This window comes from Camelus ferus, chromosome 13 (genome assembly GCF_009834535.1).
Source record: "Camelus ferus isolate YT-003-E chromosome 13, BCGSAC_Cfer_1.0, whole genome shotgun sequence".
In the NCBI taxonomy this organism is placed as follows: domain Eukaryota; kingdom Metazoa; phylum Chordata; class Mammalia; order Artiodactyla; family Camelidae; genus Camelus; species Camelus ferus.
Genome location: NC_045708.1, coordinates 15424651 through 15568133, shown reverse-complemented (window position 1 = coordinate 15568133; position 143483 = coordinate 15424651). Strand labels below are relative to the sequence as shown.

At 48.0% G+C, this 143483-nt stretch overlaps 2 protein-coding genes and 1 long non-coding RNA gene across 6 annotated transcripts; 1 reads left to right on the top strand and 2 right to left on the bottom strand.

The window, feature by feature from the left end:
* Window positions 1–1128: 1128 nt before the first annotated feature.
* Window positions 1129–35519, bottom strand: EPHA8 (EPH receptor A8). Its single transcript, XM_032495404.1, has 17 exons — window positions 35426–35519; window positions 30172–30236; window positions 23727–24390; window positions 16238–16393; window positions 13809–14144; window positions 10290–10414; window positions 10052–10214; window positions 8652–8745; window positions 7349–7416; window positions 6358–6522; window positions 5958–6143; window positions 5616–5677; window positions 4877–5086; window positions 3963–4112; window positions 3679–3869; window positions 3242–3415; window positions 1129–3093 (listed from the first exon to the last, which is right to left on the bottom strand). Exons 1-17 carry the CDS (start codon window positions 35517–35519, stop codon window positions 2979–2981), a joined length of 3018 nt encoding a protein of 1005 aa, XP_032351295.1. The 3' UTR covers window positions 1129–2978.
* Window positions 35520–63723: 28204 nt separating this feature from the next.
* Window positions 63724–133181, bottom strand: ZBTB40 (zinc finger and BTB domain containing 40). Of its 4 annotated transcripts, XR_004325403.1 has the most exons (19): window positions 133000–133178; window positions 98961–99712; window positions 98373–98506; window positions 90561–90753; window positions 89797–89939; window positions 85974–86169; window positions 84138–84274; window positions 83524–83725; window positions 83023–83156; window positions 81235–81403; window positions 80454–80921; window positions 79559–79765; window positions 75927–76091; window positions 73028–73242; window positions 71635–71797; window positions 70893–70979; window positions 69462–69688; window positions 64851–67743; window positions 63724–64683 (listed from the first exon to the last, which is right to left on the bottom strand). XR_004325403.1 is itself a non-coding variant. In XM_014557937.2 (18 exons), exons 2-18 carry the CDS (start codon window positions 99637–99639, stop codon window positions 67549–67551), a joined length of 3669 nt encoding a protein of 1222 aa, XP_014413423.1. In that variant the 5' UTR covers window positions 99640–99712; window positions 133000–133179; the 3' UTR covers window positions 63724–67548. The 4 variants fall into 4 exon arrangements, 2 of the variants coding, with proteins under 2 accessions (XP_014413423.1, XP_006183217.1); XM_014557937.2 differs by having other exon boundaries at window positions 63724–67743; window positions 69507–69688; window positions 133000–133179; XM_006183155.3 differs by having other exon boundaries at window positions 63724–67743.
* On the top strand, window positions 132199–135321 carry LOC116668286. The gene is made up of 3 exons (XR_004325405.1): window positions 132199–132306; window positions 132392–132491; window positions 135183–135321. It is a non-coding gene; the product is annotated as an uncharacterized LOC116668286 (long non-coding RNA).
* Window positions 135322–143483: the final 8162 nt, after the last annotated feature.

Below are 143483 nucleotides of genomic sequence, written 5' to 3'. Positions count from 1 at the left end.
TGGGACACCTAGCGCCCCCAATCTGATTGAAGGAGCCCTTTTTGTGCACTTGGTACCTCTACTTTGTCTTGGCTTTTAAGAGGAGGGGCTGTGTCTCCATCTTTGTATCCCCAGTGGCATCCAGTACATACTAGGTGCTCAGTAGGCTCTGATGGTTGGTCCCTTAGAGAAGAGAAGTGTGTAGTAATAGGTTCTCCCTCAAAGGAAATAGCTGGCTCTGTGGGGGAATGTGGCCTGGAGTGGAATTTGGAGTTTCAGGGGGAAACACGCCTGGCTTGAAATCAGGCAGCTCTACCTTATATGATGGTTCTGCCACTTGGGACGTTGACCTCTCTGAGCATGATTATTAGTGAGATTGTAGGAAACACACTTGATGTGTTTTCTCCTTGTTCCCCTTCCCCAGTTTGAGGGAGGGGTAGGAGTGAAGAACTTTCCAGCTAGAGGTGCTTCTGGGAATCATTTCTTGTTCAAAGAAGACCCCAGGGGTATCTTCCCCAAATGTCTGAGCCATTGACTCAAATGGACACAGTAGGTGCTGCTCCGCCTCTGATGCCACCACCCTGTCTCCTGCTGCTGTCCCCCTCTCTCCGGGAGCCGAGGTGGATCCTCAGCCCCTGAAGTAACTATGGAAGCTGCTTGCATCCTTCCTCCCTTCTCTGCCCCATTGTACCCAGGCCTCTCCGTAGACCCCTTGTTCCCATGGAATTTGTCCCCATGAGATGTCATTCCTCCTCCAGGGGTGTCCTTCTTCCCCAAGAGAGCTCTAAGCAAGGTCAATGCCCAGCTACAAGGGATTGAGTTCCAGTGCTAAGCACCACCTGCACCTCATAGAAGAGCGAATTGGGGGCCTATGGGGGTTCTTCCTAGTAGAGCATGGGCTTTGGAGTTGGACAAACCTGGGTTTTTAGTCAGATCCCCCCACCCCACAAAATTGACTTTAGGCAAATTGACTTCTATACAACTCAGCCTCCCCTTGCATAAAATGAATCCTACCTCCTAGGATAGATGAGAAGACCAAAGAGAGAAAAAAGTATGGGTTATATACAACAGGTACACAGCATAAAATTGCTCCTTCCTTAGCAGGGGAGGTCAAGGTTGTAGGGATGGAAAAAAATGGGGGACACAGGCAAAGATGAGGCAGAATTTATTCTCATTGTGGGCAAGTTCAAGATTCAGGATGGAGACCACAGAAAGGCAGATCCCTGGGACCCTGAGGGGCACCTCACAGTGGGGACAGGGGTCACACTTTCCCAACTGCCAGGCCCACTGCATCCCCCCAGCTGTGAGAATCCAGAGGCCAGGAACTGGGTGAGAGTGGGGTGGGGCTGGGAGGAGACAGGGTCCTCCCTGGATCGTGTTCTGACCATGTTTCCAACTTCCATAGGAAGGAAGAACAGCTCGGCTATATAGTAATATAATATATAGAGGTGTAGAGAGCTGGCCGCGGCACCTGGGCGGGGCTGAGGCTCCCCGAATTATTGCAGGAGGGAGAGGGGGCTCAGTGCTGGTGGCTCCGCGCAACAGCTGTGCTGGCTACAGGGAGGGCAGGGCAGGGGGTGGGGGCTGGGCTGGCCCCTCCCTTGGGGCCGGTAGGGGTCACCTGGCATCCTGCCCACTGGGGTTCCTTGGGCCCTGCCAGCTTCCCCTGGGATGGGGCTTTCTCACCCTGGGTGCTTTTTATGTGCTTTGAAGACCATTTTTGCATTGTCAGGAGTGAGGAAAAAGTTTTCTGACATGGTAGAAAAAAAGATATTTACATACCCTGGTGGGCCGTAGAGGGGAGGGGCAGTCTTGGGGTGGGGGGCTTCCCAAACCTTCTCCCACCCATAGCCGTCTGCGTGGGAGGATGTTGGGAGAGCGCCCTGGGAGGAGGCTTAGCTCTGAAACTTGGCTGCCATGTGCCCTTGGACAAGGCACACTCCCTTTGCCCAGAAGGTGCAGGAGGGATGGACTCAGGGCTGAAAAGCTAGGATCTTATGGTCCCTGATCCTAGGCAGGGGGCTGGGGGGCAGGCCAGGGCTGGGCAGTGAGGTTGGCAGAGGGACTTCCGTGGAGGGGCATCAGAGACTGGAGGAAAGTTGGTGGCCCCTGGCCCCTGGCCAGGGAGCCAAGTTCAGCTGAGGGCATCTCATGTGATGACGCCTACACAGAAGGTGGCCAGAAGGGTGGCCGGGAACCCTGTTTTCCTGTTGAAGCAGTAGTTGGAGCCAGGTGGAGGATGCAGGTGGCCCTCCTACCAGCTAGAGGGAGAGCTCAGACCTGAGATAGAGCCGGGGTGGGCTCACCCGGGAGGAGACCAAGGTGGGCCTGGTGCTGGTGCGGTTCGGAAGTAGCCCCTGGCTCCAGCCTCCAGGCGTGGGGGAGGTGGAGGTGAGCCTCACCTCGACCCTGCGGGTACTGGGAGCTGAGCCCACATTTGATGGGTAGTGTCACACCGAGTTCTTGCTCACGCACCCTCATGCTTGTGACACACATCCTCATTCATGACATGCTGTCCCTGGTCACACCCATGCGCCCCCAGCCTTAACAAATAAGCATGTGCACCATAACCTGCACACATCCATGCTGGAACCTGACAGGCGGGCACACACACACACATGATCACACCTGCTCACAAGGGCTCCCGTGACCTCGTGAGAACACACCCCTAGAGCATGTGAGTGCACACACGCACACATGCACACGTGCACACACACGCAGATGGAGGCAGGTGAGCGACATCTCTGTTGGGCCCATTGAGGCCCCAGCCTCTGGGAAAGAGAAGGCCCTCTGTCCTGGGGGCAGGGGTCCCTGCCGTGCTGGGCACCAAACGTCTCTGCCCAGGTGGCCCGACCCGGGATAACTCCAGGTCTGGCAGCGGAGTCCTCGGCCTCCCTGGTACCCAAGAGGAAGGCAGCCAAGGAGGAGGGACAAAGGCCTGAAGCGGCCAACCCTGCAAGTCCATGATGGCGGGCATGACCCGGGCTGGCTGGGTTCGCTCAGAGATGCCGGCGGGCTCCCTGGGTGCTGGTCAGCTGGGCCCTCATGGTCTGGATGCTGCCCAGGATTTTCTTCTGGTGGCCCATGAGGGTGATGCCCAGGGCACGCACGTCCCTGTGAAGGAAGGCGGTGCTGACCTGGCAGGCAGGGTGGGACCATGGAGACAGGGACACACCTATCCCTGGAGCTGCCATCCTTAGCGGCTCTGCCTCTGGCCCCTGCCCTCTCCCCCTGCGCCCACCCCCAGGGGTCCACCACTTACTGAGCGTTCATACGTAGCACCATGCCCAGCGAGGAGTACCCCCCGGCAGCGAAGTGGTCCCGGTAGCGGCCCATGCGGATGGAGTCCAGCCAGTCCCCCACGGTGAGGCCCCCGCTGCCACCCCCGCCCCCACGGAGGTCAAAGCAGCTCCGGGCAAAGGCAGGGGGTGGGCACCTAAGGCACAGGGGCCTTTGGTAAGTGGCCTGCCAGGGGAAACTGGCACTAGCCACCCTCAGCCTCCATCCAGGCTTGGCAGTGGGCAAGGGGTCTGAGGGGTTAAACTCCAGGCTTAGAAGGAGAGGGTTGAACAGAGGGCAGGGGCCCAAGTTGGGTCTGGTCCCCAGGTCAGGGCAGAGCCATCCCAAGGCCTGGACTAAGTCTGGGGCAATGCCGGAGGGCAGCTGGGCTTGAGTGGAGCTGGGGTGGGTGCCAGGCACCTGTTAACAGTGGCTGTGGCCCTGAGACTCTCAGGGCTACGGATCAGCGCATCCAGGACGCTGACAATCTGGGAGAAGCGAGGCCGCTGGGCCCGGTCCTTGTGCCAACAGTCAAGCATGAGCTGGTGCAGGGCGTGGGGGCAGCCCATGGGCGCAGGCAGGCGGTACCCCTCCTCCACAGAGCTGATGACCTGGGGGAGGAGGGGGAGACACGGCGCCAGGCTGGAGCGGTGCCTCCCTCTGAGGCCCCAGCCGCCTCTGCCCAGCCAGGGTCCGGCACTCACGTCCCGGTTGGTCATGTTCCAGTAGGGCCTCTCCCCGTAGGCCAGCACCTCCCACATGACCACTCCAAAACTCCACACGTCGCTGGCGGAGGAGAAGGTCCGGAAGGCGATGGCTTCGGGGGCGGTCCAGCGGATGGGAATCTTCCCTCCCTGCGACAGACACACGAGTGTTGAGAGGGAGCTGAAGACATGGGTTGGGGCTGGGAAATGCGTGGGCCGGCTGGGGAGACACAACCTCCACCTTCCAAGGGCACCTGTTCAGATGGGGGGACCTGCACACGGAGTTGTTGTGGAGACTGAACAAAAGACGGCAGGTGGAGGGCCTGGCACTGGGTGCTCAGTTAAGTATCGATGCCTGAACAAGGGATGAATCTCAGAGAACGTGGTCTAGAAGTCTTCCAATCCCCTCCCCGGCCCCGTACTTTTTTGGCCACAAAATCCTTTGTTTAAGTGAAATCTTACTCGGAGGCTCAGTGGGTGAGATTCTAAGGGAAGGGTCTGACTGAGGCAGGGGTTGAGGCAGGAGCCACTCAGCCCTCTGTCTTTGAGGCAGCTCCTAAGGCACCTGTAGAGAAGCCCAAATCCCCACGGAGCACATTTTGAAAATACTAGATTTTAGCCGAACTTTAGAGACAGATGTAGAATGGACATGTGATTTAAAGAGACACCAACTCTCCCCAAATCTCTCAGTGAGGGAGTGACACTGGGGACCAGCCCTGGTGTCTCCCCAAGCCAGTTTGTGACAGAGCAAAGGCAGGAAAGCTTGCTCCCACTTCCCAGAGGGGCAGACTGAGGTGCAGAAAAGAGACAGGACTCGCCCCAAGTTGAAGGCAATCCTAAAATTTCCAGCTTTCCTAATGACACTCGGGAGGGCTCTCTCCTGGGCCTGCTGGAAAGGGGTGTGGGCTACGCACCGTGGTGGTGTAGGCGGCGTCGGGGTCGTCCTCCAGCACCCGTGAGAGCCCGAAGTCAGACACCTTGCAGACCAGGTTGCCATCAACCAGGACGTTGCGGGCGGCCAGGTCGCGGTGGACATAGCCCAGATCTGAGAGGTAGCGCATGCCGGCGCCCACTCCTCTGAGCATGCCCACCAGCTGCATGATGGTGAACTGCCCGTCGTGAGTCTGCAGAGGGACGTGGCTTGGGCTTAGGAAGGCTCTCTGCAGCGCGCAAAGTGCCTCACTGCTTAGGAAGCATGTTACTGTTTAAGGTTTTTTCTCACGTTTCATTTACACTCATAGCAACCCTGAGAGGCAGGTGGGGTGCAATGACTGGTTATCCATTTTGCAGGCCCAGAGACCTTTGGCCCAGTGCCTGAGAGCACCCAGCAAATAAACGGCAGGGTTTCCACCCCCCATCCCCCTACCCATGCCTCCCAGCCGGGTGGGGCCTTGGGTCCCTGCAGAGGCATCCTCAGCCTGTGTGCTGGGCAGCAGGACCTGTGCAGCAGAGGGACTTACACGTGATGGGGGGGTGAGAGGCAGTTTGATGGGCTGACCCTTAAGACCCCACCCTATACCTGGCGCCTTCTTCCCCAGGTCTGTTGGGTCCAAGCTCTGGGGAGGAGGGGGTGCCTGGAGGCCTCACTATCTCCCAACACCCAGACTGAACTTCCCTCCCCTGGCCCATGTGGAAGGTGGGAGGGGCACGCACCCTCAGGAAGGCGTCCAGAGAGCCGTTCTCCATGTACTCGGTCACGATCATTGCCAGGCGGCCTGGGAAGGCGACAGGGAGGGGGTGGCTCTTGGTGGGGGGATCAGGGCTGGAACAGGCCCTCCCACCACGAGCTACCAGGAGTCAGATCAGCACCGAGGGCCCCAGGGAACCCAGGGTTCTCACTGGGGTCCCAGGCTCTGGGCCTCCTTCCTTGTCAAGTCATCTGGGACCTGAGCCAAGAGGACAGGAACAGGGCAGGGTGGTCTGGGGGTGGACCTAGAGCCCTGATCCGAGCAGGAGGGACCCTGTGGGGTAAGGCTGCTCTCTCCTCGCACCTACCACGGGTGACGACACCTTCAAGGCGGATGATGTTGGGGTGGTCAAACTGACCCATGATGGACGCCTCACTCAGGAAGTCTCGCCGCTGCCTCTCCGTGTAGCCGGCTTTGAGGGCCTTGATGGCCACGGGCACGTCCTGCTGCCCTGGCACCCGCAGCCGCCCGTAGCAGACTTCCCCGGACTCTCCTGTGGACCCCAAATTGGGCAGGCAGAGGGTGGGTGGTGGGACCTTCCTGTCCTCACCCTGGACTCCCGTGCTCTCCTGGCTTCACACACCCATGTGACCCCACAGCCTGGCCATGCCAGGCAGCGGGGCTCCCTTCTCCCTCTGCCCTGGGCACCCCACTGCTGCTGGAGCATCCCCCATGATGTCCCCACACTCACAACCCCCAAGGCTCACCAGAGCCGATGATTTTCTCGATGTGGATCCTGGAGGCCTCGATCTCTCGGGTGAAACCGCGGCCCGCCCGGCCTGGCTCCTCATAGGTGTGGGGTTCTGCGTAGAACTGGGGCTCTGGGATCTTCCCTGGAGGATGATGCAGGGGCAGGAAGACGGGTGGAGGTGCTGAGGGGTCAGGAGAGACGGACCATCAGTGGGGTCCACGAGGGTGTTCTCTCCCAGCATTCCCTGGGCCTGGGACGGGTCTGGGGGTGGGGCGAGGAGTGTCTCTGGGAAGCTCAGGATGTGGTGGCAAACAGTATGTGCCCAATAAGTGCTTGCCAAGTGAAAGTAGGGTCTCTGTGGAGTAGCTCTGAGCTCTCCAGGGAACTTTGGGGTTTCCAGTCAGTTCTGAGCATGTCTGTCATTTTCTGCAGTCACTTTTAGGGTCCTTAAGAACCTTCTAAACTGTTCTAGGGTAGGAATGTGACCAAAAAAGGTTTCATCACAGTGCCATTAGATTGATGGAAAGTGGTTCTCTAGAAAACTGTGTTAAGAAGGATTCTGAGGCTGCATTCAGGCTCTGTGGGAATCATTACCATGAATGATTCTAAAGTCTACCATGGGCACAGAAGTTGGGTGCTGAGGTATGCATCCCCATATTTGCCATTTTCTGGGGCCTCTGCAAAGTCCTGGAAAAGTTATCTGTAGCAAGGATTCTTGTCCAAGAGTATAGGACCCCCTGAAATTGTATGTGAAATTGTGTGAGTGCATGAATCTGTGCATTTCCCTAGGCAAAGGGTCTCCAGCATCCTCTGCAAACCCAAGAAAGGTGAACAGCACTGTGCCTCTAGGGTCTTGGGTCTCTGTGACACTCTGCTGTCTGTGTCTGGGGCTGTAGTCTTTTCTGTGGGTATCTTTCCCCTTCCCACCGGGGCACCCCCAGGCCAGCACTAGTTCCCACCTAGACCTCTTTTTTATCGTGTCTAGATCCCCGGGCCCTGGCACTCACCCTGCCCGTTCTGATAGTGCATCTTCTCCTCGTCCGAGTGCTGGAAGGCCTTGCTGTAGCCGCAGTGCCTGTGGAGGGCGGACCGTCCCTGGCCTCAGCCCAGACCCCGCGTGGGGACGCATCCAAACTCCTTGCTTCCACCCCCCTCCCCTTTCAGGTCAGCTCCTGCCACCCCAGCCCCTGCCCTGTTCCTGTAGGGGGGTGTCGCCGCCTCAGGCTCTCAACCCAGCTGAACCGTGACACCCTTGACATTTACAAACATTGTACAATTTGCAAAGTCTGATCCTCTCGGCCCTCACAGCATAGTCTATGGCATCACCTGCCCCATTATACATGAAAGCACCCCTGGTGGAGGGGTTGCGAGATGAGGCTTCTGACGCCAACCCCACCATGAGACCCTGGCAAGCCCCTTCCCTTCCCTTGGCCTCTGTTTCTCCATCTATCGCTGATCCTTCCAATCCTCTCGTTGAGTAGGATCCTAAGCCCACAATGAGCGCATTCCTCTGGAATGGAGTGGGAGGGGGAGAGGGGCTAAGAGAACGATCTTTAATTTTAACAGACCTGGGTTCCTGTCCCAGTTTTGACATGTGTTTAGCCGAAGCGGCCTAACCTCTCTAATCCCCAATTTACTCTCCTGCAAAATGAGGTCAGAGTCTCTAGGTCACTGCAGTGTCATTAGGATTGAATGAGGTAGAGGGGGTCATGCTGAAGGGAGACCCAGCGAGACTGGCTGGTGGGTGGATGTGGCAGAGGGAGGGGGAGCCAAGGATGATGACTGGGTCTGGGGCTCGAGTAACTCCATGAACGGTGCTGCCACATCCTGAGATGGGGGCCAGGGAGGGGCAGGTTAGGGGCTGCTGTTTGTCTAAACCATAGCTCCACATGGAGATGGGTGTGGGCAGCTGGACCTCAGGGAAGAGGCCTATGCTGGTGACACACTTGGGGGACATCAGCATGAGGGGGGAATTCAAAGCCGTGGGCCCTGATAAGGTCACTGAGAAAAGATGGAGCTGGGTGAGTAGGAAAGAGGAGGGTCTGGGACGAGCCTGGGGTCCTCCAGCTGTTGGAAGTTTGTGTAGAGAGGAGGGGCTGGAAAGAAGGAGAAGGACAGGCCAGACAGGTGGATGGAAAATGGGGGGTGGGCCGGAGTGTGGAAGGCAAGAAAAAAGTGTTCCAAGAAGCAGGAGAGAAGAGCAGGTATATGTGTAAGTGAGCCCAGCCCCGGGCACGGGGCTCGGTGTGGCTGGGGGCAGGTGGGCGACACCGCGCTCCAGGGGAGGGGCTGTGGGCCAGGACCACCTACCTCTTCTTGCAGATGAGCAGGAGCAGAAGCACCACCAGGCCAGTGATGAGTGTCAGGCAGATCCAGACGATGGTCCGGGTGTCGTAGCGGGGCCCTGCGGGGAAACAGGGTGGCAGCCCAGCCTCTCAGCCCTGGCCTCGGACCCGGAGGTCTGGCAGCCTTCCTGGGGCTGGTGCGCTGCCTCCTCAGCCGTGAGCCAGCCCAGAGTGAGGACACAGCCCACTCCCCCCTCTGCCACTGCCCTCCCTTCTATAAGCTTCCCCTTCAAGACCCTGCTGCCCCATGCTTCCTGGCTCCCCTGCCTGGTGCTACTACTCCCTGGCGCGGGGTGACCTGCGCAGAGTCACTAGACTTGTCAGAGTCTCAGTTTTCTCACCTGTAACATGAGCCCCAAAATGCCTGTTCTGCCTGTTATTGTAACAGTGACAAAGCTGAACATCCTAAGAGCCGTACCTTCCAGTCAGTTACTCCACATCCCTTTCCAGAGAGATCCCAGTGTTAGTGTTAGTTTTCAAATGAAAAAATGAGGCCCAGAGAACTCAAGGAACTTACTCAGTTACTCAAGGAACACACAGTAAATGGGATGGATCGGGGCAGGATTCCTATCTGGGCAGTTCCATTGTGGTATCAGATCTAAGAGCACTTGAGACACACGAGTGCCCAGGGGGTGCCAGGTGAGGAAGGGCAGCAACACAGCCTCAGACCCTCCTATCCCAGCACCACTCCCTGGGGGGTGCCGAGTACTGCAGGAGATCCCGACTGGCTGGAGATGGGGGCAGCAATTCCTAAGAGTGAATGTGTCTCAGAATCACCCTGAGGGTTTGATCAAACCAAAATTTCTGGGCCCCCAGCCCCAGGGTTTTTGGTTCAGAAGGTCTCGGGCGGGGCCTGAGAATCCGCATTTCCAACAGCTCCCAGGAGCTGTGGCTGCTGCTGGTCCTGGACTACGTTGTGAGAACCACAGTTCTGGAGGCTGGGGGCAGGATGATACTGGGGAAGGGGTGCAGAATTTGTCCCCAGACTGACCAGGTTCAAGTCTTGCTTTGCTGGGGGACCTCGGGCAATCTGCCTTACTGCACTGACCCTCGTTTTCCTCGCCTGTAAAATGGGGATGTGGATATGGCCCACTCACTGGAGGGTCTCTGGGAGCATTATAAGGTTATTATGCTAGCAGAGGGCATCATGATGCCTGCAGGTCCCAGTGATGTTCAGGGAAAAATAGTGGTTGATAGGCTGTTAGGAGCTCTGTTGCCTCAGGCTGGTAATTTTCCTTCTCTGAGCCTCAGTTTTCTCACCTGTCAAAATGCTGGGTACTAGTTCCCCACTCTGCCCACCAAGGCCCTGGCCCCAGCTCCAGCCCCTGGCCCAGCTCCCTCACCCTCCCTGCTCCTTGCACTCACGGGGTTTCCCGGTCTCCACCTCCATGGCCTGGCTGAAGCGGCCGCAGCCTGCCGAGGTGCGGGCTCGGACCTGGAACACGTAGCGGGTGCCCGGTTTGAGGCCCGAGACGGTGGCCCTGGTGGTGACAGCCTTGAGGGTGGAGTAGCTCTGCATCTCCTTGTCCTGCCCAGGGGAGAGGTGGTCAGCCAAGGGTCCTCGGCCTGGCTCCCGCCCTCTTCCTCCCCTCTCCGCGGGTACCTTCTCGTAGTACTTGACCTCGTACTCCAGGATGATGCCGTTGGGCTGCTCCGGCTCCTGCCACAGCAGCGAGACGCTAGTCTGCCCTGCCCGCTCCTGGCGGATCACCACCACCTGGGACGGGGCTAGAGGAGGGAGGTCAGATCAACAGGGTGAATGGGTGACAATGGGGACTGGCCTGTGTCCGTCCCTTCCCCAGGCCCTGCCTAGGGATCCTGGCTGGAGCCTTCCTCACCTTGCAAACTGTCCTGCCACTGGTCCAGGAGAGCCAGTACCCTCCACTCCTCCTGGCAAATCACTGGCCACCATCCTGGTCAGTCACCTGGGGTCGGCACAGCCTGGTTCCAGTCTGGGATGCTGGGGCTGGCTTGACCCAGATGAAGCCTGACCACCCCAGCCTTCACTGCCTCCTCCCCTCTGGACAAGCTCATCCACTCAAAGCACGTGGACCCCGCCAGCCCCATCAAGCAGCCGCTCTTGTCCACCCTGGGGCCCCCTCACCTGATGTCTCAGTCTCCACTTCGCCCGCCCCCCGCCCAGGGCCCGGTGTGGGGAGGCTCTCAGCAATGCTCAAGGAAGGAGGAAGCAAAGGAGAAGGGAGGGGAAGAATCAAGGGAACCAGCACCCTCACTGCCTGCATTTGGATGGTATGACTGGGCAGCTCTGGATACTCAACCCGCAGCCCATTCGAGCTCAAGCATTCTCACCATCACACCAGGTCACCCTCGCTACGTTACTCACTCCCTCATCCACCCATTCCCACCCTCCCTCCTGCATTCAGTGCAATCACCCCTGAGGTGAGTCGGCTGGGAAGTGTCAGATATAGATCAGCCGCAGCCAAAACGAAGGAAGTACCCACGAAGCTACAACCCTGTCCTCCCTGTCCTCTCCAGCCCGCAGGCCTCCTCTTCCCCCTCTGCTATACCTCCTGCGTCCCCCACCTGCCCCACTGGCTAGCTCTGGCCTCACAACTGGGTATCCTGTCTCCCTGGCACACCTGGGAGCTCCCAGAGGCAGAGACTGCACACAGTAGGTGCCCAATAAATGTTGCTGGATAAGGTTGACTTGAAAAATTAAGAAGCAACTCCAGAGTTAAGTTGAAGGGTGTGGTACAGGGGAGACCCCACCCACCTGGGAATCAGGTCTGGAGTTACAAGTCAGCTGGGACCGTTACAGGCCCCGGGCAGGTTCCCCATGCAGAAGGTGAAGCCAGTGAGCACCAGCTGCCAGGCTGAGGTGAGGTCAGAGAAGACCACTGAACGTGAGGAACACACACCAGTGCCAGGAAACATGGGTGCCTCTTAAAAACCAAAGAATTCTCAAGGCAAAAGGTGCTGCATGAGCGGGAGACACAGAGGGAGACTGGGGCTCAGAGGCAGGAGGGAAATAGGCACCAGAGAGGGCCCCGGGGAGGAGGTGGTGTAGAGAAGGGTAGATGGAGCCTTTGGGACATAATCAGGTCTAGATGGGGGCCCTCGTGATGGCATTACAGCCTTTCTAAGAAGAGACACCAGGAAGTTCTCTCTCTCTCTGCTTTGTGGACACAGCAAGAAGGTAGCTGTCTATGAGCCAGGAAGAGGTTCTCACCAGGAGCCAAATTGGCCAGTACCCTGATCTTGCACTTCGGGCCTCCAGAACTGAGAGCAATAAATGTCTGAGGGGTAAGCCCCAGTCTGTGGTATTTTGTTACAGAAGCCTGAGCTAAGACAGGCGGAGTGTGAGTGGGTGTTGGGGGTGGTCCGAGGGTGGAGAGGGTCACGCTGAAGGGAGACCCAGGGGGACTGGCTGGCGGGTGGATGTGGCAGAGGGAGGGGCAGCCAAGGATGACGACTGGGGCTGGGGCTGGGGTAACCCCACGAACAGTGCTGCCATGTCCTGAGATGGGGGCCAGGGAGGGGCGGGTTGGGGGCTGCTGTTTGTCTAAAACACACCGGAGTGGAGATGGGTGTGGGCAGCTGGACCTCAGGGCAGAGGCCTGTGCTGGTGTCACACTTGGGGGACATCAGAATGGGGGGTGGGATTCAAAGCCGTGGGCCCTGATAAGGTTACTGAGAAAAGATGGAGCTGGGTGAGTAGGAAAGAGAGGAGGGTCCTGGACCAGCCTGGGGTCCTCCAGCTGTTGGAAGTTTGTGTAGAGAGGAGGGTTGGAAAGATGGAGAAGGACAGGCCAGACAGGTGGATGGAAAATGGGGGGTGGGCCGGGGTGTGGAAGGCAAGAGAAAAGTGTCCCAAGCAGGAGAAGAACAGGGGCAGCAGTGCCCACTGTGAGCTGCATTTCTGGGGACAGGTGGGGAAAGGCACCCGCCTGGAGGTGCCTGAAGAGATCCACAGAGGAGAGGATGCAGATGTGTGAGCGAGACAGCTCTTTCAGGAAGCTTCCACGTGAAGAGAAGTGGTCCAGTGGCTGGAAGGGCTCGTGGGCTCCCGGGAGGCTGTTGTTTATAATGATGGGGCACGCTGAGCAGTGTGAACGCTGCAGGTTCTCCGCTCCCCCTCCACCCCCCACCAGCCGGCCACCTGCCTCCGCCGCCCCAGAGACACGCGGGCAGGGGCAGGGCCTGGCACCGCACACGTGGGCCTACTCCTCGCTGTGTCGCCAGCACCGAGCAGACAGCCCGGTATCTCACGGGTGCACCACAGATGCTGGTGGAATGAGGGTCACTTGCGAGGTTGAAGCCCTGGCCGTCAGGGATGGGGTGCCCTGGGTTCAGGGTTGGGAAGCCTCTCTCACTGGGGAGTGAGACAGACCTGGGTTCGAATCCTGACTCTGCCACTTCTATGCGTTGACCCTGGGTGGCTCTGTGCCTCAGTTCCCTCCTCTGTGACATGGACGGAACAGAGTCTCGGGGCCAGGCCTGTGTGGTGTTGGGAGGAGACGGGGGTGGGGGTGGGGGTGGGAAAGAGCCACAAGGCACACGCCTGGGGGCTTTAACGGGGAAGCTGCTGCCGTGCGCTCTGGGGTCAGGCTGCCACTTGACAGGCAGGACCCACTGGAATTTGGAAAGAAAGGGGCTAAATTCAGCCCAACAACTGACTAGAAACAGAGAGATAAATGGCTGTTGTCCAAACCAGTGAGACCAAATCCATCCCGGGGCAGCAGTGGCAGCTGTTCTGGAAAATGATAATCAGGGTGATTTTATTCTTTAATGACATTTATTGAGCACAGACCACGGGCCAGGTGCCGGGCTAAGCATTTCCATTTCCTTCATTTAAGCCTTGTGACAATAACCGAGCAGGTATGATTATTTTTATTGCACCAGGGAGGAAACAGAGGCAGAGAAAGTTCCAGAACGCAGGCCTAGGATGGCCACGCTAGCCTGCCTCTGTGCTCTTTGGATTCCTCCCACTTACGGGACATGTACCACTCTTCTAAGGGTGAGAAGAGCCCTGAGCTCCGAGTCCTGGTGAGGAGGCAGGGCCCTGAGAGGCAGGCACTTGCCCAAAGGCCACAGCAAATCCATGCTCTGATGCCGGGGAGGGCGAGGGGCCAGGAAGCTGAGGACGGGCGTCTCCGCCTACCTGCCTGGTTCGTGGTGATGTTGACCACGGCGGCCCGGCGGGGCTCGGGACTCAGGTCAGACACGCCGTTGACGGCTTCTATCCAGAAGGAATAGTTCATGTGGGCCAACAGGTTGGCTACCAGCAGGCTGGCCTGCACCAGGCTGGTCTGCTGGGGCACGAAGCGGGTGCTGCTCCCGCATGTCTCGCAGTGACCCAAGGCCCAGGGGCAGCGGCGGCACACAGCGTTGTAGGTGATGTCACTGCGGCCGCCGTGGTCCAGCGGAGGGGCCCACTCCAGGGTCACAGATGTTCCATTCACACTGGAGATCAGATTCACTGGTGCCGAGGGTGGCCCTGAGGGACACAGAATGACAGAAGGGATGGAGGATACTTATTTGGGCTGGTCTAGTCTCCTTCCATCAGATCAGGGAAGGGCTGTGGTTCCCCCATAATGTTTGGGGCTCCCTAAGGATAAGGTCACACCCACTGCATCCTCCGGAAGCTCCCCGAGGGCAGAGGCAGTTTCTCTGCCATCAGACCAGGACCACGGTGTCAGGGCTGGGCACAGAAACCACCCTGCTCCCCATGCAGAGACCCCTTGGTTTGTGCTTCACAAAATTTTCATCCAGAGCTGGGGAGGGACTGCCCACAGCAGCCACCCTGGGTGTGAGATGCCCAGTCATCTGCATCCCACACTCCACTCTAACACCCTGGCTGGATTTACTGTAAATGACTCCGAACACTGTGGTGGGGAAAAGCAGAGCCCTGCACGCCAAGCGGCCCCCTCCCCCACGGATGGGAGCCCCAGTCTGGGCAGCACAAGGACACTGGAGAGAGGGGCGGGGCTGTGGGCTGGGAGCTGGGGTAACATTCCGGGGGTGGGGATTTGAGCCAGGAGGGCATGGGGGATGATGGAGACCCCTGAGGCTCAGAATTTCAACTCTCAGAATCCCAAGCAGGGAATCTTAGATCTTAAGAAAACAGAATTGGAGAATCTCAGAATCACAGAGAACCGTAGACTCTGAAGGATATGGAATACTAAAAGCCCAGCCTTTTACAGTCTTAACATTCCTAGAACTGGAGGGCACTGGTTGTGAATTTGGAAAGAAACTGGAATCCAGCCAACTGAGGACAAGTGTCCACGACCCAGAGCTGGGCTCACCCAGCCTGGGGAGCCCACAGCAGTCCCTGTGCCCCTCAGCCATCCTTTCTGCCCCAGCAGGCCCCACCTGGGGCACACTCATGGGTCTGGGCGGAACTGCAGAGGGAAGGAGAGAGGGAAGGGGTGGGTGGGTGTGTGTGTGTGTATGTGTGTGTGTGTGTGTGTGTGACGTGGGCCCTCACCTGCCATGTGCAGGGAGTCTGGGGCTGGGTGGTGATGGAGGTTGGGGGAGGGGGAGATGGAGATCAGGTTGGGGTAAATTCTAGGGAAAAATCGGCCACCCCAAGAGCTCAGGGCTGGTGAACAGGGTGGGCTGAGCTGGCTGCTACTCCTCCCCAGCTGGGATGGGAGTGTGAGAGGCCCCTTCAGGCCAGGGGAGGGAAAGCAATGGAGGAGCCGCATCAGCAGAACGCCAAGACAGTCACGCAGCCCTGCAGGCCCGGCACCAGAGTCCCTCAGAGTCCCCTCAGGTATAGGGCACACGCACACGCTATTGCACCCTCTCCAGGCATACGCCTCCCTTGTAGGGCCAGGTGCGCACACGCTGAGCTCACAAGGCATGCTCGTACAAGCTCCATGGGGACTTAGGAGTCCACTACAGGTACCCAGATGTACACACACACGTGTGCACACATCCCTCTAAGAACACTTTGCATATATGGGCACAAGCACTTAAACACTCACACGCAGGCATATAAACACTATGCAGGCATCTTCTGTAGGAGCAGTGACTGATGGACACACAGTCATGATCGCTGTAGGCCTCCCAGGGCACACAGAGAACCACAAACTCAGCAGCCACACACACTCCCTATACACAATCATGCACACACCTACACACACTAAAGCAGCTCCCAGCATTCAGCAGCAACTACCAGTTTATCAAGGATGATGGTGATAGGGGGTTCCTCTGATACCACCCTGGCTCGCCCACCCCAGTCCCCAGGATGCTGGCATCACCACTGGGTCAGAAGATGACCAAAGCCACGCGGTGCTGGGAAGAGCTGAGTCCAGGTCTCGTCTGCCCTCTGGAGCAAAGAGGAGAGACCAAGGAAGGAAAGGAAAGATTTTCCTGAAGAGATGGCAGGTGACCTATGACAAGAGGTTGGGAGCCCAGAGATTGTTGAGGGGTCAGAGTGACCCCTCGCCCCAGACTGGCCCCTGGCCCAAGAGAGCCACCTGTCTCTGCCTCATCCACAGAGACCTGGCTCCCTGGGGCCTGTGGGACCGAGCATGGGGTCCTGGTCCAGTTTCCAAGGTTCCGGGGTCATGGGCTGGTACTCACGGGTGCAGGCTGCAGACGGTGGGTCCAGGGCTGCGCGGTAGTAGCTGAGGTCACAACGGCAGGTCTGGGCAGCAGGGGCTGCAGAGTGGCTGTGTGGAGGGCAGCGGGCGCAGAGCTGGTCCCCGGGGGCCGACTTGTAGAAGCCCAGCTCACAGGCTGTGGAGGAGAAGGCGGCTTCAGGTGAGCCAGCCAGGCGACCCTGACGGGCCTCAGGGACCCCCTCGCTCTGACCCAGGGCTTCCTGGAGGGTCCCCCAAGGGACAGGTGCAGAACTTCGTCATCACCTGTTCCTCCCCCGTCACAGATGGAGGGACTGAAGTACAGAGAGGGCCTGTGACTTCCACAGGGATGCACAGCAAGTCTGGGGCAGAGCTGAGGCTGGGCCCTGATACCTGAGTCGCAGCCCCAAAGTTGGCTGAGGGAGGAGCCGTTCCAAATCCCCCTGGCCTTGCCTCCAACGGCCCCTCCTTGATCACGACACCAGCCTCAGGGGCGAGGGTCAAGACTAAGAATACAAGGGGGCCAAACCCCCAGGGATGTGATTTGGGTGGAACGTGAAAGCCAGACAGGGCAAGGGTGTGGGTGGGAATGTCACTGGAAAAGAGACATGTGTGTTGAGACCAGTGGTTCTCAGACACAGGCAGCAGTGGAACCATCCTTATAAAAATGCAGATCGTGGCCCTATAGCCACCACTGAGTTAGAAGAGCGGAGGCGGGGCCTGGGAATCTGTGTGGTACAAGCTCCTCGAACAATGCTGACGGTCCAGGAATCACAGGCCCTTGACCCTCCCAGACCCCACATCACTGTCACTGCGGCTGGGACTGACTTGTCTCGCATCTGAGCGTCTCTCCTGCCACACATACCTCTCCCCTGCATGACCACAGCTGCCTCCAAACCCGGCCTCCAGCCCTGCCTCTCCAGCCCCACTGCCGGCTAGGTCGGCATTCATTCAGCCAGTATCTACGAGCACCTGCTCTGTGCCCGGCTCTGATCTGGGCACTGGAGACACAGCCATGAATAAGGTCCCCATGGTCTCTGCCCTCAGGAAGCTGGCATTTTTCAAGGGGGCGGGGGTAGACAGAGTAAACAAGGCTGTGATCATTTCCAGAAGGCAAAAAGCAGAGAATGTGGCAAAGGGTAAAAGGTGGGAGGATCCACCTTCCCCAGAAAGGTATTTGAGCTGTGGCCTAAAGGCTAAGAACGAGTCAGCCATGCAGAGAGTGGAGATGCTGTAGGTTGAAGGATTCTCCAAAATGACATGGCCAGCCTAAATCTGCACAGGCTCCCCATGGCCTCAACAATAAGCCTGGCATTCAAAGACTCCCCAAGCCTCTTTCACTGCCACCTCTCACTCCCTCTCCTTCAAGCCAAACTAAAGGACCAGACATTCCCCCCACCCAGGGGGTTGTTTCCTGCCTCAGGACCTTTGCATATACTGTGACTTCTTCCTAGGATAACTTTTTTCCTTTGTCACACTGTCAAGTTCTTTCAAGATTCATTCTAACTGTCTCTTTGATGAAGACTTTCTGGAGTTCTCCACACCTCCACACGTATACACAACACACACACACACACACACACACACACACACAGGAGCAACCACTCCCCTCCCTGTTTCTGCAGCCTCTGCTCAGTCTCACCACCTGCAACACTATGGCTGTACTTTTTCATCTATGTGCCTGGCTCTCCTTGTGGGTAGATCCTTGTGAACAGGGCAGGGCCGTCTTATTCATCTCAAAGTTTCTACTGTCTGGCCCAAGGCAGAAGTTGGCAATACTGGTGGGAGTTTTCAAAGTGAGCTAATCCTGCCATTATCTGTTTTGGGCAGAGAAAGACCCCAGGAGATCAAGAGGACCAAATGCCACCCAGCAAGGTGGCTCCCAGCTCCACCGGTGGAACTGAACTGCTCTGCAACATGGACCACCAGGAAACTCACTGGGCTCTCTCTCCGCTAAGTCCCATTCTGGAAAACTCAGTGCTTGAGAGGAGCTTCATTTGCAAAAGTATCATGGCATTTATTTTGATAGTATCTTTTTATTACAATAGCTAAAATCAGATTAATTTGTAAAATTCTACAAACTTGAGAGAAGACCTGAAATCAGGAGAAATGATGAGGCCCCTGAGCTGCTTCCCGGACTCAGAGGCCGTGGAGCCAGAAGGGGCTGACAGGCTGAGGAGTCCAGGAGGATGTGCCTCAGTTTTGAGACATCTTCCCTACCCCCTGGGGAGACCCCAAGAGGGCTCAGGCCTGGCTAGGGCCTGGGTGCTCAGAGATGTGGGGGCTCCCAGCTGACACACTGTGATCTCACCTCCTCCTCTTGGAAGCCCCTCTGGGAGGTCCAGTCCTGGGACACAGCCTAAGAGCTTCCTTCTGAGCCCAGGAAGCCAGCAGAGGAAGCAGGCTTTACACTTCATCAGCAAATATTTGCTGAGCCTGTTGAACTGAATGACAGTCTTCCTCGTTGTAGTTATCAGATCCACATCAAGTAACATCTCAGGAGCCATTTGCTTACTCTGCCCCTCATGTATTCCTTCACCCAAATTTACTGAGCTTCCACTATGCACCGGAGATACAGAAGAACTAGTTCTGCATTCAAGGAGATTTCAGAGCAGCAAGGGGTAGACCAGTACACATGCAGTGACATCTTGGTGAGATGCATGGCATTAAAGAAGCAACAGCACGACAGTTTTCATTTTTTTTGGGTCCCTGACCATTCACCAAGTTCATCGAGTCCTTACCAGTTAAGAGCAGAAACTTGGGAACAGGCTGCCTGGGTTCCTTTCCCTGTCCAACCCCTTCCCCTAAGCTGATATTGGGTAAGTTGCTGGGCCTCAGTGCCTTCATCTGTAAAATGGGAATAATAATAGTTTCCACCTCCAGGGGCTGCGGTGAGGATGACATGAGTGAGTACACGTGAATTCATGCCAGCACAATGCCTGGCACTTGTTATTACCAATCTATGTAGTCGGCATGGATACATCTGTTTGGCAGATAGGAAACAGGCTCAGGGAGGTTCCCCTCTGAGCCGGATGCACACCCAAGCAGGGAGCCTCTGGAGCCAGGGCCTTTCCCCCACCAGCCTCTCAACACCCGGCCTCGGCTTAGAGACGGCCCCGCCATTCTGCTGCTCACCGGTGGGCGCTTCTCACATGCTCGGCTAATACCCACATGGCTATGAAGTGTCAAGGCTAGATTAATCCGCTCAATGAAAATAAAATAATCTTTAATAAGAATACTAATCACCAGGCCTCGGGGAGCCCGGAGACCTGGAGGCAGAGCCGGGAATGAATGGCCGAGACAGATGGAGTGGCTCTGGGCTGGGGCCTGGCCCTGCCCATCGACCCAGGGTGCTTCCGGAGTCCGCGGTGCCCGGTGTCGGCCGTGGGCCAGGAGGGGCTCCTGCCCCTGCCGAGGGCACCTTGCCCAGGCTGCCTGTCGGGCTGGCAGCTGCCGGAGGCCCCAGCCACCTCTCTCCTCTCCCTCACAAGGAGCTTGAGATTTGACAAATAAGGTGTCCGCCGGTGGACGACCAAAGGAAATTAATTCTAAATCAGATTTTAAACACAGTCAGGAAGGCAAAAGAGCTCGTTGTTCATGCTGCCCCTCCGAAATGAGAAGCTCTGATATTTATAGAAAGATGATTAGGGCCGCAGAGGGTGGTTTGTATTCCGCATCCAGGTGACAGAAAGGATGGCAACCGGGACTTGAGACTCGGGTGGCTGCTCCGTCGAGTGATGCTCTGAGAGGTCCCTCCGCTCCCTGGAGTTGTTGGGGATGGGGTGCAGCCAGGTGTGGGGGTGGCTCACTAGGTCAGGAACTGTGTAGTGTGGGGAGCTTTCTGGTCAGGGGGTTGGGAGATTTGGGATTCAATCAACTCTCCTAGCTGTGTGCCCTTGGGCCAGTCACTTCCCCTCTCTGGGCCTCCATTTCCCCACTGGCAAGCTGGACTAGCTCCGAATGGCTCTGACAGTCTCCTGTGGGTCTCTGAGGCCTGAGCACAGTCTCAGCAAGGCTTCTAAAAGCCACATGATCGGCTAGTCCCCTCTCCTGGGCTTTACTGTCTTCTCTGTAAAATCGAGTGATGCCCAGCCACCTCTTCAGGGAGCTGTGAGGGTGAGACCAGAGAGTTGGGAACCGGTAGACCGGGAGGGTAGCTGTCGCTGTGGGCCTGGCCGCTGCTCCAGGCCTCACGCTCTGGATCCTTTTCCTGTCACTCGAAGGAAGGTGGAAGGGCACTCGGGCGGGGGAAGCCGGGAATCCCTTGCCCAGCCCTATTTGCTCAGAGAGAACTGCCCAATGGAGATGGCCAGGGCCCAGCGGGTCTCGGGAGGTCCAGCTCAGGTTGGACAGGGCCTCAGCTTTGAGAGGACATCTCAAGTAGCCCAAGAAAGGCACCCCCAGTCTGTGCCCAGCTCCTGCTCGGCCCCCATATTCTGCACTCTCAGGGTACCTACCAAGGAGGGGGTGGGGATGGGGGACACTGGCAGGGCCGCAGGCTTGGGCCTCCTGTTAGGGGAGGGCCTGTTTTGCACTTGTGCTTCTTCAAAGGAGGTTAACAGACAATCACAGAAGCCCACTGACAGGGTTGAGAAAAGTCTCACCTCCTGCGACTTAAAACTGGCATCCCGTCCCCAAACCTCACTGCCTGCAGTGCACTATGAATTAATATTTTTTTATAAAACATGTAATTATCTTGCAACTGGCATAATTATGTTATACTGAAACTTAAATGTAAAATTCAAAATATGCTGCAATTCCCTAACCCTCTTTGTCACGTCTTTATATTTTTTATTAATGCGCCAGCAGTGCCAGGAAATGAGAGTGACCTTGGCTGGCTCTGCCTGACCCCGGGGAGGTCCCACTGCTCAGGCCTTGGTGTTTCCACCGACAGTCCTGCCCTTGACATGCTGCGGCTCCTTGGGCAAGACGCATTCTCTCTCTGGACTCCACTTCCCATCTCCAACAAAAAAGGAGGCTGGAGCAGGACTCCTCTGAGTGAGGCCAGGACCCTGAAGTCAGGAGGACCAGTCTCCCTCCCACAGACAAGTATGCACAATGGACAAACAGGTGGCCTGCCTGTGCTGGCTGGCTCAGCCTAGGGCCGGAGCAGCAGACCTTGAGCAGGTAACCACTGACTGGCCTGCCCGACTGTTACAGCTTATACTGTACTGGTTACCAACTGTCTTAATGTTACCCCAGGGAAGGGGGAAGCAGGGCTTCGTTTGCAGAGGGCTTCGTGGACAGAGGAAGCAGTTCAGGGCTCTGGAGTGAGATGACCTGGGATCAGATCCCTACTCTGCCACTTAAATTGAGGGGACTCAGTTTTTCACATCTGTAAAATGGGGATATAATACCTAGCTTAGCAGACTAATTTAAGGATGAGAAACTATATGAATCTCTGAAGGCAGTGACTCTCTGTACCTCCATTCTCATTGCCTGGGACACAGTAAATGCTTAACAGAATGAGTAATTGACATGATATGTACAGAGTGCTCATTGAAGTGCCAGGCATATGGAAAACACTCAGAAAATTGTCCCTAAGGGGCTTTATTATCCCCACCAGAATGAAGGAATTTTGGGAGCCAGTTCTAGCGGGGAATGTGGTCGGGATGGGACAGGAATAGGTGAAAAGTCTACACACAGCTCAGCCAGCGCCAGACAGACCTGACTCAGGGCCCAGCTCCACCTCTCAGCAGCTGTAAGACCTAACCAGGATACTACTTCTTGACCCTCAGTTTCCCCATCTGTAAAATGGAACTGTAAGACCTGCCTTGTTACAATGAGCCAATGAATGGATATACGAGAAATCCCCCTGCAAGCTGTAAAGGCAACAGAGATGTTTGTTATTATTACCCAGAGGGAAGTTGAGAAGGACTGGATGTCTGTGAAGGAACCGGGAGAGGCCAGAGGCCTGGGGAGCCTGAAAATTTGGTCACAGGGGATAGAACAAATGCAGAAACAAGCAAATATCACAGAAAGTGCTTTGGGGTTTAGGGTCCAGGACAGGTGAAGACTCGTAGCAGTTGGCAGTGTGAAAAAAGATTTCTTAAGGAAATCAGAGAGCCCTGGAGAAGGGCAGGAATGGCCTGGTGGCCGGAGAGAAGATTCTGGTCCTGGAGACATCAGGGCAAGACAGCTCCCAAGATGGACCAGGCTGGACTCTGAAGCTACCTTGCGCATCACCTGAAACTGTCAGCCTGTGTCCGGCTCAGTCCTGTGAGCACCAAGGGGCTTTCTTGCTGGCGAGGGCAGGGGGATGGTGCTGAGAGGGCTGAGGTCCTTCTGACTGTGGTCCTGGGTCCTGTGGAGTAGCAGCAGAGGGCTCAGAGGGTGTTCCTAGTGGTAGACAGGGCCCCACGCTAGTCTTCACTGAGGCTGTCTGGGCTCAGGCCCTGTCTCTGATCTCTGCCTAGGAACATCTTCCTCCCCCAGGAGAACCAGTGGTACCAGCAGCAGGCTTCACTGTGCTCTGAGTGGTGGAGCTGCCACATGTCCAGCCCCTGGGGAGACCAAGTAAGGGCAGAAGGCAACCAGGCCAAGACCAGTAACAGCTGGGGCACCAGCTGTCTGTGCACACCAGCTCTCCCAGTGCTCCCAGACTGTCAGGAAGCCTGGCTGCACGGCCCCCACATGGGGTCTGCTGACCACACACACATGCACATGGCCTGGGCTCTGGCCCCTGCTGCTGGTCTCTGATGCAGGAACCCCAGCCATACATCCATGGGAACAGGTGCTATTTCGTGACCCAAGAGCTCTTGGTTGTCCTCTCCCACAGGTCCCAAGATAAGTTCCCGCTGAACACAGGCGGGCTGCTTCAGGGGCCCCAGTGACATATCCAGCCCAGACAGTCCTCAATGGGTGCCCCTGCCCGCATACCATCAAGTTGGCCCTGTATTACACTTGTTCATTCTGAGTCCTGGTTCCAATCCACCCCTCCCACCTGACAGGTTAGGCTCAGTGGTTCTGAGCCTGGACCCTGCAGCCCGACTTCTAGGTTCTAATCATAGCTCTGCAGCTTCCTGGATGTGTGACCTTGGGCAAGTTGCTTTGCCTCTCTGTGCTTCAGTCTCCTCATCTATAAAACCAAGATAATAGTAGTTTCTATTTCACTTGGGATTAAATGAATTAATGAGTGAAAAGTGCTTAGAATAAAGCCAGACATAAGTTAAGTCACACACAGTATTGTTCCCTAACACAGGTCCGTACCCAGTAGTACCCCAATCACACCAGTGCCCGGAGAGGTACCTCTCCACGATGCCCACGGAGGGTCCACCTGGCTGTGGTGTGTCTCCCTCCTCCCAGTACACACATATATACACACACAGGTGGCCTGGGGACACAGGAACACGGGAGGTTCACCTATCTTCCCAGGTGCTGTGTGCACCACCCAGTCACCTGCTAACTGTGCCAACCATGCCCCCTGCACCCCAGCAGCCTTGCCCAGACCAAGCCCAGCCATCGGCCCAGCCGCACGGAGGTGCGCTCACCCACACAGGCATCCCGCTGCTCCTCGTAGCCGGCGCTGCACACGCACTTGCCAATGGGCACCAGCCACTCGCCCTCGGCGCTGCAGTACATCTTGGGCGTGTCCCGCTCCTCAGAGTGCCTCACGCACTGGCCCCGCACCTCCACCAGCGAGGATGAGTCGGCCCCTGTCACTGCCTCCGAGAAGGCTGCCAGGTTGCGCACCATGGTGGGGCACTTCTTGTAGTAGATGCGGAGAGACAGGATGGCAAGGCAGGCGCCGATGTCCTGGAAGGCCAGATAGAAGCCGCGCTTGCTGAGGGGGCCCACTCCGCGCACCTCCGTGTTGAGCTTGAGGCGCCGCACGCCCAGGTCGGCGCCCGTGAAGCTCTCGTCGGCTGCGATAGTGTCGATTTTGAGGAATTGGCTCTCCTGCGTGCTGGCACCCAGGTCGCGGTCCGACTCCAGATAGTAGAGGTTGAAGGTCTCCTTGCAGGTGCCCAGCACGCCAGGCATGCTGTTGCAGTCCCGCAGGGTGAACTTGATCTCTGCGTAGACACGCCGGGCGCCATCGCGGGGCACCCAGCTGGTGCGCAGCCAGTTGTTCTGGTTGGGGCTCATGACGTTGCACACCTGGTATGTGTGGATGGGCCGGAAGGACTCGTCCACCTCGTTGATGGAGTCCCACTGTGGGCAGAGAGAGCACAGCCAGATGAAACGAGAGGCAGCACCTGGCCCTCTCTTGCCAACTGCGTGGGGGGCATCCTGGGGAAGAGGGAGGGACATTCTCCAGCCTTAAGGAGCGGACCGTCTAGCGGACTGTTGCCGCCAGATGCCAAGCACCCTACGGACATAATCTCACAGGTGTCACATCCTTTGGGGGAAGTGTTATTTGCCACCCTTTCACAGATAAGGAAAAGAGGGGCTCAGACACAGAGCCTGGTGTCTGAGGTCACATAGCGAGTAAGTGATGGGGTCAGGACCTGAAATGATGCCAAAGCTACAAAGCTCTGACCTCATTTCTATGCGGTTACTCCCAGGGCGGGGGGACTTGCTTGGGGAAATCAGTGAGCCCACTGGTCCAGTTTTCCTATCAGCTGCCAGAGGATCTTCCTAATGCATGAACCTGAACTTTGCCTTTGCCCACCTCAAATCCTTCAGCAGCACTCCCTGCACTGGTGCTTGTTGAATGACTGTCTGATGGATGGACTCCCTCTGCCTTGCTGTGCTTGACGTTCCCTCTGCCCTCAACCTAAGGCTGGGGGCTCACGGGTTGGCCTGGGTCTCACGCAAGGGAGTACCAGGATGCGGGAAAGTTGAGTGTGACTGTTTCAGTGGCAGGTGCTGGCCAGGCATCACTAATTCAGAAATAAACCAGCGACCATCACTGACACTATCAACAGAATGAAAAGGCAACCCACAGAATGGAAGAAAATATATGTAAATCAAATATTTGATCAAGGTTTAATAGCCAGAATATATAAAGAATGCTTACAAGTCAACAACAAAGAACCAAACAGAGCTATTTAAAAATGGACAAAGGACTTGAATAGACATTTCTCTAAAGAAGACATACAGGTGGCTAAACAGCACATAGAAAGATGCTCAACATCACTAAGCATTAGGGAAATTCAAGTCAAAACCACAGTGAGGTACAACTCCACACCCATTAGCTATGATCAAAATAATAGAAAACAACAAGTGTTGGAGAGCATGTGAAAAACCTGGAACCCTGTGCATTGCTGGTGGGAACGTAAAATGGTGCAGCCACTCTGGAAAACAGTCGGGCAGTTCCTCCAAAAATTAAATGTAGAATTACCATAAATTCCATGTCTGGAATACACCTAAACACCCCCAAAGAAATAAAAGCAGAGACACATATTTGCACATCCATGTTCACAGCAGCCAAAAGGTGGAAACACAAATGTCCATCTATGGACGAATGGGTAAACACAATGTGTATATCCATACAATGGGATATTACTCAGCCTTAAAAATGAATGAAATTCTGACACATGCTACAGCATGGAGGAACCTTGAGGACATTATGCGAAGTGAAATAAACCAGACACAAATGGACAAAATCCTATCCGCTTCTGCTTATATGATGTACTTAAGTCAGATTCATACAGACAGAAAGTAGAGTGGTACCTGCCAGGGGCTGGGGAAAGAGGGGAGTGGGAGTTATAGTTTAGTGGGTTCAGAAGTTTCAGTCTGTGAAAAATTGTGCTGAACACTGGAATTTGACACAACATTGTAAAATGATTATAAATCAATAAAAAATGTTAAAAAAAAAAGTTTCAGTCTGGGAAGATGAAAAGAGTTCTGGAGATGGCCAGTGGTGATGGTCACACAACAATGTGAATGTACTTAATGCCACCGAACTGTAGGCTTAAAAAACATGGTGTTGAGAAATGATCTAGGAGTCGAGAAGCCTGGGTGCTGGGCCTGGCTCAGGCACTAACTGGCTGTGTGAACTTGGGCAAATTGCTGCTCCTCTCTGGGCCCCAGCCTCCTCAGCTGCAGAATGCTGGCTGGCCAGAAGCAGACGTTGCTGGGCTGAGTTCAGTGGCTCCCTGAGGGTTCTGATGAGGGGGTGGGGGCCGAGGGTGGTTGCAGGGGACAGGCTCAGGGTCCCTGTCCTGGCTCCACTGGAGATGCAGTGCCTTGATCTTCTCTCCTGGACCTCTATGTGTATCGTCCTTGAACAATGGATCCTATTGCTTAAGCAGGGGGGTGGGGTGAGGGGAAGGCGGGGTGGGGTCGAGGCTGAGGGAGGTAGAGCCCACTCCTCGTGGTGCTCTGAGAATTTGTGGGGTTCCGAGCTGTTCCACAAGCACTGGAGTGGGGACCAGGGGCATCTCAAGTCTTTCCTGTCTGACAAAAGACCCTCAGTCTGCCCTCGTCTTGGCCAGTTATAAGGTCTCAGCCCTCAGTGGCCCTATCTGTAAGAGGGGGCTCAGAAAGGCCCCACTTTAGTGAGGCTTGAGAGGATAAATGGAGAAGAAGCCTACGAAACGCTCAGCTTGGACCGGGCACAGACGGCACTTGACGAATGGGACTGATACGATGCTGAACTGGCAGCCTCTTTCCAGCCCACCTATGCTTGCCTCTGGGGACCACCGGGGAAGCAGATTAGGGTGTGCCAGCCTCACCCGAAACAGTGCATGCCCCTCCTGCACCCCCAACCCTAAGAAGGCCCCCCACACTGTGCTCCACTTGCAGGCAGGGCTCTGGGCAGCACTGCGTCACATCTGGGGTTAAAGTCATTGTCACAATTAATGGAGCACCAAAGAGCCAGCCAGCTGCTCCCCGTCTGTTTCCTGCCAGGGACCTGGATAAATTAATCAGCTCTATCTGAGTCCGCTCCAGCCGCCCCACCAGTGCCAATGGCTGGCCTAGCCCAGGGGCTGCTGCAGACACCCAGAGTGGCCCAAATTCCTGGAGGGTGGTACCAGGGTGGAATCAGCCCTGTTCTTTACCTGGGCACCCCCACCCCATACTGGGTGCCACTCCCATGCAGCTGCCTCTCTAGGTCCCTGGCACACTCCTTCCCCAACCCCCACTATCGCTCTGGAACTCTGCCCCTTCCTGAAACAGAATGCAGCAAACCAGCTGTGCATCCCTGGGTGTATCACATTCCCTCTCTGAGCTCTGGGCTTCTCATATGTACAAAGGGGTGCCCCTTTCATTTATTCCAGGGGGTGGTAAGGATCAAATGCAGCAATAAAAAATGTGCCTTCTCAGCTAAGGTGACGTCATGAGTGACTGTTAATTCACCAGATGAGGTGGCGCACGACCCAGTGTGGGGAGGGAGGGGTCCAAACGGAGCGCAGCCTGGTTAAAAGCATGAGTTCTGGGGCCAGACTTCCCCAGCCTCAGCAGAGATGCTTGAGCTCTGAGAGCGTCCAGTTTCTCACTGGTCCAATGTCCTTTTCCTGCACCATCTCACAGGTGACCGCTGCCTGGTGCAGGCTCTGTGACCATCCCCATGTTCTGAACAAGGAGGTGGAGGCGAGGTAAAGGGACTGGCCTGAGTCACACTGATTAGAAGCTGGAGAGCATTGGCTCCTCCAGCCCCAGCACTGCTGGTTGTAGGCTGTGCTGTCGGCCTAACAACCTGATACCTCTGTGATGCTGGAGACAGCCCTGGATGACCCTCATGCCCAGGCTGCTTCACAGACTCCAGAATCAGAGGGGTGGATGGAACCTCGAGGACCATCTCCAAAAGCTCTCCACCCAGCTGGGCACTTGTTAGACAAAAAATTCCCAGGCCCCTCCCCACTAGATGTGGAATCTGCATGTTTCACTTGCTAGCCCAGCACAGGTTCAAGATCCAGAGTTTGGAAACCAGAGATCTCATCCAGCCTTCTTTCCTCTCGGCACAAGCTTGGTCTCCAGGTCCCATAAAGATGGGAGGTGGTCCCTGGCTCAGTAAACAATTCAGGATTGCCTCCCACCCCTTCCCAAGGTGGACACAGGCCAAGGTGGGCACAAGGAGCTCAATGTGGGCTTCGAGCCCAGAGAGATATGAGACTGTGTCCATCCCCTGGGACCTGTCTGACGGTGCAATCATTACTCACGGCTCTGAGCCTTAGCTTCCTCAGCTGTGAGACGGGGTGGCTGCACCCACTTGCAGGACTGGTGGTGGGGATTAAATGAGATGATGTCAGTGAATGGTTGAGCTATGTGAATATAAGTGATTATCTGTTCTAACTCCCAAATGAAAGGAGATCACTCTGAGCCAGGCTTTACAGCGCCCAGCAAACAAAAGAACCTTAGATTACCAGCGTGGTCGTCCAAAACACAAGTCCAGTCATATTCCTCACCTGCTTAAAACCCTGACAACTCCATTATCCTAAAAACCAAGTCCTAAGCTCTGAATGGGACAGAGGGACAGAGACGCCCAGAGCCAAACTCGGGGGCCAGGGCCGTTCCTTCCTAGCTGCTGGGTCTCAGGGGAAATGCTGACCCCCCCAACAGCCAGGCAGTCACCTCCTCATGGGTCAGCCCCCAGCTCCCGGCAGAGCCGCTCCCTGTGCCAAAGCCCTTCCACCCAAGCTCACCCCGGGAGACAGCCACGTGGGATACACACAGAAGAGTGCTTCACGGGGAGTGACTGAGGCCCAGGGATGTAAGAGGACACTGCCAGGACCCAGCCTTTGTCCTCAGGTAGGGCTGACCTGCTCAGGCTGAGAAGGGGGTCCCTCCTGGCTCTCGGGCCCCCAGGCCGTCCCTCCAGGTCCCTGAAGCCTGGCAGATGGGGGCCAATGACAGCAGACTCAGCTTACTGCTACCTGGGGATGAGACCCCAAAGAGAGGAGTGGGGCTCATCCTGACCCCAGTCACAGGCCACAAACAGCCTGGATGAAAATCTCACCCCAAAGTAAAGAAATACTCCCTTCACAAATACCCACTCTGGGGGTCACTCTCATCATCATCATCATTACCAGTGTTACTCCTCTGTCTCCAGAGCCACGGGAGCCAAAGTGTTCATGAAAGGAGGTGTGTGTGCAGGACGTGCTCGTGTCTACGGCAGGGATGTGTGTGTGTGTGTTCCTGAGCATGTTTGTAGGAGGAAGTTTATGTGATATGTAACCATCATACAGATTAATAACAACGGTAATGAGTAATACACTTAATGAGGGCTCACCGTGTGCCAGGCATGGGGCCAAGGCCACGTGTCATCTCCCTCACCCTCTCAACCAACCCCATGAGGTCATCACATGCTCATCCCTTTCTACAGACGGGGAAACTGACTCAGGGAAGTGAAGTGGTGACCCAGGGCCACCCACTATGTGGATGGTGGAGCCACACCCCGTCAAGCTCTTGGGCTTGATTTGGCTTTACTGATCTCTGGGATTTGGATAAAAGAATCAGAGGTACTGGGTTACCATGCCCACTCCCCAGGAGGGAAGGACGGAGTGCTGCCTGAGTACATGACCTACAGGGACCTGATGGGCTGAGCCCAGGATCACCATGGAGACCACATGGGCCTGGGAGGCTGGGGCTGGAAGAACCACCCTGGGGGTCCTGATAGAAGAAGCGAACAACTGGGGGCTTCAGGTGAGGGCAGGGAGGTCATGAAGGGAGGACTAATCCTGCAGAAGTGGAAGGCCAGGCTGCCCCGTTCCTCGATACTGACACCTCCCCGGCCACCGTGGGACCGGCTGTGGCACAAGGTGAACCTGCAGGCCCAGGACACAGATGTAAAGATCCCACATCCAGGCCTCAGACCTGAAGAATCAGGAACCCGGCACCAGGATTGGTTCTGGAATCCCAAAGGTCTGCGTGCACTAAACTGTTAGGAAATCAGCAGCTCTGTCCTTGACTGCTGTGTGTCCTCGGGTAAGCTCTTTCACCTTTCTTGGCCTCTGCTTCCTTTTGATCTGTCTGATGATAAGACTCTGAGTCACAGCCTCTCTCTGCTCACAGAGGGACAATGCTGGCCCCACTGCCATCACTTACCCCATGAGCTGGGTACGTGAGCCAGCCCCAGTCCCCGTGGATGGTCGAGGTGTCCAGCAAATTCACTGTAGAACAGGAGACAAGAGCGCATCAGACCTCTGGGACCCCCCTTCCCCAGTCCCACAGGACCAGCCCGGCACAGCCACTCTGGCTGCTCCTGGCCCCGAACATGCCAGCTCCAGTCTCTGGGTGCTTTGTCACTTCCCCATCCTTCAAGGCTTAGTTCAAGTGCTCGTTCTTCCCTGAAGCCTTCCTCCACCATCACAGCCAAAACACAGTCTTCTAACCTCCCAGAATGCAAGTTGCCCCTAGTGCCAGGCTGCCCCAGCTGGTGGTGAGGTGGTATGGCTAAGAGATGGGCTCAGCCGTCTGGGAAGCGTGGGCCAGAATCCCAGCTCTGCCAGTTTGGAGCTGGGTGTCCCACAGCATGTTTCCTCTCCTCCCCTCAGCTTCCTCCCCTGTAAAATAGGGTGATAGTGATGTCTGCCTTACAGGGGGTTGTGATGACCTAGCCCCAGCTTTACAATCATCAGTGTCCCCCGAAGGGTGCCTTGCACCCCACAGGTCCTCTGTGCACATGTGACATGGAGGGATTTGCAGGAGTCAGAGCTGCCTGCTAGTGAGCACTGACTGTGGGCTGGGCTCTGGAGGGGAAGCTCGGGACCCAGCTCATCTGGGGCCAGCACAACAATGCTGAAAGGTGTTCACTTTTATCTCCATTTTACAGATGAAAACACTGAGCCTCAGGGAAGCTCAGCAACATGCCTGGAGCCCCACAGGTGTAGCCGCAGGGCTGGTGCCAGAGCATCACAGACAAGACCACCAGCCCTGGTGGCTTGAGTCCAAGGAGCAGAATCTCTGGGTGTCACCATGGTGGGGAAGGAGCACTGGCCCAAAAGGCAAGTTTATTTTAAGCCAGACCCTCAAAGGAGACCCTGCAAAGTACCCACAACATGGCAGAGAAAAGAGCCTGCCTTTGGAATCAGACACCGCTGGGCTCATAATTCGGTACAGCTACTTGATAGCAGTTGACCTTCACTTCACTAAACCTCAGTTTCCTCATCTGTAAAATGGGGATGATAATACCTGAGGGTGGGCAAGGGGAAACTGTAAAACCTGGAGCCAGTGCCTTACCAAAGATGGTTCCCGTTCCCTAAGTCCCCGCCCTCCTGCCTCTCTCTAGGTACCTAGGGCCCACCCACTCACTTTACCGTGATAAAGATGCACTAAACTGTGATGAGATCAGGGCTTGAATCCCAGCAGTCTCTAACTACTGTGTGTCCTTGGGTAAGTCCCTTCACCTCTCTGGGCCCCTGCTTCCTTTGATCCATCTGATGAAAGGGCTTTGGCTCCAAGTCTGACAGCTTTCATTTCGCTTTCTCTTCTTTGTACCCCTTCTCCCAGCCAGTATTCATGGGCTTCCAACCAATGCAATCGCTGACTTGGGCAGGTCACAGAGTTAAAACAGGGCCCTCCTGGGACTTTCCTGAAGAGAGGCTGGGTGTCCTTCCACCTGAGATCTGCATAACTCGGCGCCTGCCCCTCAAAGATGGAGACAAGTGTCCTCAGGAAGTGTTGGAGTGAGGAGGCTCTTATTTGCTGATTTTCTTCCTCTTCCTCTTCCTCTTCCTCTTTCCCTCCTCCCTACCCCACTGTCAGGGGCCCCAGAGGCCAGCTGGAGAGAGGACTCGAAGAACCAGGGAGGGGCCTCTGAGCTCCTCCCCAGGCCCCCAGGGGCCAGGCAGGATCAGGGGATGGAGCCAATGTCCGCAGAGGGATCTCCCTTCCCTGAGCCGAGCAGAGCAGAGCCGGCCCCACGCCAGGGGCACAGGCAGAGAAGCCTTCCCGCCTCCCTCCCTCCCTCTCAGGCAATGGAGAGAAAACTGGGTCAGGCAAGCTCTCTCCTCCTGCTGGCTGGTGGGAGGGGGAGGGGGCCGCACTGCAGTTTCCCCCAGACCAGCCGGGCCTAGTCTGGGGAGAAGGTGGGGAAAGGCGACGTGTGGACTCCCCTACCCCAACCCACATCCCAGACAGGGTCTCTGAGCTGGAGGGCCCCTTCTCTAGCATCACCTGGATGCAGCTCAGACCTGCCCCTACCCAGGGGCAATTGGAATGAATGTCCACTGCTTGGACTTCTCCCCCTGGAACATCCTGACTCTAGGGGCAACTGTCCGCAGACGTCACTTTCCAGGCTATTCCCTCCCCTCTGGGAATCCCCAACTGTGTCTGCAGCTGATTCTTGATCAGTCAGCCAGGGGGCTCAGATTATCCAAAGATAAGTCAAAAGTCGATTCTATTGGATTCAGGAAGAGCTATAGGATTCCAAGACCGCTTGTTTCAATTCCTTCCAGACCCTTCTCTGTCCATCCCCACCCCTCCTCTCCCTCTGTCCCTTTCTTCCCTACTTCATGTCCCCTTCTGTGGGGGGAACAGAGTGTCTCTCAGGGGAAGCTCCAGGCCCACAGAAGGTCTCATCAGGGCTGGAGAGAATTCCAGCATTAGGCCCACCCAGATCGGGCCTGAGTCCCCTTGGAGATTCCAACCTTCTGCTCACCAGGGCTGGGCTCTCTCTTGCCTCTTGTCCTGCTGGACTGTAGGTCTGTGTGACATCTGTGAAGTCAATGACCCTCTCTGGGCCTGTCTCCCCACTTGCAAATGGGAGGATTGGACACATGGTCTCTCAGGGTCTTCAGTGAAATGAACCACTTAACCCCTCGGTGCCTCAGTTTCCTCATCGGCAAGATGAACGAAGGTATCCCTCCAGGGCCTACCTGCCCAGCTCTGCTGGGGGATCAGACCAGTCCCTCTCCTGCTCTGAGAAGCACAGATAATTCCTAAGCCTTTCCTGTTCGACTGCGGAAGGCATTATGTGATTTCTTTTTTTCTCTAGCACCTTCCCCCATTCCATTTCACTGAGACTAATACTTAAATTGATTTACATTCCCTGAGGACGCAGCACATGATGGTGAGACTGGAGAATTCGGGGTGGCCAGGGGATGTCAGCCAGGATGTGAATGCCTCGGAAATCACTCCAAAGTGGTAGATAATCCACACCAGACAGTGATAAGGGGCTTCAAGCCTGGTGAGGCTCCCGGGCATCTCTGCAGGTGCAGGGCTGTCCCCAGCCTGTGAGGGACCTGGCACAGGGGCACCTGGGCAGCCTGGGGCACTGTCACCTTTGCAGGACCCCAGCTAGGAACAGAACCCTCTTCCTGAGTTCTAACAGCCTCCCTGGTGGTCCCGGTTCTGCACCACCCAGGGACTCCTGGCTGTCCCCCAGGCCTCCATCTAGGACTGTCCAACCTGAGTGGGTAACCCGTGTCAGACTATGGGTACACTGCTGTGCTGATCAGACAGGCGTGGCCTGGCCCTTGAACAATGACTCCCTCCCCCGCACCCCCGACAGATGTCCCCCCTTCCTCTATTTGCGACCTTGCCTCTTTCCCAACTGTTGCCCCTCCCCAGGCACATCCTCTCTCCCAGGCTAATGTCTGTTCTCCGCTCCTGAGCCTGGTCAAAGTCCCCTCCCCAGGGGCTCTGGGTTTGCCAGCTCCTCCTGGGAAAAGAGTTGAAGCAAGGAGTCAGGGGTGCACCACCCAAACGCCCAGAGCCTCAATGTGGGCCGCCTCAAAATCCTGCTGGGTGAAGAAACGGACCCCTTCTCGCCACACAACCCTGGGAAAACTGTCCTCAGGCCACAGCTCCAAGAGTCCCCAGGCCCCTGGTGCCTTCTTCCCTACTCACCCCTCAGCTCTCTTGCTGTGATCCCTGCTCCCTGAGTGACCCCTGTTTCATTGGAGATTATGGGTTTATCTATGTCTGTGTGTATATTCTCTATGGACATGAATGCAAGTTTGAAGGTCTTTTTATACATGTGGTGTCTGCCCACGGATGTGCATATTTTCATGTGCATGCATCTTTACATGTGTATGTGTGCACATGTGTACTGGCTGCAGTTCTATGCATCTGACTGTGGGTGGGAGGCGGGGGCTGTCCAGGCATGTGAGTCTCTACAGGCTAGGTCTATGTGTGTGAATCCCAGTGTGTGTCTGTGCATGTGTGGTTGCGGGTACGACTGCACCCCGTGAGCTGTTCTTGTGTGAGGGGGTGGATCTGTGGTATAACTGAGCATGGATAAGGAACACTGCCCTCGACTCTGGAAGTTCATCCTGCCAAGGTGAGAATGCAGCTCTGAACCCAGGATGTCAGCCCCAGGACGCTGCCCAGGGCATCAGGTCAGGCCTCCTCGAGGCAGAGCTGCAAGAGCAGAGGAGGTCCAGGGCAGGGGTTGGGGTGAGATGCAGAATCCAGGGTGGCATCCTGAGTGGGACCTGGATGTATCCGGTGGGGTTAAGGCACGTACGTGTGTGTGCAGGTATGCGACCCTGGGAGTTGGGTGCCCCCTCCCAGCTTTCTTTGTCTCCTTCCAGATCCTCTTGGTCCTGGCTGCTCAGCGCATACCCCACTCCTCTGTCCCCTGAGTGACCGGGACTGTCTCAGCCTCATCCCTGGACAAGACTCAGCTCTCCAGGGCCTTGTCTGCCTCAGTCCCTCTGCAGCCCCTCAGCCCTCTCCTCACTGGCACCCTCTCCCCAGTGCCCACCAAAGCTGCCTCCCCTCCGGCTGTCACTCCCTGGCTGCTGTCCCTCTGTCTCCCCTAGTCCTCCAGCCCTCCAGCCGTCCTACTTCCAAGACACTCATTCCCTGTCCCTCATTCTTGTCTTCCCTCAAACCCAGTCCTGATCTCTGGTCCTCGTTGCTCAGTTCCTGGTCCCCATCTCTCAACACCATCCCCAGCCCCCTTTTCTTCAATCCTCTGAACCTCATCTTGTATCCTTGTGTCCCTCTGCTCTCTGTCCTCTGTCCCCACCCCTGTCCCCTGCCCTGTTTCCTCTCTCCTTTATATCTCTTCCTTCTGTCCCCTGTCCTGTCCCCTCGTCCCCAGTGTCTGATCCTCAGTTCCCTGTCCCCAGCTCGGAATCTGTCAGTCCTGTCCCCCTGTCCCCCATGCCTCTGTCCGTCATCCTCAAGCCATCTCCCCAAGTCTGGTCCCCATCACCATCGCTCTGTCCCTTGACCCCAGGTCTCTCTGGCGGTGCCACCCTCTGCCCCCCAGGCCCAGGGATCCCAGCCCCTTTGGCATTCAGGGGTCGAGGAGAAGGAAGTTGAACCTCGCTGGAGCAGCGCACGCCGCGCCCCCAGCCCTTCTGCCGCCCCCACCCCGCCGACCCGCCGCTCCGCCGCCGCAGCTCACCTTCGCCGCGCGCCGCGGACACGCAGGTGGCCGCCGCCGCCGCGGCCGTGACGACCCAGAGCGCGGGGGGCAGGCGGCCCCGGGCGGGGGCCATGGCCGGGCCGGGCGGGCGGGGGCGCCGCGCACCCGGGGCTCGGCCGCGGCGGCCCGCGCGTCGGCGCGCTCCCTGCTCTCCCGCACACCCGGCGGCCGGGCGCACACACCGGCGCACACGCCGGCTCGCAGCGCACACGCGGGTACCCGCGCCCGCCGCCGCCGCCGCCGCCCCGGGCGAGGGCCGGCCCGTCACGGCGCCGAGCCAATCAGCACCGAGGCGGGGGTTGCGGGGGGGGGGGTGGACACGGAGCCCGCACCGCGGACACCGACCCGCGGACACCGCCGCCCGCCGCACGTGCGCACGCTCGCCCTCGCCCGCCCGCACCTTCGGGGGCGGCGCGCGCCCGGCGCCCCACGTTCGCACGTGGACTCAGCCGTCGCGCACCGAGCCTTGGTCAGGACGCCCCGCTACACCAGGACACACAGACCCACTGCGGGGAGGCCCCGTGCGGACACGTGGGCGAGACGTTCGCCTGCACACTCACTCTTACACACATGACCCTCGGGCACACGCGCCCCCACAAGGTGCCTCGCGCGGTGATGCATACACATTAGTTCACAGAGGCTCAGAGACGGTGAGACAAACTCAGAAGCACTTTAGTTAAAAATTCTCTCCCCTCCCCCAACCCCAAGGACTGGGTACCTGGGGGTTAGGGAGGCCTTGGAGGTCTCAGGTAAGTTCTAACCTCCCTGAACCTCAACTTCCATAGCTGTAAGGGTATCTATGTCCTATACCCGTGAGAACTATAGTCAAGGACCCAGGTAAGGCACACTGCCAGGCACGCAGCCAGGTGGCCAGCTTGGATGATGGTGGCTGTCATTCCCTGCTTTCCCTTCCCCTGGCTTTCCCCACTCCAGTTTCATTTCCAGGATTTGGGATCTCATCCTGGGGAGGCTTCGGGCTGTGAGGGGACAGGGATGTGGGGCTCCCTCCTGCGGCCCGACCTACCACCCTCAAGCCAGCTGAGCACCCAGTGGGCCAAACTGTCTGGGAAGCAGATAAGAGATCTGTAGCTCCTGGGGGCTGGTCCTCAAGTGTGTGCAGGCTAAGGCAAGTCCTGCCTCTGCCTCTGCCTTCCAGCTGGTGCAGACCACTGCTCAGTGCCCTCTGACTACGCTCCCATGCCTGTGCTCACTGGGGAAGAGTTGGACCCATGGCTGGAGGTTACATAGGATGATAAAGGCCATTCGGGGAGTGCATGCCACGTACCAGACCCCACTCCAGGCGCTTTATAAACTTGCTCTGCTTTAAGCCTCACACAGCCCTGCAGGGGAGGTACAGCTAAGGAAACTGAAGTGTGGAAAGGCCATCATTTGCCTTAGATCACACAGCTGGTTAAATGCTAGAGAGTAGCTTAGATCCAGATCCACTGGACTCTAAAGCCCACTTCTTCCCTGTGCATCTTTCTTTGTTACAGACAGGAGAAGGCGGCTCATATTAGGAGTCCTTTTCTAATAGCTCAGACCAACTGCCTCAAAGATGTAATAAGCCCCCTGTTACCAGAGGCATTCAAACAGACACTAGCTAGAGACTGCTCAGGGATGCTGTGAAGAGGGCTGTGGGTCAAGGGAGCAGATTGGACTAGACCCAGAGAGGCAAACTCAAATGCCCACATGAGACAGGCAGGCACCCTGATGAAACCTGCCAGGGGAAGTGTTCCTAGCTCTGGTCAACATTGCCCTGGGGGTGTAAGCCCAATTTTCTGTGTTTTCAAGAGAATCTGTATATCTGGAATTTTTATGTGATGTCTCCTAATAAATTTAAACTTGGCAGCTAGTGTAAACATTTTAATAACAAGTGTGTGCAAACCTATGGAGAGGTCGCCACAGCTCACAGGACTCTCGACCTTCCTTTAGATGGAAGACTCCTTGGCTGGCACTGTGTTCCTGGACCACTGCGGGAGTGGGCAGAGCAGGGCAGAAAGATGCAGACAATGCAGGATGCAGGCACGGCACTCATGGGCGTCCCCTGCCCTGGCCAGGGCTCCCAGAAATGTTTGCTGGTGGAGATGTCTTTGCTGGGGCCTGGGGTTCTGTATCCCCAGGTGGAGGTGGAGCCAACCAAACCTGGGTTTTGTCCACTTTGCAGGTGAGGAAGCTTGGGGAATCCTTGAAGGACTTGATGAGTATGAGGGGTGGTTCTCTGTCAGAGACCTGCTCCATATCCCAATCCTCTTGAACAAAATAAGAAATTCATTTCACCAAATGTCCCACAGGCTAAAAGCAGCTTGCTTTTAGTTGTCTCCTGACGCCTCTGAAACGCCCAGGGCCCCAGCCCAGGTGTTTGCTCTCCCCTGAATCTATCCAGGAGAGAGAGTTCTCCCACAACTTCCCCTCTGCCTGTCCTGTGTTTCCTGTGTTTCAAAGTACCAAGTTGCCAATCTGCCAAGAAGCCATTAGCCCCTGCTCTTAGAGAAATGGGCATCTCTCCAGGAGCTCTGGGGAGATGGTGCCTCCTGTCCTCCCTTGAGTGGTCAAGCGGCGGCGGGCAGCTGAGGAAGGCTTTCGGTGGGCCGGAGGTGAGGCTCCCCCAACTTCACTCCACCTGTAGCTGTCACTCACTGTGCACCTCCCAGGCTGGACTCTGCATCCCTCTCTCAAGGAATCCCTGCAACTCGGGATTCAATCCCTGAACTTTCACTTCATTTTAAAGACAAGGAGAGTGAGTTTGTGAGGACTGACTGATGGAGTGGGAAACTCTGTGAGGTGTATGAGTAGGGCCCGTGATGGTGGTGGAGTTTGTCTCTTCTCCTGACTGGATTCTGAAGGTCCACGGCAAGGTCCTGGCTGGGTGCCGCTGGGTCCTCCTGGTGCACAGTACTTGCTGCTCCGGGAACATTCGCTGAATGATTGAGCAAGTGACGAGCAGACGTCCAGGGGCCCACAGCCTGCTGAGCCAGCTCTGAGACTATCATTGCTGGAAAGCCATTACTCAGTTACAGGACAGCTTGATTTCTGGATTGCTGCACAGCTGTGCTGGCTGGACCTGCTACGTGAGCTTGACCTCAACTCTCCGGGGGTGCATGTGAATAGCGCTCACCCCCTCCCATCAGCACACCTGCACCTCGGGACCTTGCTGTGCGGAGCAAGGTTGGGGTGGGGCGGGCAGGGCTGGACTTGGCCAAGAGGGGTGGCCTCTGAGCCAGTCCTTTCCCACCTTAAGCCCTTCTCCAACCCTTGTCTTTTCCTTCTGGGAATGGGAAGGGGAGCAGCAGGAACATCAGACAAGCCCCCATTATGTTCTCCATTTCCAGGGAGAAATACCCTCCCAAGAGTATTTCTTCTCACTTCACCTTCTGAGCCTCAGTTTCCCCCACCTATAGGAGACGAAAAAGGAGAGTGCATACTGAGGATGTGCCACCAACTCAGAGGGCTGCTGTGAGGCTCAGGTGAGTGCAAACATGCTTGAATACCTGCGAAGAGAGCTAAGATTCAGGGCATTTCTGTATGTTAAAGGAGGGGCTGGAGTAGGGCTGCCCTGCATCCTGAGGTATGAGAGCTGAGCAGGGTGCCTCTTTGGGCACAGGTGGAAGAGGTGTCCTGGCTGGAGGTAGGTATGGTGAGTGTGCAGGGTGTGGGGCAATGGCTAGTGGTTAAACCTCACTCATCCTTGAGTCACCCTAACCTCTGCCCTGGGCGTCTTATTGCCCCAGGCTGTCTTACTCAGGGCCTAGACTCTGGCAGAGAAGCCCCCACCCCGCAGCCCCTCTCACCCTCCGCTGGTTTGTGAGGGGACTGGAGGGGCGGGTGCTCCTTGCAGGTGCATAGAAATGGCTCCTTTCCCCTTGCTGTTGGGGAGCCACTGAAGATCGTAGGGAGAGTGGATTCCTAACATGAGGCCCATGTGTTTCCTCACTTCGGGTCTCAGTCTTCCCTTCTGTGACATGCCTGCTCTCCCTGTTTTTAACGTGCATGAAGAGAATGTGGCACTGGTGCTCCTGGGCTGGTGCTGGGGTTCCCAGCTCATAAGATATGACCCTGCCCGTGAAGGGCCCCCAGGCTGGAGGGGAGGCAGCCCCCCAGGAACGAGTGAGGAAGTAGCTTACTCTCCACAGGAGAGATTCACCCGGACCACTGGGAATGTGTTTAAACTTTGTGAGCTGGCACAGGAGTGCCTAAGACAGCGTTATCAGATAGAAATATAGTGTGTGTCAAATATATAATTTAATTTTTTTGTAGTAGCCATATTAAAAAAGTAAAAATAGGTGGAGTTAAGTATAATAATAAATTTGTTGAGTGCATGTTGCCTGGTATGTAATATTAACATATTAATCGAGTCACTAATTCAACAGCTCTGTGTTGAGCCCTGCTGTGGTGCTGGGTCAGGTGCTGGGTATAAGGCCGTGTGCCGCACAGGACTTCAGTCTCACAGGGAAGCAGATCATTAAATAGGTGATTACAAAATCCCCTTCCACATAAGAGAATATTTCAGAAACCGTAGGCACCAAAACTTAAAATTTACGATTTAAAAAATATATGTATTTGAAGTCCTCTTTAAACAAAAAATACTGAATGCCGTTTAGCCCTTCCTCGGGGGCTCAGAGTCATCCCTGTGAACAAAGAGTCACTGAATCTTGATGTGGGAAAGGACCTAGGGGTGAGTTAGTCAAGCCGTTGCTTGTGGGACAGTAGGAAACAGAGGTGCCTTCAGGGCCACAGAGATAGGTGGACTTTTTTCCCTTATCCACTAAATGACCTTGGGCTTCTCTGATTAACAGTGTTCCTAGCTCCTCCCTCGCTCTCTCTCGGGCTGGGGCTGTATCAGCTGCCTCTTCTCTCTGCTGTAGGGCTCTTGCCTCTGAAAAGTTCACAACTGCCTTCTAAGTTGCTGCTTCTAATCTGTTGCAGACTTAAAAAAAAAAAGAAATGCTAATTAGCATTGTATGTAAAGTAAGAGTCAATGGGTTCTAAGTGAGTAAAGAATACGAGTTTAGTGTCAATGGTTGTGGCTGTTCTGAGGTCCCTTCTGTTTATTCCTGGCTGGTCTCAGGATATTTGTTCTCAGGTTGGAGGGTAAATGAGGTGTTGTTATAAATATAGAAGAGGCTTATTAATGACCAGGCATGCACAGACTAATTGCTTCCTCCTGTTTACATATAATCAATCACTTCCACAGTTTGGAACCGCTGGCAAGCAGCAGAATGGAGTGGGAAGGTGGCTAGATTGGGATGGGCGTCAAAGGTCTGGGCTGCTCCACCCGCCCTGCTCAAGTCTTTCCTGTCCTGAAAAAACAAAACCAGCCATCCCTCTATCCCTCAGCCTGCTTGCCCACCCCTCTCTCCTCCCGCTCCCGGCTAACTTCTTGAAGGAATCATCTGTTCTCAGGGACTCCATTTTTTCCTCTCTCTGTCCCTCCTCATCCATGATCACCTCCACAGCCCCCCAAACACCACCTGCCTAGACCCACACTCCATGATTCTTTATCCTGCGCCTGGTCCTCCACTCGGATGTCCAAGTCAGGAATCAGAACTTTATCCCCCTTCCTCCTTCTCCATCAGCCATGTAGACAGGACATCCCAAGACCTCTGATTTTACCACCAAAACATATCTTCACCCCATCCACTTCTCACTGCCAGCAGCTGGGTCAAGCCCCCATCAACTCCAATGGGGACAACTGCGGTGGCCACGTCACTGTCCTCCGTGCACTCTCTGAGCCCCCGTCACTGCAGCCAGAAAGACCATTCAGTGCAAAATATCGTGCTCAGGTCCTGTCCCTATGCCCTCCCCTCCCTTGATTGGAAACTTTCCAGAGCCTTCTACTGTTCTCTCTGGATAAAGACCCAAATCTATACCATGCCTGCAAGGCCCTGTCCAGGTGGTCTGGACCCTGTCACCTCTCCAGGCACCACCCTCTCCCTCTCTGTACTTTCTCCAGTGCCCGGTGCCCCCTCCCACACGCAGCCTTTGCCACTGCAGCTCTCTTTGGGACACCCGCCACCTCCAGTAACCCCTGCTTGTCCTTGGAGAAACCATCCCTGAGCCTTGGCCTGAGTTAGCTCTCTTGCAGAACCTTCAGCACTTGGCTCAGTTTGGAATCCAACCTGCACCTTCCTGTGAGAGCAGTGACCACCTCTCTCTTGCAGGGCACCAAATCCTCAATATCTGGCACGTAGGCAGCCTCCATGAGGACTTTTTGCCTTGGCCCCAGCACCCTTTTGAAGCCTGGCTCAGTCCTGGAACGGGGGCTAGATTCTCGTTGCTACTACCTGCCTTTGTGACTCCAGGCAAATGACGTTACCTTTCTGGGACGCTGCTCAGCATGGGGGAGGCTTCTGAGGGCTCTCAACACCTGGGATGATGTGGCAGAATATTCACTATTCTTGTTAATCTTAATAACAGCCCTTTGAAGTAAGTTCTATTATTATCTACCCTTTATAAATGGGGAGAATCAGGTGGGGGCAATTTTTTTCCAAGATGCCACAACTACGAAGTGGCAGACCTGGGATTCAACCCCAGATCCGTGGTCCCAGAGCCCACGCGCTTGGTCCCGAGGCAGCTGGGAGAGGGGAGAGCAGCAAGCACTCGGCTGAGTGGGAAGTCTGGACTCGGGGTTGGTTGGGGGCGAGGGAGAGCCGACGCCACACTGGGCAATGATTTGTGGGTTCCCCTTTCCTGAGCTGTGTGTCTTTAGGAGGTCACTTCACCTCTCTGAGCCTCAGGCCTCAGTGTGGTAAATGGGACACCACCACCTGCTCCATGTGTGCACTGTGTGTGCCTGGCCCACCATGGGCCCTTGTGCATCACAGCCCTTTGCCCACTGCTCCCCGCCCAGCCCTAAGACCTTCCTTGGGAGCAGGAGGGCTTGGGCTGTGGCTCATTATCTGAAAGAGGAGCGTTAATATCCCTGATATTAAAAAATAACCTTATCTTCATTCTGCTTTGTCGGGAGGAGATGAGCCCACATCAGCATTCTGACAGATGGGAGCAGCTCTCTGTGTTTGCGGGTGTTTGCGGGAGAGTCAGAGAAGGAGGGAGGGAGAGATGCAGAGAGACAGAAAGAGAGAGAAAGAGAGACAGTGTGTGCGCGTACGTGCGTGTGTGTGTGTCTGTGTGATTATGAGAGAGAGAGAGAGCGAGCCTGGGTGATGTGACTTGCCGGGGGTGTGTGGGGGTGGGTGGGTGATGGCACCTCTCCAGAGCAGGGAATAGCTTTAGAAGGGTGACTTGGTAATACCCAATATTGAATGTATTGAAATGCTAAGCAGCTCTAAAGATCTGTGTCTGATTTTCATTAAAGCCGCTGAGGCAGAGGGTGTGATGGGAGGGGCAGTGGCTCCCTCACTGCCTGGGAAGGTCTGATTACAGAAGCTGGAGCCAGGGTCATGACCAGCACCGAGGCCACTCCCACCCACACCACTGCTGCCACCTTCCCTGCTGCCACAGCCGCTACCGTCACCACCATCACCACAGTGCTAGGGAAGCCCTGGCCGTACGTTTCTTGGTTGCTGGGCAGCCTCAGTCACTGCTGCTACAAACCAAGGGATGCCTCCCGTGCTCCACTTGGCACATCCCCCTCTGCCTGCCCCCTGGGCTCATCTGCTCCTCTGTCATACGGGCAAAGAACCCTGTCTCACCTCCATCCCATTCTATCCATCCACATTTTCTGAGGCCCAAAAGCATGAGGATGGGGGTGCTAAGCTGGCTGTGGGAAACACATCAACTGCCCTTTGGGAACTGCTTGTCTGATGGTACAGATAGATCTAGAATAGATCATTTTATGGCCATGGGGTGGGAACGCCAACAAGCTACTGAAGGGCCCAAAGAAGGGAGTGCTAAACAGTCTAAACAGGGTGTTGATAGTGTACATGTGGGGCATCATGGGCCCAGAGAGGGCAGGTGATTTCCCCAAGGTCACACAGCCAGCAGCAAATCTGAGAACAGAACCCAATCTCCTGGCTCCTTGTCCAGTGCTATCTCCGCAACATGAGGCCATGGATTTGCTCACATGTCAGCTGCAGGGAGAGGTGAGATGGGTCTGTGAGCTGCTTCCCAGCAGGGCAGGGGAAATTAGCAGCCAGGAGGGATAGTCAGTCGTGAGGTGCACGCTGGGGGCTGAATGCTTTGCAATTCCCCTCTCCAGTAACCCCACACCAAGGCTGCATGAGTATCATACTGTTTACAGGAGGCTCCCTGGAGGCTCAGAGAGGGAGAGCAAACCATCCAAGGTCACCCAGCCAGGAAGCAGCAGAACTGAGATGTGAACCCAGGGTTATCTGACTCTCAAAACCCATGTACATCTCAAACTCTGGGCCAGGCAACTCCCTGGGGCGGGGGTCTTGGGAAGGAGGCAGAGTGTAACTCAGAAGCTGGATACCATCAGTGGCTGGGGTCACCTAGAAGGAGCTCCCAAGAGTCTAGTTTAATTTGGAATAGTCCCCAGTGCAGACTGACTCCCTGGGATGCGCCTGCAAGAGGGGGTGAGAGCCCAGGGCTGCCGGGGCCCAGGCTGCTTGAATTCCGGCCAAGCTGATCCCGGCCCTGGCCCAAGGTCATTTGTTCGGGGAAGAAAGGCAGCTTCTCAGCCCTGTGCGCCCCGCCCTCCCTGCTCTGAGCTGGGAGCTGGGGGAGGCTGAAGGACGATGATTCTGGGGAAAGCAGATTACCCAGTGAGGGGCCGGCTGGGCGGGTGGCACCGTGGTGACAGGTCCATCAGGCGCCTCGCCTCTCGGAGGGGATGTTTCCTGGGGCTGCTGGTGACAGGCCCGGGCTGCGGAGGGAGTGCTGATGAGGTGGAGACAGGCTGGCCCCTTGCCTGGAGATAGCGATGGGCAGGGGCTCAGCTTCTCTGATGCCTCCTCCCGAGAAGCCTGAGGAATTACCCGGCCGCCAGCCCTGTTCTGGTTTGGGACCATCCAGTGACTGTCCCCCCCTTTAACTCCATCACCTCCCTCTCTCCTTGCCACAGCCTCCTGGCGGGTCTCTCTGCCACCAGGTGCCTCACCTCTAATCCTGCAGGCAGGGTAATCTTGCCAAAGCACAACACTCCGCGGCTTACCACTCGCAGCGACCCCGCTGTCCCAGGAGAAAGCCCCGGCTGCTTAGCCCGAGAAGCGAAGCGCTTCATGGTCTGGCTTCCGTTCTTATAGTCACACCCTGTACTCTTCTCCTGTCTGCTCTGGGCCTTTGCACGTGCCGCTCCCCTAACCTCCTCCCTTCTCCCTGCCACATCCCCGTGGGGCCTAACTTCTACTTCTCCTGCAGGTCTCAGCTTGGACATCACCTCCTCCTTGAAGCCTTCCTGGAACTGAAGCCCGGAAGTCTGGGTCCGGTGCCCCACAGTGTCCCCGGCACTTACCCCTTGAGCATCCTCGTCATCCTAACAGCTCGCTGTGATAGATTCTCAAGGTGTGCAGGGCGTGTGCTAAGTGGTGTGTCCACGTTGCCTCATTCCACCCTGCACTGACCGGAGTGTGGTAAATGCCTGTTTGTCCACCTCACCCACCTTATGATTACCTTGAATGCCTTATGATCACCCACTTTATAAAGGAGGAAGTGGGGCTCCCAGGGGGAGCAGTGTGCTCAAAGGCACCAGCAGGTGAGTGGCTGACGTGAGCCACGAATTCAGGGATCCTGATTACCTATGTTCTGTCTCACATCCTGCCCTTGATACCTCGGCTTCTGGGGGCCGGTCCCCAGTCCTGGCTGAAAGCAGCTCTGGTAAGTCAGACTTCAGCCAGGTCCCCCCTCCCCCAGCATCCCTGGGCCTCTGGGGCCCTGACAGCGCTGAGCAGCTTCCTGTTGGGGGCATGGAGAGGCTGCTCCTCCCAGTGCCGCCAGGAATTCCCAGGCCTCTCCTCTGACTTGGCTCCATTTCTGCAGTCCCTCGGCTGACTCTGGAGTTTCTGACTCACCCAGTTGTGACCTCCTGGCTTCCGACCTCACCTCCTGCTTGCACCCCATCCCCATCGCCTCCTGGCTTCCGACCTCGCCTCCTGCTTGCACCCCATCCCCATCTCCTCCCTCAGATCAGCCTCCGGCCCCACCCCACCTCCAGCCTGCTGGTTCTATGTCTGCAGCTGGGGATAAGCCTGACCCTGGACCCTGCCCTCGGCCCTGCCCCATCATCAGTCTGGGCTCTGGGCTTGTTCTGTCAGCCTGTTCTCCCACCAGAGCTTTGAACCCCATTGTGGGAGCTCAGCGCTCTGGCCCCGCCTCCTTTCCCCACCGCTGCTGAGGGGCTGGGGGGCTGGGGATGATGAAGTCGTCTCCGAAGGAAGAAGCTAAAGATGTAAACGAGACCGTGAAATCCCCTATGACAGCCGTGACCACTGTGGCTCCAGCCATTAAACACGGAGCTTCAACGGCCCCCGAAATACACCTGAGGCACTTGTCAGCAGCTCCTGCTCATCACACGTGCACACGCGAGCCATGCACACGCATGCAAACATATGCATGCATGCACAGGCTCAACGAGCAGCACAGAAGTGTAGGATAGGGAACCCCAGCAGATGGTTCCAGCAGTCTCCTTGGCCTCAGGATGGGGAGAGTGGGGTCCGGGGAGAGTGGGGTCCAGGGTATGGGCCCAGGCATCCTTCCAGTCTGCATCCCTCGTGGCCTCTTCCTCTTTCAGATTGTACTTTGTATTTGCATAGCACTCACTCATCCCCTGCATCCTTCTGAAACGGCTTTGATGTGGGTCTGATGCGATCTGATATCTTCCCCTCCCCTTGTCCTGCAGCATAGCCTCCAAACGTGCAGCACGGTGCCCGGCACGCAGCAGGCACCGGGAGGGGTGTGTTAGCTGAATACATTCAGTTGCAGCAGCCATCAAGGAAATTCCTACCCAAGACCCTTGTGTTTTGTCTGAGGCACACTTGGTTGAGTTGAAAGCCCTGGACGGGGAGTCTGGGCTTTGAGTTTGGCCTTGACACTAACTCCTGTGTGTCTTTGGCCTCCTGTGTGACCAAGGCGTCCCCCTTCTTGCTGTCAGTTCCCCTATCTGAAAAGCCTTTGTCCTAGCCTGGTCCTCGGAGCATCCATGATGGCTGTCTGAGTCCTGTGGTGAATGCTGGCCGGCCTGTGGTCCCTGCAGCCTGGCCAGGGATGCTGGCCCCGAAGCTGTGGGAGCTCAGAGCCTATAGGCCCTCAGGGCTGAGGAGGTGCTGTTAGGGGTGTTTCCTCTGCTGACGATTTTTGTTCTTCTCGCACTAAGCCCGCAGCACACAGTAGATACTCAGGGAAGTGTGATTAGTCTGAACTCAGCCACCAAATCTTGTAAGAGTGAATTTTCAGGAAGTGTTTGGAAATCCCTTCTTCCATGTCAGTTCCCCACCAGGGAGTTCTGTGTCCTGGCCCTTGCTTACCTCTTCAGCCATGGGACTCACCACTCCTGCTTCCCTGCGCTAAGCAGTAACCATTCTGAACTTTGTTTCCCCGGCCTGCTGGGGTCTCCCCCCCGTCCGTCGGCTGGCACGCTCCTCTTCCCTGTGCCCTGTCCCTCTGCCTAGTGGACACAACTTCAAACTACTCGAGCCTTAGATGTTGAAAAAGCCTTCCCTGGTTCCCCACATCTGGGTTGGGTGTGTCCCCAGGCTGCTCTTCCTCCTGAATGTCTGCTGTCACAGAACGTACGACGCTGACATGTCCCTGCCGGGTGTGCCTCCTCCAGGCACCTTGAGGGAGTTGGGGTGGTGTCTTCTCCAAGGGAAACGCAGGGTTGGCTGGTTCTGCCTTGCACTCCCGTGGCCCCACTGGTTCCCACCTCACGATCTTAGCGTCTACTTGGTTCTTCAGGCACCAGAGGGCCAGTGGGCTCCACCCTTTGTGCCACAGGCCCTCTCAGCTGGGGACCGTCCTTCCAAAGCGCCAGGCACAGGGCTGGTGCATGGATGCCCGCCATTCTCTCCTGGGTGCCTTTTCCAAATGCAGCTGGCCCCTCGCTCACGTTCCCAAAGGCCTCGGACCCAATCTTCCCATCTCAGCCTCGTGACTTTTGCTCTTTGCAGGGGTCGTCTTTCAGAGATAATGGGAAGCAGAGTCCAAGCATTTTTATTTTAAAGCTCCTGAGCAGAAAACTGCCCGTCCTTGCCGGTGGTGGCCTGTGACAAGACCAAACTCGAAGGATTATCTACAGTAGAAAAGGTCAGACTTGGGTAGTGGGGGACAGTCATGGTGGAAAAGCAGGCAGGCCAGGCAGGCATAGGGAATGGAGACCCGCCTCGTCCAGCCAGACACTCATCAGAAGGCAGGCGGAAGGTTGCAGGCCGTTGGCGAAGGGCAGGCTCAGGACAGACCCTGGGGTTGGGGACACTGGAGTGCCAGCCGAGGAGGGCAGGGGAGAGCCTGAGCGAGCTGCTCAGCTTCTCTGGCCCCCTTTCCTCCTCTGTGAAGTGGGGGTGATCCCAGCAGCTCCTCACAGGGTGGCTCTGAGGAGGAGATGAGTCGCATGGTGCAGCTGGTGGAACCGTGCCTGACATGTGAGTTTGCCGCTATAGGGATGCTGGCTGACCATCCACGTCCTATCCTGGCTTTCACTGCTGTAGAGCGATGGTCATTTACAGAGCAGCATCCAGGCACCAGTCATGGGATGACTCACTCTTCAGTACACCTCAGGGGTAAATACTCCCACCCCGGCTTGTGGAGGAGGCTTGAGGCCTGAGGCCAGCTTTCTGGGGTCACACAGCGAGGGAGCAGCAGAGGGACGGGCCTGGCAGCAGAGTCTGTGGAGAGTGGAGAGCCCCAGTCAGACCTCCCCTCAGGGCCCCAGGCTCCCCGTCCAGGGTTCCTGCCTCTGATTCTTGCTGCCTCCGCACAAGTCCAGGGTTGGGTGATATCCGGGGGGAGAGGTGGGGGGCCTGTGGGGCTGCGGGCCCTCAGCTGAGTGAGGCAGGTGGCTGACCTAGGGAGCCCCCAGGGGGGACCATGTGGCAGGGCCTGTCTGGGGGTGGCCCTGGGGGAGGCCCCCCATGCCCAGGCCCTGAGATGGTGGCCCTGCCCAAACCCTCTGCCCAGCCCTCATTTCCAACAGAGACTCATTTAAGACCAATGACCAGCTTGCTAGGGGACTTCAAAGATAGTATTTGATGAGTTTTAGCAGCTTCAGCAAAACTCTAATTTGAATTTCAGGCGCTGGTGTGTGATTTCCTCGGTGACAGCTCCGAGGGAGGCTTGGGCTCAGCTGTCATCCAGTGGGGCCTCTCGCTGGCTGCCACCGCCGCCGCCACCCACCTTCCCGGGGAGGAGAATCTGGTGGCTGAGAGGAGCCGGGGCTCTACTGAAGCTCAGGGAAGAGGGGAATAAACAAGTGACAGGAAGAGAGGGGAGTGAGAGGGAGGGGGCTGAGAGCAGGGACAGGAGCACACAGTGGGGAGGAGGAGGGAAAGCAAGTAGGAGGATGAGGGTGAGGTTAGAGACCCCGGGAGAGACAGCATCCCAGAGAGCAACCCAGAAATGAGGGGAAAGATAAGTCAACCCAGAGGGGGAAAGGGGAGAGGAGGGGAGTAGAGGGGGGAGAGAGAGAGAGAGAGACAGATAGAGAGAGAGAGAGAGAGAGAGAGAGAAAGAGAGAGAGAGAGAGAGAGAAAGAGAGAAAGAGAGAGAGAAAGAGAGAGAAAGGGACCGAGAGCAGGCGGACAGGCCAGGAGCTAGGCTGAGGGAGGGAGGGAATCAGAGGCTCATAAAGAGCCTGAGGATGGGGTGGAGGTAGAGACCATAGGGGAGGGCAGGAGGGACGGCTGGGAGGACAATGGGAGGGGGCGAGGAGCCCCGAGAAATATGCTTATTCACTAAGCACCCTCAGGCCAGGCCTAAGGGCCCTGGGATCCCAGTGAACAAGTCAGGTAGATCCCTGGGGTGGGGAGGGGGCCTGGCTCAGGGCACTGGGTGGGGCAGGAGAAGAAAGTTCCGTCTCCCAGCCTCCCTTCCCCCTCCCACCTTAGCTGAGGCAGGGAGGTGAAGTCCTGTGTCTCCTGATTCCAGAGTCCCACTCTGAACCATCCCCCACCAGCTGCCGTGACCCCCAGCAACGGGGCAGCTTGCAAGCAGGAATGATAATATCCAGTACCAAGGCCGTGGTGGGGTCCCATAGCCCTCCACCACACACGTGCGCGCACACACACACACACAAACACGCAGACACACACACACGCACACGCACGATGGCTGGGAAGGGTAGAGAAACGGAGGGGCAGCATGAAAGAGCGAAGGAGGAGTGAGGAAGGGTCACTTCATCTCTCTGAGCGTCAGGTTCCTCCTCTGTAAGAAATCGGGATCAGAATATCACACATCTCACTGGGCTCCTGGGAGGATAAAACATGATTTATGTAAAGGGTGGAGCCCAGCACTTGGCTCAATTGAATCTGAGCTGAAGGGACACGTTCCCAAAAACGGAACCCTGGTTCTGAGATATATATTCCCATGATGTCATCACCCTTCCTGTGGAAGAGGAAGGCAGGGCCCTTCTCCCCTCGGTCCTCTCCTCCCAGGCTCAGCGGGGAAGGGGAGCCTTACGGCACTCACACACCTTCAAGGCCACATAGGACTCCCCCAGCCTCAGAGCTGAGCGCTTGGTGTCACGGGCCCTGCAGCTGCCATCCAGACTGGCCCTCGGCCAGGTAGGGAGGGAAGAGGAGAGAGAGGGCAGCCCACAGGCCTGGGCAGCGGCCACAGCTCTCCTGGGTGCCCGAGAGCAGAGGCTGGGAGACAGGACAGGGTTTAAACTCAAGCACAGCGCGGTCTGATACGACAGCCACCAGCCACACGTGGCCGTTGAGCACTTGATAAGTAGGTAGTCTGAAATGAGATGACTTAGTAAGAAAAAAATGTCAAATATCTCATTTAGTATTTTTATATTGATTTACATGTTAAGATGAAAATAATTTGGAGGTATTAGGTTAAATAAAATATATTGTTAAGTTAATTTCACCTGTTGTTGTCTTATCCTGTTAATGTGGCTATTAGTAAATTTTAAATGACACATGTGACTCCTGTTGTATTTCTATTGGTCTCAGGACATCTGAGTTGGAAGAACCATTAGACATCCCGTACTCCGAACCTCTGTGGCGCAGGTGGGGAGGTTGAGGCCCAGGAGCGAAGGGACTTGCTCCAGGTCACACAGCCAGACAGCAGTGTGCAGAAGATGGAACTTAGGTCTCAGGGACACAGTTGGGAAGACAAACACCAGTCTCCTCTGGCATTACCCAAGCCACTAGCTCATTAGCACAGGGTGAGAAGACATAATTTTTAAGAATTCTAACAACTGCAAGGTGGATTAGGAGCTTAAAAAAGGCTCCTACCAGGGCTGTCAGAGGATCCTGACCTCAGGCTTGAGGCCCTCACCACGGCTGGGGGCCAGAGAATTAATGATGCCACAGCCGCTGAAGGAATTTGAAAAGGAAAAGAAAAAAAAAAGGCCAAATTGAATTGTGGACAATTGTGAAGGCTGCAGCCCGTACATACTTGATGGGAGGCATCACAGGAGGACTGCAAAGAGGACCTGCCTGGGCCTAAGGCCCCCAGGGGCCCAGCAGAGGGCTGTGCCAAGAACCAAGCCCCCGTCTTCAGGCAAAGCTGGGTAGGGGACCTGGGGCCTGTCCTTTCGCCTCTCTGGCGCCAGCTTCCTCGTCTGTGGCCTAGTATCTAAGAGTGCAGGCTTTAGAATCAGGTGACCCTGGCCGCTGGCTCTGCCACCTACCAATGGCCCCGAGCAAGTTCTTAATCTCTCTGGGGCCCCTCTTGCTCATTTGAAAAAAAACATGCCTAAATCCTACCCCCAAGGATTGATGGGAGGGTGGGTGGACGACAGATGTGAAGGGCTTAGGCCCTCTGGGCACTTGGGCACAGGAAGTATTCATTTGTTTAGCAAATATCTTCTGGGCACCTGCACTGTCCTAGGTACTGGGGATCCTGGAGTGAAGCAGACAGACCAGGTTCCACCCCTGCGGCGCCTACAGTGTAGGTGAGGACACAGACCAGCGAGTAGAGACCTTTATACAGATTTAGACGGTGACAAGTGCTCTGAAAACTACTGAAGGAGGCGAAAGGACAGAGAGCGGCAGGGACAGTTTGGGCAGTGTGGGCAGGGGAGGCTCTCTGAGAAGGTGACATCTGACCTGTTATTAAAATGATTAGAATCTGAGAGCCCTGGCGCTGGGGAGGTCTACGAAGACCACAAAGACCACAGATCACACAGCCATCCGCCTCCCGGGGCCCCTCCAGGCGTGTGCTTCCAGGAGAGCGGAGATGTCAGCTCTGACATTCGACTTCTGGGTTCCAACCCTAGTTCCACCTCCTAGTGGCCGTGTGACCTTGGCTAAGTTCCTTTGCTTCTCCAAGACTCTATTTCTTCACCTGTGCAATGGGGATAATAACACAGAATGAAGCTGTGCTGGCCTCTTGCGAGGGCTAATTGGGCAGTAAGTCCACCCATAGATGTGGACTCTGGCCCGGCCCTTTGCTGGCAATGCAGACCTGGAGACGGCTGCCTTATGGCCCGAGCCCCAGGGTCAAGGAAAGGATAGGGTGCAACAGAGGCACGAAGGAGGACTTCCTAAAAAAGCTGACATCAGCTTCACAGCTCACAATGTCCTCAAGCAGAAGCAGAGTTGCCTGGGAAAAGGGGGCACCAGCATGCTGGCCTGAGGGACAGCACAGGGACAGCAGAGGCTCAGGGAGCAGGGGCCCCCTCTTCCTTCTGGCCCCAGAAATGGGCCAGGCACAATGTATGGGGGCTACTGGCAGTTTGATAACCAGGAGAGTGAGGTCTGAGGCCAGAAGTCGTGAGTGACGGGGCCGGTGAGGCCGGCCAAGGCCAGATCGCGGAGAGCCCCGTCCGGCCGGCTGAGCTGCCAGGACTTCATCTTGGGTGGTATGTGTGTGTAGCAGGGGGGCTGGAGCCAGGGCACAACGTGATCCCCTCCGTGCCCTAAGCAGATCCCTCTGACAGCTGAAAGGTCTGTGAAGACAGCTCTGGGGCCCTGTGGGCCTTCCCTTTTCTGGCCTGGGATCTCCAGGGCCTCCAGCCGCCCCCGAGCCCATCTCTTCAGTGTGTGCTCTGCTTGTAAATGGCTCCCAGAAGAGTGAGGGGTCGTGGCTCTCAGATGGACAGCCCAGGCTACCCACGGGAAAGTTGAGCACAGAGGACCTGGGGGCCTTGTGCATCTGCCCCTCCCTAAACCCACCCCTGTCTGTATCTTCTCAACCAACCCATGCCTGCTTTCAGCCAGTGGGTTCAAATCTTGGCTCCTCCACTTACCGTGTGGCCTTGGGGAAGTGACTAGCTTCTCTGTGCCTCAGTCTCCTCACCTATAAAATGGGGGGGGGGGAACTGCCTCATCACAGGGTGCACGTGTGTGAGTGAGCAAATGAGCTCATGTCTGCAGGTTGTGACTGATGGCTCTTATGTGCCTCCCCCGTCCAACACCCTTGTGAAGTAGGCCCAGGAGGAGATCACGCTTCTCTCCCATTTTAGAGATAGGGAAGCTGAGACTGAGAGGGAGGTGGCTTGTCCAAGGATGCTGACTCAGTACATCAGGGGCACTGCTGGCACCAGGATTCAGGTATTTTGGCACCTGGTCTGGAATTCTTTCCACTCAATCAGGTTGCCATCATGAGCAATATTTCAGGTTGAGGGATGAAGCTCTAATGGGAAGATTCCAGGCATCCTCCAGAGGAGAGATGCTATTTTTGAGCTAAGAATATGAAAGAAGGAAATTCTTAGCCTCCCCTCAACCCACTCTGTACCCCATTTATCCAGAGGAATCACTATGTAGGCATCTGCTCACTCTGCCCCCAGACAGCGAGCTGGGGTCCAGTAGGCTGGCCTCCTCACCCAGAGCTACCTAGTCACCCGTCCGGCCCTGCTTGGCCAGTCTCTGGAGCCTTCCTGATGCTCAAGCCCCACCCCTCTCCCATCCCTGGCCCCAGCTCTCATCATTGGGTATAATGATTGCCTAAGGTCTTGCCTGCCCCTCACTAGATCGTAGCTTAAGGGCAGTGCCTGTGAGCTTGGCCACCTCTGTCCCCAGCACCAGGACTGAGCCCTGTTACTGTGTGGCCAAATGAGCATGTGCTCCCAGCCCTGACCCTCCCCTCCCTCTCTTAACCTGGTGCTTCTCACTCTTTTTTTCAGGATTGCTCCTCAAGGAAACTTTCAAGACATTTTCTCCCCTCATCTCCACACGTGTGAAATGTTAATACTGTAGATTTACTGTATATTTCTGTATGTACCGTACACCTATCTGTACTTTATACATAAAAAGAGTAAGATTTTTTTTGCCCTCCGATTGCCAATTATCACTCCCCTTAATTTTAACCCAAGTCATTCATGAGTCCTGTGGACTGCAAACCACACTTTCTAGGTTAACTTAATTGCTTCACCACAGTTCAACACTTCTTGGAGGAACACAAACACAGCAAAATTTAGGTTAGGACACATGTGTTGGTCAGATGGGTGTTTTGGGACCAGGATACCAACATGGACCCCAACCCCAGCTCCATGCACCCCAGCTGTGGGGGCCCAGCTCAGAGGAGGGTGACGGCACGTTGGCCTCATGAGGTTATAAGAGGTCTGAGTTGGTAGGGCCCTTCAAGATTGTCTGGTCCAAACTGATTTTACCAATGGAGGGATTGAGGCCAAGGGAGGCATGGAGAGTGGGAGACCTAGAGAGTTTGTAATGAGACTGTGAGCCTGTTAAGGGGAGGATGTGTCTTGCTAATTTCTGTATCCCCGGCACCTGACACTGTGTCTGACACAGGTTAGACATGCAGGGCATGGTGGATAATCAGATAAACAGATGGATGGATGGATGATGGGTGGATGGATGAACAGACGGATAGATGGACAAAGGAAGGGCAGATTGTGACACCTAGGTCTCTGAAAAGCTCTGGTGATGCCAGGTGCCAGCAGGGCCTCAGAAAACAAAATAGGAATGCTGGACAGGGTGATCTCTGACATCCCTGACTCTAGACTTACGCTTCAACTGCCTACTCCACATCTCTCCTTGGGTGTTCGACTGACATGTCAAACTTAACATGCCCCCCACTGAACTCCTGTTTTCCTCCAGAATCTGCCCCTCACTCTGCTCCCCACCACAGCATATGGCAACTTCATGCCCCTACTTTCAGACCAAAATCTTGGGGATCATCCCTGAGTCCTCTCTTTTTTTCTCAGCTCCCACACCTAATCCATCAGCAAACTCTGTCTACTCAGCTTTCAGCATCTGACCACTCCTCACCAGCATCCTGGTCCAAGCCATCATCATTTTCCTTGCTTAGCTAACAAATGAGCCACTCAGAAACTTATTTAGGTTGCAGCCTCATTTTAATTTTTAATCTTTATGAAAGTCTTCTGTGATGAGACATTGCAATAACCCTTAAGTAATCTCCCAGCATCCACCCTTTCTCCCTGTGTTTGTTCTCTGCACAGTGGCTGCAGCACTTGCTCAAACCCCTCCACTGGCCAGATCCTGCAGTGCCCCAGAAGGTCCTCTGTAATCTGGGCCTGATTACTTCTCTGCCTTCATCTCCTACTGCTCTCTCCCTTGTCCACTCTGCTCCAGCAACACTGGCCTCCTTCTGAACTCCTCACACAGGCCACGTGCACTCGCCCCGGGGCCCTTGCATGGGCGGTTCCCGCTGCTGGGGATGCTCTCCTGTAGTCAGTCACATGGCCAGGCCCTCAAAGCCATCAAGTCTTTGCTCGAGTCGTTTAATAACTGAGGCCTTTCCTAGCCACCCTATCTAAACCTCCACCACGCCCCCCTGCCAATTTAATTTTTCTCTTTGATGCTTAGCATTATCTAGCATAATATATACTCATTTATTACCTGTCTTTCCTACTAAAATGAGTCCAATGAGAGCAGGGATTTTATTCTGCTCTGTTCACTGTGTGTCTCCAGCACCTAGAGCCCTGCCTAGGCCACCCTGAGTGCTCAATAGATGCCCGTGGAATGAACAATTGTAGGAGGCCAGTGCTGTGAGGGGGCATGGCAGGGGACCAGGCCTGCCCAGGAAGCCTCGGGCATTACCTTTGTTCTTTGGCTCCTTCGTTTGCCCCTTTCACTCAGGCACTCAGTAGGAGCATAGGGCTCTATGGAGGGTTAAGACACAAACACACAAACACATACAAATACAGTGTAGCTGCACTTCCATGAGAAGCCTAGCCGAGTTCGGAGACAGGGAGCAGAACGGTGGTTTCCAGGAGGACGGGGGGATGGGAGTGATGCTAACAGCAACGGGGCTTCTTTCAGGGGTGATGAAAATGTTCAATGGGTGCAGGGTTTCCAAATGCAATGATGAGAGAGTTCTGGAGATGGACAGCGGTGATGGCTGCACAACTACGTGAATGTAGTTAATGCCACTGAACTTTACACTTAAAAATGGCTAAAATGGTAAATTTTATGTCATGTATATTTTGCCACAAAAACATTAAAAAAAAAAAAAGACATGAACACATATTACCACATGCTCGATATTGTGGGTCATACAAGGTGTCAGAAAAGTCCAGGGGAAGACACTTTTGGCTGGGGTGACTTTCTGGAGTGGGAGACATTTGGACTGGGCTGCGATGGATGGGGAGAAGCTGGGCAGAAACGGCGAGCAGAGTGGACGACAGGGACCACTTGGGCCAAGGCCTGGAGGTAGGTTTGGCCCTGAGTATGTACGCTTGTTGGGGTACACAGGGCCCAATGCTGGGAAACTGAAACCCTGCCCCAAGGCAGCCTGGGTGTCAGCCCTCAGGAAGGCTTGTGGGAAAGCTTCTGACCAGGGGATAGGGGGCAGCTGTGGAGCCCAGGGGATCCTGTCTCTTCAGGCCTCCTGAGTGGTGGGTTGAGGAAGGCCCCCATATGCCCGGGGTTCTGGTCTCGATTGCCCAGCCAGCCAGCCAGGCCTGGAAGACACAGGGCATAGAAGCACCGGCCTTCAAGCCTCTCCTCTCTGCTGGTCAGGGCTGGGCTCCTAGCACGGACGCTCTCTTCCTGCTACCCTATGCCACCAGAGTCCAGATACGAAGCACAGCCTCCTCCTGCACCAGCTGGCCTTCCTGAGGTCAGGCCCAGCGGAGCTAGCAATAACCATTTACTGAGGCCCTTCTCTGCCTGGCACATAAGGGCCTTCATGGGTATTATGTTATAATCCTAAGAAGCAGGCAAGGACTATTATCCTCCCCATTTCATAGATAAAGAAAATAAGGCCCAGAGAGGTTAAGTGGTTTGCCCAAAGCCAGAGCGCTGGGCAGTGGCAGGGGTGACATTAGACCGTCTGACTCCCCAGCCCTGACTCTCAGCCCTTGGGCTGCCCCGGGCTCTAGGCTTGTTTCAGGGCTCCCAGGGACGGCAGAGACACTGTCCTCATGCCCCTCCCTCCTCCTGGGGCAGCTCTTCCCCACAAGTTCCAGGAAGCTGCCCTCTTCCAGGCCTAGATGCTTTGGTCACATGTCACCTGTCCCTGCCAGCTCCTCCAGCTGTGCCAGGTGGGCCCCGAGGCCCCAGCCCCTACTGAGGTGAGGGAGGCAGGGCCGCACCAGATGGAAGCTGCCTCAGGAGGCTCTCTGGTACAGCTCTCAGCACTTGTGCTGGCATCTCAGCATCTCGGCCGTGCTCCCCTCCCACCCGAGAGCGAGAGCAGGGTGACAAGGTACCACCCGAGAGAGAGAGTAGGGTGACAAGGTACCACTGGGTGTTGTGCCTGCAGCACAGAAGCCCATCAGGGCCTCCCCGTGCACTCGCCATGCGGCAGCCCTGTGCCGGGCTCAGTCCTCACGACACTGGGGGCAGCACCATTACAGACGAGGAACCAGAGGCTCAGAGATCCGTCACACACATCAGCATGAAAGTAGCAGGGTCAGGCCCAGAATCCTGATTTCTCTGCTACCTGTGCTACATACGGAATCACAGAATACTGGAGAGGGTTCTTAGGGGTTATCTAATTCACTCGCCCAGGTGGGGCGGGAGAGACCTGTCCAAGGTCACACAGCTCATGTGCGACAATGAATTTAGTATTCCCATGACTCCCATTATAAATGTGCCAGCAGGTTACCACAAATCTTGTCATTTCCAAGATAAACAAAACTTGCATTTAAGGTTGTGGCAGGATTTTTAAAAATGTGTTTAATTGAGGCAAGTGCCTTCTACTACAATAGTTGTCACAAAGCCACAGACACACGAAGGTGAGCCTGCCTGCCTTCTACGTGGACAGCGGCTGGTGCCCTGGCTGCACACTCAGTGTCATGTCTTCTCAAGGACAGGGAAGGCACAGGGCTTCCGGCTGCCCCTATGGCACCTTCTAATTTCAGTTTAGCTCTGGTCTGGAGCTGAAGAGAAACAGGAGCAAGAATTGGGCCTTTTGGCATAGGGAACTATATTCAGTATCTTATAATAATGTATAATGATAAAGAATATAAAAAAAATGTGTAACTGAATCAATATGCTGTACACCAGAAACTAACACAACACTGTAAATCAACTGTACTTCAATTAAAAAAAAAAGGAACTGGGAATTTTGTATTTGCACCAGTGTGATTCTTCCAGCAAAAGATCACCCAGCTTGGACAAGTTTCTCAACCCTTTAGAGAGTAAACGTACTCATCTGTAAGGTAATTATTACTCACTGAAGAGTAATTATGAGGATCAGCCACAATGGACGTGGAGCCCCCGGCACAATAAATGGTACCAACGATGACGAGGGTGAAGATGGAGGAGGGACAGCAGTGATGGTACTAACCGTACGAGCATAAAGCAAGGGATGGCCTTATTGAATGAAACTAAGTGTTCTGAACCTTGCAGCCAATGTTTACCACGCAGGTGCATTTCCCTCCTGACACTGGGCATCAGCGGAAATGTTGTGGGGTTCGGAATCTGACAGATCTGGGTTTGAATTTAAGCTCAGCCACTTCCTGTATGATGCTCATCCCTGAGCCTCCATCTAGTTCTGTGCCATCCAAACCGATAACCACCAGCCATGGGCAACTACTTAAATTAGCATTTAAAATTTGGCTTCTCACACTACGTTTCAGGTGCTCACAGCCACATCTGACTAGTGGCTCCCACGTGGGACAATGCGGAATAGATCACTTCCCTCATCACAGAGTCCTGCTGGATGGAGCTCAGCTGCGACCCGAATGTGGACGTGGTGCCTGCACTTGGGACGCTGCACACACGTGGCCTGGCCAGGGCAGAGGGTGACGAGGGGAGCGCTCAGTCTGTCCCTGCTGTGAGACTCCGGCTGAGCCCTGAGTCCCCTCGCTCACCTGGTCTCCCTTGCAAAGCGGATGTGATGCTGGGTCCAGCTGCTCAGACTGCAGTTCTGCTGCTGACTTACCAGTGTGCCAGTGACGTCACCTCCTGCAACCTCAATTTCTTCATTTGTAAGTTAATAACTCATGCCCCTCCAGCCTCAGGGCAATGCTGCCAGAGTTGAGCAAGTAAACGATCGTAAGTGCTCTGAAATGTGGGGACCACAGAGTTACAGGGACAGCAGAGTGACGGGGGAAAGCCTACATCCGGTGTCAAAAGCAGACTGCAATTCCCCCTCTCCTTAGCTGAAGATCCCTAAGTCCTCAGAGGAGGCTGCATCCAAACTCCTTCACTGTAAAAGGGTAACAATGAAGATACTTGCTCTAACCTCTCATGTTACTGTGAGGATCAACGATGCATATGGAAGTGATCTAAAAGTAGCAGAGTGCTGCTCCAGAGTGAGGCATCATGGGAGTGCTGCTCTGTCCAAAACGAGGGAGGCCAAGTTGAGCCAAGCACAGGCCACCTCCTCTCCTTTCTGTGCTCTGCCTGCCTAAGAGCCTTGCTCCCACCAGGTCAGGCCTCTCCTGCTCCAAGCCAAGGGATGAGGTTGGGGCAGAAACGGGGTCACCAAATGGGTCAAGACAACCTGTTCTGATGCCAGAACAAGACACCAAACCCACTGGGGCCACACAGCCAGGACCTTAGGGCACTGTCACTTCCAGGAAGTGCTTCTGTGACATGCCCCCTGGGCTGTAGGATCTGGCTCTAGGTGGCTCCTCAGTGAAGCAGAGAGCAGCATGAGGAGCACGGCCCCCAGCATCCAGACCCCAGCCCTGCTGCTTTGCTGCTCACGAAGTCATACAGCAGGTGTTCCCTGGACGCCAGGGAAATGAGGGCTAGAGAGACGGCTAAGACCGGGCGGGCCATCACCTATACCAGAATCTTATATGCATCACTTTTAATCTCCACAATTACCCTAAGAGTTTTTATTACCTCCTTTAGAGACAAAAAACAAAATCAAGGTAAAGAAAGTTAACATGCCCCAAACACACACCTAACAAGGGACAGAGCAGGGGTTTGAACACAGATCTGAGTAACTCTAAAGCCGGGCTCTCAACCATTCCATTTTATATTGTCTCCTGATCTGATACTCTCCAATAAAATTGCTGTTATTCTAGAAAACGTCTTTTCCTTCAGGAGCCCAGGATAAGGGGAGATGGGGAAGTTGGAGAGGCCACCATGCTTCCCAGAGCTGCACGGGTGGGGGACCACCCTTGCACACCCGTGTCAGGTGCCGCGCCGGGCTCAGCTGCCCCACGGGTGCTCAGGCAGGACCTGCGGCTGTCCTCTGCATGCTAAGGAAGAGCCCAGATTGAGCTGACAAGGGTCGACCAAGGACAGGTGAAACTGTGAGGGCCATCACGGGTCCCCAAAAGTGATAGTTCCTAGGCCACAATCTAGTCCCCAAAACAGGCAAAGGACACAACTCTTGCTGCTACTGGACACATTTCCAGCTGATAAAAGCAGGGTTTTAGGCCTGGCTGTCTGTCTCAGGCAGGATGGACAGAGGAGAAGAGAAAGGTGAGAGAAGGTCTGTGACAACAGTCCAGGGGGCACAGACCAGGCGGCTTAGGGACTGGGAAGTATGGCTGACCAGGTCGCCCCTTCTGGCTAACTGGGTTATTAAATGCTTGAATGTGGCTTGGGGTTTAAGAGCCAACTCTGGAGTCAGGCAGCCGGGGATGTCACCCAGCTGTGCTGCTCACTGGCCACGGCACTCGTCAAGTGGCTCCTCTGGGGTAGGTCTCCTTGCCTGTGACTTGGGGTGACAGCACCTACATCAAGGTGTTGGTGAAGTAAGAATTACATAAAACTCTTCGACCGGTGTCCAACACGTGGTAAGCACTTAATAACACTGGTTATTAATTATGAGGCTACTTCTTAAAAACATTAACCCCCGCCAACCCCACGAAAAAGACAAAAATAAAAAAAATAGCATTTGTAGGTATTTAGGTCTTGTGTTTGGACTGGCAGGATGTTGGTACCCGTTTCTCATATGTAATCCTTGCTTGGCCAACCGGGCTAACAGTCCCCGAGGAGCAGGCATCACACACTATTTTAGACTGAGATGGCCCCAACCTCTACAGCATCGCATGGAACAAAGCATCATTAGGACCTCGGAAACTCCAGAACTTCTGGTCTAAAAGACACCTGATGTGCCAGGCTAACTGTGTGTGTGTGTGTGCGCAAACAAGAAGGATAACACACAGTTCTTGTCCTTGAAAGGGTCACAGTTTAGTGAGGGAGGATCTTAAGTCATCCTGTGACAATCTAATAATCCCATGCTCCCAAACCCGCACGTGCTCTCACCTGACATCTCGCTCACCCCCACAGTCATGCCTGCATGCACACTTCGCTTCAGTTCCCTGGCTCACAGGCAGCTCTAGCCCTGGCCTCTCTGGAAATGCTGGCTCTGGTCTGGACCCTGTGTGGAGCACAGAGGTTTCAACCTTAAATGGAGTGAAAAGCTGTTCGGTCCTGTGCCAGCCCCATGGGCCCCTTTCCCCACCCTACCCCCCGCCCATTTTTATCAGACCCTCCTGATGGCAGGTCTATGAAATCTCCCCTGGAGGGGACCATGGGTCCCTGGACTGACCTTGTCCTGATGTGTTTGATCAGCTGTTTCTGGCCTGCGCTGGGGGAACCAGTGCAAGAGGAGCCGGCAGGAGTGGTGTTTGATCAGAGCAGCTGGGGAGCTCTGGGCCGGGCTAGCTGCAGTTAGCCTTCTGCTAATCTCTCCTCGGAGGACAAAGAAAGGAGGGTGTTCTGACAGCCCAGCCCATAGGTAACTTGGGGAAGGCTCGCTGGCGGGGTCGGGGGAGGTGGAAGATGGGTTCAGCCCCAGCCGCACGAGGGTCCACACGAGGGGCACTGCTGGCTCCCGGCCGAGCAACACCATCTCCTGAGCACCTGAGCTCAGTGTCTGGTGCCAAGTCTGGGGAGGAGATAACAAGCGTCTCAGTGAACATGGGCCCTACGCTCTGGCAGCCCTGTGTGACAGGACAGAAGAAAGGACACAAAAAGCCTGGAGGACACTCACAAGATGAGCTCGGCCTCTATGCTCATGTCCTAGATCCTCTCTTCTCAGTGGAACCTGGAGCCCTGGGGTGTTTCCCAACAAAGGGAGGAGACTCCTGGTCTAGGACAAGTCCATGTGGAGCCATAGGTACTTCTCTTTTTTCACCAAACACACACCCAAGTACAAGCTCTTGGAGGGTGAGATAAACCATGAATAACACGAAAGCTCCAGAGGCAGGGTGGGAAGGCGGGAAGTCGCCACATACTCAGTGTTTCTGTCTCCCTCGCTCTCACTGGATGTGCTCCCACCTGACACCCGGTCTGTGCTGTTGCTCAGACACAACCCCTCGGCTGTGTTGCCGAGGAACCAACTCTGAGAGTCTGGGATCCAACCCGGGAGGTCGGTCCCTTTGCTGTCACTGTTCATCCTGGTCTGGGGCAGAGGCTTGGGTTCACTGTATGAGCTCCATCTTACCTCGGTCAGGGGCTCCCCTGCCCTCCACTCCAGACCCTCTATCTCAGATACATCAGGCACCCTCCTTTCCTGCCCACATCTGCCCTCTCCCCCAGGTTCTTTTAAAGTATAAGAAACATTAACAGGCACCATTTACAAAGCATTCATAGTCTGTTAGACATGTCACTAATGTTGACTTTCCTCCTCATAGTCATTGTTAGGAATGACAGCCCAAGATCACAGTCCACTCAGAGGTGGGGCTGGGAAGCTCCCGAGTCCATGGCCTTTCCACTGTGCTGCTCTGCCTCTTGCAGAACCCTGCCCAGGCCCCCGGCCTGAGATAACTACACCACCAGGGAATCACTCGGCCCATTTGCTACTCTGCTCAACCACTCCTGACCCGGAGCAGCACTTCACCTCTGTGCACATTCACCTTCATGGCTGGAGCCCAGCCGCATGTTAGAATTACCCCTTGCAGCTGCCTGGGACTCTCAGGATTACTGTCCCAGATATGACAGACAACTCTAGCTTCTCTCTCCAAAGGCACTGCTTAGGCAGAAGGGCACTGCTTCAAAAGACCCTGTGGGCTCCGGGCAGAGGTCAATTCGTGCTACTCCAGGACTGTCCCAGGTGAAGTGAGCGCAGAACCACCTCCACCCCTGCTTTCCCAACCTCAGGGCAGACCTGAGCTTAGGGGGCTGCAGGGTATGATGATCCTCCCACCCCCCACGCCTCACACGCGGGACTCTCATTGCAGAAATTATGTACATCCTATCCGTGTGTCTGCCTCTCTTGTTTCCTTGTTGGCTGCCAGCAACATGACATTTTCAGCTGTTTACCACGAAAGGTTTCTCCTTATTTTATAGTTATCTACTCAGCACTTTGTGCTCTGGGGGCAGTTGAGATTCAGGAGATAAATGAAAAGTGGTCAGTGTTATAAAGATCCCTATGGTTTCAGAGAGAGGGAGGAAGAGGAGAGACAAGTAAAGGCACAGGAATGAACACTCTCCCCAGTACTAGACAGTGCAGGGAATGGCTGACCTGTATATGAAGGGCTTTATTGATAACAACTAAAATGTTCAACACCAGATTCATTAAATCCAGGCTTTTAGTTAGTACCACAATTGTGTGTGGTAAATACAATAATTTCGTCTATTTGTGGATGGGAGCTGGGAGGAAGGCACTCAGAGAGGGTAAGTATCTCACCAAGGTCACACAGTCACAAAGTGGCATAGCTGGGATGTACCCGGGTTGGACACCAAGGACTGTCTCTGAAAACCTGCAGCACGTTCGTTGCCTGGGAACGAGGGTTTAGAAAATGAGACTTCACATGACAGGAGAGCTTTTTGTCCTCCCCAGGCCATGCTAGTATGGCCCAAGGGTATACAGTAGCCCCTAGGAAATCAGGCCTCTCAAGCCTGGTCCCATCCGACAGCTGCCCAGAACCAAAGAGAAAACGGTCTATGTCATCAGTCCATTTGAAACTCATGTAGCACTAGTTTTTGCAAAGTACATATTTTATTTATACAGAGTAGTGCAAGTTGAACACGAAGAATGGTCTGTAGTCCAGTTTACACAGCACCGTGTGCTGGCTAGCTGCCCTGACCATGGGTGGCAGCAGGTGTGGCTGGCCTTTGTTAAGGGAAACGATAAAACATTTCTACCATCTGGAAGCATCTAAATTAGCTTTATGGATAATCCGCCCTCCCCTCCAATGTAATCCCCATAGCACAGCAGCTTCCCCATCTCACAGGCTGAGTCATAGGAGCAGCAAGTGCCTGAGATCTGGCTGTGCTTCTGAGCTCCTGGCCCAAGTGCCACCAGCTCCAAGGCTTTCCATGGCACCAAAACACTCCCTTCAACTGCAAATCTTTCTTTCACTCCCTTTGTCTCCCCACCTCCCAAGTAAGCCTGCAATGCACTGGGCCAAGTGCAGCAGGGCTGGGGCTGCTGAATTCTACGTTTGGGAGCATTATTTTCTCCATCGTCCAACTTTCTTGTCCCAATTTAACAGAAATATTGCTTGTCCCCTAGAACCATTCTATGTAAGGCTGGCAGTTCCTCCATCCCTTGGTCAGTTCAGATCTCAGGCACATGAAATGTAAAGGCACCCCCTACCCCCCCCCCCCCCCCACATCAGTAAGTCATCAGCCTATGGGGACCACAATGTCTCCTGGGCTGAGGGAAACTCTTCGGGCCCATCACATCCTTCTCCACAATTTAGACCCTGAGCAGAGAACAGAGTCCTCGTCCCTCCAATCACACTTGTTGGACTGGGTCTGTTTCATCCTCAGCCCCTGACTACCAGGGCTCCTTCCCGGGGGCATGGGGCTGACATGCGTTCCTAGGATGTGGGAGGGGAGACTCAGAGGGGACCTGAACGACCAGGGGAGCCGAGTATTCACACTGCAGACCGTGGTACTCCCTGGGTTCAGTGTTTTCCAAACATAAAGCTTCTGAAACAGAAGAGTAAGGCTTTATAAAATAAATGAGTAAAGACCCTTGTCTCTGCCCCTTTGCCGCCCATCTAGTTCCAGGTGTTCTGCTCACATCCTTGGACAGCCCTGTCCTCCCACGGCAATCCTTGCTGTTGAGTCATCTGTTTGCTGTCTGTCTGACTTACCTGGGATGGGCAAATGCTGTTTCATAAGTGGTCTCTATTATTCTCATGGAATGAAACTCCAGCTTGGAATCTGCCTGCCTTTTCCTCCTCACCAGCTGCTTCATAAGCTCTGGGGCAGAGAAGGATTGGGGCCCCACTGAACAAGTCCAGCTGTTACAAGAAGCCCACAGACTCCTCCACGCCACTGCAAGTGCCCCCGGGTTCAGTCCTGAGGCCAGAATGGCAGCACCCATGGCAATGAGGCAAAGAGACCGCCACTGCCACATGAAAGCAAGCGACACGGACAAGGGGACCATGATAAACAATGCCCTCTGTGGCAGCAGTTCAGGTCTCTTGGGCAGAAGTGGGAGAAAAGAATAAAATGACCAAGCGGAGCTAGAAAAAGTCCTTCTACAATAAAAACCAGGTGTGGGCATCTCTAGGGAGCGACACTGTGAAATCATGGCCAGTGCGGCATCTTGCAGAGGTCCGCTGGGAGCAAAGCTAAACTCAGGACAGACCTCTCCCTCACTGTGGACTAGACCCAGCCCAGGGCTTGTGCCTCCCGCCGGCTGTGCCCGGGGGGAGGGGGGAGAGCGTAGCTGGCAGCCGCCCCCTCTCTGTGCTCTCGGCAAAGCGACTTGTGAGTCTGGTGACTGTGAAGAAAACGAGTGTCCCGCCACAATCTGGGTCTCCGTGGGAAACCTGAGAAGGGTTTCTCAGTACTTGAAAGAATCTGAAAGTTGGGTTTAAAGCTTATAGACTTCTTTATTCAGAAGACTCTTGAAAAAGAAAAATCACTTTCCCCCATAGGACCTCAGCAACTAATTCTTAAGTGTATTTTGTTTCTTGGCGGAAGCAGCTCTGACGGCGCTGCGATTCCCAGCCACCCATGGCCTGTGTGGAGCTGCACCCTCACCTGCTGGGCTTGGCCTCCACGCCCTGCGAGCATGGCCACGCCACCCTCTTTCTGTGGGTCTTATCTGGTGCCAAGGGGAGATTCAGTGCCACTGCATCACTTGCAGATCAGCAGCTCTCCTGGTCTGACAGCTCCCAGGACTGAAGAATCGTAAGACAGAGACAGCCTTGGCAGAAGCAGTGAGGGCCTCACAGGGAGGCGAAGTCTTAAAGGTTTGAGCACCATCTTCTGGTCAGTTATTGGCTTTTGAGGCCAATTTGCCTCTGAAAACTTCATTTATTTCGAATGGGAAGAGCCCTGAGCTGACAAGCTCTAGTGATGTGCATATCAGAACAAGCACACTACTGGAGCAGGAGCAGCTGCTGGGAGAGCTGGCCTGCTGCCTACAGGAAGCAGGAGGGCCAGCCAGAGGACATACTGCCAGAGTCAAGGATCCACCCCCCCAACTTCCAGCAGAGTGTGGTGGTAATAAAAATACCGACCACGACCCAGATCAACTCCCTCCCCTGCTTGGACCTGGTGATGTGAGGTGTGCTTGGAAAGAAGGGGTGGGCTTGTCTTCTGCCAGCCTGTATTCTGAGGGTGACTGGTCAAACGGGCATTGCGCTCTGTAGGGGTCAACCATACAATGTGGCAGGGAGCCGTGCTTGGTGTGTGAACACTGCACTAGCAGACTTCAACCTTCTGGCATCAAGGAAAGGAAGATAAATGCTAGTCATTCCCTCCGAACGGTGGGAACCTACATCCCTCTAATTGCACTTCATAATGGATTCCATAAACCATTAATTATCAGATTATATTTTAGGAACTGAAGATAAAAAAGCTTTGTGAAATTCAGACTCCAGAGGATCACTGACCTGCAGTAACAGTGGAGCCTGGAAGAGCTCAGACAGCAGACCACTCACAAGGCATGGAAGATCGCGGCAGGAGAAGAGCCAGGGGCCATCACGGGCGCCCCCCTCCCCACTCCAGCCGGCACTGGTTCACTGGCTATGTTACATGTATTACATGCGCCAGAGGGAGGAGGCGAGGCCTCCAGGCTGGGTAGAAGTTTCAGGCTTTGATTAGGGACAGGGGATGAGGACAACATGGAAAAGCTGTGGGAACCAGCCTCAGGTGCAGAACACCATGAGGAATTTCCTGGAAAGGCAGAGATGGTTTGCAGCTAGATGGCCTCACACTGAACACTTTCAGCAGGAATACTCCAAAGGCTTCGCTGTGGGAAGGGGACTCAGCATGTAGATGAAGCCCTCCTGTGCTAACATGCTGCCACTTGTCCTACTGCCAACATGGGGGGCGGGTGCTGGAAGGATGATAGAAGTGAGGAAAGGCCAAGTGTGCTCAAGCCTGGGGGTCCCAGGATGGTCTGTCGGTGCTTTTCTCTCATTTTAAAAAATGGCCAGAAGGCACCGGCAGCGTCTGCAGCCTCGCTCTGTGGCCACGGTCTGCACCCTGAGGGCTGCCGGCAGCTCACACCTCTCTGGTTACTCTGGTCACCAGCTCCTATCCCTTTGCTCTTTCAGACCCTATTTCAGAGGCTACACTCCACTTGGAGATGGACAGTCAGAGGCCGCAGCAGCTGGCCTGTGGGGAATAGATCTGCCTGCTTTGGAGGGCAGTCGTGTTGATGTTGATGCAGATGTGGGTTTTATAACAATGATGCTTCTGTTTTCCAAGTGAGACCATTTTGGTTGGTGCTAGGCTGAGATGCTCAGGTCAGCCAGGGAGGAAGGGTGAAGGGCAAGCTGTGGAGCTGTTCTCTCTGCTGCAAACACAGGACCCTCCACAATGAGCAGCCACTCACTTGGCCTCCCCGCAGATCAGGGTCACCGTACCGTCCAGCAAGTCCTCCACGGTCACCGCCACCAGCTCAGAGCTGGTCTGAGATGTCTGTGAATCTGGCAATGTCACAAACACCTGTGAACCAGCAAGCTGGGTCTCCTCCAAAGTGATCACCTGCTCCGCTGGGGCCACTGGCTCTGGGGTTTCGATCACCTGAAAGAGAAAGACCGTGAGGCTGCTCTGGGCAGTGTCCACAGCTGGCTCCCCAGAATTTACATGGTTTTCATCTCATGCTGTAATGATGGTATTTATGTTCCCACCTGAGGAGAGCAATTACATGTGCCTAATGGGAAGAGGCAAGCCTAACACACCAGTGATGCAAAAGAGAAGGCAGGCAAACAATTTAAATAACTGTGTGCTAAATTGCTATAATTTAGCTCAGTACGCTGTCTCAGGGCACCTGGACTCTATGATTACACACCGGTGAACGCGGGCTCAGTTTCTCACACTGGGTTTTCTTGTCTTGAGGATTACAACGCAGAGGGAAGTGCTGTGTGAAAGGAACGCCACTGAAAGTGGTGAGTCTCCTGCTTGAACCAATGGTTTACCAGAAGCTTCAGCCTGCCAAAGGTGGCATGTCTGGACCTCGATTAGGCTAAGAGCCTTACCTGGGGGGGCTACATGGCTACAGAGCTAATGGCCATGGGAGGAAGAATGTGGGCAGGACGTGGCGTCTATCAGCTCACTCATGCGGCTCACCAGGCTGGAGGGCAGGCACCGGCTTCTCTCCTCTGAATCTGCGTCATCTGTTAAAGATGACCTTCCCATCTCCCATCAGGGAGAACTAGTCCATGGTTAAGTGCACTCAGTTCCTGCCTGAACCTCCAAGCTGATGCTTCTGAGCCATGGAACTCAGGACAGCTGGATGCTGTCAACCAGAGAGCCACGGTGGGTGCGGCCACCCTGGCTCCTGCAAACCGGCCGAGAGTGGAGAGTGTGCTCCACTAGACCTGGGTAGGCAGGCGTGGGGATGCCAGGCTCAGCCATGTCTGTGCTGCGGGAGCGAAGAGGCCAGTTGTGATGTTCAATCAAATGTTGTCTAGGATAGCAGTTTTTGGAACTGTTTTTCTTGTAGCAATAGAATCTTTTTTATTCCCCCAAAGGACAGCTTACCAAGAATTCTGATACATAAAAAAGATGAAAGCAGAGCTGTTCTCACTGACATGGCAGCAGGAGTAGTACCCAGAGGCCTGTAAGAACACGGCTGTAAGGGACAGCTCCGTGGGACAGGGCAGTGGGGCGGCCCAGTCAGTTATGGTCCCTCTCTAGTCCACCCACAAGTTTCTATTAATCGACAGAACTGAATTTCTTATCCTCTCCTGCCCACTCACTCTGGAGAAGATAGGAAAAGGAGCCAGAGAACCAGAGACACAAAGAGGGGCTAGAGCAAGCATAGCTGTTAAACATCAGAAGAGGTGGGCCTTTCATCCAGGTAAAGGGGAGAGGCCCTGACACTCAAATGTGCCCAGCCCAGCCCAGAGGAGCTATCAGAATGTTTCCACTGAAGGTGGTCCCAACAAAGAGCTCATCCACCCGTCTCCGAGGTTCCCTGCAACTCTCACTACACCCCATAATGTTTCGCAGGTGGGGAAGCATGAGAATTGGGAGGAGAAGCCAAGGTCATTCTGCTTTTGGAAATTCTTATTCCAGCCTCCCTCTACCCAGGGGCCACCATGTGACCACCAGGAGGCCAGGATTTTCTGTTCTGTTTGGTAAGAGGTCCAGAAAGACTCTTCCGCAAGACTCTCTCGGTCACGAGTGCATCACTCACAGGACCTTTGAGAGCCCCGGAGAGAAAGGCTGGATGTTGTGCAGAGCTGCCTCTAGGAGCCCCGTGTTAGCACCCTCCTATCTGACAGTCCCAGAATCACCTGCACCACCTGTGAGGCGGCTGCTCGGGTTTCAGTGCCCGTCACCTTTGGGTGTTCAGATTCCAAGTGGCAGTCCAGCTGGGCCTGGGAGGTGAAGAGCTCCCCACAGAGCTCACAGGGGAAGGTGCTCTCCGACTGCTTGAAGTGCTCGGTGGTGACGTGGTGCTGCAGTGCTCCCGGGAAGCGGAAAGTAGCTGCACAGTACAAGCAGCGGAACGGCTGCGACCCTGGTGGAGGGGACACAGATGGGACTCACTGAAAGAAATGAGAGCAGGGCAGGGAGAGGAGGGAGCCAAGAGGACTGAGGCATTCGGGAAGATCCGGAGCCAGAGCTTCAGCTTCTGTGGGGCCTGAAGCTTGCATAATTTGGGGAGCCTGCCTTAGGAAAAACAATACTAAATTACACACACAGGATTAGGGGTAGAGCTTTGGAAGGGTCCTACCAAGTGAGAGGCCCCAAAGCCACAGCTTCATCAGCATCAGATTCAGGCTAAATCTGGCTCTACCGAAGCCCATTTTTCATTCAAGTGTAATGATGCTGACAATGCCTATTTCTAAGAAAAGCACATTTTAACATCTCTGAAATGGGATCAATGGCGTCTTACTACTGCTACGGGCCAGGTGGAGTCTGGGTGTAGTTGTCAACACTGCACGTGCGTGAACACCTAAAGGGGCAGCACTACGACTTGCAGGATGCAAGTCCACAGCTCTAAAGAAAAGCCCTGAGACAGGAGCGGTGCATGTTTATAACTCACAGGAACTAAATGGCTTAGGGGGGAGGAGGCAAGGGTTGGCTGCTCAGTACTTTCCCTAAGTGGGAAGCAGAAGTAGACCAGTTTTACATGATGCTCAGGAGACCAAACCCACTGGCCTCACTACGCGCTCCATCACCAGCGCTGTTGATGCCTGAGCACAACACCGTGTGGAATAACACGCATGCCAACGATCTGAACTGAGAGCTACTCTGAGGAGCCGGATTCTAACCTTAATCAACTTATTCCCCCTTTTCTGAATGCATACAACAGTGTGTAAAATCTATGTCAAATTAAGTCCAAAACAGCACTTAGGATAACCTGCAAATTCTAGGTAATAAGAAAGCACAGTTTAACTGGCAGCAGGTTTTCTTCTTAAAGGTTCGTTAAAATGGTGCCTCTCGTGGGCGGCACTTTAGACTTGATGAGCTGTAACAGGAGTGATGATCATCACAGGCAAGAGGTGCTCACTGGCGCCTGGCCGCAAGCGTTTCCTGTGCAGTAACGTGCCCAGTAACGTGCGTTACCCTAGGAAGTAGACACAGCTGTCCCTGATTTGCAGATGAGGAAACCGAGGCAGGAGTTAGTTGTTACTTAGCCTGGGTTGCAGAGCTGGCAGCAGTGCAGATGAGAGCCACTGCTGGGCGCCCCAGCCTGGGCGTCTGGGAAGGGCACTGACCTGAATGCTGGCACTTGATGTGGACCTGCAGCAGAGCCGGCGTGGGGAAGAGCTCCTTACACTGGTCGCACTCGTGGAACTTCGTATCTGCGAAGCACATGAGGACAGAAGTGGTGGGAAAGAACAAAAGGAAGGCTCTCTGAGTCTGGGGAGTAACAGGGCTAGGGGGCAGGACGGTGGCTCACACCTAGCAAGCATCTGCCAAGTGCCAGGAGCCTCATACCCACAACACAGTAGCGCAATCTGCGGTAAAGAGCACAGATCTGGATCCAGAATGCCTGGATGCAAAGAGGACTGTCGTGAGAATTAAATGAGAAAACACTCATGTGGTGCTTAGTGTAGCGCCTTGCACTGGGGAAGCGCTTCCTAACTGCAAGCTGTTGTGATTATCCCCCAATTTACCTGCAAGTAAATGAATAATTGACTTTCCGAAGAGAAGGAAACAAGCTGTGGAGTCAGGATTTCCGCCCTGGCCTGTGCCACCCTTCCCTGTGCCACGACCCAGGGCTGGTGGGAGTCCCACGGCTCCAGGTCTCCAGGTCAGAACCAGTGCCAGTCAAGCTAGTGTTACTGGTGGGCTGATATGGCGTTCTCAGGTGTGCTGGGTGGAACAGGTACTTACCACTGCACATCGACTGTAGCACTGGAAGCCAGGACTTGGGGACAGAATCTAGGATGCTATGTCACCAAACCCCTCCCACTTATCAGCTCCCACTCCCTGTCCAGGGCTCCCCAACTTCACCTGCGTGCTCTGCTTTGATGTGCTTCTTGTGTTCGATGGTATTGGAAAAGGTTTTGTCACAGGAGCTGCACTGCAATGATGAGAACTTGGAAGACCGATGGTTCTGAGCAGCAAACACATCAGGGTGGTGGGTCCGATTGTGGTACCACAGACCAGACAATTGCTGAAAGGAATGTGCCAAAGGTTAGGTCTCAGATGCTCCAGTGAGTCGGAGAGTGGGCAAGACCTCATGAGCCAGAAGAGCATTCCCAGGGGAGCTTATGGATCTGGAACCACACTCTTACCTACCACAGTGAGTGCTGACACGAGACGGGGGGTGGGTGTTCACGGGAACAAGGCACCCATGTCCCTACTGAAGCCACTACCGAGCAGGGCTGAGTCCTCCAGAAACCCACTCCTCACGAGCAGCCTAGGAGGGAGGTGTTAGGATCTTCCCAGTGAGGTGGAAGCCAAGGCACAGAGGGGTTAAATGACTTGCCCAAGGTCACGCGATTAGTAAACAGTAGGACCAGGATTCAAACCCTGGCCTTCCAATGAAAATCTCTCTTTTGCCACCGAGCTGTCTCACTGCCTCTCAGAGGCCCAGGGCGCAGCAGAGGAACCTGCTGAGAGGGGCATGTGCTGTCCCTGCTCTGTAAGCAAATGTCCCCCTCCTCCCGATTCCACAGCAGCACTGATACACTCTCCCTACAAGTCCACGGTTTCCTAGAGACCAAGCCCAGGTCTTACTCAGCTCTGTAACCCTAATGTCACAGCACAAGGCTTGGTGCAAAGTTAGCTCTGTTTTTGTTGAACTGAAGTTAGGTGCTGGGCTTCTCTGTCTGTGCCTGAATGTTAGAGATCCCAGCAAGAGCCCTTCTCTTCTCTGTGGTTTTAGAGTTTTTCACAGAAGTGATTTCTTTTTAGATCTATATGGGGTTTCACTTTATTTACATACCAAACTCTATGGGAAAAAAAAGCAGAGTTCTTCCCCAGGAGTTAAAAAAACTCACAAAACACCAATAATTGTGCTGAACAAGATTAATTCCAGGCAGTGTTATACACCCCATTGTCATTCCCACATCCTTTGACACATGGATCAATAGGTTCTAAAGAATGTGAGTACCCAAGGGGACAAGCAGCTTCAGTCCAGGACAAGGCTGAGCTCTAAGAGAATTGCAAGACCTGTCCACTCCAATCAAAGCTCTGCCACTGCGTCACTCTGACCGGGTCACCGCAGAGCATCTGAGTAACTTACAAGCTGCATTCTTCATGAGAACCAGCCAAATGGTCAAATCCTGGAGACAAGATGTGCCCTGCAAGCCACACACATGGAGGCCAAGGAAGACCAAAGGGAGAGTGGGTCAAGGACCCAGCTGGGGGAGGAGCTCCCGCAGAACCTGAGCTCGCTCACCTGGTAGGCCTTGTTGCAGATCCCGCAGCTGAAAGGCTTCCCTCCCACATGGGTCACCATGTGCCGCTCCAGCATGGAGGGGGCGCTGAAGATCTTCCCGCACGTGGGGCAGGGGTGGTACTCCTTGGAGTGCACCTCGTGGATGTGCTTGCGGTGGTCCTGCAGCGTTGGGAAGCTCATCCTGCACTTCTTGCAGTCATAGGGATCTTCTATGTCTGGTTCCACGAGAGGAAAGGGGAGGGGGGACACCACAAGAGTCAGTCAGTGAGAAGTGGTTTGTTGGGTACAGCTCCAGAAGCAAGGCAGTTTAGAGGTCAGGTAGGGCCACAGACTCCCAGGACTGCATCCATGGCTAACTACCCCCACCTTCCTCCTGGGAGGTGGGACTCCTCTGAGGCTTCTGGATTAACCACTTCTGCAGCATCAGATAGTTTCCCTCAATCCCCCATTTTACAAATCTTACGAGTTACATTCTATTTCACTGCTTCCCACGGAGCATCACCCTTGCTCTTCTCCTGCTTGCAATGGGCGCTCTGGAGTATTCTAATTCTCTATAGAGATTTCCAGCCTACTCCCCAGAGCTTCAGCATGACTACTGAGTGGTCAGTAGTACAACTCAGAGGAGGAGTGCCTCCTTGATCCCACTTTAGATTGAACAAGAACTTTTCCTAAGTAATGTAGTAAGTGCTATACGACAGTACATATATTAACTCACTTACTCCTGCCAGTCCTGTTTCATAGATTAGAAAAATCAAGGCTTAGAGAATGCCCAGTGTCACAAGTACGGTGTTGCTGCGCTGGTAACAATCCCAGCGTTCACTCCCAGGGCTATGTTCTGAGCTGCAGGCTTAACTGGACAAAGCAACTCGTCAGTGGGACCTCAGAAACAAGAACTAGCACTGATGAAGAATACAGTTGCCATCCCTGTGGCAGGAGACTTCCGTCTTTATCTGAAAGCAACAGAAACTGAAATGTTTTAATAATAAAATCCTTTGCCCACAGAAGAGGCTCAGCCCACAAGCCAATCTCATGCGTGCACCGACTCAGGTTAATTCAGGAGTTCTGACATACAAAAGCACTTGGCATCATTAACTAGTTTCCCTGTGGACACCAGCTCTTGAAATCCCGGTTTTGCACTGTCTTGTAAGATCCTCTGACGCAGTTCTCCGTAAGCAATGATGAGCTCCTGTGAAACGGGCGAGGGACTGTCAGTCAGCAGGAGAGGCCCTGGGAGCTGGGCCTGCTTCAGATGATGCACTCTAAGGTACGGCAAAGCATTTCAGGTCCTCTCCATTCTGAAAACTGGCAATGTCTTCTCTCTCCTGACTCCATGCAATGCTACTGGGAGAAGGAAACTGAAGCAGAATATCACTGAAAGAGGCCGAGGGGGTATCAAAGTTGTGGCACTGGACCCAAGCCAAATCTCACTCATCCGGAAGTCTACTGCAACTGGATTTTTTGGACAACCTCGCAAACTCCTTGCAGGGAGGGGCAGCACTTTATGTTTCTCCTGTGTTGCCCAGTGTCCAGCCACGTGCTGGGCACATAGAAGCTTTCGCCAAGTCCCTTGCTGGTGGGATGACAACAAGCTTGAATGTGCTGACAGAAAGCACATGCTGGTGAGACACTGTATTCACCGACACTAGAAACTGGTGCGTGGGGAGCAGAGGGAGGGAGGGGAGAAGTGTATGCAAGGTGCATGGCATGAAAAAAAGATAGGTTCTGACGGTGACAGATGGCCCTGGAGAGGGCTGCTCTTGTCACCACAACTATCTGGCATTGATCGAGCATTTTCTAGGTGTCAGGCACAGAGCTTCATGCTTCACGTGTGATATCTGTTTTAGTGAAACAATCTAAGTGGTAGCATTACTATGTTCTCTAGTTTACAGAAGGAGCACAAGAGGCTTAGAAAGGTAAAGACATCTGTTTGAGGCCTCAGGGAAGTAAATGGCCGAGTCAAGATTCAAGTCCAGGCCCGTGTGATTTCAGAGCCCACGCTCTTAGCCCCTGCTGCTGTGCTGTGCTGGCCACACACCTGCTGTGTAACAAGAACAGCTGGAGAAGATGTGATGTGACCAGCCAGATGCCACCCTGGCGACTTCCTGATGACTTCACGAGGAATCACAAAATCTTTTCCTCCCCTGTGTGTGTGTTGAACAGAAGCATGTTTCTGTATAAGCTTTAGTAGGAGTGGACAAAGAAGGGAGCAGACCCTACTGAGTGAACACCATGGCATTTGGAAGAGAATGCTGGGCAGGGCACAGCTCAGTGGCAGAGTGCATGCCTAGCATGCATGAGGTCCTGGATTCAAGTCTCAGTACCTCTATTAAATAAATAAATAAACTTAATCATCTCCTCCCATATTTTTAAAAAAAAAAAAAGAAAAGAAAAGAAAAGAAAAAAGAAAAAAGAAGGCTTTTAAGGGAGTATGACGAGGGACCACTCACAATGGTACACATTAACTCAGAAAGTGTCCGGGCTGCTCCAGTGGGGAAAGGCAGGTTATGACCACAAGATGAAAAGTGGGAGAGGCGGAGTTGGCGTCGAAAAAAGAAGCTCACAGACAAATGGAAATATTCTGGTGTTCTACGAGCCTGTCTGTTACAAAGGCTCTTTCCTTCAAACATAATTGGTCTCTGTCAGCCAAAAAGAGCCAGGTGGGCTAAAAAGGAAGACAAGGAAATAGCCTGGACAGAGAAACAGGCATCACACAATGACACGTTAAAGTGAGATTCTTCTTGAAATAAGAATGAGACTGGCCCTTGCAGGGGTAAGGGGAGGGGACGGCACTGTATGGGGCCCAGCTCTGGTGGAGTGACAGCCTCTGTTATGACAGCTGCATGCCTTCCCAGGGCCAGGCTGGTGCTGAATGCCTGACATCCACAATCTCAGTACGTACTGTGAAAGGTGTGCAGGTGGATGGAGAGGCCATTGGCTTGCCGGAAGCCCTTGCCACAATCCCTGCAGACATACGGCTTGTCCCCGGTGTGGGTCCTCACGTGGCGGGACAGCTCGATGGACTGAGCAAACACCGCATCACAGTACTGGCACGCATACATTTTTCCTGGAAATATACATGAGTTTACTAGAGCCAGAACTAAACATTTATGGCTCTCCTAAAAACAAAATCACATCCTAAGGCACAGGGGAGAGAAATATAATCTGGGAGATGCTGTTAAAACATCAGGCAATTTGTAATACACTGGGTGAGAGGTCTGAGCTATCCTGTCAGATGGCACTTCACAAACACAGCTGATCACACAGAGAGGGTATCAGTGTGGTCTTCCTACCCTGAGGGATAAGGACAGAGTTCTCATCACACAAGACTACCCATCTGTTAGCCTGGCCACCATAAGTATGGAAGAGCTCGTTCCATTCCCAGGAAGCAGATACATCCTTGTGCCCAGAAATAGTGGAGTCTGGATCTGTTGAAAAACATACAGGGCAGAGATGCAACTGCACATAAAAATGAGAGACATGGATTTAGAGAAGAAAGCAAGCCTTTCCCAGTGACTTGCTATAAGGATTCTCTTGGCTTCCCTATTTTCTCATGCACATAATGAAAATATAATGATCAGACTGCTAAATACTGTTTAAAAATATAGGTAAAGAGCTAGTCTGGAAAACTAGCATTTGTGGAAAAAAATGCCAGACCAACTGTACCTCTAATCTCCCTCATGGGCCAATAGAGAAGTGGGGAGATCAATAAGGTGAGGGTCCAGAACCCCCAGATCCTAGGGCTGGCCTCAACAAGAGCAATCGACCTCATTTTCATTTTTCACAGGCCACACTTTGGAGTAAGATTTTGTTAGGGAAAACAGAGAGCTTCTTGAACCAAGAGTTGAAGTGACTGAGAAGCCAGGACCCAGCCCTCAGCCTTCCCTAGCCCCACTGCTCTTATCTCAGAGCCTCATGTCCCATCTGTACACTAACAGCTCCCAGCTTCTCCCAGAACTCGACTTACACATCCAACTGCCTGCTACTCTACTTCCCCACTTGGAGGTCTGACAGGTATCTCAAATCGATCCTGTCCAAACCAGAGCCCCTGATTCTCTGGCCCCACCTCCCCTACAACCGCCCCTCCCCCGCCCCCACACACATGCTTTCTCCACTTCGGTAAATGGCAGCATCCTTTACCCAGTTGCTCATACCAAAAACCCCAAAGCCATCCTTAATTTCTCACTTTCCCTCACATTCCACATCCAATCTATTATTAATCCTGTCACTTCCACTTTCAACAATATATCCTCAAACATGAACATTTTTTACAACCCCTCCAACACAGCTCTAGTTGAAAAGTCTGTCACCTCCACACTAGACCACTGCAATGCCTCCTAGCTCCCTGTTTACACTATACTCTTATCCTATTAAGGTTTATTGTCCAGAGCAGCCAGAATTAACTTTAAAAAATATAAATCAGATCTTATCACTCCTCTGCTCAAAACTGTCCCTCAGCTTTCTGTGGCAGACAGAATAATGGCCCCTCAGATGTCCACATCCTAATCCCTGACACTGGTGAATATGTCACCTCACATGGCAAAAGGGACTCTGCAGATGTGACTGAGGATCCTGAGATGGGAAGCTTATCCTGGATTACACCAGTGGGCCCGAGGGAACCTCAAGGGTCCTTCTAAGAGGCAGGAAGGAGAGTCAAGGGGGAGGCATGATGACGAAGCCGGGACTGGAGTAGTGTGACCACCAGCCCAGAAACGAAACAACCTCTCGATTCTGGAAGAGGCAAGGAACAAGTTCTCCCCTAGAGCCCCTAGAAAGGATACATTCCACCAAAACTTTGGTTTTAGCTTCGTAAGACCCATTTTGGACTTGTAACCTCCAAAGTGGTAAGATAATACATTTGCATTTTTTAAGCCACCGTTCCGGGTAATTTTTTACAGCAGCAACAGAAACTAACACACCTTACATAAAAACCAAAGTCCTTACCTGCGAGGCCTTTGGTGACCTCTCTAACTGCATTGCTCAACACTTCCCCTCGTTTACTGTGCTTTAGCCCCTTCTAGTTGTCTCTGGCCTCTCAAATAGCCGAGGCTCGTTCCCACCTGGGGAAGGGCCTTCGCACTTGTGATGGTCTCCCGGATCTTTCACGGGTTCCACCTCTCACTGCATTCAGGTTTCCACTCAAGTCTCACCCGCCTCCTCTGATGATACAAATAAATGGCGCCCACCCCCGCCCCTGCTCACTCATCTACTTGTCTTCACTGCATGACTGCTGTCTAAATTAGCACCACACGTTTATATGTGGCCTGTTTATCCACTGGAATGTAAGTAGTGCCTGGAAGAATGCTCAAAAAATTTATTCACTCAGTAAATGTTTATCGAGGGCCTGCAATTGCTAAGTACTGTTCGAAGTTCCACAGATATCGCAGTGGGAAGGGGGAAAGAAAAGACCAAGAGCTCTACCCTCATGGAACTTGCATTCTAACAGGGAGAGACTATGAACAAAATAAATTACTGCAGTAGATTACAGATCATATGATAAGCAATATGGAGAACAGTAATGCAAGGGAACTAGGGCTAGGGCGCTAGGATTTTACACAGGGTGGTCAGGAGAGGCCTCGCGGCGACAGTGAAGTGTGAGTAAAGAGCTGAAGGAGGTGAGGAGGTGAGGCGTGGGGCATCTGCAGGGAAGGCATCCAAGCAGAGGAAACAGCAAGAACACAATTCCTAAGGCAGGCACCCTGCAGGTCTGGGGCCTCGCAAAGAGGCTGCAATAGGTAGGAGAGGGCGAGTGAGGGGAGGGCAGTGAGAGGTGAGCTCAGAGAGGTATGGGGGTTGATCACGTGCGGCCTGGCAGGCTGCCGTTCACATTTTACACTGAGCGAGATAAAAAGCCTTCGCAGGGTTTTGAGCAGAGAAGTGACCTGATACGGTTCAGAAGGACCACGTGGGCCTGTGTATTAAGAATATTGGTCAGGAAAGGGTGAGAGGAGGAGACCAGTAGGGGGCGACAACCACCAAGTAGGCAAGAAGATGGTGGCATTAGTCCTTACACGTAAATGCTCCAAACAACACACAGAGTCCTCCGAGAAGCCTGTCCTGACGCTGCGCCTCCTCCTTCCGACTGCACTGGAGGCCCCTACTTCATTCTTCCACATCTCCTCGTAATGGTGCTATTCCACACCACACCACTGATGACTCTGCTCTGTAACTGTCTCTGTCTAGAGACACCCTAGACCGTCAGCTCTGCGAGCACGGGATTCCAGCTTTGTCACTGAGCATCTGCCACTGCCCGATCCACAACAGGTGCTCAACTAAGGGTTTTCCTGTGCTTGAACTACACCCCAAAGCCCAAGGCATTCCTGGCTTCATGCAATTCTCTAACTATAAAGTCATGATGTTAGGTGAACCAGCCTCTCTTCAGAAACTCTCAGCATCTTACATGTCTGTGCACACATGTACTCTCATCACATGTGCACCCAGAGAGGCTCTGCTCTGTTTCCATGAAATGGGCTGCCAGGTAACTCACATTGTGAAAAGTCTGCAGGAAAAATGAAGCAATTCCCCTGGCCTCACCTTCTGAGTGCTTCTTCTTGGTGTGGTAGGCGAGGGCAGAGGCCTGGGTGAAGGTCATGAGGCAGTGCTTGCACATGAACGGGCGGTCCCCAGTGTGAAGGCGAAGGTGGTTCTTCAGGGTAGAATTGGCCGCAAACTTGGCCCCACACTCTTCACAGGAGAATGGCTTCTCATCAAAGTGCTCTGTCAGTTTGTGGTACTGCATGCCTAGGGAAGCCGTGCCAAGGACCAGAGATACCAGTGATCAGTGACATGAATCCAGCAAGACGACACACCAGAGCACCGTCTCAGGCCAGGCCTCAAGAGGAAGCACAGCGGGAAGGACAGGACGCCAGCATGCCAGGGCACCCCGGACTCCCCACTGGCCGGATCGGGCGTGCAGTGCTCTGGGCTTATCTTTTCTATCCTCTCTCTCTCTCTTATATAGGACCCAGTCACCCAGAAAGAGTGAAACAGAACTCATTTTTCTGTTTCATTAGGTTTATCCAACATCTAGGGCAAGGAAAAACAATTCTGACTCTACATCCCCTGGTTCCTCTGACTCTTATTTACCATCAAGAAACAAGTGGAAACCTAAGAAGTATTAAATAGCTCGTCATTATTATGAATAATAATAGCCGCAATTTACTGAGGACTAACTCTATTGAAGGCACTGTACTAGGTGTTCTAGCTGTTTTAGCTCACATCTTCCTAACAATCAGGGAGCCTATTTAACAGAGGGGCAATTAAAGCTCAGAGAGCTGATTCCGAAACACTACCGAGCCTCTGTGGGAACCTGCTCTACCTTCTAAGCCCTTCCACTCTCCTTACTGCATACAACTGGAGGCAAGGCCTGGAATCCAAACCACAGTCTCCAGAATTATCATCCTCTATCACTTCACCTTCTTGAATGTACCTGAGGCATGAGCAAATTCTCTTCCACAGAGGTCACATGTCACCGGGAGCCTCTTCTTCTTCTTCTTGGGGACGTCAGGCTCTCCACCTGCACCATGAGCCTCCAGCTGATGCTTCTCCAGCTCCTTCTTAGAATCCTTGGTCTCATTACACTCCTTACACTGCACCTGTTTGCTCTTGGCCACCCGACAGCGCTTCATGTGCACCTTGAGGCGGCAGTAGAAATGGAAGCTTTTGTCACAGGCCTTACAGATGAAGCTCTTCTTGGCAGAGTCTGGGGAGGCAGAAGTGTCTTTCTCTTGTTGCTCTGGCAAGGAACCTGTCTCTCCTTGACTGTTCTGCTTCCCAGGCTGGCAGTCTTCTTCAGCTGGCTCAGCTGTCTTTTCGTCTGCTTTGTCCTTGGCTTCAAGGTGAAATTTACTACTCACCGCCCACGTTTCCTTCTCTCCCTTTTCCTGAGTAAGGAAACCTGCATAGGAGAGAGATTTCATGGCTCTGGGAATTCTCGAAGTTTCTACTTTGCTTTCTAACTTTCCTTCTTAGGGGAGAATGGAGACTACCTGGGATCCTTATAAAACTCTGAAGTAGTATTACTGTCATCTTTAGTCTCTGATAAACACAAACAGCATCAGTTTACATCCATGTCTGACTTTTCTAAGTATTGAGAGAACATAAAATAAATAAGGTAGCGACAATGAACTCTTCCATGAACTGCTGCCTCTTCTCCCCAATAAGGAAACAACTGGGGGACCTAACAGGACCCCACCCGCTCTGTTTCTTACCAGTGTTTGCTAACTCCTTCATGACAGGCTGTAGGCCTGGGAAAGACCTGTGGACGCTGCACAGAAGCTGACATATTTCAATGGCTGAGATGGATTTTTCCATGGCTCTGCTCAGCAATGCTCTCAGGGAAGCTTCAGGGCTGGTTGTCTCAGAGGAAATGCTCAGAATCTAAATGAATACCATGAGACAAAGGTTTATGGTTAATATCAGCAGATTTCTTCCATGGTTTTCAATTAGAAAACAAAGCTAATTTTAGGGATGCATTGCTCCAGCTATAACAAGGATGGATTTCTTGTGATAAATATAGTGGAGAACACTCCTTCTCCAAGAACAGGGAAATTAACAAAATTTAAACGAGGAGGCACACGTGAAGACAAATGTGCAAACACAAAGAAGGTGCAAGCGAGGTAGCACTGAGGGTTTTCTGCAAGTATCTTCCCAGAAGCCAGGAGTCTTCCAAAGACCTTTCCTAGATCTTAATATTAAAAGCTTAAAAAGCTATAGGATTTGGTTGTTGGCATTTCTGTTTTGAAGATCAAGATAATTTTTCATAATATATAACTGTCTCAACGTCGGGAAGTAATTCAGCACGATCAGTGGCTTCACATTTTTAGATACTTAGATGTACCCTTTAAACATCATTTTCTTTCATAAAGAAACTCAGCTTTTTAAAGAAGGTTCAAATAGGGGCTTTAAAGAGGCCAAGAATATTATTTCAAAGCCATCCTCTCAGAATGTTAGAGCGATCAGCAGAAAGAGTCAGAACACTGAGAAAATAAAGCTAAACCATCCACAGATGGCCACATGGAATTTTCATTTTGGAAGATATTTTATTTCTGCTCTTTTCAAGTCTATCTAAATAAACCCGATGTCCCTGGAGGCAGGCATGAGACTAATTAGTGAGGCTAAAACTGATCAACTGCTGAAGCCCCATCTCTGAAGTACGAGGCACGCTGGAGAGAGTCTAGCAGATGAATCTCTCCTCTGAAGCCCCCAGAAGAGTGCACCATCGTCCTCCCATCTGAGAGTCAGACCAAGGCTGGGCTGTCACCTGTGGATCGAGTTAGAAACCAGACCTTCCATACACCATCCGTGTCTACTTGGATCAAGAAGCACGACAGGTGAACTTAGTTTAATTTTATGTTCCTTTATGATTCTTTCCCACTCAAGATGCACATAATCCTGGGATGAATTCGTGAATCCCCCCCCCCCCCCCCAGTCCCCACCTGGTTTTTCTGGGATGCTGGCCACACTGTGAGAAGCCTTACAGAAAGTGAATTGGCACAATTTGCTACCCCATATGGGCAAAGGCTTTGTTCTTTCTATGTTTATTCTGGCTCTTTCTGGAAGTCAGAACAGAGCATGTAATAAGACCAATTTTACTTTTCTTCCTCTGGAAAAAGTTGCTTCTTAGAACATGGGAGAGGGCAGTGTCACGGTTCCCTCTGAGTTTCCTAGGTTGAGACAAATGCAGTAAATCTGGGTTTGAGTCACATAAACCCGAGTTCAAATCCTGGCTGCTTCCCCGTCTAGCTGGCGCGTCCTAGGTATGTTGCTGAACCCCTTGATGCCTGAGCGCCCTTATCAGTAAACTGTGGACGATATCACAGGCCACTTAAAGCTGGGAGGATTAAAAGAGCTGAAGTATCACAAAGCATCACCTAGCCCAGGGCTTGGCCCACAGCAGCCGCCCCGCGGAAGCTGGCTCCTCCCTCAGGAGTGAAGACAGTTCCAGGCATCAGCGTCATCAAACTCCCCCAAACGCTGCATCTTTATTCCCACCACACCTCTTTCACTGTCTCTGCCAGCTGCTCCTCCTCTGAGGTCAAGCACCTGAGCTCAGCCCTTCGCTGGGCGGCCTCTAGGATCAGTCTGTGATGCCTCAGGATGGTTTCAAAGGCAGCACTTTCTGGTGTGGCCACTGAAAAAGGAGGGATTGAAAAGTCATTAGTGAAACTAAGAGCACCATTTTTTTCCTTTCGCTTTTTCTCAACTCAGTTCTTCGTACTGAGAATATACCTCATCTATCTGCCACCTGGGGCTGCAGTGAGGAAAGTGGCAAGGAGTGCTGTAACTGGAGTATAATTGCTAACGTAAGCTTAGAATGACTGCTGCATATTTTACTTTAAAAGGTTTACAAACCTCATGTCCCTGAACAAAATCGCCAGTCCTTACTTCTAATGGTCGGGATGTGGAAGGCCACCGTAAGAAAGCTCCCTCTGTTTTCTGGGAAGACTGACGATAATCTCCGGTGGGGGCAAAGCCACCACAGAGGTCAGGGAGCCTACCTGCCCGGAAGAAAGCGTCGGCGCCAGGCTCCCTTCGTATTTCCTCCAGGAGCAGGTTCAACGGGCAGGTCTTTGTCTCCTGAGCCACCAGCAGCAGTTGCCAAATGGCTGTTGCAGAGAGAGCCTGCTTTTCTAGAGCTGCTGACATCAGAGCACTGAAACCACCCGAACCAGAGTCACGTTTCACGAGCTTCTCCATGACCTTTAAGACGCAGCACAAACATACAAGTAAGGGACTTTCTAGTCACTGGCCCAGTTGCTGAGCTGCAAGTCTGAGCACTGGATTTTAGTGAATGTATCTGGGGAGGAGTTTTTCAACATCCTTCACCTCTTTCAACCGAAGAGATTTTCATACATGACAAAGGCAAAGTTCTTCGTGCCTCCTTTTGAATGTGTTTCCTTACCACTGCGGAGATAACAACTAATCCTACTTGTCACTCTGCCTTAGAAGTTAGATCACCTATTTCTCCTCCGCTGCTGATTCCTTAACATTTCTCAACATGGCTGGTTTCGGCGTATGTTTACATAAAACATAAACATATATTTTTTAAATATGTGTTCATCTCTTTTCCTTCTTTCATTTTACCCACCCTCCCTCCCTCCCTCTCTCTTACCTCTCTTTCTCCAGGGGCTAAACTCTTCACGTGTGGGATCATTTTTAGTAACATCTGGTTGTCTGTGAAAATCTCAGAGAGGTTTTCATGATACCGTCTCAACAGCTCAATCCCATAATCATCAGGGCTTGCTTGGACTGTAAGGATATTAGCAAAACAATAATGTTTGATACAGCAAAACCTCCTTAAGGGCTTCTCCTACAGAAAACGAGAGGAGTTACAAATGAAGGCAGGAGAGCGCTGTCTCCTCTGGAGAGCAAGTGCAGCTCCTGGCTTGGGGCCTCACACACATGTGTTCACATCTCCTTTGGTCTACACTTAATCACTCAGCGCTTCAGGGTCACAAAACCACTACCACTTTGAAAGTTAGTGCCCGGTGGTAGAAGCTAGTGATTGCTCAACAGGGGGGTAATTAGAAGGCTGCACTTGTAAGAGATTCAGATGTACAGATTCAAGGGATATTATCCGTCAGGCCTGAGGTAAAGGATGCATGTGGCGATCCAAAATACAGGCAGGCATGAGTCAGGACTGCTGACCTACTGCTCTTCTGTTTATATGCCCTCTGAGCCGATCTTTTAAAAGGTCATATTTATTTGAAAGTTAAGTCAAAACTATCAGGCATTCCCCTTAGCTCTGCAGATATTTAAAAATTTATTCTCCTCTTTGGCCCAGTAACTTCACTTCTGGGAATCTAGCCTTAAGAAATGATCTAAAGGTTAAAAAAAAAATCTGTGTACAAAGATATTTGCCTGTGTATAATTTGTGATTGTGATGATGAAGATAACAGCTAATGTTCACTGAGTGAGTGCTTACTATGTGCAGAGCACTGTGCTAAATATTTACATATATTATCTCACAGTAGCCATAAAAATGAATGTGATAGGTATCATTCTTATCCCTGTCTCACAGAGGAGAGAATGAAGTTCAGAAGGGTTAAGTCACTTAGTCCGGGTCACACAGCTACCAAAGGAGTCAGGGTGCAAATCCTGATAGTCACGACAGTCTTAAGCGTCATGCCACATGTGCCCCGGACGAGGGTAAGAGTGATACAGCATACGTGTCCTTATGATGGAAAACTGCATGGCCTTAAAAAATAGAATGCTAGGGAGTATTCTGAAATGTGGAGAATGTTTATGTCACACTGTTGAATGGGGGAAATTATAAAACATGGTAGTGTCTCAACATTGTAAAAATAATGTGATAGATACAATACATCAACGTATTAATATTGAAATAATCAAGTGGTGGGATTTGAGGTTGTTTTCTTCTTTATTTTTCAGATTGTTCAAGGCTGTGTAAGTATACATTATTTTTATAAGCCAGTAAATAAGTTCTCTCATTTCCCAAATACCCTTTTTCTGAAAACCACCTGAGTCTCCAATGCACCGAGATGGGAGAGGGTTGGCTGGAGTTGGGCTGTTTTTCTAAGAAGTGGGACACGGACTCATTTCCGCAGACTGGATTGACACGAGGGGCAGTTAATTCGGGGACTGCTGGTGCTGGAACCACAGCACTCAAGTGGGAATGGGGACATCAAGGTGTGAGCTTCCGTCCACTCCATGGGCAGGTGACATGGGACAGCGTGGGAAAGCCACACATTAATAAACCCTGAACCATGGGAACACTGTGAGGGAGCTTAATGGAGAAGAGCAGTTCTCAGGTTTCAGAACTTAACTCCAGAAACACTGAGCCTCACTGATTTGTGAGCTAGTTTCTCTTTCGTAATGGCTTTTCTTAACACTGTCTTATCTCCCCAGCAAGGAACCAGAGGGTGTTTCAAGCTGCAATTTTTTGGAGGGGTAGTTCCAGTCCAGAGAGTCAATAATTAACTAATACCTGTGGTGCTCGGCAAAGTGGCTAATTTCTGCAAATTCTCCAGCAGAAGGCCCAAGTTTGGGAATGTCATCTTCACTGCCTGAAGGAGTTTTACCAAACTCTCAGCACTCAGGGTCTTCTCTTCAGACATTCTGTACAACAAGTTTTCTATTGTCTCCTTGGGTGTTGTTCCGCCCTCACAGCAATTCAGAATCACCTGCAGTGGCAAGCAATCAACCCGACACCAGTTACTGGCAATTCTAAATGTATCTGACGCACCACTGGAAACCCAGCAAGACAGCATTACAAGACGCCTGCCTCCAGGTCCTCTTCTGCTGGTCTCTAGTGCCACTTTTGTCATAGTCTTTTCCTTATTCTGTTTCAATAAAAATCCAAAACATTCTCCAAACAGCTCTATGAAAATCTTCCCTTCTCAATTGCAGGTTGCCTCCAACATTTTGCATTTTGTGAAAATATTCTTAGGCTGGCCAGTATGACACAGTGAGTAGCTTACATCTAACCTGGTTCTTTAGATTGAGTTTGTTCAGACAAGAAGATTGAGAAACAGCCTGGCAATTAATAAACACAGTTACAATGTTTTTCAATCTTTGTTCGTTCGGTAAAGTACATGACAGTGGTAGAGGTTGCAAGTTCAAAGCAATTCTATTATTTTACTTTCTTTTACTTTATTTACGTAGCAATTTGAATACCCAGATACTTCATACGCTTGTCTGTGGCCTCCAAAATAATAGATTTAAAGTGCATTTCTGGATTATTTTTTCCTGCAGACTCTGTATTATCTATCCTTCTCCCTCCCAGTGGCCACATGTACCAGCTCCAGTCATCTTCCCAGAGTTCTACTCCCTTGTTCTTCCTTGCTGTGCTAGAGGGCTTTCTGAGTCAAGAGGGCACAGGCCTCTAGCAAAAGGTTGAAAATAAAACACATGACAGTTACTTTATAGATATTTTCCTATTATAATCAAACTATTTCTTAATGAATTGTAATTTACTATGCATAACTTGGCTCTTATGGATAAGGGAGGGGATTACTTCAATACATGTAATCTATAGATTCACAGTAACTGAATTTTGAGCTTTCCTTTGGGAAGATGCCAGTTCTCAGGAGAAAGAGTCAAGCAGATCAGTCATGGTAGCATGCCAGAGGACACCATTATCAAATTAACTCCCATTTAAAAATAATAAATTGAGCCACAAAACAAAATTGGTTTTATATATGGGGAAGGAATATCTATACTACATAAATATGGAAGGAATATGTATATTACAAATTAACTTGTCATATTCGTCGTCAGTGCAGAGCACAGCCATTCTCTTTGTCTAAAGTATAATATGTATTAGATTTCTACTAAATGAATCATAATTTAAAACTCAAGAGCTTGTGTCTAAAAACCATACTGATTTCTGTGCTATCTCTTATTTCCTAAACCATCATCTGATACAAAATGAGGCAGCCAGACAGTGAGCATGGGCTTTAAAGCCACGCAGGCCTAGTTTGAATCCCAGTTCTAAAATCTATGGCCTGTATAACCTTGGGAAAGTTATTAAATTCTTTGAAAAGAAGGTAACAATATCAACTCTTGCACAGTTGTTCTGAGGATTCTCTAAAATGAGGTTGCTGTTTATAGAGCCAAGTGTAACTCCCAGGACGTATGTGATTGTTAATAAGTGACAATGGTTACTGATATTATTAGGAAGCCGGATGCACAGTGGTTAAGAAAATGTGCTTTGTTTAGAACTCTGAATTCCAGTGCTGATACCAAGCAGCTGTGCCTTTGGGTGAGCTGCTTACCCTTCTTAAGCTTCTGTTTCTTCATCTTTAAAATCAGGATAATATCCATGACTTCATAAAGTTGCTGTGAGGGTAGAATTTGGTAATGCTTAAAAGGTCCTGAGCACAGTGCTTGGCACACAATAAACAATAAATTAATGGCAGCTATAGCAATTACTATTTATGTATCTGCTCCCAGTCCTGAAGCAGAGAAATTCCTATTTACCACTTCTTACAGAACCCACAGTGTGTATACACAAGGGTCAGGGTACCTAGCTAGCATTAGCAACACTCCATAAGAGAAAAAGTTCCCAATGGCCTGGGAGCACGTTCCACATGATGTCAAAACACTGTGACTATTTGATCAACATTCACCTCTACACTCCTGCTTTATTATTTTGCTTCAATTTTCGTGAGAAAGAGTAGCTTAATGAAGCTCTGGTGGATCCCCAATCTTAAGAAGTGTTTTTGTGACTTATAACTAATTTAAGTTCTTTCTGCTTCAGCCCTTTCTGTCAAGTAAACTGAAAGTGACAGAAGAAAATGACAGTGTGGTCTGTCTTGCTGCAGAGAATAAGGCTGAGTTTGGCTCTACCTATAAATGCTGTTTTAGCAAGATAATGAAACAGTTCAAAGGACAGATTCAATCTAGCTAATAAGGAAAAAGTTTGAATGAGTAATTGAAGGGAATCACTAAATAAGGAATTAGGTACTTCTAGAGCTATAAGCAACTTACTTAAACTGAGTGCCTAAGTTTCCACTTAATTTGAAGACTAAGGAGAAAACAGGGCTTTAATTTTATTCTGTGCGTATATTATCTTTCTCTAAGAAGTTCAAGGAAGGTAAACTTTTAAAAACATAATCTGCAAAATATAATTTTGAGATTAAAGGCTATTCCCATGTTATATGAAAAAGTAGCAATATAAGATCATTGAGAAGAAGGAAATCTAGGGTCCGGCCCTCACTATCCACCTAGTGCTTAGCCATCACACCAGCGGTTTCCAAACGTTTTCTCTCCTGAACATTGAAGTCACTTCCCACAGTTCGATGCCACAAAAGTTCTCTGTCCCTATTTCTTCCTTCCAGATATAAAAATATTTTTAGCACAAAGTTGAAATCAATAACACCAACAAATACAGTTATCTAGTTGACTTGAGAAGTCATGCTAGCAGTTTTATGAGGATTTTAGCAGCTGGCTGGTGGCAGAGTAAATCAGTACAACCTTCCTGAAGGGCAATTTGGCAATATATCTCAAACACTTGAAAAAATTTATACTCTCTATTCCAAAATCTCACTTCTTAGAAATTATTCTGAAGAAATAATCTGAGAAGTATGCAGAAATTTGTGTGCAAAATGCTCCCTGCAACATCATTTATAACAGCAAAATATTGGAATAGCAAAAACTTAGGAAAAAATGCCCAAGAATAAAGAATTAATGAATTTTAGTATATCCATTAGACAGAAGACAATATAGCTACCAAAATCTGTATTGTAGGTGTGGAAATGTATTCACATGTACTAAATTAAAAAATAAAGTTATAAAACTAATGATAACCCCATCCCAGGATGACTCAAATGAGAAAAAGTGAGAGCACATGCTCCAAAATGTTAGCAGTGATCAGCTGTGAGTGGTGAGACGGTGGGAGATTCCGGTTTTTCTCTTTCTACTTGTTTTCCCAATTTTTTAAAGATGAACAGTGTATCATTTCTGTTAAGAGGGAAAAAATGTGAAAACAGTTACAAATGTGCCTAAATACTTTAATTCTTGGGGCAAATGTTTTATATTAAAATCTCATTGAGTCAGAGCAGGAATAGCCTTCCATCCATCCACGCATCTAAAGCTTTAATGTCTGACTACCATGTGCAGGGTGCTGAGCAAGCTGCTGCAGGGGATAGACACACAGAGGCATGAAGCAAGAACCTGAAATTGCAGGTGCTTACTATGTAGTCTGTGAAAAACCCTGCAAGATTAAAAGTGCTCTGGGCCACAAAAGAGGTTTAAAAAAAAGTGCTATATGAATTCAGAAGGGAGGAAGAGACACTTGACACAGTTACCCTTTTCTCAGTGCCAGTCAGGAATTCCTCCTTGGCTGTTTCCAGGAACTCCATGATAGGTCTCAGCTGTGTTACGCACTGGATCAGGTCCTCTTTGTGTTCTAGTAACAGAACAGACAAGGTCTTTCCCTCCTCTGTGCTCCCTGGGGGAGAAAGAGTTAGAGAGGAACAAGAGAAGCTAGTCAATTTGAAGGAAATGACAGCATGGTTTGTCAGGAGAGATCTAACAGAATAGTAAAGTGATTCCCAGCCTGTTCTGAGCACTAGAATGCAGAATCTCTTTTTGGAGAGGAAAATACTTTATTATTCTGTTTAAACTCTATGAAAGAAAAAATGTTTCATTTATCTGTCGAAGCACAAAGCTGTAGAGCCAGCCAGAGGTTAACTTCTGGTTGGCAAGGCCACTGCTTTGTACTGAACCCAAATGAGAGAAAACTTCAGTCTTTAAGTGCTGTCAGCAAACCAGTTCACCCTGGGCACTCAAAACATTGATTTGGATGTGTGGCTTTTTGAAGGGCAGGAGAACACACTGATGGTATTCTCCAACTTCAAGGTGTCAGATTAGTTAACTAGTGGGTAGAAGAAATGAAGACTCTTATTAGTTTGTATATATTTAACATGCAGCCTCTGAAACTACAGGTAGGATTTATGCGAAAATCACTTAACAATAGCTAAGCCACTGAAGAAATGCATCACTGGAGCAAACTTTACAGCATCTTCCCAGAATAAAACTCAGCCCCTCAGGTGGATAAGGTTTCTCCTACCTTTTGGCTGTGCTGCTTCTGCGTCTGCGGGCTTTCTGTCTTGCAGGGCTGACTTTACTGCAGGATTAGAATCTTGGTACAGCCTCAACAGGGACACAACAGTCTGAACATCCAGGCTCTCATTTCTTACTTTATCCAGGATTCTCTGGAATGCTGATTGTCCTTCTTCCCCCTCAAGACATCCCATTAGGGTCTGTGAAACACAAGTGCCCAGAAAGAGAGATCAGCCAGCCACAGGAACCCCGTGCTCCTTGGATTTGCAAGGAGGCCCTCAACAATTCAGTCCCCGCCTACTTGACCTTTCCATGGCGTTTGATATTCCTGTTGCCTCTGCACCACAATTCTCTGACTTCTTAACACTGAAGCATTTTAGACCATAACTTGCCTTTCTAATGACTCTTCTTCTGCCTTCCTCACTGGTTCTTCTTCCAAATCCATAACCAAAAGCAGCTCTGGTTTCAACTATTCCCCCCTCCACTTTATATATGCTCCCTTTTGAAAAGCTCTCACATGTACAGCTTTAACCATCACCTCTATGAAGATAACCCTGAAAACTAGCTCTCTAATCCTGAACTCCAGAGCCACAGTTTCTGTTAGATACGCCTTATCCTCCAAGGGTCTCAGCACCACATGCCTAAAACCAAACTCACCATCTTGACTCTTTGAAACCTAGAGCACTAAAATATCAACAACTCCATGGGGTAAAATAAGCAAAATTAGCATTCCTTTCTTTGGTCTGACAGAGCATCTCTCTCACAAATGGGAGGAAGGCCAACTGGAAGGCAGAATTAATATTTCTATTTCAGCGGTAACGAATGTATTCGAAAAAAATCTGGGAATCAAAACTTAATTTCAAGTGGAATGTCTTATGTATAGTCTTTATATCCCTACTTGGCAAATCTACCACCTACTTTTGATGTTTTGTAGTGTTGATACTATAAAAGAAAACTGTTTTCTCATGGGAGTATTTAGAGAGCAAAAAGTTCAGGTTTTCTAGACACACACAAACATGCACACACAGTCACATATACAACACAAAAGGATCTCATGAATATGTACACTGGCGAAGTTCACCTAGACAGCTATTATAAATTCTGACAGTAATTACATGTTTACAATTGTTGTTTAGAGAGATTTTATCTTCTACGCTCTTCCCAAATACAGAGGATTATAATGAGTTAGACTTTGTTTCTTGAATTTGCTCTAGCTTGTTTTCTGATCAGAGAGGACTGCTAAAGCTAAGTTAAACTGAAAACAAAAAAGTTTCTATGTTTTTTGGTCATCTCCCAAAGTAAACATAGTAAAACACAATTTAATAATCCACATTAAGATTTTACTGGAATAAATAACTTTTATGAACATAAAATAATTCATCTTGTCTCTATTTTTAAAGTAATAAACAAATGAGATTAAGATTTCAGTTGAATGCTTATTTCCTTTTGGCCACATTTATTCAACCTTTCATACTCTCCTTAGTTGGCCTAAAATCTCTTTAGAATGCCTTTTCCCTGACAGCTGTAGGGACCTGAGGTAGGCAGCCTCCATAGTGGCTGCTTCCCAGCATGCCTGCCTCCAGGTTTCCATGCCGTTGGGCTGAACCTAATGCCTTGCTCCTATATGGCAAAAGTAATGGGAACCACCAGTTAGGCTAGGTTACTGAGATTTCCATCTTGCCTACGTGTGAGCTCTCTGAGTGTCTTTGCTCTGGGGGATGCAAGCTGCCATGTTGTGAGGTGCCCTCCAGAGAGGTCCACGTGGCAAGGAACTCACGTCCCCGGCCAACAGTCAGTGAGTGAGCTTAGAAAGAGACACTCCGCAGCTGAGCCTTGACATGTCTGCAGCCAGGCTGACACCCTGACTGCAGCCCTGTGAGGGACCCTAAGCCAGGGACTCAGCGAAGCTATGCCTGAATTTCTGACCCATAGAAACTACGAGGTCATAAATGTTTGTTCTTTTAAGTCGCTAAATTTTAAGGGTAATTTGCTTAACACAGCAATAGTTCATTCATAAAGACCCACTATTGCTAATGCCCTAAGTTTTAAACCTGGTTCTTCCCCTTTATTTTTCCTTTCCCTCCTTCCTTCCTTCTGTGGATCTTAGTCGATACAGCATACAGCTATCTCATTCTTAGGCCAGTTTTTGTTCACCCGAAGCTCTCCGAGTATCCCACAACCACCTCTCTCAGTTTCCCATTTGTCTGGCATTATCATTTGAGCCAGTGGGGAAGAGAAGCTTTCATCAGTGGCGGCATCTGATGCACTTCTCATTATCCCCTCTGCTGTCTCCTCCTCTGCAGAACTGCTCAGCAGTGAAATTAAAACATTTGTTAACTTCACTGCTCAGCAGTGCCACCAGGGTGACCATCTGGGAAGAGAAGCAGGGGTGGGCTGATGAAAGGGCCAGGAGGGAGCAGTCGGCTGCCTGGACAGCCCTGCTCTCTGCTCTTTCTTTCAGAACCTACTGGGGACCTGCACCAGAGCCAGCACTGTAACTGTTACTCTGTCAGTCCCCTAAGATGCCTGGGGCTCTACACTGGAGTGAGCCCTTTTCTGAAACAGTGTTATCTGCCTAAACAGAAGAGTGTCACATATTGCAACAGCCTGGAATTCACTGATTGCTATCACGTAACAGAACTCTAAGAAATGGACCAAAACAGAGTTCTGTGCTTTAACCATAATTTGAAACTCTTTTAACTCTTAGAGTTAAAGGTACTTTAATAAATTCATATCAAATCATGGTCACACAAGGACTCAAAGAACTCTTATCTATGAATTAAATATAGGTCAATATATTTAAAGATGGGACAGTTTTCTTTCCATTATATGTGAAAAACCATTTAATCTTTCCTTTACACTCAGTCTTCTAATTGAATTTACTTATTTTCCCAACTGTTTGTTTGCTTACTGCCTTCGGATTTGTCTAGATTACATTGTGTTCTTGTTTGCTCATGCCTTCCCTGAATGTCGAGGACCAGACAATGGCAAGAATGACACCACAGCAGCTCCACACCATCCTAGATACTGTGTATACGTGCCATCTACTTTACTCTCCATATCAGACCTTGGAGGCATTACTATGACTACTTGAAGGAGAGTCAGAGAGGTGAAGTAACTCGCCCAAGGTTGCATGGCTAGTGAGCAGAGTACCCGGATCAAACACTGAGCTTATTCCACTTATTCCATCAAACACTGAGCTGGCACCCCCTTCATCCAGTTCCAGTTACTTTTAGTGTAACCAAATCCATTTCACTGGATTCTATTGGACTTACTGGAATCAACGTCACACTGAACACTGGGTTCAATCTCTGTTCAACATAGACAATCTAAAAAATCTGTACGATTCCTCCTGGTCTCAGTGATTAGTGTAGAGACTGGTATACAATAGGTGCTTAATAAATGTTCATTTAACTGAATGAAATTCCCTTCCCATACAACCACTAGCTCTTCTAGCTACAGCTGCATATCTTAGACTTAGTAATTAGCAGAGAGGGGATCTGAAAAACCAACAATTTATTTCATCTCTCATAGACCTGACAAGTGAATCCTATCAACTCACTTCTCAAGATTACCCTATACTGTCAGTGAACACAGTCCACAAAACACAGACCCGCACTTCTTGACAAACCTCCGAAGCAATGGCACAGTTGAAAATATCAGATTCAGTAAGAGCCTTCAATTTTGTTTGCCTTTGAAACAAAGTTGAAGGGGAAAAAAAGATGCTACCAGGTCTTCAGCTTTGGGAGTCTTTCTAGAACTTTAGGTAGAAAGTGGATCAAACAGCAAGGAAATCAATAGCAGAAAAAGTTATCTCCTTATTCTAGTCAAAGACTCACTTTGCTATATACACAATTAATTAAAAGCTGGGACATGGCTAGGAATAAAGAGAACAGACAATTAAAAGTTCTAGCACAAAAGCTGAAAAGAAGTGTAAGTCTGCCTTTAAGTATAAGTTTTACTCAGCTCAGTCACAAAGCCTCTTAGGTCAGTACCTGATTTTTCTAATGGGTAAGGGATATCACACTGAGATAAAGACAGGCGGAAGACACTCTCCCACCCCAGCACCCAAGAGATTTCTCCTTAATCAGTTTTGGCTTTGGTTTCACACAATTCAAGCAGCCCAGCCTCTTCTCATGTTGCTGCAATCACTGCTCAGGGAATGGCTTTGCCACCTTTCATCATTCATCTCAGGAAATAAAATAATCAGGACACTGGTTCATGGTGTCCTCCCTAAACTCAATCCTGGCCAGCTGCATATCTCATGTCTGTTTTTCAGAAAAGGAACAGGCTGGTCCATCTCAATCAGAACATCACTCACAAGCCTTAATAGGCTTCAAAATTACACATCTAAGTGTAGGTTATTTTTAATGTTGAGCTGTCTTTTTAATATTATGATAATTAACCAAATAACAACCAACAGCAACAAAAAAATTCAAAGCTCTCTGGGAGCTAAAAATATGTAAACAGAACAGCAATAACAACAGACAAAATCCCCAAACAACCTTTACAATTGTAGCTGAAATGCAGAATGATGTTCCAAGTGAACAGTTTTTAAATACATTCAGCACTGAAGTCTTTTGGGGATTCCTGCAATCGGGTGACTTCTGTGCATACTTTCCCCCAAATTACACGTGTGGCAGGATTTCTTTCCTCTCAAGACATTCCATAAGGATAGGGAGCCAGTCTTATTTATGTTTATTTTCCTAGCAATCAGCTCAATGCCTGGCACAAACCAGTTGCTCAGTAAATATTTGCTGAATCAAAAGGAAAGCAAAGAGTAATGCTTGGGAAAAATGGGTATTTAGCAGCTCCTTAAAACATTGAGAGCTGTCAGCATAGACATCGTGACATCTGCCATCATACATTAAGAATTTTGTAAGCCATTAACTTTTCCAGCAATGCTTCTCAAAGTATAGTCTAGAGACACCACAACAGCAGTCCATGGGGAAGTTGTTAAAGATGGAGATTCCCAGGTCACAACCGAAGAATCAGACTCTTGGGAAATGCTGTCTGGAGATGTGCATTTTAACGATGGCACCAGATCATTTTTATGTACACTGAACTGTTGTTCTGGAGACTGATGGTTTTGTAGGAGACACCAATCCTGCCGTGCAGGAAGCTACTTCTAAGTGTCATGGTACCTATTTGAAAGCATGATTTGCAAATTAAGCTTAAACACTAACATGTTTAACATTAAGAGAAACAACAAACCTTCTTGTGTCAGAGTAAGTGATCATGCTCTCGAATATTTATAAGGCATCATGCAAAAAAGGGTTTCAAGGCTAAGTCTGAAAGTCCTGAGTTAATGTGTAGGCAAACGATAGCAGTCATCGCCTACTGGGCTCCTTCTATGTGCCTGGCATTTTAGTATAAGTTTTACATAAATCTTAATTAATTTCACAATGACCCTGTGATATAGGTGATAACATTCCCAAATTTTACAAATTAGAAAATTAAGCATTACAGAGATTAAGCTTCTGCAGGTCACAATGCTAGTGAATGGTAGAGCTGGATAAATAAATGATATATCCGTACAATGGAACCCTGCTCAGCAATTAAAAGTAATGAACATGCAACAACATGGATAACCCTCAAAACAGTTATGCTGAATGCAAGAAGCCAGGCCAAAAAGAATACAGACTATATGATTCCATTCATATCACACTCTAGAAAATGCACATTAATCTATACACAGAGAAAGCAGACCAGTGCTACCTGGGGAAGGGCGAGTGGAAAGGGGAGGATGGAGGGATTACAAAGGAACGTAAGGAAAATTTAAGGGGTGAGGGATATGTTCACTATCTTGATTGTGGTGCTGATTTCAGGTTTCACAATTTATCGAACTGTACAACTTTAAACAGGCACAGTTTTCTGTATGTCAATCATACCTCAATAAAGCTGTCTAAAAGAAAGTGAGAGAGAAGGACAAGAACTAAGTACAAAGCAGTACCTCCCCAACTCTGTATTTTATTTAATTTAATCTTATATTCTCAAGGTATTTTTTCCCTTTTTCTTTCTGTAGCTGAACGATATATTATGGAATAAAACAATCAGTTTTAAATACAGCCATCAAGTGATTTGTAGAGCTCTTACAATGACCTCTAAAACCGAGGAAGAAATAACATAAGCCTATAATGATCACCAACAGTGAATCAGTGCTATTGCAAAGTACTATTAATGTTATTGCCATCAAAAGATTAGGACACAATCTGGGGGCAAAATGTTGAATGAATCCATGTACAGCAAACATTTCTTGAGCATCTGTTATCTGCCAGACACTTTTTGGTACCAGTGTGAGGAAAAAAACGCATAAGACACAGTTTAAGGAAGTACAGAGGTGACACTAATAATTCCAGTACTGCTGATTTAATAGTTTGAGTATTGTTCCTCTGCAACCAAAGTTAAGTGGAGAGGAAGTCTTGAGAGAGAAAATGAAGAGGAGTGTCTATAAGCTACCACGGTAACAAACTAGTGACAAAAATGATGGATTGAACAGTTAAGAGAACATCCAAGTGCAAAAATATAAAACCATAATGTCCTTCAGCATAATTAGTACAAAAACGATTTACAAGTTGAAACCTCCCCTAAGGAAGTCACCAGGGTTAGCCCAGTCTTGTAAACAGCTTAGCTCTCAAGAAAACAATTTAGAGCCAACAACTGATTAGCCATGGCTAAAAAAACGCTTGACCTTAAATTTGTTTTTTTAAAAAAGTAACTTGCTATGAATCAGGGAAATATCTAAATAGTAGAAGGCATTTATTGCTTGGATTAATAGTAACTAGCAGACACTAAACTGTCTGCAGCAACATTGGAGAATGCCCCACGTGACCCCTCGGATCCGATGAGCAGGCTGCAGGGACAGTGCCTGCACCTCTCAGAATGGGAGGCGTGGCTGGGAGAAAGGGGAAGCAAGGGGAGCTCCGAAGGGGCCTTGCAGGGCCAGGTGTGAGGAAGCAGGCAGGGAGGGAGCCCACAGGTGGGGACGTGTCTCACTGAGACTGTGAAAAGGCGAAAGCTTCAGCTCGGAAGCAGAACATGATAACCACTGGGCAGTTACCTAAACATTTATACAGACATGAAATACATGTACCATTTCTCACCCTATTGGGAGGCAGGAACTCAATGGTAAGAGAAGAGCTCTGAAGTCAGAATGCTTAGGTTTGAAGTCTTGCTCAGAGTTTAGTTTGATGAGCTCTGCAACCTTGGCCAAGTTACATCAGTTCTTTGAGAAAGAGCTTCTCACCCATGAAACAAGGCTAAAAACCAAAATAGTATCCACCTCAATGATTTCTGTGAGGATTAAGTGAGATAACATATGTACCAAGAGCAGCACAGTAAGTATTCAACCAGTGTTCACCGCCATTGTCTTCACGTCTGAAAATGGCCACTGTGTTCCTAAACATCGATGCAATTCACTAGTAAGTTTATAGTGTTTTTGGTACCATGTTTTGAGTATTTATTGTTGTTTTGTTTTTTGTTTTTATTATTTAATGCCTGATTTGGGGTTATCCATGACTACCTTCTGCCTCATTTTATCCCTGATTAAGCAGAAGGAAACAGTATGCTCAGCTAAGTATCCTGGATCAAAACTGGCTGTATACTGGGATTCACCTAGTGATCAAAATATAACTTCATTTTGAAAGTATCTTCTCTAGCACTTTTGCAAGACTGTCCTTTAGTGAATAAATTTTTTTTTTTAAGGTTGAACAAAATTGAGACCCTGGAGTATTTTGCATTTTTGTGTTTCTGTCCCATATGGGAAGTTGATTTGCTATCCTGAGACACTAAACCAGCAAACAAAACTCATGGTACCTACCTCCTTCTGTGTGCCTTTAATTTCTGAACATTCTTCTAGTCTTTTTAAAACATCCTGGGTAATCAAGAGTGCATCTGAGAAGATATTTTCATTTTCTAGAAGAAAATTCAGCTGGCAATGTTTCCCCTCATACTCTGAATGTAAAACAAAACAAAATTTTAAAAAATCAGTGACTACTTGGAATGATTTTTTAAAAGTTTAAGCTGAGAACCTTTAGGTCATATACTACACTTATAACTGACATCTAACGTATCAATTACAAGTAACAGAAAACCGCTTCTCTAACAGCTTCCTCTTTTGTGCCTCCCTCATCCTGGTTAAAATAATGGGTAAGCATCAAAAATGGTACATCATTATTTCAATACTGCTTTTCTGCTCTGTGGCTCATCTTCAGGCTTCCAACACTCAAAACCACTTCTTTTAAAAGAAGAATGCCCTAATATGACTATTATATTGGATTCTGGTTTCCCACCTAGCAGTGGTCTTTGGTAAATTTATCAATGAAACAAAAGAACTCATAAAGATCACTGAATCTAGTAACTGACAACAGAAGGACAGATTACAGAACAACTATGAAATGAGTATCACCTGGTTCTGTGCTGGCTTCCTTTGCCCCACTAAAGGTCTGCACAACAGGGGAGGGGGAACAAACTTCAGCTGGGGTGTCTGCATTGCCCTGAATCTCCTGGGCAGTGGAGGGATCCACACTCAACTCTTGTGCAACCGTCTGGATTGCCTCCTCCATCTCAGCTTTCACAGGGCCCCCTGGAGGGGTGGAAACCTCCAGAGTAGAATGAAGCTCTCCAGCATCCTCGGAGGAAAGGATTTCTACTTCGGGCTTCTCCGACTCCTTCTTGGATGACTCCAGGGATGGTGTGGAGGCATCCCTCACCACCTGACCCTGAACAGAGCAGTTTACAAGGCTAGTCAGAAGATTTTTACAACTGACAGCCACATCGAACATCTGCAGGCTGTCGGCTAAAGAGATGATTTTGGAGAAGTTGTGCTTGCCCACAGGTAGCTTGCCTGTGTACATCATTTCTAACAAGAGGGCAAACTCCTCAGGGCTCACGACAGAGGCATCAATGGAGATGGTGTCTGTGTTGTCCAGCAGGGTTTTGAACAGCAGGCTGGCAGCGGCCAGGACAAGCTTGTGGGCCCTGAAGTAAATGGTACCAATGGAAATGGTGCAGTCACAGAACTGCTGCTCCTTGCACAGGGTGTAGAGCTGCTGCAGCAGCTGCCGGCTGTAGTTGGGGAGCTCCATCGCATCAGCTCTGCCCGAGGACTTTTCTTCCTCTCTTCTTTCAGAATCGCTTTGTGAGGATCAGTATTAGATCCTGGAGAAACCCCAAAAATGCCATATTAATACTTCACAAGCACACAGGGCAACGCCCCAAATGAAATGTTAAAATGAACAAGCAATTCACTGGTTCATTCATCAAATGTTGCTGAACAGGAAGAGGCACTGTGCCAGGGAGACTAAATTACTAATAATGATAATAACTGCCATGTGTTTAACTGCATGAAAGAGACTATGCTTAGTGTTTCACCTGGATGCTCCCATTTGGTCTGCACAACCTCTCAATGGAAGAGATACTATATTCTCCCCATTTTACAGATGAGACTGAAGCTCAAAGGGACTGAGAGAACCAGCCTAAGGACAAACAGCCATCGAATGGCATTCCTGTTACTGATTTCAAGGCTGTAAATAACTACATCGCTATATGCATTCCTGCTCCCGAGTTCCCAGCCAACTGAAGGAGACATATATATAAACGGAGATTTATAATACAATGTCCTCATCTTACTCGGGCTCTCTGCAGCACTGCATGCAGGCCGTCATTCCCTCCCTCTTAGAATGCGTTTCTCACTTGCTCCTGTGCTCCTTGGGTCTCCTACTATCTCACCAGCCACGCGGTTTCCTTTGCTGGTCCTCCGCATCACTTTGGCCTCCAAAGTTTGCAGTGCTCCAAAACTGTCATCTCACTTCTTATCTTCCCTCTCATCTGATTCCATAGTTTTGAAATATCTAAATGCTGAAAGCTTTCAGATTTATATCTCCAGTTCAGACCTTTCCTCTGAGCTCCAAATGCATACTTCTAACTACCTACTGAACATCTTCAGCGGGAAGCCTGACAGGTTTCTTAAACTTAAATCCAAACTCTCCTGCCACCTTTCCCATTTCACAGCAATTCTGTCCTTTCCAGTTGTTCAGGCCAAAAACCCAGAAATTACCCTTGATTCCTGTTTTTTCTCATACTCCTTATCCAATTCTTTATAAATCCAATTGGCTCTACCTTCAAAGTCTATCCAAAATCCAATCACGTATCACCACTTCCACTGGCTCTACTCTGGTCAGCCCAAGCCACCATCACCTTTTATCTGGATGACTGCAGCAATCACCTAACTGGTCTCCAAGCCTCTGCCCCTTCCCAGCACTACCCCTACCCCACCTATCTGTAACCCAGCAGTCAAAGTGATCTTTTTAAAAAACACATAGCCAGATACTGTCACTTTGCACAAAAGCCTCCATGGTTTCTGATCGCAGGGTAAAAGCCAGTCAAAATTCTTACACAGTCTGCCATTAGCTCTCAAATCTCATCTTCGGCTTCACCCCCTCTCACTCATTCTGCTGTAAGCACCGCACCTTCCTTGCTGATCCTGGAGCACACCAAGCACACTCACCCGCAGGTTTCTTCACGTGTGTGTGTGGGGTTCACTCTCACTCCCGCCAGGGCTCTGCTCAAAGGCCACATTATCAACATGATCCCTGATCATGTTCTTTAAATAGCAGCCTCCCCTCCAACCCAGAACATTCCATCCCTCTCATTCCATTTTTCATCAGAGCCTATGGACATATATTTTTACATATTATGTATCTCCCTTCACTAGAATATAAACTCTATTAGGAAAGGAAATTTTTTTTTCTTTATCATCTGTTGTATCCCAGTGCCCCAAATTCTGCCTAGCACAAACATTGCTGGTTAGTTGCTGGAATGAATAAATGAATGGGAGGAAATGTAATGACAGAGATTTGTACCTAGAAGCCCAGTTTGGGGAGTAGGGGTATCCAAGGGTTAGAGTGAGTTCTGAGGAGGAGCTAACAGCTAACCTCCTTAACAAATGAGTAGGCACTAATGAGGTGGGAAGAGTGGGAGAAAAGGCATTCCTGTGTGAGGCACATAGTTAAGAAAGTATCATGTAGTGACGGGAAGGAGGTTTAGGAGGGGGAATTATAAGAAGTTCCATGATACTGGAACATAAAAAAGGGGACAGGGAGTGTCAGGAGATGAATCTGGAGAGGCAGACAGAGGTTCTGGCCACAGAGAGATCCACAGACCATGCTCAGGAGCTTGGACTTATCCTAAAGGCAATGAGGAGTCAATGAAGGGTTTGAAGGACTTTAAGCAGGAAAGTCATATGGTCAGATACGCATTTTAAATATATCATCCAAGTGACATTTGTACAAAATTTAAAGGAGATAATGCTAGAGACAGGCTCTATTACTGCAGGAGTTCAGGGAAAAAATCAATGAGGGCTTTGACCAGGAGAAGTGGTAATAGAAGAGAGAAAGAAAACAGATAAAAATATTTAGAAAAGTGCTAACTATCATGATTTAGGATCTAAATGTATGTGAGGGAAGTCAGAGACAGCTCCCAGGTTCCTGGTTTGGTGAGTGGGGGTAGATGATGAAATGATACAGATAACACAAGAAAAAGATATTCGAGGGGAGGAGATATCTCGTTCCATTTGGGTTTGAGGATCTTATGATGATAGCAAAACTGCATAATCTCATTTGTATAAATTAAAAAAAAAAACACCAAGGATGGAAAGACATATATCAAAATAACACTGCTTGCCGTCGTTAGAAGGATTATGATTCCCTATCCACTCCACCACTTCTTTATTTCCCCAGATTTGAAACTGACAAATAAAAATAAAAATGAAAATATTTCCAAGTTCTGGTTTCCAGGTTTCTGGTCTGGTATGTAAAGAGCTTAAAAAGGAAAATGGGAAAATCAACAACCCTTCTGAGATCTGTCAGAGGAGTGAGGTCACAGGGCAAAACTGCTGCCCCCCAAACTGGAGAGACAGGCAGATACAGAGACTCACAACTGCTCAAGCAGAAACCCACCAACAGAAACGCACAGGAACCAGGGCCAGAATAAAAGAACTAAACTTAAGCTGATGAACTGCTGGAGGCTCAGGGTGGACAAATCTGAGTGTTAAAAACTCCAGAGGGACTGAGTCATAATTTTGTGAGTTTTACCTCCACGAGCTCTACTGGGTTCTTGCAGTGAACACTGAAGAAAAATTCCTCTCTGCTTCTGGCAGGCGAAAGGAGAAAGTAACTATTTTTAAATACGACAGAACATTCTGTTTTTCTCAACAAGGACTAGAATCAGAAGAAACTATTCTACAAGAGTCTAACCTAATTGGAGGAAGGGAGGGAAATACCCTATTTCAGCTCACTGTAGCCATCCTGCCATGCTGTACCACTTGCAGGGGGGTGCAGGGAGGGGGGCTGAAAAGCATTGGTGAAGTTCACAGGCCAGGAGCACAGACTTACCAAAAGACTGAGACCTAATAAAAGGTCTATAAAACACTTCCTTCCTCCACACCTTACCGTCTCATCACTACAGGCATACTTACCACAGTTCCTTTTACCCAGTATTGTATGTCTACCTTTCAAAGAGAAAGTACAAGGCATACTAAAAGACAAAAACACTTTGAAGAGATGGCATAAGCATCGGAACCACAGTCAGATATGTCAGGAATTATTAGACCAGGAATTTTTAAAAAACCATAATTAATATGCTAAGGGATTTAATGGAAAAAGTAGACACCATGCAGGAACAGATGGCAATGTAAGCAGAGAACGAAAAAGAAAAGCTAGGGGCAAAAACCACTGTAACAGAAATAAAGAATGCCTTTGATGTACTCATCAGTAGACCAGATATGGCTGAATAAAGAATCTCTGAGCTTAAGGATATGACAATAAGAAACTTACAAAATTGAAAATCAAAGTGAAAAAGGTCTGAAAAAAACAGAATAGAATACCCAAGGACTGTGAGACAATTACAAAGGTAAAACATATGTGCAATGGGAATATTTGAAGGAGAAGAAAGAAAAAAATAGAAGCAATATGTGAAACAATAATTACTAAGAGCTTCCCCACAGATGCAGAACTGTAGACATGGAGGGCCCACTGTAAAGTTACGTGCAGATTTTTGACTGTGCCAGGGGTCAGTGGATAACCCCTGCATTGTTCAAGGGTCGGTCAATTCTATATGCTTATGGGTAAGTGAAATGAATGACAGCAATGATACAGCGGACAGAAGAAGAGAAGAATTAGGATTATTTTATTATTATAAGTACTTGCACTTGTGAAGTGGTACAGTATCTTTTGAAAGTGGATGTGGATTAGTTGTAAATGTACTGTGAACTATAGGACACTACTAAAAAAATGTAAAAAGAAATATAACTGATATGGTAAAAAAGAAGTGAACATGGAATCATGCCAAATGCTTAGTTAAAACCACAAAAGAATGAGATTTCTGGTCAAGATGGCAGAGTGGTGGGACCATGAGCTTGCCTCTCCTTGAGACTACAAGGAAACCACAACTGAATGCTAGACAACCATTGAAAAAAAGGCTGGAACCTAGCAAAAAAGATCTTCTGCAACTAGAAACATAAAGAGGGAACCACAGCGGGATGGTAGGAGGGGTGTGCTCACGATATAATTGGGCCCCATACCCCTCGGGTGGGCGACCCACAAGCTGAAGAATAGTTAAGTTGCAGAGGCCCTCCCACAGGAGTGACAGTTCTGAGCCCCACGTCAGGCTCTAGCCTGGGTTCCAGCATTGGGAGGAGAAGGAGACCCCATGACATCTGGTTCTGAAGGCCAGCGAGGCTTGGCTCTGGGAGCCCCACGGGACTGGGGGAAATGGAAACTTCATTCGCTTGGGAAGCGTTTACCAACATACTTCTAAGTAACACGTAAGTCAAGGAAGAAATTTCAAGACAAATTCAAAAACATTCTAAACTAAATGAAAATGTAAATACAACTTGTCTAAATTTGTGGGATGCAGGAAAAGTAATGTTTAGAGGGAAATTTATAGCACTGAATGCGTATATTAGAAACAAAGAAAGATCTAAAACCAAGAATTTAAGCCTCCACTTTGGGATACTAAAACAAGAAGAACAAAGTAAATCCAAAATAAGCAGTGGAAAAAAATCAGAGGACAAATAAATGAAAATGAAAAGAGTAGATCAAAAAATAAAAATTCAACAAAACCAAAAGCTGGTTCTTTGAAAAGATCAACAAAATCAATAAGCCTCTAAAGAGGTTAACTAAGAAAAAAGAGAGAACACAGATTCCTAATATCAGAAATGAAAGAGGGGACATCAGTACAGATCCCTTGCACAATAAAAGGATAAAAAAGGGATAATATGAGCAACTTTATGCCCACAACACTTGATAACTTTGGTGAAATGGATCATTTACTTGAAACGCACAGTCTGCCAAAACTCATACAAGAAAGCACTAGACATCTGAATAGACCTATTATCTATCAAAGATACTGAATCAGTAATGAATAATTTTCCAACACTGGAAGCAGCAGGCCCAGAAGGGTTCACTGGTGAATTCTACAAAACATTTTAGGAAGAAATTACAGCAAGTATCCACAATCTCTTCCAGAAAATAGAAGCAGAAGGAATACTTCCTAACTCATTCTGTGAGGCCAGCGTTACACTAATACCAAAACCAGACAAAGACATTATAAGAAAAGAAAACTACAGACCAAAATATAAAAATCTTCAACAAAATGTTAGCAAATCAAATTCAACAATGATAAAAAGAATTACACACCATGACCAACTGGGACTTATCCCAGGTATCCAAGACTGGTTCAACATTTGAAAATCAGTACATGTAATCCATCATATCAACAGGCTAAAAAAGAAAACTCTCATGTTCACATCAACAGATAGAAAAAGCATTTGACAAAATCCACAAAATTCACGATAAAAACTCTCAGCTAACTAGGAACAGAGGGGAACTTCCTCAACCGGACAAAGACCATCTACAAAAGCCAGTAGCTAACATAATAGTCAAAGCTTTCTACCTAAGGTCAGGAACAAGGCAAGGATGTCTCATTTCACCACTGCTTTTCAATATCGTTCTGGAAGTTCTGGCTAGTGAAACAAAAAGAGAAAATAAAAGCTATATGGATTCAGAAGGAAGGAACAAAACAGTCTTTGTTCACAGATGATATGACTGTCTGTGATGAGAAGATATGTAGAAAATCCAAAAGAACTGACAAAAATAATAATAATAAGCAACAATAGCAAGGTTGCAGGATACAAGGTAAATATAAAAAAGTTAATCACTTTCCTATCAGCAATGAACAATGGAATTTGAAACTAAAACATTACATTTAATTAGGACCCCAAAAAATGAAATTTAAAAAGTGAAATACTTAAGGATAAGTCTAATGAAATATGTACAAAATGTACATGAGAAAAACTACAAAACTCAGATGAAAGGTATCAAAGAACAACTAAGTAAGTGGAGAGGTATTTCCATGTTCATGGATAGAAAGACTCAGTGGTATCAAGATTTCAATTTTTCCCAACTTGATCTATAAAGTCAACACAATCCTAATCAAAATCCCAGCAAGTTATTTGTGGCTATTGACAAACTGTTCTAAAGTTTATATGGAGAGGCAAAAGACCCAGAATAGCCAACTCAATATCAGGGTAGAAGAACAAAGTAGGACTGACATTACTCTACACTCAACTTCAAGACTTATCTACAAAGCTGCAGTAACCAAGGCAGTGTGGTATTGGTGAAAGAAAAGATAAACAGACCCACAAAAATACAGTCAACTGATCTTTGACAGTGAATTAAAGACAGTACAGTGGAGCAAGGACAGTATTTTCAACAAACGGTGCTGGAATAAATGGACATCTACATGTAAAAAAATGGATCTAGACACAGACCTCACAGCCTTCACAAATTTAACTCAAAATGAATCACAAATCTAAATGTAAAAGTGCAACACTGTAAAACCCCTAGAAAATAACATAGAAGAAAACCTGGATGAACTTGGGTATGGCAATGACTTTTTAACTATACCACCAAAGGCATGATGCCTGAAAGAAATAAATGATAAGCTGGACTTCATTAAACTTAAAAACCTTTTGCTCTGTGAAAGATAATGTCAAAAGAATGAGAAGACAAGCCACAGACTGGGAGAAAAATATCCTTCTGTGGCAAAAGACTCACCCTTAAAGGACTATTATCCCCAAAATACAAGGAATTCTTAAAACTCAACAATAAGAAAACAACCTGATTTAAAAATGGACCAAAGACCTTAACAGACATCCCACTAAAGAAGAGATACAGATGGCAAGTTAGCATATAAAAAGAAATTCAACATCATATGTCATAAGGGATTGCAAATAAAACCTATTATAAATGCCAAAATCCAAATCACTGACAACACTAAATGCAGGTGAGGATGTGTAGCAGCAGGAACTGCTATTCATTGCTAGTGAGAATGCAAAATGGTACAGCACTTTGGAAGACAGATTAGAGGTTTCTTATAAAACTAAACATACCCTTATCATACAATCCTGTAACTGTGCTCCTTGTTATTTACCCAAACTGAAAACTCACGTCCGCACAAAAACCTGCATGCAGATGTTTATAGCAGCCTTATTCATAATTGCCAAAAATTGGAAGTGATCAAAATGTCTTTCACTAGCTAAATGGACAAACTGTGGCACATCCAGACAATGGAATATTATTCAGTGCAAAAAGAACTGAGCTATCAAGCCATGGAAAGACATGGAGTAAACTTAAACGCATATTAGGAAGTGAAAGAATCCAATATGAAAAGGCTATATACTGTATGAATACAATCATTTGACATCCTGGAAAAGGCAGAATGATGGAGACAAAAGATCAGTGATTGCCAGTGGCTGGGGGCAGGGAGGGATGACTAGGTGAAGCACAGAGGATTTCTAGGGCAGTGAAACTATTCTGTATGAAACTACACTGCTAGATTCATGTTATTACATCAAAATCCATAGAATGTATGATACCAGAAGTGTACCCTAATGAAAACTATGCACTTTGGGTGATAATTATGTATCAATGTAGGTTCACTGATTGTAACAAATATATCATTTTGTTGTGGGATAGTGGGAGAAGTTGCCTGGGGACAGGGTTACATGGGAACTCTGTACTTTACTCTCAATTTTGCTGTGAACCTAAAACTGCTCTAAAGACTAAAGTGCATTTATTTAAAAAATATTTCCTAAAGCAAATGTAAAATTTTTAGTACATCACCCCAACTCCCATCTATACCATAGTATCATGGATTCATTTAAATTTTTTTAAAGTTTACTCAAAGAATATCTTTGAAAACATCTATGCTTACCATCTAAATAAAGCTTGTTTTAATATCTGTATTATATGCATTTTTAAAAAACAGATAAATTGAGGTCTAGGAGCTAACTGACTCACTGTAATAGTAGTAGCAATAGGAGCACGATTGGAAATCTCCTGGTTCTTGTGGAAAACAGTAAAAAAAATTCTTTTAAGATTTAAAACAGGCAAAAGTAAAAAAAAAAAAATGAAAAAGTAGAAGTTATCTTTAGAGCAAAAAAATTAGGTAATTCTGAAAATTTGTAAATTAACCTATTTTAATATCTGATGAAAAATCAGAAAGAATTCAATTTGCAAATAACAGAAAGCATAAACTACTAAACAGGCAATGATGTAATTTTTCTAGAGAACAAATGATACCTGGAGAATGTGATTTTTTTTCCCTAAGACAAGGCATAGGCCTTATGGATTACAGTAAATCAAAAGACTTATCTGAACATAAATCTTTTCAAACATTCCTATTAATAATGAACAAGTTATTGGGATTAGATTTTCAGGACAAAATAAAACTTACTTAAAATGTTGCTTTGGGGCAATTTTTGGACAATCTTACATCGATTAAAAAATACAAGTATCTACCAATGATCCAGAAGGAGGTATTTTGAGCACTAACTGCAGGATTTTGTGGTCATAGCCATTTCATATTTTTGTTAACAACAAATTAGATAAGAAAATAACAGAGTAACTATAGCAGAATAAGCAACCGAGCAAGGTTAAAAAAACTAAACCAAATTATGTGACTTACCAATATACAGATACTAAAAATGTGGTTATAAAGTTGAGCAACAAAAGGAGAAGGGGGGTAGCTTAGGCAGAATACATTCAAGGGTGATCAAGGGCTACTTAATGAATCTAAGTTGGTAATGCTGAAAGTTGTAATTTTGCTGAAATTAATAGGAATACTAATTTAAAGCACACACTCTTGGCAAAATGGCACACTGAACTGATGTAAATGGACCTTTTCCTCCTACTTCACATACATAGAAACACTGGATAAAACATACCAAAAATGCTTTTAAAATACATAGTCAAGCTAAAAAAAAAAAAAAAAAAAAAAGGAAATCCCCAGGCACCTGAAATGAAAGTGACATCAAAATCAAAGCTGGAAAAGTAAGTGGGAGTTGAGACCATGGTGGCCCATAGGGTTTCAAATTCCAATACAGGCCCTAGGCTTGGAGGAGAAAGCATTAATGCTCACATGGAGACTGGAAATAAAGCTTCAGGCATGTGGAAGCGGGGGTTGGAATTGAGACCCTTGCACAAAGCCCAGAGCCTCAAACACCTATCCCTCCTTGATATGCAGTCTGAAAAATCTCTGCTCAGTGGCTCAGGGAAATAGCAATAAAAGTTGCTAATTACCTTGGCCTTGAGTAGGGGAAAAGACACGCACAAGAAATCTAAAATGTAGGCCTATGACATACAGAGATGAAGGATCCAAATGCATAAAGTGTATCATACAAGAATCCTGAGCTGAGAAATTAACATAAAAACTTGTCTTTGACATGCAGGGGAACAAACCAGAATACTTTCATAACCCAAGGCACAGAGACTTATATAGGGATAAAGAAAAAACACAGAAGAAAGAAAAGAGCTCACTATTACAGACCATACGAGGAAGACCTGAATGTGAAAGGTAAATTTATAAAAGCTAACAGTAGAAAATGTCAGAGGGTATCTTTGAAGCAGGGGTAGGGAAACTTCTTAAACAGTGCCCCAAAAGCCAAAAAAAAAAAAAAAAAAAAAGATGAATTCGGCTATATTGATATTAAAGGTTTCCGTCAGAGAACTCTGGAGTCTACAGACATGATTAACAGACAGTGGACAAATGGCAGAACTAGGAGACAACTCATGCAAAGTTTAAAGGTAACAAGGAATTAACACCTAGAATATATAAGAAATTCCTGGAAACCTTAGGAAAAAAAATCCAAGAGAATGGGCAAACGATATAACTAGGGAATTCAGAGAAGCAGCAGCTTACTTAGTTGGCTAATAAGTAATGGTAGCTGTTATAATAGCAATAAAAACAGCTAACATTTATTTGGTATCTATTATATTCAGGAATATGCTTTACATATATGAACTTATTTTATCCTGTTAACAACCTGATGAGGCAGATGCCCTTATTATCATTCTGTTTTACTGATGGGTAGCCTAAGGCCTAAAGGTAGAGTAACTTCTCTAAGATCTTATAGTGACATGTGGTAGAACATGAATTTGAATCTAGGGTATCACTGGTGGTATATAAATTGATATAGCTATCCTGGAAAAACATTCTGATAATATTTAGTGAAAATTTCTTTGGGCCAAAGAATCATATTCCTGGGTACATTTCCTAGAAAAATTCTCACATAGGTCCGTAAGGAAATATGGCCAGAAAGATCATGAGGGCATTATTTTTGTAGCAAGGAAATGAGAGATAATTTAAATGTCTATCACTAAAAGAACGTAAGTAAATAGGCAAAATGTACACTATGGAATATAATGCATTAGAAAGAAGCAACAACCAGCTATTCAGACAGAAACACGGATAGATCTTAAACAGCCAGCTGAGTGAAAAAATAAGAATCAGAATAAGATTTAGAGTTAATACCATTTGTGTAAGTTAAAAACATATAATCAATAATAATAAGATAAAGCTACATTGTAGCCAAAGACATTTTATCAAATACATTAGAGTCGGGGAAGGGGTTGGAGAAAAAAAATATCAAGTAAGGGCCTTGCCAAGACAGAGTGCCACAGATGGGGAGCCTTCCTGTGCCACCCAGAAGGCAAACATACACACAGAAAATCACATGAGGAAATGAATCACCATGAAGGAAGGTCACTAGATGCAGGAAACAGCACAAACAGTATCCCCAAGATTTGAAAACCATAAAAATTACAGAATACTAAGAAGAATGCTATAAATTTACTGTTTCATTTTAATGAACAGGCAAAATGAAGGGAAGCCACAATGAAAGAACAAGATAATATGAAAAAAGAGTAGGCAGATGTGAAAAAGAACCAAAAGAACTTCTAGGAATAAAAGTTGTCACTGAAAATTCACCTGTTGATGAATTAAACAGATTATCTAAATAGAAAATTAGTGACTAAGAAGAGAAGTCTGATAAAATTACTCAGAAGGTATCAGAGTTAAAAAAAATAAACATGAAAATACAAGGTGTTGTTATCATTGAAAACAAACAAACAAGGAAATATGAAAAAGGTTAAAGAACATGGATAACAGAATGGGAAGGTTTCACATGCATCCAAATAGGCTTTCCAGATAGTGAAGAACATGTGGGAGAAGCAATTTGAAGATATAATTTCTCAGAATGTTCCAGAATTAAAGTCAGACATCAGTCTTCAGAATAAAAACTTCAACATATCAACAACACTGAGAAAAAGAAATTGTAAGCAAACCGAAAGAAAAAATCATAGTTAGCAAGAGAATGACAACTGGACTGATACAGACTTCTCCTTAATAACAATAGGTATCAGAAGAAAATGGAGTAACAGTTTTCAAATATTACGGAAAACACAATCAACCAAGTATCTCGTACAGGCTGAAATAAAATCACCTTCAAATAAAGGTAAGAGACTCAGAGACTGTCATGGAAAGAATTACTGTAAGAAGGAAACTGAACCAGAAAGGAGGGATAGAATGTAAGAAAAAATGGCAAGTAGCAAGCAAGGAAACTGCTAAACACACCCACCAGAAGAGTTTATAAAGTCAGAAAGGCTGATAACGCAAATGTTGGTGAGGATGTGGAAGGACTAGAACTCTCACACATTGCTGGTGGAAGTGCAAAATGGTACAACTACTTTGAATAACTGCACGGAGGTTTCTTATAATAAGAGATTAACCACTGATAAATGCAACAACATGGGTAAACTCTACAAATACTATGTTAAGTCAAAGAAGCCAGGCACAAAAGGGTATAAATATATATATACCCATATATATATGACTCAACTTACAGGAAATAGAAATACAGGCAAAACTAATCTACAGTGACAAAAATCAGATAATAGTTGTGGAGACTGTCGAGGTGGTGCAGGGGAAGGAACTGAATGAAGAGAGACACAAGGAAACTTCCTCAGGGAATGGAAATGTTCTACAACTCATTTTGGGTGGTGGATAAAGACTAGATATTTGTCAAAACTCTTCAAATAGAACTCACTGTACTGTATGTTAATTATACCTTAATAAAAAAGAACTTAAGAAATACATTGGTATACCTAAAATACATGGACTATTTTAACATGGATGTGGGAAGGGGAGGTAAAACAAAGGAGAATGATGACAACCATAGCAGCTACCCCTTACTGAATGCTTACTATGTGCCAGGCACTATTCTAAATGCTTTGCATCTATTAACTCATTTAATCTTTTCAACAACCCTGTGAAGTAGGTACTCTTATCATCCCCATTTTACATATAAGAAAACTGTGGCACAGAGAGGTTATATAACTTATCTAGGGTCACACAACTAGTGTGTGGCAGACCTCAGGTCCAAATTCAGGGAGTTTGGCTCTGAGGCCTATATTCTTAAAAATCCACTGTCTCTCTGAAATTCAAAATCAACAAGAACATAGAAGATGAGTGAAGGGAAACCAGAGCTAGGATGTTCTAAGAGTCAAAGGGATGACAAAAATAATGCCTAACTTTAGCCTTCAGCCCGAGTGAAGTATGTACGTTAACAGGTAAGGATGTAAGAGAATAGAAGCTAAACAAATGTTTGCAAACAAAAGGTATAAACGGGAATAAAGAAAATGTGGTTAATCCAACAGCAAGTGGAAAGAGGGGGGAAAGGGAAAGAAAGTGTGGTAAATAGAAAACAACCTAAATTGGTAGAAATAAGTCCAAATGCATTAGTAATCACAATAAAGCCGATTAAACTTTCTTGTTAAGTAGCAGAGAGATTCTCTGATTGGATCCTTTGGAAAAAAAAAAAACAGCCATATGTTGCTTATAAGAGAATTAATGTGTGGGTGTGTTTACACCGAAAACAGTGTCTAGCACATAGTAAATACCACATGCGTTAGCTGTATTATTATTATTACCAAGAGAGACTGTGAGTTTTCTTCATTAGTTTTTAAACTAGCCATTCAACATGACAGCTAAAGTATCTATCTGCAAAGAAACAATTAAACTATATAATCTTTGTAGACCACTTTCAGGTACAGAACACTGTTATTAAATAAATCTAGTACATAATCATAAGGGATACACTAGCGATTTGGGGGCTACTGAAATGTACTACAGAGAGAGGCTAAACTATACTCTGCAGATCTCACAACTAAAATGTTAAAAGCCTAAAAACATATATTTTACTGTTTTCCCCTAACTCCCTTTGCAAGGAAGTGAAATGGAGGGAAGAGAATATAGCATGCTTTTCAGAGCCAAGAAGCTATAGTGGAACATGGCATGTTGGAATCTCTAAGTGAAGTCCTGTAGATTCCCGTACAGAGGCAACCTAAATTACATTATTAAGCACTTACTGAAATTGCTAGGCTTGGGAAAATTGTCAGAGGTCCCAAGGGAAGAACATTTAAGCAACAAAAGAGCACCAGAAAGATGGATGTTCCTCAAAGGAACAATATTAGAGCTTTAAGAAAAGACTATACTAATATAGAATAAAGATACTTAGAAAAAACTTAATTGGCTGAACCAAGTGCTGCATAATGACCCAAAACACAAATGGGAATTCCACACAAGGTGGAAAGTAGGCCAGCTTTCTAAAAGGAGCACAAAGAATATTTATCTATTTATTTATTTATTTAAATTTTTACTCTACTTCCAAAAAGGATTTGAAAATTCGAGGATTCTTTAAGTTACAAAGAAACAACAGTCACACACTAGGGGAAAAAAAAAGGCAGAAAAAGCATAAGTGAGAACTAAGTCAGAATTGGTAAGAAACATGTGGAATCCTTCTAATGAACAAGAAGGAATATAACACTAAAGACTGACAGTCTCGATATACATTGCTTAATTAAATAAAGTAGATGTTCTGAAATCCACAATTGCTGGCAATGCCCTCAGCAAGACACTCAATCAGTGGCCTTTGCTGCCACTACTGGGGAGTAAGAGACTCTTCTGGGCCTCAGGAACTGGACCTGCCATCCCCCAATTTACTGTACTTATCTCCCATAAGTCTTCAGCCAGCAATACACACATGTCAACCAGTAACTACTTATGGGTCAACTGTCTCCCCTTTGCTCAGCACACTGCTAGGTGCTATGTGGGAGCCAAGTGAAATATAAAACAAGGTCCTTGTCCCCAGGGAGTTGGTAATAAAGTTGATTCAATACTGGAATGATCAAAAACAGATCTCTAAAAAGGACTCAATCCACAAGAGACAAGAAGAGGGAAAGGAAGAAGAGGAGAGGAGGTTAAAAACAGATTGATCTCAGTGAGCGGAAAGGAAAGGGAAACGGCTGAAGTTGGTAAACGCGTTAGGTACAGTGTCAACAGGCAAGGATGAAAAGGGAGGGAGAAGACTCTGGAATAAAGATGTGTGCAACTGACAGTGCACCCACTGGAAAGGCCTCCAATTAGTCTCTACCATCATTATTAGGGACACTGGGCTGGCTAGGCGGGTCTCCAGTAACACCCGTGTAAGAAGAAATGTGGAGCACTAGGCTGCCTAAGTTAGGGAGGCCAGAAAATGAGTAGGAGAATTTAACCTGCTTTGAGAGAGGAGCTTCTGAAATAAAAATAGCACAGTTAAAGCAGAGCTTTTCCAGGGACAGATGGCAGGGACTAACAGGGAAAAGTAACTAGCAATGGGAAGGAAGAACAAGCATCCTATATTTGTCTAATAGTAAATAATTAAAGTTCCATGGAGCAGAAGTTGGACCCACATCTGCCTGGATTTCTGTATCCCAACACCTGAGAAAGAAAAGCCATTCTAATACTTGATGAAGGGTCCTCTTTTCTCGTTCTCCTAACAATTCTGCACTCTCCTTTGGGCACATCTATCTCATGGTCTGAGACATCTCTCTTAAGGTTTGGCTCAGTGCAACTGAATCTGTGTAAAGTTGTTGTTGTTATTGTGTGTGTGCATGTGTGTTTTACTGTTGCTACTGATAATCCCTATCTCCAGAACAAAATCTTCTGTCTCGATTTCTGGGCTCTGCTGGAACTGGAGAGCTGGAAAGGACCTTGGAGAGCCCTATTCATTGCTTTATAATACCTTGCTATGTATTGGGGTTTACACTTCAGCAAACAGAAGTCATTACTTTATCTATCACGGACTCTTGTCGCATGACCAAATGACCTTAGTCCAATCTCTCCCCTTTTAAACGGAGGAAGCTGAGGTCCTGAGAGGCTGAGTTGCTCTTTGATCCAAGTCGGCTTTCACCCCAGGGCTATTTAGTATCTCACAAACAACCAGAGTCAGGTGAAATAACAGGCACTCTCAACATAATTAGAGCAAAGATCACACATTCAGAGACAAGAAATGGAGCATTTGCTACACACAAAAATATGATTTAAAATGTAAGGTATCCAAGGAATCAGCTAAGTTAAAAGAGAACCACTAGCAATTATTTCTGAGAACGCAAGGAGGATTGGTGAGGTTAGAAAAGGGTGACTGTAGCTTTTAGCGGGCCCAGATTTCTCAAGTTCAAAAGCAGTTGTCATTTGGTCTCTTACACCAAGGGCCTGAAAGGCAGCAACATACAGTGTAAGGGATGGAGATTTTTGTATTTTGATACTCCTGGGTTCATGGTAGTATCTTTTAATATATACTGTCATTGTTTTTCTAATGTTATTATCGTCACTATGATCATCATTCCATCCCAAATGCTAGCCTGCTACTTTTCCAATCTTTGAGATGCGGAGCAATACCTGAATGGCCTGTGTGCTTTCCTAAGGTACATTCTGGTCACTGGGAAATCCAGGTAGTCAGAACAGCTCTGAAGAACTCCAGTACTGAAGACTCCAAAGCAGCTGAACCAGGCGTAAGATTCACCTCTGGGGATTTGGGAAGCTGTCTAGTGAGCTCTGCAGTACATATCAAGTAGGGATGATAATACCTTGCTATGTATTGGGGTTTACACCTCATCATTCCATTTATCTTTGTTTCACAGATGAAGACTAAAGCTCAAAGATGTTAAATGGCTCATTAAGGGCCACAGAGCCAACAAGGGGCAGAACTGAGCCCAGGTCTCAATTCTCTTCTGTAATGTGAAGGCCTCAAAGGATGCCAAGACTTAGCTACCACTTCTACAGATAATTCTCCCGTCCAAGAGCTCAGCAGGCATTAAGAAGTATAGCTGTCAACTCTTGGTTACGTAACAAGTACACTTATAGCCTCACCTTGAGGGGAACTAGTTAATGAGCCAACCACATCCACTGGCCCATCTGCTCAGGAGATCAGAGTTTTCTCAATTACCAATTCATGTCTCATGAACAGAGTTATCCCTAATGATATCCTGCTCTCTCTCTTCATATTTTATCAAGTTATACTAGGATACTATTTACCAAATAACCACAAATAAGGGCTACTAATAAAGTACCTCACTGTGTTTCTAAGCACTTTTTGCATGTTACCTCCTTTCATACTAATAACCCAACAAGATAGTTAAACTCAATTTACAAATAAGTCCCAACAGTGGAGAGGTTAAGGAACAGGCCCAAGATCACATAGCAAATCAGTAGAGGAACTGAAATTTTAATCCAGGCTGCGTGAGCCTTTTAAAGCTCATGACCTTCTATCCACTAGAACAGTTTCTCAAACTTTAACATGTGTAAGAATCGCCTGGAGATCTTGTCAAAGAAAAGATTCTGATTCAGAAGGTCTTGGGTGGGATCTAAATTCTGCATTTCTAATAAGCTCTGGGTTGATTCAGATGCTGTTGGTCCAAGGAACCCTCTTTGAATAGCAAATCACTATACAACATTGCCTATTCTCAAATCACATTTTCTCTACATCGAATTACTATCAAATGTGTTTTAAACAATCTTCGCTTCTAAAAAGTCTCAAGTCATCCTCAAATCCTTCCCTTTTGCCCTTGCCTTGCTCCAACCAGAAAAACAAACTCCAGAATAGCTCTGGGAATAAAACCTAAAAAATACAAAGAATTCTTATCACCAGGCCTTAGGTGAATAGCTCTGTGGCCTGGCACCAACCCAAACCTCTGTAGAATGCATTCCAGCAACTTGGTCTTCCAGGGCTAGATAACCTTCCCTGGCTGCTGCCAAAGTCAGTGGAGGCCCGATTGCTCCTGATCTAGAGGGAAGTGGTCAACTGAACCTGGTTAAGTCTTGGAAGGGCCTAGGATGGTACAGTCAATCAGCAAGTGTATGCTGAACTGGATACAGTGAAGAGACCTGGGCTCATGACACTACATATGACCTCCTGTGACATTTCTGTTCTACACATTATACCCATCTGTCTTCCCCCACAGAATCAGACAACTCAACTTGTCACCCACAGCCTTCTACTCAGTCCCTGAAAGCTGTATTAAACAGCATTTCAAGACCTAGATTCTCTTTTGTGGTATAAAGTCTAAAGATTAAGGCTTAATGTTATGTGCTGTCTTCACATCTGGTAAAATCAGGAGGGCCTCAAATGGCCTAACCACGAATTCCACTGTCCACTCTGCTCCCATGGACAAGGTCCCCTAGCCAAACAATCCTCCTTATCAGAGGAGCCAGGTACTATTCCTGTTTATTTCTGGGTAGTGGGTTTCAGTTCCCTGTCAGCCGCCAAAATTATTCAAACAAGCCAATCACATCCTCTGGCATAAATCAGAAGGCACCCACGTCCTTGATACTACAAGCCTGCCTCCCACAGCCCCTGGTTGTTCACTCTGCTCCCAAGTACACCCCCCTGTCCTCCTCTGGGGCTGTGAGTATATGTGACTCACAAACTGCTATCAGTCCCACCTGCCAGTGTCCGGTGTTGTGTGCTCAGCCATCCCCACAATCCTAGGATAGGAATCCTTCCCTCATCAATGACAGAAAGAAGAGGTGATTAGAACATTTTTTTTTTTTCCCAATCCACTGGTCTCTGGTCTTTTTCCTATCCTTGAATTTCTTAAATGCCTTTGGCAAGGTCATCACCTGCTCTATGATGGTAATGATGTCCAACATTTGTTCTAAGCACTGTCCATGCGCTTTCCCATTTAATTCCCCTAACATCCCTTTGAGATAGATACCATTATTATCCCTAATACACAGATGAGGAAACTAATGTCCAACAATGTTATGCAACTTGCCCGTGACCACACAGCTATTCAGTTTGAGCAGAGTTCAAATGCAGATCTGCCTGGCTACCTGTTCTTAATTACCATCTTGGTCTTGAGAGGATTTCTGGGCTCAATGCTATCATTCCTCAACCTCTTTCACAGACAGATATGTGTGGCTGGATGGCCTGGCAGGATCACCTGCATGTGAGGTACCTTGTCTTATGCCGTTCTCTGCTAAAAGTTGGATGGAAATGTGTATCTGAGGAAAAGTGTTGTTGGAAAAGGCCAGCTCACTGGCTGGCAAGGAACTTCCCTTGATGGCTTGAACTTAATTTACCAAAGGTCTAGTTTGGTCATCAACCCAGCAGATACAAACAACCTATCCTGTAAAAGTCTCACTCAGATTTCGGAAGTTTGGATAACACTGTCTAAACTTACAAGAGAAAAAACATAAATCAGAAAGTCAATTTATTAGTTTGTTTATTAGTGAAACATGCCTACTCTTTGCAGTCATCTGTGAAAAAATTCAAGCAGCAAGGTCAAGTATAATCATAAAGACTTTTAGGAATCACAGAAGAGACTGCATCTCTCAGCATTCAGTGGTAGCCTGGGGTATCTGTCTTTGCCGAAGAAGTAAACCCTTGGCCCCTAGACCAGACAGGTAGAGTCTGAGGGTCACTGTACACTGCATGGGCACTGTTAACTGACATCCTGTCTTGTCCCTTCCAGCACTGAGTTCCTGGACTCTTCTGTGGCTCCAGCTGCTCTTCTGATACAATTGAACTCAGCTTTGCCTAGGAGGTAACCTTGCGCAGTATCTAATAGCACTGACCATGTGCTGATTTTTCGGCCCCGAATGTAAGGAGTGCCATTCTGTTGCTCTCGCTCACAAGCTTTTCTTCTGGTGCTCCAAACATCTATCCACAGCAGATCAGAACTATTCCTTCAAGGAGCCTAAGCCCAATGAAGTGCTCAACTCCGAATTTGTCCACCTTCTAACTTCCATCTGGGTCAACTACCTTACACCAGCTATACCAGATCAGTCCTTAGTCCCTCTCCCTCTGTTCCCTCATCTCCTCCTTCCTCCCATGCACTTCTTTCACCTATTACTCTGCCTTCCTTCAGGCCACTCTGCCACAAATCACTAATGAAAACTTAAAAAAAAATTATTTATCAATAACAAACAAACATGAATGATTCCTGATCAGAAGGATAATAAAAATCTGAGAATTCTGCAATTAGAATTATCTTTAGAGACTGTGTAAGTCAACCCTATCATTTTACAGATGAAGAAATTGATAGAAATCCAGTGTCTTGCCAAGTCACATATCTAGATAATGGTAGGGCCAGACCCAGGACCCAGGTTTCTGGGTTTTCAAACCAGCACTTGAACCAAAATACCAAACTCCTAAGTATCTACAACAGGCCCTCAGAGGGGACAGACTGGCAGCCACTAGCACTATGCATATTATATGGTTTACTATGTATCTCACAGACTGGCAGCCACTAGCACTATGCATATTATATGGTTTACTATTTCTTTCTTTGAATACTGATTAAATATCAACCATTGATAGCTCTTTCAATGAGACAATAATTACCCTCAAGCCATAAAACTTCCCAAAAGTATCTCAGGGAATATATGGTTGTAAATTTCCCAATCCACTGTCATTAGTAGAACCATAAGGTGGATTTATGACTTAACAACAACAACAACAACAAAAACCAAACAAAAAAAACCTTAAGTGATTATTTAAGATATTTAAAAAATATATTAATGAATAACTTAAAGGTCAGGATGGAGAAGGCCTTTCAATGCATAAAGGAAACAGAAGAAATTCACAAAAGATCAACAGTTTTTCTACATAAAAAGTAAACTTCCCCCCCAAAAACCACTAACAAAATTAAAAGATAAATGATAAACCAGTGAAAACCTGAAGTGAAAAATGAGCAGTTAATATTAGAATAGAATGATCATATAAATCAATAAGGAAGATATTAACATTTAAATTTTTCAAGTGGACAAAGAAAAGCAGGTAATTCACAAAAGAAATAAAGTCAATAAAACAATAAAAAAATTCACCCTCATGAATAATTAAAGAAACGCAAATTAAAATATTAATACAAATTAGGGGTAATCAAATTGGAAAAGTTTTGCGATGATAGTATTTCACTGGGAAGCAGTAGTTTTATTAGACCATGGACTCTGATTTCGCAGACTTTGCTGTGAAGCCTAACTTGTATACTTACTCAGTGACCTTGGGCAAGTCACTTTAATCACTGTTAGCCTTAACGTTTTTACAGTTTTGCTGTGAAGATGAAATGAGATAATGTATCTGAATTGTTTTATCAAAGTGCCTGTCAACAGTCAATGCTCAATAAGTGTTAGCTGCTATTTTGATAAAAGTAATACTGGCATTAATAACGCAGGGAAGGGAGCAATGAGACAGGTACCCACACAATGCTGATGGAAGTGCAGACTGGTGAAAATCTTCCAGGGAAGTAACTGAGTAAGTAATGCTCATCTAGAGCTATAAAAAATGTCCCTGGAGAGACACATGGGAATTTGGGGGGATTGGGGAGATACACTTTATGTGCATTGTATGAGTGTTTTACCAGGATATGTTTTACAGAATATATCTGTAATATATATCAGTTGTATAATTACAGATTTTTTAAAAAGAATGAGAATCCTATGATAGTAGAAGAAAAAAAAATTTTTAATGTTTATGCCTTAAACCAACTTCTAGGAATCTACCTACGAAGAAAGAGATATAATGAAATATTTATACACACTGTACACAGAGCAATAGACTTCATGGTAAAGAACTGGAAACTTACATGTATAATAGGAGATTTTTAGGTAAATGTGGTATATAGGCATATTATGGACTCTTATGCAGCCATTACAAATCAGGGTCTCTATATGATACAAGTAACCAAAGAAAAGAAAGTAAGTTGGACTTCATCAAATTTTAAAACTTCTGTGTATCAAAGGACACTATCATGAAAGTAAAAAGACAGTCCACAAAATGGGAAAAAATATTCTCAAATCGTATCTGACAAGAGTCTGGTATCCAGAATATATAAATACAGTATATCAGACTAAGATATCCAGAACTCTTAAAACTCAACATAAGAGGACAAATAAGCCAATGTTAAAGGGGGCAAAGGATTTGAATAGCTGTCTATCTCTCCAAAGATATACAAAATGTCAAATAAGCACATGGAAAGATGCTCAACAGCAGCAGTCATTAGGGAAATGCAGATCAAAACCACAATGAAACATCACTCCACACCTACTAAGATGCTATTAATCAAACAAACAGCAAACAAACAGAAATTACAAGCATTGCTGAGGAGGTGAAGAAATTGGAAACCTTCTACATTGTTGGTAGGAATGTAAAATGATGCCTCCCCTGTGAAAAATAGTTTGGCAGTTCCTCACAAAGTTAAATACAGTGTTACCGTATGACCCAGCAATTCCACTCCTAGGTATATACTCAAGAGAAATGAAAAAATATATTTACACAAAAATTTGTACACTAATGTTCATTGCAGCACTATTCATAACAGCCAAAAAGTAGAAACAGCTGAAGTGCCCATCAACTGATAAATGGAAAACAAAATAGTGTGTGTTTGTGTGTGTGTGCGTATCTCCATATAATGGAATATTATTTGGCCATAAAAAGGAAAGGAATACTGACAGTGCTACAACATGGGTGAACCTTGAAAACATTATGCTAAGTTAAAGAAGCCAGACACAAAAGGTTACATCGTGTATGATTCAGTTTATATAAAATGTCCAGAATAGGCAAATCCATAGAGACAGAAAGTAGATTAGTGATGGCTGGAGGCTGGGAGAAGGAGGGATTGGGGAGTGAATGTTAATAGGCTTGGGGGTTTTTTTTTGGAGTGATGAAAATGATCTAGAATTAGAAAGTGGTGATAGTTACACAGATTTTGAAAACTGTACACTTTAAAACAGTAAATTGTATGGTATATGAATTATATCTAAATAAATTTTTTCAAATTAGGCTCTCGAAGATTTTTAATAATGTGGTGAAATGCTCTCATATACTAAAAGGAAAACACCAGCATGCAACTGTATATATAATTCCAACTTGGTTTAAAAATATATGTACATGCATATATACATTTGCATTAAAAAAGACAGAAAATATATTAAAATGCTAACAGTGGTTATCTCTAGGTAGCGTTGCTATGCTGGGCTTGTTTTCTTTTTCATACATTGCAAATATTTCTATGGTAAACATGCATTATTTTTACAACCAGAAAATTTAAAAACTCAGGTAGGTTTGTCTGGCTTCAAAGCTAGTGTCATTTCCAACATACTATATACTCATTAGACATTTATTTAGGTCCTACTATGCACCAAGCAAACTTAAATAAGATATAATCTCTGTCCACAAGGAATTTACATAAGTCTAGGGTTTGAACCCAAGTTCATGGACAGGGAAGGGGAACAGGAGTCTATATGTCTTTAAATTACTGGACACACAATATTGTTCACCTGTACAGTTTCTGGGAGAGGTCATGAGCAGCAGTGGGCTCAGCAGTTAAAGGCTAAAGCTAGAACCAGACTACCTGGGTGTGAAGACTGAGTGCCAATTACAAATCTTGGGAAAATCACCTAAGCTCTGTGGGGCACAGTTTCCTCATCTACAAAATAGGAGCAGTAATGGCACCTCTCTCACTGGGTTGCCAGAAGATTAAATGAGTTAATGCTATATGCTAGGGACATTTCAAGGGTCAGCACATTAAGTAGCTGCTAGCTGCCATCAACATCAGCAGCATCATCACCTCTACCACCACCTCGCCACCATATTCTCAAGGAGGTAGAGACACAGCAGATTAAGGACCACTAAAAAGGCTGTTTTTCACATCTCAAAACTGGCAGCTAGCACCTGATTCTTGATAAGCCTATAATAACCATTACATTCAATGAATTTCTTTTTCCAGATTCTCTCAATCTCTGATGAAACTCTTCTTTTGAGGCATTCTATAAAATACAATGAGGCAAAACATCAAAATGTTCGGCATAACAAACTGCTTGTGTCCTCTTATCTTTTGACTAATTCATAGAAACAAGTGATTTTTCAAGGCTATTGTAATGGAAGGAGGCTTTGAGAGACTTATCTGCCTCTCCAGGCCAGGCTGCTCAGATCCAGTAGTTCTTCCAAGATGACTCTTCAGAGGTCAAACTGCAAAATCTCCTGAACAACACATTCATCTAATGAGTGACTAGGGATTGTGACTGCATTACACCTAATGCCGACTCTTCCATCCTGGAGTCAAGAGTCTCAGCAAGCAATCATCACTTCAGTGCTTTCACATTCAACCTCTTAAGTGTTACAAAAGACCCTTGGCTTTGTCACTGGTACTGGTACTTTTGCCCTGACCTGGAAATGTGGATGAATTCTCAGTTTTCACCAATCTGATTATGAGAATATACTTTTCTTCAGCAAGGAATAAATCTGGACTATGCAGTAGCAAATTCCAAATTCAAAGATACCCATCTAATGTAAAAAGCAAAGAGCTCAGACAACTAAAGAATACCAAAACAGGCCTTGTGACTCCAAAGGCAGTGTATTTAACAGTAAAGGTTTAGAGCACAGGCTAGAGAGACAGACGGAGAGAGACAGACAGCTGCCCCTCTTACCAGCTGTATGACTTTAGGCAAGTTGCTTAGTTCTCTGGGCCTCAGTTTCCTCATATATAAAATGGGGATAATATTAGTCTTATCTCATGGGGTAGTTGTAAGCATTAATAAGCCACTGCAAATGAGTCAATACACATAAAGGACAATTTTTAATAACATTATAAACATTCACTAAACATGAAAAGCAAGCATAAAAATACTGCTGCTAAGATTTTTTTTTGTTTTTTTGTTTTAGGGGGAGGTAATAAGGTTTCTTTATCTTACCTTATCTTATCTTTTAGTGGAGGTACTGGGGATTAAACCCAGGACCTTGTGCATGCTAAGCACGCATTCTACCACAGAGCTATACGCTCCCCCTAAAATATTTGTTTTTACAGTTTTTGGTTATGTGGTCAGTTCACACATGTACTTATATTTAGTCATGCTGCCTCATCACTTATTTAAGTTACATATGTATCTTCTATATACTGTGTGTCAAATATTACCAAAAAAATTTAAAAAGTCTGTAGGCATTGCTAGTTTCATACAGCTGAGAGTCAACTAGAAAAGGGAGAGGGTTAGGCCTCTCACAACACAGTGCTGGACTATAATCTGAGAGATTTCATACAAAGCCTTAAATTCATTAAAAATTAGTAGGAGATACAAAGAATTTCAGAAATCACCTGTTTCAACCCCCTCATTTGCAGATGCGTAAAGTGAGACCTTGAGAAGTGTTTTAAGGTCTTTGGTTTACTAATGACAGGAACAAGACTCTTCCATTACCTGTGACTCAGATAACTCTAGGTGGAAAGCAATGAAGAAGACATTATGGAAAGGCAAAATAGAAAGACACAGTTTGGAAGAGTTAAGGTAGCGACCTAACGATGGGAGCTAACATTTTGCAAAGGTTTACTACGTCCTAGATACTGTGACAAGCATTTTGCATGGGTGGTGTTATGTAATTTTTGCAAAACCTGGGAGGTAGTTACTATTATTAACTCCACTTTCAACTGAGAAAGTGGAGGCCTAGAGAGATTAAAAAACTTGCCCCAAATCACAAAGCCGGTGAGCGGTAGAGTCAGTAAACGAGCCCACGCTGTCTGACTCCAGAGCCAGAGCCTTTACCACCGGATACTGCCCAAGACTGGGAATTTAAAAGCAGTGAAGCTCTTGATCCTTGAGTCTTTCCCCTACTCTTTTGATCACTCTCTGTTCAGAGGCAGTGCAAAGGTACACAGTAAATCAGGTGGTTTTTAAGGAAGAGCAGATCTCTACTTAGAGTCTACTATTCCTTGCTACGTGAGGCACCGCCCACATCACTCTTAACGCCTGACTTGTCCAAGGCCACGCAGCTGGTGACAGTGCCGCTGAGGGTGTGGAGCCCGTGCAGCCCCAGAGTAGCTGCAAGGCCCTGTTTCCCAGCCTAGTCAGTAGGCAGAGTGCACTTGTCTACCCAGCAGATCTTTCCTGAGCTCAGCCAAATGCCCTTACCTGGGTTGGAATGACACAGAGAAGAAATCCAGCATACTCCCTGCTCTCAAGGAGTTTATGGCACAGGTGGGAAGAAGAGACCCCTTCCAGCTTACACTCCTCTTCTCATTCTTTGTGGTCAAAGCTTACACGCCTCTTCTCATTCTTTGTGGTCAAGCAGCAGAAGCACTGAAGAGACTGTGGAGCCCCAGCTCCCTGCAATACTGTCCTGTTACACTACTCAGCTCCCCCACCCTTCAGGACCCCTCTGTGTACACTGCACAGATGAAATGCATTCTCCTCTCCTCTCGGTGCTGTAAAGCCTTTTCTTTTGTCTTTGAAGAAGTGGGAATTACTTTCATCTCCAACACCAGGGATTATGACAAGAGGGTTAACTTGAGGAGCTAACACACACATTAAAAAACAAAAAAAGGCAGAAGAGGGTAACTTCTCTACTGCCTTTAACTTTTGGAAAGAGCCTATGGGATTCCACAGTATTTGCTCAAAAATGTTCAAAGGAAGACATGGAAAATTTCATCCTCAACATTTTGCTGTCCAGGAAAAAAAAAAAATCCAGAACTCTAGGGGCCAATTATTCTGCTGTCTTGGACTGTGACCTTAGAAAGTCTCCCTCGGGTTTGAATCTGACTGGAGCTGAGGACAGCTGACAGTAGAGCGCCAGCTATGAGAGCAGTCTGTGTCAAGGTAGTCAAGTTTAATGACTGCCAGGGCTTCTGAGCAGCATTCGTAAGTTATAGCACCACACCAAACCTATGGGCTAAGCAAATTAGAGCAGCAAGTTTCACTGTTATTTAAATGTGTAAGTACTTACTATGTTCCCAACATCATGCTAGGGGGTGGGTACTCAAAACAGTGACAGGCCTTTAAAAACCAACTAATATCGGATTGCACTAATAAAACTAGATAAAGAGAAGGCAGAGAGAGAGCAGAGAACGTAAGAGAAGCAGTAAAGAGGGAGAGACAGGAGGGCTTACTGTTTGCAACAATAGAAGTGAGGGAAATATCTGTGATGTGATTAGAAGGGAAGATGAATATACTGCTACTACTACCAGCTGGAGCTTAGAAGAGTGGCTCTGCACTGGCTCCCTTGCTTCTGCCTCACCCTGGCCAGCAGGAGTTTAAAAATTTAAAGACAACCTTAAGGAGCTAAAAAGAGATGGGCTTTAAATCTGACTTTTGCTCTGTAACCTTGAGTTACTTAACCTTACAAAACCTGTTTTCTCAAGTGTAAAATGGAGTGAACATGTATACGGGAGCACATAACACTATTCTCACTTTCACATGTTTGAAATTTCCATAATAATTTTTTAATATTTTTTATTGATTTATAATCATTTTACAGTGTTGTGTCAAATTCCAGTGTACAGCACAATTTTTCAGTTATATATGAACATATATATATTCATTGTCACATTATAATAGTTTTTTAAATGGGGATAATAGTACCTATTGCTTACTTGCTATGAGGATTACAAGAAATAATTATGTAAAACACCCACCTTTTAGGTGTTCAGTAAACGATTATTATTATCAACATGGTATTTACTTTAAAGTTCTGGGATGGGGATGAGGAGAACAAAATACTACGAATCAGTGAATTAAGGCTACAGGCTGCAGGCTTAGGAGTATCTGACATTTGTAAAAGGACAACCTCCCCAAGGAGAGGTCTTATAGGCTTCTCACTCCTTCATTTACTTTCCTCTTCCCCGTATGCTTTATTCATTTCATTCAACAGATACGTGCTGACTGCCTACAGTATGTAGGACACAAGGCTAGATACTGAGAATGGGAAAGGAGTAAGGGGTTTTGAGGGGACAATATATGGGGATGGGCTTTTGGAGAAGGGTATTTATGAGCCATCAGAAATGGTATGCAAAAAGTTTTGAGTACGTGGATGTGCACAACTTCTCTGAGAAGTTCTGGAGGGATTCTAAAAGGAATTAATTTAATTTTTTTATAAGTTAAGAATGAAAGTCTAATAAACTGAACAAGAAGCATAAAAAGTTTATATAAGAGAAAACATAAAATACTCCTAAAAAATCACAAAAGTAGCCTTGAGCAAATGAAAAGATAGATCATGATCTAGCATCATAAAAGAAAGATTCAGCATCATAAAGATGTCAGTTCTCCCCAAGCTAATTTATAAACTTAACATAATCTCAATAAAAATATCATCAAGTTGTTTCATCTGAAAATTAGACAAATTATAAAGCTCATACGCAGAATAAACATGCACAACAGCCAGGAAAACCCCAAAAAGGAGCAATATGAAAAAACCAGCCCTTCCAGATATTAAAACAAATTACAAGCCTCTAAAATTAAAGTAGTTTTGTAATGGCAGGAATTGACAATTAACCAATGGAACAAAATAGAAAATCCAGTAAAAAACCCAAATGCATGTAAGAGTTTAGCATCTACTCAAATCAATAGAGAAGAGATAACAGTTTTTAGTAAGCAGTGTTGGGACACTTGGCTGGCTGTTGGAAAAAAGATAAAATTGGATCCTTCCTCACACCAAATGCCAAGATAAATTTCAAATGGATCACTCTTAGATATTTAAAAAGAAAAAAAAGTGAAACCATATATGTACTAGAGGAAAACATTAATGAATTCCTCATAAATTGAGTGGTGCAAACTTCCTAACTCTGACTCAAAATCTAAAGCAATACACTGTAAGACTGATAATTATGACTATATAAAGATGTAAAACTTGTGTATAGCAGTAACACAACATATGTAAAGTCAGGCATGTGACAAATTGGAAAAAAATACTTTTGCTACTTATACCACAGACATTGGGCAGATATTCTGTATCTCATAAAAGGAGAAAACAAATTTAAACCATAACGAAATGTTACTTCTTACCTAACAGATTGACAAAACCCCAAAACCCTGGCAGCAAGACTCAAGAGAAAGAGAAGAGGGGTTAGGCATGACATAAAAACTTCTGTGAATGTAACTTGTTATATGGTTTTGATTTTGGAACCACATAAATGGTTTTTATAGTTAAAAACAAAATTTGATTTCTAAAAACAATTCTCAAAATTTAAAACAAATGAGACTGTTTATCAAGTTGGTGGTATAACCACACAGAGAAAAGAATTACATCAGGAGACTTTAGGACAGTGTTTGACCATACATTTCAAATAGCATACATTCTAAGGACAACAGGAACCACACAGAAAACTAAAACAACATTCAGTAATCTAATGGTCAGTACATATAACAGCATTGCTACCAGCCTAGTTAATAACATGGCCAGGGAAATCCAAAGAGAAGGAACAGCCCAAAAGTCCCAGAGCTTAGCCCACTGGTCCAGGAAGAGTGAAGTTCCTTTTGGCCCACTGAGTGTCAATGACTGGTGCTCAAGTAGCAGGTTGAGAGGGGAGTAGAGAGACTGCTAAGAGTTGAGGCTTGAGACAGGCTCAGCCAGAGCTTGAGGGCAGCCCAAATCAAGCCAAGGAACTGCGCTATCCTGAAGACAGGCAAGGCATCCTGGAGTTTTAGCATGGAGAGTGACATGTTCAGATCTGTGCTTTAGAAAGATTACTGGCAACAGTGTACAAAATAGATTGGACCAAAACATTCATGTGACTCACTTCATTGCCATATTTACTTTACTGCAGTGGTCTGGAACTGAACCCGCAGTATCTTTGAGGAAGGCCTGTAAATGGGCCCTCTTCCCAGAAAAAAATGGCATTCACACAAATTTGCAGACAAATTCAAAGGATTCGTGGATGCCTTGCAACTTGACCATTTATTTACCCCAGATGAACAAGCTGATGTGGATCAGCAAAAACATATTTACTTTATCTATGGAAATGAAATACTTGATGTCATGATTTTGAGGATATGGAGTTAACAACATGAAGGAAATTTAAGGAAAGACAGTTTCCTTCCTTCACCCTTCCCTCCTTCAAGGACTGTAGGAGTCTTAAAACTACATGCTCTGTACAAATGAAATACTGCACCCTCTGCATGACTTAAAGAAAGTGACAATCTCATCTCTGAATTTAAATGCCCTTAATATTTAATTCTTTCCTTTATGTGGTTATAGCTTGCTTTCTCTATGTTGTCAGGATGATGGCTTTAGAAGGCAGGCTATTGGAGATCCAGAAAACCACATATCCCAATTCAATTTCCTTGTGAAAATCAAAGAGCTCACTCTCTTGAAGAGTTGAAAGAGGCTGAAGGGTCACTGCCTTCCCTGGGGTGCTGGTACTCCAGAAGGGTAATGCAAATACTCAGCAGAGGCAACAGGGCATACCAATTTGTTTTCAATCTATTTTATTTCATTCAGAGCATCTTTGCAGACAGACAGTCCATGAAAACAAGCCACACTTTGGTTATACTCAGTCTTCCTCAATCACCAGAAGCAGGTGAGTATTGCCAAAGTGTGGCTCGTTTCCCTGCACTGCCTGTCTGCAACGATGCTTTGAACTGAAATAAAATAGATTGAAAAACAAATTGGTATGCCCTGGCTCTTCCTGCAGTTTTATATTATCCTTCAAAGCTAGTGTTACCACCTACTCTTTACTGGAACCCAACAGACCCAAATCACAGAGTAAAACTGCAATACTTTAAATGTGAAGGTCCCACCCAAACCTAAAATAGCAATTTAATTCAGGGCTTGTTGGTTAACATTGCATTAACGTGCCACTCTCTGTCTGGTTCCCTGCTCCATTTGCTGGGCTGGATTACATCTTCTGATGACATGTGCAATATGGTTGCTGGATACAGTTTAAAGCAAAACTTGACACTGCTGATCTTCCTATATAATTCGCTCAATTTATTACTGCCTCTGTAATTTTTCATGTTTATGAGCCCAAATATTATCTTATTTTTACCTATTCAAAAAATCTGCTACCTGCTTTAAAGCATTCAACGTATTGCTTAAAGTATGCATCATTATTCTGAAAACTTTAAGAGGAAACCCCAAATCATTTGCAAACAAATTCTGAAATGACTACCAACTAGAAGAAGCCTATGGTTTTCTTAGAATGAAGTAACGCAAATGGTTTCATGCTTAAAACACGAAAATGATGAAAAATGCTCTGCATAAATAGTTGTATACTTTTGTTTCAGAAAATAAATCCCATTTGGAAAAGTTCCTCTCTTAACAGAAACACTGAAAAAAAAAATCTGGTCCCTTCCCCTTAAAGATAGAAACACACACACACACACACACACACACACACACACACACACACACACCCGTCAAATTCATCTGTAACATATTTCTGAATTTTTGTTATTATTTAGCACTTTAAATAAGTTTCCATTTGGGGATAAATTTGGTTAGTTTTCTCTCACTGGAATTCAGCAATATGTGTATCAACAAGAAACCACATAACAATCCTTTGAGAAGGTACCCTTATCCACATTTGACAGATTAGACAATAATCTGTTAACTGGCCCAAGAGCGTGCAGTAAAGCTGGGTGCAGGGCCGGGTCTCGGAGCACAGGACTGAACCACAGCACAATTACCGGCTTCTTTCAGCTCTGTTCTGGAGAACACTCCAAGTTCTTGCCAGCTCAGTCTCTGAACTTACTGAAAAGTTCTTCTGCCCCATTCCTCTCCCTTTTCCCTTCCTGCTGGACTGAATCTGGTCACTCAACAAGTTTCAGCTTCAACTACTCAGAAGAGAGGCCTTTGGGGGCTATCAGCAGTCTCCAGGTCGGCACTGTTGTTTCCTCTATTGCAGCACTGCCACAATTTGGAATAACTTTGTTACTGCCTTACTGTGTGAGATACCAGATTTTAGGTCCATGTTTCACCCTAGTAATCACAGGGCCTACCACAGTGGTGCCTGATACACAGCAGGCACACAAATATTTGCTCAACCAATGGCCTGGATTTATTTAATATTCACCAAATGTAAGGTTGTGGGCACTGGCTGGTAGCTGACACAAGAACAGGTAAGGTGTGGTCCCTGCCCTTGGGGACCTCCCAAATTAGCAGGAAAGATAATAAACAGACAGCATAATATAGGGTGCTGAGTGTGATCAGTTTAGGTTCAGACAGATCCCAGGTCCCTTAGGCACTAACTATGTAACCTTGGACATCTCTCCTGACTCTGTTTCCTTATCTTTGAAATGGGAATATTAATACTACCTACATCATAGTGTTTGTGTGAGGATTAAATAAGCCATGGAAATGAAGCACATAGTGCAGTCCTTGCTGCACAGGAATCACTCAGTAAAGATTAACTACTGATTTTACTAGTATGATGCTATGATAGCTGTACATGAAATTATCTTTATTTACCTGTATGCCATCTGTCCAAGCCCCTACAGAATTTAAATTCTGTGAGAGGGTAGAGATCGTGTTGATCTTGTTCACCACTATATTTCCAGGGATTTGAATCATCGCCAGTAAATTGTAGGTGCTGGACAAATGTTGAACGATTAACATGCATGCATGTAAGCATGGGGTGTTCTATCTATTGTTACTAAACTAGTGAGGAATAATTAGGTTCGGGATCCCCAACTGCTATAAAGGAGCAACATCTAAGTTAGAAAGTGGGGTGTGGCAGAAGTTTGATGATATAGGCAAGTAGAGAAAAATTTCATTTTGAGGTTGTAATTAAATCTCCATAAACGATACAAAGAGTTGGATTTGACTTCAAGGAAGAACCAATAACTCCAGGTTTAGAGCTCTGAAAGAATAAAGTCCAAGCAGTATGATGTGGGTCCCCAGGCAGGGGGCTCCCAGGGAAGAGCTCTATTTGCCAGACCTACAATCTAGTACATTTTGAAATAGCTTAACCTCTCAGAACCTGGGCGTCCTCCTCATGCAAAATGGACATATGGACACTCATAAAGAGTTGTTGGTACAAAAACGCTGTGTATGAATATAAATAAGCATCTGGCTTACTGTAGACACTGGGTGAATGGTATTTTTGTTATTCAAAGTAGGAGAAACAATTTCACTCTGAATAATAAATCAGTAAGACCAGAAGAGGTAATGAAAGCCAGAGTGGTCAATTAAAGCTCTGGGTGCACAGAGCAGCTATAACTCGAGTTCACCACTCTGAGATGGGACCAGCGGAATCCCTCAATTCAGCACAATACTGACCCAATCTACTTGTGTCCAGAGCTGGGGCCGCCACACTCTTCCTGCGAAAAGCCAGGCAAAAGTAAAAAGTACTTTTCGCTTTGTGGGACAAGGGGTCAAAGCCATCCGATATGTGTTGCAACTACTCAACTTCTCTCTTGTAACAGGAAAGCAGCAACAGACAATACGTAAACAATGAACATGGCTGTGTTCCAAGAAAAGTTCGTTTATGGACACCCGAATTTGATTTCATAAAACTGTCACAAGGTTTGTGAAATATTCTTTTCTTCTTCAACTATTAAAAAAAAAGTAAAACCTTCTTAGCTCCCAACAGACAAAAATGGAAGGGAGGGGTAGTGAAAGGCGGATTTTGCCCAAGGCCATACTTTGCCCAGGCCGGTACCGGGAGTTGGCGGGGGGGGCGGGGGCTGAGATTTCGAGAAACAGCTGCGAAAAGAGGCCTCCAATCGGGCCGAGTAGCTGGCGATGCGGGACGAGGGCAGGCCCCAAGTGGGGACTAGGCCCTGCCGAGCGCCCCCGCCGCGGCCCCGGGGCCTCTCCCCGCCAGAGAATAGAGCGGAGCCTGCGCTCGGAAGTGTGGACCGCCCCTGGGGGTCCACGTCCCGGGGCGGGAGGAAGCGGCTTGGACTTGGCCAAGCCCTGCGGGGTTTGCCACGCGGAAGGGTCTCTGCGCGCCCCTCATTCGGGACGCCTCTCAGGCCTCAGCTGCAAAAGGGGTCTCAACGCGGAGTCCCAGCCCCGTTTCTATGGTTACCTGTTCAGCACCGATTCAAACTGCCGTTCTTTATTGACAGCGCCATAGAGGACACGAACACTCCTGCCCGAAGGGAACAATAAAGCTTTCTCCATTCAACAGCGCCAGAAACGCCAGAAGGCGGCCATTTTGAGGCCGGCGCGGAGGGGTATAAGCGGGGAGGGGGCGGCCCGGCTTGCCTGGCGCGCCACAGTCACGTGCTGGGGCCGGGCCTCGTCGGGGCGGGGCCTGCGTCACGCGCGCGCTTTCCACCAATGGTAGGACGCTAGGGCCAGCCGGTTGCTTGCCACTTCTCTGACCTCTGACCCTTGACCACTCCCCCCACCCACTCCCTTCGGAAACTTCTAATGGATTTCCACTGCCCCTCGCTCGGGCAGCAGTAAAGTTGAGATCTTATTTCAAGCAATGGCAGGTAGGCATAAAAAATTTCTTTCCATTTTTCCGAAACAACAAGTTCACGTGCAAGGCGGAGACGTGACCTAGGATGCGTCCCCAGACGCATTTTCATTGGTGGAGAGGCTTGGCGCCTCTTGGACGTAATAGGCTAACAGACCCGTACCAACCAATCGTGGCGTTTTGAAGGCTTTTTGATCCCGCCTCTCCTTCCTCCTCATTTTAGAGTTTAGGGGGCCGGGGGTAAAAGTGTTCATAGTTTTCTTGTGCTTATTTTCCTGTCACACGTTTTGTGGCACACTGTGCGTTCCATGTTGGAGCTCCTCTTGCCGCCTTCACACCGCCAAGCAGATGAAGTCATTTCCATACAGTTTCAGGCAAGTTAAGTCGCATCGGCTCTGGCTCACTGATCCTCACCAGTGTCACTGTGTCACTGACACGCAGCCAGTTTTCTGTCCCTGCCAGTCCTGCCATTCAGATCCGGTTGTCTCAGTGCATTGCCGAGTTCTCACTTTGGTTACAGCTGATTACGTCCATAGTGTCACTATTCAGTCGTTCTGAGAGATGTCATTGTCGGACTGACACCTATTACCGTTTTAATCACAAATCACTCTACTGGGCAGAACTGTCATTTGCATTGTTGCTGTTATCCGGTTTATCATTTTTTACTGTCACTGTCCAGTATGCGACCACGACCACGAACTCCAAACGGTTCTGTACAATGTAGCAATTGGAATGTGTGCCCAGCTGTCACCCTTTCAGTTGTTTTCACCATTATTGTCACTCAGCTATTTTCATTGCCGCATGCTCAAGCCAATATTTAGTAGGCGCCTACTGGGTACGGGACCGTCTTGTTACTGCCTAATTAGTCACTTTCAGTATTACACTCATGTCACTGTCACGCTCAGGGTCAGATTTATATAGCAGGGGACATTCAATCAGTTTTATAGTCACTAGAGTCACGGTCACAGCTATTGTGTCTCCTAATTAATTTCCACCATTTCTACATTCTCGTTTAGTGGGAGCCCTCAGTACAGTGTTGCCAGATTTAACAAACAAACCAACCTGTAGAATGACGCTTGGTACTTAATAGGTGCTTGAGAAATATTTATCCAATCAGTGGATTTTTAAAAATCAATATTATTACCAATGTAGTGTGTGTGTATGTGGATGGCTTGAGGCTTTATTGTTCCCAAACAATAGGAATAAGTGCAGAAACGTGTCCTCTCTGTTTAACTTAACAAGATTCTGCATCCTATTGGGACAAGGAGAAAGCAGGGAAATGAGGCTACCCTGAATTCCTGGGACCATGGTTATAAAGAATAGGATGGTGTTTTAAAGTTTTTATTTCTTATTTTAAAGGAATATACGTTGGTTGTAGAGTGTTTAGGAAATATAGGAAGGACTGTTTCCTTCTGAGGGATTGTTTGAGACATAACAAAGAATGCCATCTCTCAACACACTCACACACAGTCAATGGAAAATGGCTGCAGTTTCCCTGTAATTGTTCACTTGACATTTTGCATTATTGGAAATTCTCATGGAAATGACTTGCCTACAAGTCCATGAAGAGCAGCATAAGGTGATGGAGAGCAGTGGCCCTGGCTTCTGGCTGGCCATTATATGGGAGAATAAGAAACCAATGGTGGACCCTCCAAGGACCTCATCTTGGGAAAGTCTCGAGAGTTTTGGAGAAATAACTTGTGCTTCCCAATCATCAAAAGGACTCATTCCTTGACCATAAGGGGAAGGTGCTTGAGATCTTTTCACCTTTTTTTCTACCTCAACAGAGAATGTTCCCAAGCCAATGTTTGAGGTGACTCCAGCTAAACTACCAACTGTTTCCTGAGTGACTACTACATGCCAAGAACACTGAGGTAAACAGAACATAATCCTTGCCCTAGTAGGAAATAACACAGCCAGGACCACTTCTATGGCTAGTAATAAGTCATTATTTGTCTTCTTCTTACCCTCTGCCAGACCCCATGCCAAGCTCTTCCTGGACTGTCTCATTTAGTTCCCATAACCACCGAATGAAGTAGGTAACATGATTACCCCCTGCTATACAGGAGAAAACAGACTCAGAGAAGTAAATAATTTTCTCAAGGTCACACAGCTATTCATCAGCGGAGTTGGTATTGAAACTTTGGAAGTCTGACTCTAAGGGCTTAACTTTTTTCCCCCAGAATAGTGACTTGTGGTTTTTACAAAATATATGTGTTCATTATAAAGAATTCAAGGATTACAAAAAAATACAAAGAGAGTTAAAAACAGAATCACTCTAAATCCTACCACTTAGCAGTAACATATCATTACAGATGAGCATGTCTCCATCTCTGGGCAAATATATATGTTGGTAGGTAGATGGAGAGATAATAATGGTAATAATGACAGTTTCCCTTCAATAAGCACTATGAAGTGGACACTGTTCCAAGCACTTTCCATGAATTAACACATTTAATTTACTCAGAGAGATGGATAGACATAATTTTATTAAAATGAGCTCATTTAACATATTCAGGGTTCATATCAGCAGCCAACCACCTGGTGATGTTTTTCCCCAAATCTGGTTCTTTCCTCAGTCTTTGCTGTCTTCTCTCCGCCTTCCAATCAAATCCTAAGCCCAGAGTCCTTGGGCTGCAAAAGCCGAGTCTTTAAATAGCACTCTCTGCACAGCTGCCGCCTGGTCAAATGTCTCTGCTGTTTCCCAAGGCGGTGGTGTTATTTGTAGAAGTGAAGTTTGCTAGAGGCTCAGCATATGCTTTTTATCTGCTAGAATAGGTATCTGGGCCTTAGCATTCTTTTTCCTGGCTTTCTAAGTGTTAGAATTTCACTACTTTTCTCCAATCCAAATGAAGCTTAGTCATCAGATCTTACCCCTGTGTAGACCAGAGAGTCTCAGATGTGGATGCTGTTGGAATTTGCCAAATGACTCAGAAAGGTCAGCTTGTTCATCCATCCGAGATGACAAAAGACCAGGAGAAGGGAGAGACTACCTCACTCCAAAGGGGCTCCCAGCCAGTGAGAGTCTAGAGTCCTTCTGTGGGTCTGATCCTACCCATATCTTATATTGTGAATGAATCCCTTGCCTCAATTTCCCCCAAGACAAAAGGCTCTGTTGCATTCAGAGTAACAGAATCAACATCTTTGGACATGGCACACAGCCCCATCATATCCATCTAATCCAAAACAGAAGCTGTAATTTTCTAGCCAAGCCTGCTTCTCCTCGCCAGCTCCCCAGCTCAGAGAGGACAGCCCACCCACCACTCTCAGCCTCATTGCTCAGGTTAGACAGCTGGGAGTTGTCCTTGACATTTCTGTCAGTTACCCTCAACTAGTCACCAAGTTTTGTTGATTTTCTCTCTAAATATATGCTTTTTATTTTCACAACCAAAGTCCAAATGGCTTTTACCTCTCACCTACTGTGTATCCTCCACCTGCAGCCTCTTTTACTATCCTTTGCTTTGCTCTGCAGACAGCAAGCCAGTGTAATCTTTCATTTCATTTAGAATCAGCTTTATTAAGTATAATTTACATATGAGAAAATGTACTCATTTAAATTGGCGTTTTGGCAAATACATACACCTATGTAATCACCACCACATCAAGATATAGAACATTTTTATTTTTTAGGGTCGTTTTAGGTTCACAGCAAAACTGAGAGGGAGGTACACAGATTTCGCATGTTCCCCTGCCCCCACACACGCATAGCCTTCCCTACCATCAACATCCTTCCACAGAATGGTACATTCGTTACAACTGATGTACCTCCATTAACAGATCTTTATAACCCAAGTCCATAATTTATATTAGGGTTCATTCTTGGTGGTGTACCTTCTATGGGTTTGGTCAAATGCATAATGTGCATCCACCATTATAATATTATACAGAGTAATTCACTACTCTAAAAGCCCTCTGTGTTCTGCCATTTCATCCTCCTTGTCCCCAAACCCCTGGAAATTATTGACCTTTTGACAGTCTCTATAGTTTTGTCTTTTCCAGAATGTCACATAGTTGGAGTCATATATTCTGTAGCCTTTTGAGATTGGCTTCTTTCACTTAGTAATATGCATGTTCATTTCCTCCATGTCTTTTCATGGTTCGGTAGTTCATTTCTTTTTAGCACTGTGTAATCTTCCATCATCTGGATGTATCACAGTTCATTCATCCATTCACCTGCTGAAAAACATCTTGGTTGCTTCCAAGTTTTGATAGTCATGAATAGAAATGCTATAAACATCTGTGTGCAGGCTTTTGTGTGGGCATAACTTCAATTTGTTTGGGTGAATACCAAGGAGCAAATTATTGGATCATATGGTAATAGTATGTTTAGTTTTGTAAGAAATGGCCAGACTATTTTCCAAAGTGCTCTACCATTTCGCATTCCCACCAACAATGAATGAGAGTTTCCATGGCTCCACATCCTCACCAGGATTTGGTGTTGTCAGTATTCTGGATGTTGGCCGTTCTAATAGATGTATAGTGGTATCTCATTGTTGTTTTAATTTGCATTTCCCTGATGATACATGATGTGGAGCATCTTATGATATTCTTACTAGCCATGCATGTATCTCTTTGGTGAGGTGTCTGTTAAGGTCCTTGTCCCATTTTTATATCAGGTTCTTTGTTTTCTTGTTGTTGACTTTTAAGGGTTCTTTGTATAATTTGGATAATAGTCCTTTATCAGATATGTCTTGTGCAAATATTTTCTCCCAGTCTGTGGCTTGTCTTCTCGTTCTCTTGACATTGTGTTTCACAGAGCAGAAAAGTTTAATTTTAATGAGCCCAGCTTCTTTCTCTCTCTCTCTTAAATGGGGGTATTGGGGGTTGAACCCAGGATCTCGGTATATGCTAAGCATGCTTCTAACACTGAGTTATACCTACCCCTGAGCCCAGCTTATAGATTCTTTCTTTCATGGATTGTACCTTTGGTGTTGTATCTAAAAAGTCATCACCATACCCAGGGTCATCTGGATTTCCCCCTATTTATTTTCTAGGAGTTTTACATTTTACATTTAGGTCTGCGATCCATTTTTTATTCAATTTTGTGAAGAGTAAGGTCTGTGTGTAGATTCATTTGTCTGCATGTGGATGTCCAGGTGTTCCAGCATTATATGTTGAAGCTATCTTTACTCCATTGTATTACCTTTGCTGTTTTTGTCAAATATCAATTGACTTTGTGTGGGTTTATTTCTGGGCTCTCTATTCTGTTCTATTGATCTGTTCTTTTACCAATACCACAGTCTTAATTACTGCAGATTTATAGTAAGTCTTGAAGTTGAGTCGTGTCAGTCCTCCAACTTTGTTCTTCTTCAATATTGTGTTGGCTATTGGGTCTTTTGCCTCTCCATAAATACTTTAGAATTAATTTGTCAAAATCTACAAAAATTATTTGCTGGGATTTTGATTGGGATTGCATAGAATCTATAGATTGAGTTGGGAAGAACTGATATCTTGACAATATTGTCTTCATATCCATAAACATGGGATAGCCTTCCATTTATTTAGTTTTATTATTTCTTCCCCTCTGTTCCTAGTTTACTGGAAATTTTTAATCATAAATGGTTGTTGGATTTTGTCAAATGCTTTTTCCTGCATCTATTGATATGATCGTGTGAGTTTTCTTCTTTAAGCTGTTGATATGATGGATTACATTTATTGATTTTCAAATACTGAATGAGCCCTGCATACTTGGAATAAATCCCCCTCAGTTGTGGTGTATAATTATTTTAATACATTGTTGGATTTCATTTGCTAATAGTTTGTTAAGTATTTTTGCATCTATGTTCATGAGAGATATTGATCCCTAGTTTTCTTGTAAGGTCATTGTTTTTGGTATTAATCTAACACTGGTCTCAAAGAGCAAGTTAGGAAGTATTCCCTCTGCTTCTATCTTTGAAAGAGATTATAGATACTTGGTATAATTTGTCTTGTTTCATTTTCTTGATGGTGTCATTCAAAGCACAGAAGCTTTGAATTTTATGAAATCCAATTTATTAGTTTTTCAGAGGAAAACTATTAGCATGGTGCATCTACTTAATGGGGAAACCCTGGTTCATTCCTCTCAAAGTTAGGAACAACACAACCATGGTTTCTATCACTACTTATTTTTTTAACATTTTTTATTGATTTATAATCATTTTACAATGTTGTGTCAAATTCCAGTGTTCAGCACAATTTTTCAGTCATTCATGGACATATACACACTCATTGTCACATTTTTTTCTCTGTGAGTTATCATAACATTTTGTGTATATTTCCCTGTGCTATACAGTGTAATCTTGTTTATCTGTTCTACAATTTTGAAATCCCAGTCTATCCCTTCCCACCCTCCACCCCCCTGACAACCACAAGTCTGTATTCTCTGTCTATGAGTCTCTTTCTGTCCTGTATTTATGCTTTGTTTTTGTTTGTTTGTTTGTTTGTTTTTGTTTTTTAGATTATCACTACTTATTTTTAACATTAAGCTAGACGTATTACTTACCACAATCAGATAAGAGAAAAGAGAGAGAATAGAATATACACCTGGAAAACCCTAAAGAATCAACCAAATATCCTATTATGAAAGAAAGAATGAGAAGAAGAGGGAGAAAGATGGTGGGGGTGGGGAGAAGGAGGAGAAGGTGGTAAAGTAAGGTGAAGCTGGAGAATTAAACAAATATGCAGAAACCAGTTAGAAGAGAAAGGCCGTAGGCTGTGGGCTGGGAGATCTAGCTCAGCTCCCCCAGTTCTCAGACCTTTGGAGTCAGGCTGAATTATACCATCAGCTTTCCTGGTTCTTCAGCTTGTAGATGGCACATCAAAGCATACCTCGGTCTGTAATTGCAAGAGCCAATTCCCATAATGTATCTTCTCTTTTGTAGCTATATGTGTCCTATTGGTTCTGTTTCTCTAGAGAACACTGACTAATACACCAATGTATAAACTTTACACAGAAACGTTGTACAACTAGAAGAGATAATGCAAGAAAAGACCATATGTAATATAAATAGCAACAGAAATAAATTATTAATACATTTTAAATATAAACTTAAAATATTGGTGCGAAATACAACAGAAAACTTGAGTGGAAAGACATATATTTTTAAGTTGAAGTATAGTTGATTTATAATGTTTCAGTATAGCAAAGTGATTCAGTTATGTATATATATATTCTTTTCCAGATTCTTTTCCACTGTAGGTTATTACAAGATACTGAATATAGTTCCCTGTGCTATACAGTAGATCCTTGTTGTTTGTCAATTTTACATGTAGTAGTGTGTATCTGTTAATCCCAGACTCCTAATGTATCCCCTTTGGTAACCATAAGTTTATTTTCTATGTCTGTAAGTCTATTTCTGTTTTGTAAATAAGACCATTTGTATCTCTTTTAGATTCCACCTATGCAATATCATATATTTGTCTTTCTCTTCACTTAGTATGATAATCTCTAGGTCCATTCATGTTGCTGCAAATGGCATTATTTCACTTTTTATGGCTGAGTAATATTCCATCTTCTTTATACATTCATCTGTTGATAGATATTTAGGTTGCTTCCATGCCTTGGCTATTGTAAATACTGATGCTGTGAACACTGGGGTGCGTGTACCTTTTCAAGTTAGGGTTTTCGTCTTTTCTGGGTATATGCCCAGGAGTGGGATTGCTGGATCATATGGTAACTCTAATTTTAGTTTTTTAAGGAACCTCCATACTGTTTTACATAGTGGCTGCACCAATTTACATTCTTACCAACAGTGTAAGAGGGCTCCCTTGCCTCCACACCCTCTCCAGCATTTATTATTTGTATACTTTTTGATGATGGCCGTTTTGACCTGTGTGAGGTGATACCTCTCTTGTAGTAGTTTTGATTTACATTTCTCTAATAATTACCAATGTTAAGCATCTTTTCATGTGCCTGTTGGCCATCTGTATGTCTTCTTTTGAGAAATGTCTGTTTAGGTCTTCTGTGAATTTTTTTATTGGATTGTTTGTTTTTTTGCTATTGAGCTGTACGAGCTGCTTGTATATTTTGGAAATTAATCCCTTGTCAGTCGCATCATTTGCAAATATTTTCTTCCTTTTGGTATGTTGTCTTTTCATTTTGTTTATAATTTCCTTTGCTGTGCAAAAGCCTTCAAGTTTAATTAGGTCCCATTTGTTTATTTTTGCTTTTGTTTCCATTACTGTAGGATATGGATCCAAAAAAATATTGCTGCAATTTATGTCAGAGAGTGTTCTGTCTATGTTTTCCTCTAGGAGTTTTATGGTAAGTGGTCTTACATTTAGGTCTTTAATCCATTTTGAGTTTTTTTTTTAATATGGTGTTAGAGAATGTTCTAATTTCATTTTTTTACAGGTAGTTGTCCAGTTTTCCCAGCACCACTTATTGAAGAGACTGTCTTTTCTCCATTGCATATTCTTGCCTCCTTTGCTGTAGATTAATTGACTATAAGTGTGTGGGTTTATTTGTAGGCTCTCTATCTTGTTCCATTGATCTATGTGTCTGCTTTTGTGCCAGTACCATACTCTTTTGATTACTATAGTATTGTAGTATAGTCTGAAGTCAGGGAGCATGATTCCTCCAGTTCCACTCTCCTTTCTCAAGATTATTTTGGTTTTTCGGGGTCTTTTATGTTTCCATATAAATTTAAAATTTTTTTGTTCTAGTTCTGTGAAAAATGCCATTGGTAATTTTATAGGGATTGCATTGAATCTGTAGATTGCCTTGGGTACTGTGGTCATTTTAACAATATTGATTGTAACCCAAGAATATGGTATATCATTTCTTAAATAGCAAGAAGAATGAACATCATAAAAATGTTAATTCTCAGCAAACACACCAACAGACTTTCTGTGGTTAGAGAAGCTGATTATAGGATTCAAATGGAAAAATTAACAACAAAGAATATAGAGAATCAGCCCTACCAGATATCAAACTATATTCTAAAGCTTCAACAATGAAAATAGTGAGTAATTAGCTCATAAACAGACAAACCAATGGAACAATATAGAAAGTCCGAGAATAGACCAAAATACATATAGAAATTTAATATATTCTAAAGGTGTGAGAGTAAAGATAAACTTTATAATTAATGGTTTGGGGATAATTGGGTAATCATTTGAAAAAGGAGTTTTATCTATACCTCACATCTTTCGCTGGGATAAACTAAAAATAGATCAAAGATCTAAAGCTAAAAAATTGTAGACATTAAAGTACTAGGAAAAAAATGGGCAAATTTCTTTGTAACCTTGAGGTGGTGAAGGACTTTCTAATTGACTCAAAATCCAAAAACCTAAAAAGAAAGATTGATCAATTTAACCGTATTTTTTAAAAACCCGTAAATAAAGTTTCAATATAAATGGCAACCTGGGAGGATATATATGCCACTCATATTATAGTTAAAGGACTAATTTTCTTAATACATGAATAGCTTCTAGGAATTCATAAGAACAAGACCAAAAGTCTTTTGAAAATTGAAGAAAAATGAGCAAAGATGTAAAGAGGCAGTTCACACACACATAAAAAGACATGAAGATGGCCTCTAAAAACACAAAAATATTCTCAATCTATTCATGATGTGAGTAGTACAAATTAAAACTACTCTGAAATATCTTTTTTTTAGCCTATCAAATTGGGGAAAATTCTAGAAGTTTGACAATGAGATGGTAAACAGGCACTCTCATTGCTGGTTGGGATGTAGATTAGTACAATCCCTATGTAGCTTAACAATTTTTCTGTTGTTTTTTTCCTTTTAGGTTAACAATTCTTATCGAAATTTTAAAATGCATTTTTCCCTTTGATCAATAATTTCACTTCTGGGTATTTACTTTGTATATATACCTGCATGTGTACAGAATGATGCATATACACTGAAATTCTGATATTTCACTGAATTCACTGATATTTCACTGAAATAATCCTTGAAATAGGAAAAAATGGAATTTAAACCAAAGGAACAAGATTAAGTATGTTGCAATGTGTCCACTCAAAGGAATATTATACAGCTTCAAAATAAAAGAATGAGGAAGCTCTAACGTCCTTATAGGGAAAGAACTCCAATATATATTGCTAAATTAAAAAGCAAGATGTAGAACAGGAATCAGTAAACTTT

Excerpts from the sequence above, each read along its gene's own strand:
- EPHA8 (XM_032495404.1), bottom strand. The coding sequence starts at position 35,519 with ATGGCCCCCGCCCGGGGCCGCCTGCCCCCCGCGCTCTGGGTCGTCACG. Across the intron at positions 5,087-5,615 it reads CTCTGGACGCCTTCCTGAGG|ACTCACGACGGGCAGTTCAC; the intron begins GTGCGTGCCCCT and ends GTCCCTCTGCAG. Across the intron at positions 3,870-3,962 it reads GGAACATGACCAACCGGGAC|GTCATCAGCTCTGTGGAGGA; the intron begins GTGAGTGCCGGA and ends CTCCTCCCCCAG.
- ZBTB40 (XM_006183155.3), bottom strand. The coding sequence starts at position 99,639 with ATGGAGCTCCCCAACTACAGCCGGCAGCTGCTGCAGCAGCTCTACACC. Across the intron at positions 80,922-81,234 it reads GAAGGAGTTAGCAAACACTG|GTTTCCTTACTCAGGAAAAG; the intron begins GTAAGAAACAGA and ends TCTCCTATGCAG. Across the intron at positions 73,243-75,926 it reads CCACCTGCACACCTTTCACA|ACATAGAAGATCCCTATGAC; the intron begins GTACGTACTGAG and ends TCGTGGAACCAG.